This window comes from Triturus cristatus, chromosome 3_2, assembly GCF_964204655.1.
Source record: "Triturus cristatus chromosome 3_2, aTriCri1.1, whole genome shotgun sequence".
Lineage (NCBI taxonomy): Eukaryota > Metazoa > Chordata > Amphibia > Caudata > Salamandridae > Triturus > Triturus cristatus.
The window spans coordinates 1093819628-1093963806 of record NC_140584.1 but is presented as its reverse complement, the minus strand read 5'-3'; the positions used below and the strand labels follow the sequence as shown (position 1 = coordinate 1093963806).

The 144179-nt window shown below is 45.6% G+C and overlaps 1 protein-coding gene across 1 annotated transcript; it reads right to left on the bottom strand.

Annotated features, from left to right (window-relative positions):
* Positions 1-37231: 37231 nt before the first annotated feature.
* TMEM97 (transmembrane protein 97) lies at positions 37232-98286 on the bottom strand. The gene is made up of 3 exons (XM_085649871.1): positions 98013-98286; positions 82456-82600; positions 37232-38640 (listed from the first exon to the last, which is right to left on the bottom strand). The coding sequence occupies exons 1-3, from the start codon at positions 98130-98132 to the stop codon at positions 38393-38395; spliced, it is 513 nt and encodes a 170-aa protein (XP_085505997.1). The 5' UTR covers positions 98133-98286; the 3' UTR covers positions 37232-38392.
* Between the last annotated feature and the right edge of the window lie 45893 nt (positions 98287-144179).

The window sequence follows — 144179 nt, the reverse complement described above, 5'->3', positions numbered from 1 at the left end:
CATGCTAATCAATGCACTTTACAAAATATTACGCCTGTGTAACATAACATTCAAATAAACCTAAAAGGTACAAGTCTGCTGAGTGAGATCCGTCAGACTCATGGAGAAAGGGCGCCACCTACTGCAGACACGAGGGAAGTGACCGAATAGAAAAGAAATGTTCAGGGGCTGCTGCTCAGAATTAGTACATTCGAGTTACATTAGGGACAAAACCTAATTAAATGTCCGCACATAAATACACATCTGCAGCACAGCGGTGAAGTGTACTACACACTAGTGCAACACTCCGGCTCCACCATTTCTAAGAAGTGTGGAGGAACCCCACCAATAAACCTTCAAAAAACATAAATGTAAATGACAACCAACCATCAAGTCAGGAAGCTCCAAAAATCCAATGTATTTTCCAGTTTCCAGGCAAGCAAAGGGCCTAGTACACACTAAAAGAAGGGGTGAGGGTACGGACTCACCTACCCCGAATCCCCGGTCAATACTTAATACATCAGAAGGGGTAGGGAGTAATAAAATGCCAGTCGCGTGATGGCACGTGCTGTGTGTGCTAATACTGCCCTCACTCACACAAATGTGTGACATGCTTCATCACAGGGCTGCTTACAATACACTCCGATGTAGCCAAGCACCGGGTGGAGCAATAGGGTGGGGGGAGACAATACAACACAGAGAGAAACAAATTATTTCACAGTGGCTGGGAACAACGGTAGTGAACGTTCAGTGTGATGTGAGTTAAAACTAGCTCGGGACATCACTACAAAGCTTTCACGGCTCAGTTTATCATCTTTTAGAGCACAGCTACACCGAAGGATTACTCTTTATTATGAGTACGACTGTGATGCCTAGGTTCACCCATTTGTTTTGTGATATGTCTTTTTTTTAATGTATTGAAATCTACAAGTATCCGTGGCCAATGGTTTCTCAGATGAATGCAGTTTAAGAAGCTAGCTTGTCCTGATCAGTTTCACTGTACAAGAGAGAAGCTTTTGCTACAAAATGCACAGCATAATAAAGGTACTGATTAACTAGACATGGTCTAAATACCCCTCAGAGGCCACACTTCTGGATGTGTTTACATATGCACATAATGGGCTGAGTCTGTCCAATTGTGCAGTTGTGACCTCGGATCCGGGGTCCAATGTACTGTCAGCTTCCTACCCTTCTTGTAGTAGGAATTGTGGCTGCCTTCGTAAAAGCCATGCTACTGAGTGGATAACTTGATACAAAGTCTAAAATCTTGTGCGATAACTCTATGTAAATAAATGATGCTACTTATTACTGTGCTATCCGTGAAAGGTGCAATATGGCCACAGCCCACTCTAGAGAATTTTCAGATGTTTCATCTCTCTCCGATGCACACTGCCAGAGTTTGGGGAACAAATCACCAAGGCAGGTGAGCCTGTATCCAGGGCACTGATGCCTCAGACCTTAGAACCAGGCAGCAGACACTGCAATCATGAGGCGGTGGAAGAGCAGAGAGTCCAGGGGTGTGGAATCCATATCGCCTGAGACATGTTGGTTTCTGTCAAGGGCAAGAAGATTCAATGTGTATTTTGTCTGACGGACAACTCGATATTAAACTATCTGCAAGCAGGGTAAAGTTGTGGCCCTCTGGTGCTCACAGCCAATCACAAAGGTATATTAAAATTACAATCAGCATGGGAAAAGGATCAAGGCCTGTAACAGACGAGAAGCCCAAGATTCAAGGCTGGTATTGGCCAAGGAAATACTTAAAGCCATCCCCCAGGAAACTGCATTCTTGCTGAGAGGGTGTCAGGCAGTGTGTTGCTAATGGCCGCGAGGCATCACACACAGTTCGTGAGACGGTGAAGGAGGGAGAAGACAACGCAGTTTCTAGAATGTACCTTCAGAAGAAGCTGGTAAGAGGTTGGGGGGCTGGGAGGGGTTCTCTCCCCTGGAATGTTAATGGCCGAGTCTCCTGCCTGCCTCTCTTGTTGCAGCTTGTTCCTCCTAGGTCTGACGTCTGTGCCCCTCCTGAGCTATTACTTCCTCCAGGGCCTCTGATATCTTTTCTTTGTCAAAGTTGTTGACATCCTTTTGTAGTTTTTTGACTTTTTGTCTCATGAGATATTCGCGATGTTCGGCCATCTCATGATTAATTTCAGTCAGCTTGGTCTTAAAGAGTGTGGATGTAGTTGCACTCTTTAATGTGCTTTCTACCAATTGGATCCTTGTGAGGAGGGTCTCTGCTAGTCTCTTTGCTGTACTGATGATCAGTATAAGGAGGTCTCTGGTACATTTCCAGGAGACCTTAGACCAGTCGACTTTGAAGGTTCCGTCTTCCAAGAAGATTCGTGGAAAGATTTTGACTATCAAGCCATTAGGTGCAATATTTGCCCTCAGGTATTCAGTCATTAAGGCGCCATGCAGGGTGATCTTGACCCAATCTCTTTTCATAGATGAGAGGGACTGCCAGTCTTCTGTTTGACTCCCTGTGGCTGCCCCGCCGTCTGCACCCAAGGTGGATGGTGCATTAAGTATTTCATCAGCTAAGTCATCGCCAAAACTCAGGCCTTGGCCTTCCATTTCAATAGGGTGTGATATAAGGCTATGAGTCAACGGTTAATGAAGAGTGAGACACAACGTGTGGTTTTGAGGGTTGCAACCAAAATAGTTGACAACAGGAAAAAAGTCTAAAAAGGGGGATGTACACAGGTTAACCCACCGTTAAAGGCCCCACGGATGAAAATCCATGCAAATGTAAATCAACAAAAAAGGGAGGGGGGGGGCCAAAAGGGCTTTTGGTAAGGTCCAGCTAAGTGTGCCCAAAGTATATAAACAACAAGTGACAAAGCTGTTCCTAAAGGGAATGGGAAGGGATGTACCATGTAGGAAGATATCTGTTGTGGATATTGGAACCCTCACACAGCCATCGGGATATTGTGAATCACATACCCTTCAGGATGTAACGTAACATCATCGGGCTGCTCCTACGTCGAGTCGGCTGGTGCAATACCCGACGGGCTCTTGTTTAGAGAGCACTCTTGTGGAGATCTTCTATATCCACGATAGCCGGTTGTTCAACTGAAAAAAGGTGTGGGGCTAGGTGATAATGTAGATGAATGTTAAAAAGGGGAGGGAGTACTATCTCAATGGTTTTATTATGATGTCTCCTCACCTGATTAAAAAACATGAGGTAAAGTGATAGTAACTCAGGTCTATGTTCTGGGTTGTCTACACTGCCTCGTCATGGTCAACATGTTTCTCACTATAACTGAGTTGTACTCAAGTGATTCGTCAGGACCTTGAAATTCTATCTACAAGTCTATCCAGAAAGATTAAGTGATAGACAACAAGCGTTAATGTGTATAACTGGTATTGTTACCTGCGCCTCGGTCTACCTGTATGGAAAGTGGGAGACCAAAATCGTTAAAAAAAACGCTCATTCACAAACAGTTATCGTACATGGTGCGGGTGGAGCGTGCATTTACAATGAAAGTGCACAATCAGTGTAGGGTGGGGGAGGGGAATTAAAAACACACAAAACCACGTGAGGTGATCACTCTAGAGAGAGTTATAACAGCAGTAGTTGCACTTACCCTATCTTTTCCATAGGATAAACCACTGCAGTCCCTGGTAGGCTTGCGCAAGGAGTTCCTTGCGTTCTGCATTTAGTGTATGGGGGCAGTATTTAAAAATGTTTAGGTAAACACAATACTCCAGGGTCATTAACACCCCTTCTCTTGGATGTCACATTATTCACAACCATGTGAGAGTAAATACAGAACTCCAGGGTCATTGACACCCCTTCTCTTGGGTCGATATCAATCATATATAACAGTTACAATGTGGATCAGTGGCTATAAATGGAGTAGTGATTGGTGAAGTTCGCTTTCAGTAAGGTTAATCCAAAAAAGCGTTATATGAAAATCTCCCGCCAAACGGAAAATAGGAGCGTATTTCATGTAAATGCTCCTTGTCATACTCATTGTGTTAATCTGTTGGTTCCCGTATACGTGGGCCGGCCTCAAACTAGAATGAGGTCGAGAAAACTAGTGACTAGGCGTGACAAAGCCATATAGTTAGTCAATGTGCGTAATAGAGTTAGTGATACCTAATAGAACCAGTGACAAACATCAAACACGTAAAAACAAGTAAAAACAGGGTTTTACTTACTGACACGCCGAGTCCGTGTCGCTCGTAGACCTACCCCGCACTACCAGGACTGGGGGGTGGGGTTCTATGGTCTCGTGTGTGTTTATGCGTCACGGTCCGAGTTAGTCTAGAATGCAATATTCATTCAGGGAATTGGCTAGAGTTGGCCGCCATGTTGGGTGAAATACGAGTGGAGAAGTCGTATATAGACCAGGAGTTGGTTGTAGTGTACATAGTTCCGGTTTAGTAAGTATTGTCTATTTTGGTGTAAAAGTAACCGGGAAAAGTCCTGGAGTTTCATGGAAGCTCCCAGATCTAGTTGGGTGGAAGGTTGTGAGTTAACCCCTAAGATTGTTGGAGTAATCGGTTACCATACTCTAACAAGTGACCATGGCAACTGAGTCTTAAGTAGTCATATGTATCCAATGTATAAACCACACGTACATAGAACGAGTTGGTTGTTATCTCCATAATATTTGCCTGAATGTTAGAGCTTAGTGGAGATCGCTATACAATTAAGTTAATCGGAAATCTAGGTGGTGATTACAGAGCCTCGTATGCGCTATGTCTTACGGTGGTGTGTGTGGCCTCAAAGGTGGTGTCATTTAGTCCAGTGGCGGAAATATCTCTGTATGTGAGGGAGTAAGTATGCTGGCTCAGAAGCTTGGTGTATCCTAGATCTCAGGGGGGTTTTAAGGAACACCATGGAATGGCATCATTGAGCCCTGTGGTATCTGTGCCACTTTTATACACCCACCGTTGTTCCTTAATTAGTAAGGCTTCTTTAGTTATGTTTGGAAACGTTTCCAGAATAAGCCATCTAAAGGAATCGGGGGGGTGTCCTTTCTCTAGAAAGTGCGCACACATTTTAGTGTTCGTTCTTTTACAGCGGAAGTTGCTGCGATGTTCTATGATGCGTGTCTTAACAGGACGTGTTGTCATGCCTATGTATTGAAGTGTGCATGGGCATGTAATCATATAAACACAGTTGATGGTGTTGCAATTGGTATGGTGTCGTAGTTCCCACTTGCAGTTGTCGTTGATATCAACTGTCTTGTGTATGTCAGTGAGGTGACATACAGAACAGGAGCCACATGGGTAATGCCCGGTCACAGGGGGCAGCTCCCATAGTGTTCTCTGTGTTATCTGGCTCTGTGTTCGTGGACGAGTGTGTATTATAGAGTCCTTCAGGTTCCTGGTGCGTTTGAAAGAGAACCTAGGTGTTTCTAGGGTCAATGAGCCCGTGTTAAGTATATTCCAGTGTTTTTTGATCACCTTGGTGATCTGGTTAGATACCGGGGTGAACGAGGTAACACACGTGATGCTTTCTGCCTCGCTTTTGGTCCTAGGTTCTAGCAAGGCCTCTCTTGGGTTATTGCGAGCTCTTTTGTTGGCTTGGGCAATCTGTTTCGCTGGGTATTCACGCGCTTTCAGGTTCCTGCTCAGTTTTTCAGCTTCAATCTTGTAGTCAGTTAGGTTGCTACAATTACGTCTTATCCTTAAGAATTGCCCCACGGGTAGGTTATCTCTCAAACTCCGCGGGTGATGGCTGGAGTATAGTAACAAACTGTTACGATCCGTTGGTTTTTTGTATAGTGAAGTAGAGAGTGTACCTCCGTGGAGATTGATGTTCAGGTCTAGGAAAGGGATACTCCTGTCTGACACTGTGTGTGAATTTAAGGTGTGGATCCAAAGTGTTGATCCAGTGGCAGAATTCTAGACAAGTTGACATGTCTCCTTTCCACAGTATCAAAATATCGTCAATGAACCTCTTCCAGAGGTAAATATCAGTGTTAAAGGGGTTGGTATGGTTGAAAATGTAACGGGACTCGAAATCGGACATGTACAGACAGGCCAGACTGGGCGCAAAGGTGCTACCCATACAAGTGCCCTGTGTCTGTTTGTAGACCTGTCCTTTGAATTCAAAAAAAATTTCTGTCATGGCCAGGGTAGCACAATCCATGATGAAACTTATGGGAGTGTTGTGTTGCCAAGGTTCAAGTTGTAGGATGTTTTCCACCACTTCGAGTGTGGCCCTCTGGGGTATGTTGGTATAGAGGGCCTGCACGTCTAAACCCAACAGTAAGTTGATTTCATCTGTAGGGGGTAGAGACGATAAAAGTCTCAAAAGGTCTGAAGTGTCTTGTATGTAAGATTTGGTCTTGTGTACCAGTGGTTGAAAAAAGAAATCACAGAATTGTGACAAGGGTTCCAACACTGAGCCAATGCCTGATACAATGGGTCTCCCGGGTACAGGGAAAGTGCCTTTGTGGATATTTGGGAGGATGTAAAAGTAGGGGGTGCGTGGGTTCTTTTTAATCAGAAAGGATGCTTCTTTCTTACTTATCCAGCCTTGGCTCTCGGCCGAGAAGACCAAGGCTGTGATCGTAGTAAGGAGACGTGGGGTTGGGTCAGTAGAGACAGGGGTGTAATAGGTTTGTTCACTCAATTGTCGTCTACATTCTAATTCGTAGTCCACTGTATCCATTATTACTGTGGCTCCCCCTTTGTCCACCTGTTTGATGGTGATGGAGGTGTCATCGGACAAGCTGGAGACTGCCTCCATTTCAGCCTTAGACATGTTATTAAAATGTCTAGAATTGGTGATTTTAGCTAGATCTTTAAGAACAGCCTGTTCAAAAGTAATAACTTCAGGTGGAACCATATTAGTACTAGGGGTAAAAGTGGAAGCATTGTGTAAACCACTATCTGTCCGTTCGGGAGCCTCAGTGTTGGTAAAAAAGGCTTTCAATCTAATTTTCCGAAAGAATTGTTGGACCTCACATTGTTGTTTGAAGGCGTCAATCTTGGGAGTGGGTACAAACCCTAAGCCCTTCTGTAAGACCCTCTGTTCAATTTCACTGAGGTTTCTCTGGGAGAGATTAACCACTAGATTTTCTTCTTGTTGGTCGTATGGCTCCGTGTCTCCATGGTTCTCGGAGTGTCTTCCCACTGGATCCTTGTTCCTTGTCGCTGATTGTTTTTTCTTCTTTGCCCGCGCCCTCTGCCCCAGCCTCTGCCTAAAAAAGGTTGGTTAAACATCGGGGGGTAAAATTGGGGGGGGGGGGGGGGGCTTGTGGTGGCACAGGGTAAGGTGGTGGGCCCTGTGGGTGCATCGGATATTGCCAGAATGCCGGATGTTGGTAAGCCGCCATTTGAAAGTCGGGATAGTACTGGCGATTTCCTCTCCTGGAGGTACCGTGATTCGCCGAATCGGTACTAGAATTGCTATTGCTCGATGAGCCTCTTCTAGAGGAGTTAGATCCGGAGTCTCCCGAGGTATTAGAATTTGGAGGTATGAAGTCTTCCTTCAGGTAAGGGTAGATTTTTTCTTTGTCAAAGTTGTTGACATCCTTTTGTAGTTTTTTGACTTTTTGTCTCATGAGATATTCGCGATGTTCGGCCATCTCATGATTAATTTCAGTCAGCTTGGTCTTAAAGAGTGTGGATGTAGTTGCACTCTTTAATGTGCTTTCTACCAATTGGATCCTTGTGAGGAGGGTCTCTGCTAGTCTCTTTGCTGTACTGATGATCAGTATAAGGAGGTCTCTGGTACATTTCCAGGAGACCTTAGACCAGTCGACTTTGAAGGTTCCGTCTTCCAAGAAGATTCGTGGAAAGATTTTGACTATCAAGCCATTAGGTGCAATATTTGCCCTCAGGTATTCAGTCATTAAGGCGCCATGCAGGGTGATCTTGACCCAATCTCTTTTCATAGATGAGAGGGACTGCCAGTCTTCTGTTTGACTCCCTGTGGCTGCCCCGCCGTCTGCACCCAAGATGGATGGTGCATTAAGTATTTCATCAGCTAAGTCATCGCCAAAACTGAGGCCTTGGCCTTCCATTTCAATAGGGTGTGATATAAGGCTATGAGTCAACGGTTAATGAAGAGTGAGACACAACGTGTGGTTTTGAGGGTTGCAACCAAAATAGTTGACAACAGGAAAAAAGTCTAAAAAGGGGGATGTACACAGGTTAACCCACCGTTAAAGGCCCCACGGATGAAAATCCGTGCAAATGTAAATCAACAAAAAAGGCGGGGGGCCAAAAGGGCTTTTGGTAAGGTCCAGCTAAGTGTGCCCAAAGTATATAAACAACAAGTGACAAAGCTGTTCCTAAAGGGAATGGGAAGGGATGTACCATGTAGGAAGATATCTGTTGTGGATATTGGAGCCCTCACACAGCCATCGGGATATTGTGAATCACATACCCTTCAGGATGTAACGTAACATCATCGGGCTGCTCCTACGTCGAGTCGGCTGGTGCAATACCCGACGGGCTCTTGTTTAGAGAGCACTCTTGTGGAGATCTTCTATATCCACGATAGCCGGTTGTTCAACTGAAAAAAGGTGTGGGGCTAGGTGATAATGTAGATGAATGTTAAAAAGGGGAGGGAGTACTATCTCAATGGTTTTATTATGATGTCTCCTCACCTGGTTAAAAAACATGAGGTAAAGTGATAGTAACTCAGGTCTATGTTCTGGGTTGTCTACACTGCCTCGTCATGGTCAACATGTTTCTCACTATAACTGAGTTGTACTCAAGTGATTCGTCAGGACCTTGAAATTCTATCTACAAGTCTATCCAGAAAGATTAAGTGATAGACAACAAGCGTTAATGTGTATAACTGGTATTGTTACCTGCGCCTCGGTCTACCTGTATGGAAAGTGGGAGACCAAAATCGTTAAAAAAAACGCTCATTCACAAACAGTTATCGTACATGGTGCGGGTGGAGCGTGCATTTACAATGAAAGTGCACAATCAGTGTAGGGAGGGGGAGGGGAATTAAAAACACACAAAACCACGTGAGGTGATCACTCTAGAGAGAGTTATAACAGCAGTAGTTGCACTTACCCTATCTATTCCATAGGATAAACCACTGCAGTCCCTGGTAGGCTTGCGCAAGGAGTTCCTTGCGTTCTGCATTTAGTGTATGGGGGCAGTATTTAAAAAAAGTTTAGGTATCCACAACAGATATCTTCCTACATGGTACATCCCTTCCCATTCCCTTTAGGAACAGCTTTGTCACTTGTTGTTTATATACTTTGGGCACACTTAGCTGGACCTTACCAAAAGCCCTTTTGCCCCCCCCCCCCCTTTTTTGTTGATTTACATTTGCACGGATTTTCATCCGTGGGGCCTTTAACGGTGGGTTAACCTGTGTACATCCCCCTTTTTAGACTTTTTTCCTGTTGTCAACTATTTTGGTTGCAACCCTCAAAACCACACGTTGTGTCTCACTCTTCATTAACCGTTGACTCATAGCCTTATATCACACCCTATTGAAATGGAAGGCCAAGGCCTCAGTTTTGGCGATGACTTAGCTGATGAAATACTTAATGCACCATCCATCTTGGGTGCAGACGGCGGGGCAGCCACAGGGAGTCAAACAGAAGACTGGCAGTCCCTCTCATCTATGAAAAGAGATTGGGTCAAGATCACCCTGCATGGCGCCTTAATGACTGAATACCTGAGGGCAAATATTGCACCTAATGGCTTGATAGTCAAAATCTTTCCACGAATCTTCTTGGAAGACGGAACCTTCAAAGTCGACTGGTCTAAGGTCTCCTGGAAATGTACCAGAGACCTCCTTATACTGATCATCAGTACAGCAAAGAGACTAGCAGAGACCCTCCTCACAAGGATCCAATTGGTAGAAAGCACATTAAAGAGTGCAACTACATCCACACTCTTTAAGACCAAGCTGACTGAAATTAATCATGAGATGGCCGAACATCGCGAATATCTCATGAGACAAAAAGTCAAAAAACTACAAAAGGATGTCAACAACTTTGACAAAGAAAAAATCTACCCTTACCTGAAGGAAGACTTCATACCTCCAAATTCTAATACCTCGGGAGACTCCGGATCTAACTCCTCTAGAAGAGGCTCATCGAGCAATAGCAATTCTAGTACCGATTCGGCGAATCACGGTACCTCCAGGAGAGGAAATCGCCAGTACTATCCCGACTTTCAAATGGCGGCTTACCAACATCCGGCATTCTGGCAATATCCGATGCACCCACAGGGCCCACCACCTTACCCTGTGCCACCACAAGGCCCCCCCCCCCAATTTTACCCCCCGATGTTTAACCAACCTTTTTTAGGCAGAGGCTGGGGCAGAGGGCGCGGGCAAAGAAGAAAAAACAATCAGCGACAAGGAACAAGGATCCAGTGGGAAGACACTCCGAGAACCATGGAGACACGGAGCCATACGACCAACAAGAAGAAAATCTAGTGGTTAATCTCTCCCAGAGAAACCTCAGTGAAATTGAACAGAGGGTCTTACAGAAGGGCTTAGGGTTTGTACCCACTCCCAAGATTGACGCCTTCAAACAACAATGTGAGGTCCAACAATTCTTTCGGAAAATTAGATTGAAAGCCTTTTTTACCAACACTGAGGCTCCCGAACGGACAGATAGTGGTTTACACAATGCTTCCACTTTTACCCCTAGTACTAATATGGTTCCACCTGAAGTTATTACTTTTGAACAGGCTGTTCTTAAAGATCTAGCTAAAATCACCAATTCTAGACATTTTAATAACATGTCTAAGGCTGAAATGGAGGCAGTCTCCAGCTTGTCCGATGACACCTCCATCACCATCAAACAGGCAGACAAAGGGGGAGCCACAGTAATAATGGATACAGTGGACTACGAATTAGAATGTAGACGACAATTGAGTGAACAAACCTATTACACCCCTGTCTCTACTGACCCAACCCCACGTCTCCTTACTACGATCACAGCCTTGGTCTTCTCGGCCGAGAGCCAAGGCTGGATAAGTAAGAAAGAAGCATCCTTTCTGATTAAAAAGAACCCACGCACCCCCTACTTTTACATCCTCCCAAAGATCCACAAAGGCACTTTCCCTGTACCCGGGAGACCCATTGTATCAGGCATTGGCTCAGTGTTGGAACCCTTGTCACAATTCTGTGATTTCTTTTTTCAACCACTGGTACACAAGACCAAATCTTACATACAAGACACTTCAGACCTTTTGAGACTTTTATCGTCTCTACCCCCTACAGATGAAATCAACTTACTGTTGGGTTTAGACGTGCAGGCCCTCTATACCAACATACCCCAGAGGGCCACACTCGAAGTGGTGGAAAACATCCTACAACTTGAACCTTGGCAACACAACACTCCCATAAGTTTCATCATGGATTGTGCTACCCTGGCCATGACAGAAATTTTTTTTGAATTCAAAGGACAGGTCTACAAACAGACACAGGGCACTTGTATGGGTAGCACCTTTGCGCCCAGTCTGGCCTGTCTGTACATGTCCGATTTCGAGTCCCGTTACATTTTCAACCATACCAACCCCTTTAACACTGATATTTACCTCTGGAAGAGGTTCATTGACGATATTTTGATACTGTGGAAAGGAGACATGTCAACTTGTCTAGAATTCTGCCACTGGATCAACACTTTGGATCCACACCTTAAATTCACACACACAGTGTCAGACAGGAGTATCCCTTTCCTAGACCTGAACATCAATCTCCACGGAGGTACACTCTCTACTTCACTATACAAAAAACCAACGGATCGTAACAGTTTGTTACTATACTCCAGCCATCACCCGCGGAGTTTGAGAGATAACCTACCCGTGGGGCAATTCTTAAGGATAAGACGTAATTGTAGCAACCTAACTGACTACAAGATTGAAGCTGAAAAACTGAGCAGGAACCTGAAAGCGCGTGAATACCCAGTGAAACAGATTGCCCAAGCCAACAAAAGAGCTCGCAATAACCCAAGAGAGGCCCTGCTAGAACCTAGGACCAAAAGCGAGGCAGAAAACATCACGTGTGTTACCTCGTTCACCCCGGTATCTAACCAGATCACCAAGGTGATTAAAAAACACTGGAATATACTTAACACGGACTCATTGACCCTAGAAACACCTAGGTTCTCTTTCAAACGCACCAGGAACCTGAAGGACTCTATAATACACACTCGTCCACGAACACAGAGCCAGATAACACAGAGAACACTATGGGAGCTGCCCCCTGTGACCGGGCATTACCCATGTGGCTCCTGTTCTGTATGTCACCTCACTGACATACACAAGACAGTTGATATCAACGACAACTGCAAGTGGGAACTACGACGCCATACCAATTGCAACACCATCAACTGTGTTTATATGATTACATGCCCATGCACACTTCAATACATAGGCATGACAACACGTCCTGTTAAGACACGCATCATAGAACATCGCAGCAACTTCCGCTGTAAAAGAACGAACACTAAAATGTGTGCGCACTTTCTAGAGAAAGGACACCCCCCCGATTCCTTTAGCTGGCTTATTCTGGAAACGTTTCCAAACATAACTAAAGAAGCCTTACTAATTAAGGAACAACGGTGGGTGTATAAAAGTGGCACAGATACCACAGGGCTCAATGATGCCATTCCATGGTGTTCCTTAAAACCCCCCTGAGATCTAGGATACACCAAGCTTCTGAGCCAGCATACTTACTCCCTCACATACAGAGATATTTCCGCCACTGGACTAAATGACACCACCTTTGAGGCCACACACACCACCGTAAGACATAGCGCATACGAGGCTCTGTAATCACCAGCTAGATTTCCGATTAACTTAATTGTATAGCGATCTCCACACTAAGCTCTAACATTCAGGCAAATATTATGGAGATAACAACCAACTCGTTCTATGTACGTGTGGTTTATACATTGGATACATATGACTACTTAAGACTCAGTTGCCATGGTCACTTGTTAGAGTATGGGAACCGATTAATCCAACAATCTTAGGGGTTAACTCACAACCTTCCACCCAACTAGATCTGGGAGCTTCCATGAAACTCCAGGACTTTTCCCGGTTACTTTTACACCAAAATAGAGAATACTTACTAAACCGGAACTATGTACACTACAACCAACTCCTGGTCTATATACGACTTCTCCACTCGTATTTCACCCAACATGGCGGCCAACTCTAGCCAATTCCCTGAATGAATATTGCATTCTAGACTAACTCGGACCGTGACGCATAAACACACACGAGACCGTAGAACCCCACCCCCCAGTCCTGGTAGTGCGGGGTAAGTCTACGAGCGACACGGACTCGGCGTGTCAGTAAGTAAAACCCTGTTTTTACTTGTTTTTACGTGTTTGATGTTTGTCACTGGTTCTATTAGGTATCACTAACTCTATTACGCACATTGACTAACTATATGGCTTTGTCACGCCTAGTCACTAGTTTTCTCGACCTCATTCTAGTTTGAGACCGGCCCACGTATACGGGAACCAACAGATTAACACAATGAGTATGACAAGGAGCATTTACATGAAATACGCTCCTATTTTCCGTTTGGCGGGAGATTTTCATATAACGCTTTTTTGGATTAACCTTACTGAAAGCGAACTTCACCAATCACTACTCCATTTATAGCCACTGATCCACATTGTAACTGTTATATATGATTGATATCGACCCAAGAGAAGGGGTGTCAATGACCCTGGAGTTCTGTATTTACTCTCACATGGTTGTGAATAATGTGACATCCAAGAGAAGGGGTGTTAATGACCCTGGAGTATTGTGTTTACCTAAACTTTTTTTAAATACTGCCCCCATACACTAAATGCAGAACGCAAGGAACTCCTTGCGCAAGCCTACCAGGGACTGCAGTGGTTTATCCTATGGAATAGATAGGGTAAGTGCAACTACTGCTGTTATAACTCTCTCTAGAGTGATCACCTCACGTGGTTTTGTGTGTTTTTAATTCCCCTCCCCCTCCCTACACTGATTGTGCACTTTCATTGTAAATGCACGCTCCACCCGCACCATGTACGATAACTGATTGTGAATGAGCGTTTTTTTTAACGATTTTGGTCTCCCACTTTCCATACAGGTAGACCGAGGCGCAGGTAACAATACCAGTTATACACATTAACGCTTGTTGTCTATCACTTAATCTTTCTGGATAGACTTGTAGATAGAATTTCAAGGTCCTGACGAATCACTTGAGTACAACTCAATTATAGTGAGAAACATGTTGACCATGACGAGGCAGTGTAGACAACCCAGAACATAGACCTGAGTTACTATCACTTTACCTCATGTTTTTTAACCAGGTGAGGAGACATCATAATAAAACCATTGAGATAGTACTCCCTCCCCTTTTTAACATTCATCTACATTATCACCTAGCCCCACACCTTTTTTCAGTTGAACAACCGGCTATCGTGGATATAGAAGATCTCCACAAGAGTGCTCTCTAAACAAGAGCCCGTCGGGTATTGCACCAGCCGACTCGACGTAGGAGCAGCCCGATGATGTTACGTTACATCCTGAAGGGTATGTGATTCACAATATCCCGATGGCTGTGTGAGGGCTCCAATATCCACAACAGATATCTTCCTACATGGTACATCCCTTCCCATTCCCTTTAGGAACAGCTTTGTCACTTGTTGTTTATATACTTTGGGCACACTTAGCTGGACCTTACCAAAAGCCCTTTTGGCCCCCCCCCCTCCCTTTTTTGTTGATTTACATTTGCACGGATTTTCATCCGTGGGGCCTTTAACGGTGGGTTAACCTGTGTACATCCCCCTTTTTAGACTTTTTTCCTGTTGTCAACTATTTTGGTTGCAACCCTCAAAACCACACGTTGTGTCTCACTCTTCATTAACCGTTGACTCATAGCCTTATATCACACCCTATTGAAATGGAAGGCCAAGGCCTCAGTTTTGGCGATGACTTAGCTGATGAAATACTTAATGCACCATCCACCTTGGGTGCAGACGGCGGGGCAGCCACAGGGAGTCAAACAGAAGACTGGCAGTCCCTCTCATCTATGAAAAGAGATTGGGTCAAGATCACCCTGCATGGCGCCTTAATGACTGAATACCTGAGGGCAAATATTGCACCTAATGGCTTGATAGTCAAAATCTTTCCACGAATCTTCTTGGAAGACGGAACCTTCAAAGTCGACTGGTCTAAGGTCTCCTGGAAATGTACCAGAGACCTCCTTATACTGATCATCAGTACAGCAAAGAGACTAGCAGAGACCCTCCTCACAAGGATCCAATTGGTAGAAAGCACATTAAAGAGTGCAACTACATCCACACTCTTTAAGACCAAGCTGACTGAAATTAATCATGAGATGGCCGAACATCGCGAATATCTCATGAGACAAAAAGTCAAAAAACTACAAAAGGATGTCAACAACTTTGACAAAGAAAAAATCTACCCTTACCTGAAGGAAGACTTCATACCTCCAAATTCTAATACCTCGGGAGACTCCGGATCTAACTCCTCTAGAAGAGGCTCATCGAGCAATAGCAATTCTAGTACCGATTCGGCGAATCACGGTACCTCCAGGAGAGGAAATCGCCAGTACTATCCCGACTTTCAAATGGCGGCTTACCAACATCCGGCATTCTGGCAATATCCGATGCACCCACAGGGCCCACCACCTTACCCTGTGCCACCACAAGGCCCCCCCCCCCAATTTTACCCCCCGATGTTTAACCAACCTTTTTTAGGCAGAGGCTGGGGCAGAGGGCGCGGGCAAAGAAGAAAAAACAATCAGCGACAAGGAACAAGGATCCAGTGGGAAGACACTCCGAGAACCATGGAGACACGGAGCCATACGACCAACAAGAAGAAAATCTAGTGGTTAATCTCTCCCAGAGAAACCTCAGTGAAATTGAACAGAGGGTCTTACAGAAGGGCTTAGGGTTTGTACCCACTCCCAAGATTGACGCCTTCAAACAACAATGTGAGGTCCAACAATTCTTTCGGAAAATTAGATTGAAAGCCTTTTTTACCAACACTGAGGCTCCCGAACGGACAGATAGTGGTTTACACAATGCTTCCACTTTTACCCCTAGTACTAATATGGTTCCACCTGAAGTTATTACTTTTGAACAGGCTGTTCTTAAAGATCTAGCTAAAATCACCAATTCTAGACATTTTAATAACATGTCTAAGGCTGAAATGGAGGCAGTCTCCAGCTTGTCCGATGACACCTCCATCACCATCAAACAGGCGGACAAAGGGGGAGCCACAGTAATAATGGATACAGTGGACTACGAATTAGAATGTAGACGACAATTGAGTGAACAAACCTATTACACCCCTGTCTCTACTGACCCAACCCCACGTCTCCTTACTACGATCACAGCCTTGGTCTTCTCGGCCGAGAGCCAAGGCTGGATAAGTAAGAAAGAAGCATCCTTTCTGATTAAAAAGAACCCACGCACCCCCTACTTTTACATCCTCCCAAAGATCCACAAAGGCACTTTCCCTGTACCCGGGAGACCCATTGTATCAGGCATTGGCTCAGTGTTGGAACCCTTGTCACAATTCTGTGATTTCTTTTTTCAACCACTGGTACACAAGACCAAATCTTACATACAAGACACTTCAGACCTTTTGAGACTTTTATCGTCTCTACCCCCTACAGATGAAATCAACTTACTGTTGGGTTTAGACGTGCAGGCCCTCTATACCAACATACCCCAGAGGGCCACACTCGAAGTGGTGGAAAACATCCTACAACTTGAACCTTGGCAACACAACACTCCCATAAGTTTCATCATGGATTGTGCTACCCTGGCCATGACAGAAATTTTTTTTGAATTCAAAGGACAGGTCTACAAACAGACACAGGGCACTTGTATGGGTAGCACCTTTGCGCCCAGTCTGGCCTGTCTGTACATGTCCGATTTCGAGTCCCGTTACATTTTCAACCATACCAACCCCTTTAACACTGATATTTACCTCTGGAAGAGGTTCATTGACGATATTTTGATACTGTGGAAAGGAGACATGTCAACTTGTCTAGAATTCTGCCACTGGATCAACACTTTGGATCCACACCTTAAATTCACACACACAGTGTCAGACAGGAGTATCCCTTTCCTAGACCTGAACATCAATCTCCACGGAGGTACACTCTCTACTTCACTATACAAAAAACCAACGGATCGTAACAGTTTGTTACTATACTCCAGCCATCACCAGCGGAGTTTGAGAGATAACCTACCCGTGGGGCAATTCTTAAGGATAAGACGTAATTGTAGCAACCTAACTGACTACAAGATTGAAGCTGAAAAACTGAGCAGGAACCTGAAAGCGCGTGAATACCCAGCGAAACAGATTGCCCAAGCCAACAAAAGAGCTCGCAATAACCCAAGAGAGGCCTTGCTAGAACCTAGGACCAAAAGCGAGGCAGAAAACATCACGTGTGTTACCTCGTTCACCCCGGTATCTAACCAGATCACCAAGGTGATCAAAAAACACTGGAATATACTTAACACGGGCTCATTGACCCTAGAAACACCTAGGTTCTCTTTCAAACGCACCAGGAACCTGAAGGACTCTATAATACACGCTCGTCCACGAACACAGAGCCAGATAACACAGAGAACACTATGGGAGCTGCCCCCTGTGACCGGGCATTACCCATGTAGCTCCTGTTCTGTATGTCACCTCACTGACATACACAAGACAGTTGATATCAACGACAACTGCAAGTGGGAACTACGACGCCATACCAATTGCAACACCATCAACTGTGTTTATATGATTACATGCCCATGCACACTTCAATACATAGGCATGACAACACGTCCTGTTAAGACACGCATCATAGAACATCGCAGCAACTTCCGCTGTAAAAGAACGAACACTAAAATGTGTGTGCACTTTCTAGAGAAAGGACACCCCCCCGATTCCTTTAGATGGCTTATTCTGGAAACGTTTCCAAACATAACTAAAGAAGCCTTACTAATTAAGGAACAACGGTGGGTGTATAAAAGTGGCACAGATACCACAGGGCTCAATGATGCCATTCCATGGTGTTCCTTAAAACCCCCCTGAGATCTAGGATACACCAAGCTTCTGAGCCAGCATACTTACTCCCTCACATACAGAGATATTTCCGCCACTGGACTAAATGACACCACCTTTGAGGCCACACACACCACCGTAAGACATAGCGCATACGAGGCTCTGTAATCAACACCTAGATTTCCGATTAACTTAATTGTATAGCGATCTCCACACTAAGCTCTAACATTCAGGCAAATATTATGGAGATAACAACCAACTCGTTCTATGTACGTGTGGTTTATACATTGGATACATATGACTACTTAAGACTCAGTTGCCATGGTCACTTGTTAGAGTATGGTAACCGATTACTCCAACAATCTTAGGGGTTAACTCACAACCTTCCACCCAACTAGAACTGGTAGCTTCCATGAAACTCCAGGACTTTTCCCGGTTACTTTTACACCAAAATAGACAATACTTACTAAACCGGAACTATGTACACTACAACCAACTCCTGGTCTATATACGACTTCTCCACTCGTATTTCACCCAACATGGCGGCCAACTCTAGCCAATTCCCTGAATGAATATTGCATTCTAGACTAACTCGGACCGTGACGCATAAACACACACGAGACCGTAGAACCCCACCCCCCAGTCCTGGTAGTGCGGGGTAGGTCTACGAACGACACGGACTCGGCGTGTCAGTAAGTAAAACCCTGTTTTTACTTGTTTTTACGTGTTTGATGTTTGTCACTGGTTCTATTAGGTATCACTAACTCTATTACGCACATTGACTAACTATATGGCTTTGTCACGCCTAGTCACTAGTTTTCTCGACCTCATTCTAGTTTGAGACCGGCCCACGTATACGGGAACCAACAGATTAACACAATGAGTATGACAAGGAGCATTTACATGAAATACGCTCCTATTTTCCGTTTGGCGGGAGATTTTCATATAACGCTTTTTTGGATTAACCTTACTGAAAGCGAACTTCACCAATCACTACTCCATTTATAGCCACTGATCCACATTGTAACTGTTATATATGATTGATATCGACCCAAGAGAAGGGGTGTCAATGACCCTGGAGTTCTGTATTTACTCTCACATGGTTGTGAATAATGTGACATCCAAGAGAAGGGGTGTTAATGACCCTGGAGTATTGTGTTTACCTAAACTTTTTTTAAATACTGCCCCCATACACTAAATGCAGAACGCAAGGAACTCCTTGCGCAAGCCTACCAGGGACTGCAGTGGTTTATCCTATGGAATAGATAGGGTAAGTGCAACTACTGCTGTTATAACTCTCTCTAGAGTGATCACCTCACGTGGTTTTGTGTGTTTTTAATTCCCCTCCCCCTCCCTACACTGATTGTGCACTTTCATTGTAAATGCACGCTCCACCCGCACCATGTACGATAACTGTTTGTGAATGAGCGTTTTTTTTTTTTAACGATTTTGGTCTCCCACTTTCCATACAGGTAGACCGAGGCGCAGGTAACAATACCAGTTATACACATTAACGCTTGTTGTCTATCACTTAATCTTTCTGGATAGACTTGTAGATAGAATTTCAAGGTCCTGACGAATCACTTGAGTACAACTCAGTTATAGTGAGAAACATGTTGACCATGACGAGGCAGTGTAGACAACCCAGAACATAGACCTGAGTTACTATCACTTTACCTCATGTTTTTTAACCAGGTGAGGAGACATCATAATAAAACCATTGAGATAGTACTCCCTCCCCTTTTTAACATTCATCTACATTATCACCTAGCCCCACACCTTTTTTCAGTTGAACAACCGGCTATCGTGGATATAGAAGATCTCCACAAGAGTGCTCTCTAAACAAGAGCCCGTCGGGTATTGCACCAGCCGACTCGACGTAGGAGCAGCCCGATGATGTTACGTTACATCCTGAAGGGTATGTGATTCACAATATCCCAATGGCTGTGTGAGGGCTCCAATATCCACAACAGATATCTTCCTACATGGTACATCCCTTCCCATTCCCTTTAGGAACAGCTTTGTCACTTGTTGTTTATATACTTTGGGCACACTTAGCTGGACCTTACCAAAAGCCCTTTTGCGCCCCCCCCCCCTTTTTTGTTGATTTACCAACGTTTGTGTGCAAGGTTATATGGAGAGAATCTCTGCAGCAGTGTCCCTCACAAACGTCTTTGGAAGGCTCTTTATTTTCTTTACCAGTGCCAAAATGAATGAACATCACTACCTGCAGTAAACCAGTCCTAAACCAGCAGGGCATTGGCCGTAAACCAGCTGGAGAAATCTCTAATACAGGCTAGGTGATTTGGACTACATAGCCCCGTGCTTCCCTGAACAGAGAGAGCACGTTGCTCTGTTCTTCCCTGAACAGAGAGCATGTGTTGAACCAGTCTGGTTATTTTAGGTCGAGCCTGGGCAGTGCATGCGCTGCTCTACGAGGCATGCTGTATTCAGGTATGGACTTGAAGCTCCGCCCACCCTCCGCCCATATTTTTCATTGGCTGATGTCATTGTGCCTTCTAAACTGTGGCTTTTCATTGGACAATAGGCTTAGTAGTCGCATCTTAGAACCGCCTTTTCTCCTTTTGTAGCCTCCCATGACGACACCCCGTCACATGTGTTGTTGCTGTTAAAAGGCGGGCCATTATCAGACTTCAGAATGTCTGGAACGCCCCATATCGTAAAGATGCCATCTAGTCCATCAATGACTCGCTCATGAGTAGTGGAAGAGAGATCTTCTATTAATGCGAGGCCCCCACCGCGCCTAGGGGTGGGTGGCACTTAGTGGCATTTTCGTGCGTGAGGCAACGGAGAGGCTGGGCCAGGGCACAGCTGGTCAGGGCGAGTAGGAGGGGCCACCAGGAAATACTAGGAGGTAGGCAGGCACGTAGTGCGTCACTTAGGTACGCAGGCGGCCCCTCCAGGGAAAAAGATAAGAAGGCTGTGCACGAGGGAGAAGCCCTATTTGTCCTCTTGCCTCGGGCGCCCAGCAGGTCGCGGCCAGAAGCGAAGTAGTCAGCAGGGTTTTGATTCTTCCCTGGACAATGCACAATGGCATAATTGTAGTCTTGTAATCTTAGTCCCCATTGTTAAATGCAAGGAGGCATCTTGGCTTTTGGATTGCCAAAGATAATCAGTAAATCTTGATGTTCAGTAACTAGTGCAAAAGAATTTCATACCACGGCGAAACTTTCTTTCACAGGTTGTGAGAAAGCATGTTCTATCTGGGACAAACTTCTACTGGCAAATGCAACAATATGCCTTCGAGCATTTAGGTGTCCACTGTGCGGTGCAACAATAGCTGCCGATCCGACTGGGCTAGCGTCAAAAACAACTCTGTATTAAGCTTTGGATTGAAGTACGCCATTTCAGAAGCAGTTTCAATGGCTTGTTTGAATTTCCTGAAACTTCACTTGCATTTTTGTGACCACTTGAATGAAACATTTTTCTTTGTTAACTCTCATAATTGAGCACTTATAGTAGCAAAGTCTTGTACGTATCTTGAACAGTAACTGGCCATGCCAAGAAATTAACCTATCATAGAAACAACTTGAGGGGGGAATCAGAATTTGATGGTGTTTGTACTTCAGCAGGAGCAGGCGTCATACCTTCATCTGAAAAGATATGGCCAAAGAACGTTAACTTTGTCTTGTTGAACTCACAGTTGTCTGCATTCAAAGTCAAACCAGCATCAGTAAGTAAATGACATACTTGTATGAGATCTTTATCATGCTCATCATTCTGTGTAGCTCTGAAAATCAATGTCACCGCTATAATTGAATGTGTTCACAACAGACTGTATGGCACGTCGAATGGGAAAGGTTTGACCTGATGAGATACCAAACCTGAGTCTCTTGTATTGAAACACACCAACATGTGTAAAAAAGTTTGCAATGTTTTTTATTTTTTTTATTTTATTAGCATTTAGAGCAAGAATATAAGCAAAAACAGGGATATAAAGATACTAAAAAAAACAATATCATTTATGTTTCGGCGTCCTCCCATTGAAAGAGAAAAAAGGGGGAGAAGAGAAGAAATAAGGCAGCATAGCCTTAGAGTAATGGCATGAAACAAGGGAAAGGAAAAAAGGAAGAGAAAATAAAGAGAAGGGGAGAAAGCAGATCACCTTCGAGCATCCCATATTATACAATGATAAAAAACTGTATAGCATAGTTAAATAGCTAGTACAAAAAGCTGAAAACCTGTACATTTGTCGCCCTTAAACGGGTTGAGTTGCATTAGAAGAGGAAATTGTTAGAGCCAATGGCATATCCGTGGATGGAGCGCTGTGACATATCCAGTCAGTGGCGGCTGGTGACATTTGAAAGTGGTGAGGCATAAACGGTGCGTCATGAATGCACTGTGGTGAGTGAGCCTGAACGGTATCAGGGGGTTCGAGATGTTCTCCCCCTGAGAAAATTTTAAGATAAGAGCGGGCAAATGGTGCATTTTCAAGCAAATTTGAGAAAGCAAGAAGGTTAATAAAGCAATTATGACAGTATAGCCATGACATAAAGAGATTTTATATGATTATAACATAGGTAGCAGCTTATCCAGTATAACCACAGAAGTTCGCATTAAAATGACTGCATGTAAAGAATGGCTGCAGCTGTTTAAGTCCCGATAAATCAATAGCTGGAATTGTATTGCTTGCGTTTGGAAGAGGGCTGCTTTCAGCAAACCAGCGTGTTTATTACTTCCAAATGCAAGCAGTAAAAGTCAAGCCATTTGGCATGCAAAGTAAGCCATTAGTCAGGCCACAAATAAAGACATCACACAGGGTTGAGACCAGAGCTCCTCAGGAGTCAGAGGGCCTGTAAACTATAAAATAACACTCCGCTTCTCCTGTTCCACTTTCCTCTGCACTAGTTCATTTATGTGAATCCTTTCCTTTGGTTATTCTTTCAGGTGAATATCTATAATTAATACTCCATTACAAGAGACATTAAGCTTACGAAATTCTGTCCCTTCAACGAATGTTTTTAAGTGAAGATGTATGTGTTGTCTGTTGTATTAGAGTGAACCACAACACCATCGGATTTGCCTGGACGGTCCCAGTTTTTCACCTGCTGTCTCGGCAGATTTCAGGAAATGTAGCTCCTGTCCCGGTCTTTAGAGAGGGTCGACTGAAAACGGCAGGAGGTTCTTTTTATGTTTTACAAAGCAGGGATAATTAGCAGTTGGTTCAAGAAAGCAATTGAATTAACAGGCAAGCTACTGGGTTTAAAAAATGCATTTTATTTATGTCCTTACTGCCTGTTCTGTAACTCTCTGCTGAAGAGTGGGAACAGCGCGAGCTCTCGGCTGCATTGTGATGGTTGTTTTAACCTGAAAATTACTTACAAATATACCGCTGTCTGCTTGGTTGCCCAACGGATTCACAACGGATTTGGCTTTGCGTGAGGCTCTGTGAGAGCACGCCATCGTCACACTGCACAACCCTTGCAAAGTCAGCCACGTCTATCTTTAATACCATTTGTAATGAGTTAAATTTGCAAAAACACAGTATGCAGTTGAAATTAAAGCTAATTTTCTATGAGAAAGATCCATTGAAAGTGACTGTAGAGACTGGGAATGAGGAAGAAGACCGCGCCCCAAATGTATTAAACTTTCATTATCACATATATTTGCGGGATGCGAAAAGGTACGGTATGAAGCTAAGAGGTCCAAACGACAGCATCAAACAACTTTCACAGGATTTTAGCTCCAAAGGTGATGCACATTCAGCGCCGCTGACTGAGGCTGCTTAGTGTTGTTTAAGTTACCATGAAATCCCTACACAATGTGGGCCAGGCGGGCAACTAGAGCCAAATGTTTTGGGGGGGGGGGGGGGGCTGAAAAAGATTTCGGGTGGGCTAAATCTTCCAGCCATAGGTAGAGTGGCTGTAAGAAGGGGTGAAAACACAACAAAAGACTCATTAATGAGTAAATGGTCTTTTACAGACCTGTCAAGTGCTCTGGTGCGGCTGCAATTAGACGGACGCCAGCCCGTGAGGCTGTCTCAGCCGGGCTGACACACATGAGGGGAGGGGGGGGGGGCTGAAGCCCGGTGAGCCCAATGGGTGTTGCGCGTCTGATGTGGGCAGTCCCAGTACAAACATCCTCAGGATTCATGTTTTTATTTATTTTAGAGTTTAGATAGCGCTACCTAGACCCGAGGGTATCAGAGCGCTTTACATATTATTTGCACAATTGTTCACATCAAAGATAACATGTCTACACAGAGCATGAGTCAGAGCGCTCCACAACATTAAATGTTCACAACATAGATACCACTATAATGTTATTGTTTCACGCAGGCCTAGAAATTTATGGGCCGCAGCATTCTGGACCACCTGCAATCTATTAATATGATAAGTCAGAGAGTCATTACCGTAATTTAGCCTTGATGTTATCAGTGCCTGTATAACTAGTTTCCGGGCTGTGAATGAGACGAAATGTGAAAATTTGAGTGTCCTGCTGACCTCTGTATGGAATTCACACAGATTCCATTTGGTGGTGGTTGCATTCCCTGGCTTGCAAAAGACAGGAAAGAAGTCATGTAAATATACATCCAGCTGAGATTGGCTGGAATTTTAAAATTAGAAGGTATCTTCGGTTTTAGCGGGCCCTAGCTTCCAGCCAGGCCACCTAATTTTTGTGTAGTGACTTAGATACTGGCCACCATAGGACCCGTGTTATGTTAAGTGTGCTTGTACTTGTAAAGCCCCATGCCTACACCTTGCCTTCTCAAGAGGACACAAGGTCATCTGCTTTGCACTCAACCTGATCTCCAATTGCTCACTGCCCATGGCTAGTTTCCTAGACCCCTGGTAACATGCAATTACTGAAAAACCCACTGTAGACCCATCTCTCCAGCCAACAACGGACCACCTTCTGGACCCATTCCAATCGGGCTTCCGACCCAATGACCACACCAAAACCACCCTCATCGCTCCAACTAACAACCTCCGGACTATCATGGATCAAGGCAACACCTCGTCCCTTATTCTCCTCGACCTTTCTGCGACCTTCCATACTGTCTCCCACCCAGTTCTCATCCAGTGTCTTCATCATTCAGGAATTCGTGGAACAGCCCTTCAATAGATCTGCCTGGGAATCATGGTGGACAAATTATCGATGGCCAGCCAAGTCACCTTGATCACCTCCTTCCCCTTCCACAGCCTTTAGATTCTCTGGATAATGTTCTGGAGACTTCCTTTTGACACCCGTTTAACAATTACCCAAGCACTACTCACCAGCAGGCTGGAGTATGGAAACTCTACATTAGAATCTCTGCCCAACTCACTAAGTGGCCCCAGACCACACAGAATACAGCAGCTAGAGTTGCACTCAACCTCCCTCTAGGTGCCACTTCTCACCCGGGATGGTATCAGGGTATCCTGGTGCTGATGAGAAGTGGGGTTGCTTACCACCCTGTCTGGGTCATATGTGAAGTGCTAAATTTTCAGTTTCTTACTGAATTCGAAGATTGTGAAGCGGGAGTATGTTCCAGGCTTTTGGAGCAAGTTACGAGAAAGGGTGGCCACAGGCTCGGACTCTCCATATGTGCAGTACACTGGGGAGCAGGAAGTTTGCACAATGGAGGTGTCTAGTGGTGGTTTGGAAGTTGATGCAATTTTCTGGTTCCGCCTGCAGAGCGCTTGCGAAATCAATTGTTTGGAATATAAATCTTAAAAGGGGCCTACATTCCTCCCCCTCGCATTCCTGACTTTTCATTGGTTCCTGTACTTGGCACTTACGTTTTCTCCATTTCTTTTGGCTGCAGCATATTTACCAATGCTGCTTTCTCGTCCTCTTGTCTCGTCTCATCGTCGAAATACATCCGATTTGGTGGACCCATTTTTTCATGAAATTTAGCCTCTTTCTGCTTTTTTGACTTGCGTGATACTTTAGCTTAAATTAGTAGATTTATATAGCCCAATTTATCAACCGGAGCGATTAAGTGATTTGCCCAGAATCACAGGATGTTGCACCATGGAAACACGAACTGGAATCCCCAGCTCTCAAGTCAGTAGCGATGGCTGCTGTGCCACATCATCTCCACTCCTGTGATCCTTGTCAGGGAGCTCTTTTGTTCGTCCTGAAGCTGATTGATAAAAATGGGTTAGTCATTACATAGGCGAAACAGATGAATTACCAATGCTGGTTAAGGTAGGTGGGGCCTAAAATGTGTAGTGCTTTGTATGCGTGAATGAGTAGTTTGAAATGTGCCCGTTTGTGTATGGGGTGCCAGTGGAGTCTTTTGCTGCTGTATTCTGTATGGTCTGGGGCCACTTAGTGAGTTGGGCAGAGATTCTAATGTAGAGAGTTTCCATACTCTAGCCTGCTGGTGAGTAGTGCTTAGGTAATTGTTTGGCGAATGTCAAAAGGAAGTCTCCAGAACGTTATCCAGAGAACCTTAAGGCTGTGGAAGGGGAAGGAGGTGATCAAGGTGACTTGGCTGGCCATCAATAATTTGTCCACCACGATTCTCAGGCAGAAATATTGAAGGGCTGTTCCACGAATTCCTGAATGATGAAGACACTGGATAAGAACTGGGTGGGAGACAGTATGGAAGGTGGCAGAAAGGTCGAGGAGCATAAGGGCCGAGGTGTCGCCTTAGTCCGGAGGTTGTCAGTTGGAGCGATGAGGGTGGTTTTGGTGTGGTCATTAGGTCTGAAGCCCGATTGGGATTGGTCCAGAAGGTGGTCCGTTGTTGGCTGGAGAGATGGGTCTGCAGTGGGTTTTTTCAGTAGTTGCATGTTACCAGTGGTCTAGGAAGGTAGCCATGGGCAGGAAGCAATTGAAGATCAGGGTGAGTGCAGAGCATTGAGAAGGCATGGTGTAGGCATGGTGCTCCAGAGTGCATGGATCGCATTACAGTGATTGGGTGATTGTGGGCCAATAGGGCAGGGTGGTTCTTGGAAAGCTGCTGTTATCTCAGAAGAGGGCTGCCAGGAGTAAGAGTTCAGCTGAGTTGCAAAGTTGTCATATATTGTGCTAATCTTATCGCAGAAGAAAAGTGCAAGATGGAATAAGAGCTACTGGGAGGGGGCAAAGTGGTTGAGTTGACGGAAGGCATTGTGAATTCCTTTACTACGGAAAAGAGTTCCTTTAGCACCAATTGTGCTATTATCTATCTGTTCTGGTAGGGCGGAGCGCTTGGTTGCTTTCAAATGTTCATGGTATTGTTGTAGGGTTTTTTTGTGCTGTCGTACTGAGTCAGTCAATCAATGCTTGAGCTGCTTGCAGTGGCACTTGATACATCGAAAGTCGCCACTGCACAAGCTAGCTTGTGATCCATCTTGGTTTTGAGAAGTGCCAGGGCATCTGCGTAGGTAATGATCCAGAAACAAGTTGTCAATAGAGTGGGAGAAGTCGTCTTGCTGCGGCGGGTGGTGGTTTTACAGTCCTGTGGACCAGGTTTCTTCAGAGATAGTTGTCCAGTTGTGGCAGGTGTTTTCTTTGATAGGGGCTGAAGTGAAAGTCAAAGCAGACGAGCAAACAGCTGGTCCACGTGAGAGGGGTGGGTTTGCCCACCAAGATGTCATCAAAGTTGGTAAAGATGGAGTCTCTAGCAGATGGCCAGCAACGTGGGTGGGGCTCTCTCACCATTTGTGAGAATCCAAATGTGTTCAGGTTGTCCAGGATGCTGGTGGTGTTTGAGTCAGTGAGATCCCCTAGGGTGGAAATTGAGATCGCTGAGCAGAATGAAGGAGATGAAGTTAAGTACAAGGGGGCCGATGATGTTTGCAAAAGAGTTTCAAAAATGGACTGCTGCTCCAGATGGTCAGCAGAGCAGGACTCCTCCTGTGGTGGTGTTGTAGGAGATGCTGAGTTTGAAAGCCAGGTACTCCTGTTTGTCACCAGAATGTGCTTCGTGAGAGTGGCACAGATGTGTTTCTTGTAGATAATTGGGTTTCTACTCCTAGTTTTCTGGACCTGTCCTGTCTGGTAATCTTGAATTCAGGGGATGGTAGTCGCAATGACAAGCACTGATTTAGGTTTGAGCCAGGTTTCTGTGACGAAAAGTAGGTTCAGGGAGAGAACGCAAAGGATGTCCCAAATTTCGAAAAAGTGTAGTAGGGTGCAGGCCATTGGGAGGATGGGGGTAGAGGGCAGCGGGTGTCTGTGTTACCAGGCGTGGCAGTGCAAGTATAGCGAGGGTGGTGCCAGCGGGATAGCAGGAAAAACGGCAGAAGGCGCAGAAAAATGCACCTTCGCTGTTGGTCGGAGTGGTCTGACAGCACTGCAGAGACAAGCTCCAGAGTTTGAGGCAAGGAATGTAGAAAACAAAAGTCAGAGGAGCCAAAAGTGGCATAAAAATGCTGCGAAAAAAATGGCAAAAGCAAGGCTAAAAGGAACACAACAATGTGGAAAATGTGGTAAAAAGAGAAGCAACAGTCGAAATGTGTGAGGGAGAGAGAGTGCAAAAGCGGAGAGGGGAGCAAAAAGGCGCTAAAATTCACAAGGAAAAGAAAACAAAAGTGGCGAAAAGACGTAAGAGAAAGAGCCAAGGAAAGCAGACAGAGTTAGATTGGGCCTCATGAATGGACAGCAGCAGCGCTCCGGGGTCTGAAAGAATCGTGTCTGGCTGAAGGGCCAAAGCAATCAGGTAAGGCATTCAGGTAGTGACAGGCAACACCTTCTCAAACAATGCACTGGTATTCAGGATTTCTAAAATCTTTACAGTGGAATTCTATTTTTTTTGTGTTATCTTTTTATTGCAATCAAAAACATATGACAGCGGTATTCAGCATAATCGATATCACATCACAAAGTGCATGAAATTGCAAGTGTCAGGCCATTCAAATTACATTTTGTGTCTACCATTGTATCTTCCTGTCTACCGAGTTTAGTGCTATATATATATATATATATATATATATATATATATATATATCTCACTACCCAAGATATGGAGTGGTGCACCACCCGTTAAGTGGCAAAAGTTTTTTTTCAATAAGTCTTATAGTCTTGGTTAAGTTGTCTTAATAAGTCCTTTATGTTTTTTGCAGTCGTCAGCTCCGTCACATAATTTGTCACATTATCTGACGGAGCTGACGGCTGCAGCTATTTTCTCACCAGATTTGCCGCTTGCTAGCCCTTATCAAGGAGACCCACGCGGCCACACTAGACAGGTTTACTCTTTCCAAGGACGCTTCGTAACTTTATGCCCAGAGGAAATCCATTGTTTATGAACTTTTGCCACTTAACGGGTGGTGCACCACTCCATATCTTGGGTTCATCCTTTTTCTGCTTCGCAGCTGGCACCCAACAACGGCAGGTGCTGGAGTAGCTAGTGCACACCCAACCTGATTCACTGTTGAACTTAACACAAAGGGAACACAGCAGGGGAGTGCGGTCACTGTGTCCGCCGTTGCCTGTAACTGTATTCATATATCACTACTTCATTAATCCTCCGTTTTCCCGGGAGCTTCATTAACAGGCAAACAGAGCATACCCCTATTCTCGTTCCAGCACCCCCAAATCTTGGTCCATTGGTTCAGACAACCCCTGCTTTCATACACTGTCCTCTCTGCCTGCATGCACCAATGCATATTATGTTTCCATTCACTCAGGGTAGGTCCTGAAGTTGCCGTCCATTTTTTTGCTATGTTGAGTTTTGCCACCATAAGGCCCAGTGTAACCCACAGATTCTCCCTTGATGTTAGATCTGTTGTTTCCCAAATATTCAAGAGGCACTGATGTCTTTTCCACTCTGTGACGTCATACAAATTACGACCGCTTACAGTGGTCATGAATTATCGGACAGCCCCACCATATATGTAAGAAGGTGCCTTCTAGCCTCTGGGACATTGTGCTGAATTTAGCATACCCATCTTGACCAATATCGCACTTCTATAGTATGTTCTGTGTAATACTTATAACTGGACTAGTCTGAAACGTGACCTTATAGCTTCCTCTCGAGAAGATGCTAGCGCCTCCATCCACTCATCATCATCTATTTGCCCCAGGTCTTCCATCCATTCATTATGTGGTTTCACCAGTACTGCATGAGAATGGTTCAGTATCTTTCAGTATGTCCAGGATATACCCTTTTTCTGTAGATAGTCATCTAATTACCTATCTTCTAACGGGGTAGCGTTTGGAAGTATTGTCCCCTTTGGAATAGCTTTCTGCAGTGCATGTCGTTTTTGGAGATATTGGAAGGTTTCCGTCAATGCTAGTTCGTCCTCTTTCTGAAGATCAGCAACGGGTTTTACATCCCTATTGCTCCATAACTCACCCACCTTTGAAATACCTATAATTTCCCATTTATCAAAGCCTAGTTGATTTGTTAGCAGACCTGGTTGTCTTGAGTCCCACAACAGAGTAACTTGTGTTATTTTATTGAGCCACCCTAGCGTAACAGTCGCTATTTGCCACAGTCTTACGGTCACCGAGGTCAGTTTTTTGGGGCATTTCAAGCTTTTCCCCATTGAGGGTTCCAAGATATCCCCCGGCTCGCATGTTATATCTGTCCATTCTGTACACTGGCTCCTCGTGTTGTAGATGGACCCACTGGTTCACTACTATGAGTTTTGCCGCCCAGTAATAGTACTGGTGCTCTGGGTGAGCAATCCCTCCATCATATCAGCTTAGTGTCAACTTTGATAAAGCGATTTGCAGGGTTCCAACGTCCCAGAGTAGCATTTGCACAGCGCCTCTACGGTTTGAAAATATGTAGGTGGAACTGGGTATGGCTTATTTTATAAAACGTACAAAAAGCGGTGGCAACGCCATTATTTGGAAGGAAGCTTTTCCCAACAACGACAGGAGGAATGTCCTTCAGTGTTGCACATCCCCACCCTGAAGTCGCCGCATGGGTGATGCACAGAGTTCCTAGCTATGTACACAGCGCCAGGATGCCCGTAGGGTTATAGAGCGCTTTATAAATGCCATAAATAAAATAAATAAATAAGTTACGCTTATGGAAAACCACTGGGTCTATGGTCACGTAAATTCTTAAGTATTGAAAACCCTCCATAACAATTCTCACTGCACATGATGGGGGTGGGAGTCGCGGCTCCTGTCCACTGAGGATATAGATCCGCGATTTGTCCCAGTTAATGGTATAGCAGGAATATTTGTGTGACAGGGCAAATATGTGAAATTTTCTATGCAATGTGGAATAGGGGCCTGCCACATAGAGTAGTATGTCATCTGAATTGAGGGAGATTCTGTTCTCCCAGCTCTCTGACCATCTTAGTCCCCTAATAAAATGGGTATCTCTGTATCCAGACCACCAATAGTTCTAGCACTAAAGCAAATATCAATGGAGAAAGGCCTTGTCTTGTGCCTCTATATAGTGTGAAAACTGCTGAGCATCCACCATTCACTGTTACTTGCACTAAGAGGTTTGAATATAACACCATAATCCAGGCCAGAAGTTTTGGGCCAAATCCCATTCTCTCGAGGACTGCAAACTGGAAGGGCCAATCTACCATATCAAAAGCCATTCTGGCATCCAAAGACACCACTACCACCTCCTCTTGGGTGTATGTTGCCCTTCCCATCATCCCTAGGAGACATCTCAAATTGAGCTTAGTATTTCTACTTGGCAAAAATCGTGACTTATAGATGAATCAATTTATGCAACACTGGAGTCAATCCTGTTGTCAACACTTTAGCCAGTATTTTAACTTTTGCATTCAGTAGAGAGATCGGTCTGTAAGATGCAGAGCTCTCTGGGGGTTTACCCTTTTTATGTATTACCACAACATTAGCACGCCTCTGATCTTTGGGTAGGGTCCCTTTCTCTAGACTGTCCTTAAACATTTTCAACAAATATGGGGCAGACTTGGAGGCAGTTAATTTATACAACTCAGTTGGAAGACTATTTGGGCTCATAGCTTTTCCGACCTTTAACGCACCGATTGCTTGGATGACTTCAATATCTGTGAGGTCCACTTCCAAGTTCTCTCTATCAGTTGTTGTTAATGAGGGCACGTTTATGGTGGCTAGCAAGTCACACGTTTCATCTACTGTGGCCTGCGACGATGGTGTATATATCTTCTTATAGTGCTTTGCAAAGGCGTAGGCCACCCGTTACCTGTCTCCAACGTGTGTAGCATCATCATCGGTGATCTTGAATACCCATCTGGGTGGCCAGTTTCCTTTTATCTAGCCATGCCAAATGTTTACCTGCTCTGTCCCCAACCTCATACAATCGGTGTAGTGTTGCCCGGTATTTTGCCCTGGCCTCTTCTTCCGCAATCTCCCTGTATTCTTTTTGTTTGATCTATAATCTATGCTGCACCTCATCGTTTTCTGACAGTAGCAACTCAGACTCCAATTCTCTGACTTCATCTTATAGTATTGTCAATTGCTTCTTATGTCCCACAATCAATGCCACCTCTTGACCTCTTATTACTACTTTAAAGGCCTCCCACAGGACCTGGGCTGATTCCACAAATCCCTTATTCTCCTCAAAGTAGTGGGCAGTGGCCTCTCGCAGGTCAACTCAGATCAACGGCACCTTAAGATACCATGGGTTAAGTGGCATCCCATTTTCCCCAGACCGATTTCGTCTGCCATAAACGGCGCAGATCAGGGAATGATCTGAGATTCCCCTCGGGAGGTGATACACCTCACTGAATGTCGAGAGTTGTTCTGCGAAACCAAACATGTAGTCAATACGTGATAGACTACGGTGTGCACCAGAGTAAAAAGTGTAATGACAAGTTAGTGAATTGCACACCCTCCATACATCCACCAGGCCCATTGCTGACAAAAATTCTGCCAAAACCTTACCAGGACATTCTCCCTGCCGTGTCGGTAGACAGTCTAGCTCTCCGCAAAGAGCCGCGTTGCAGTCACCACCCATCAGTATCTCCTCTTGGGGCAAGGAAACTATGAGCGAGCCCAAGTCCTTATGTGTTGCTGCATGCAGCCTCGGGGGAATAAACAACAAGAGTATATGGAACAATCTACCTTCCCAGTGCCCTGACAGTACTACAAATCGTTCAGGAGTATCATGCACTGTGCCACATATAATGAACAAGAAGGATTTACGCAGGAGAATGCATACTCCTATCGAGCCCCCAGTATAACTAGCATGTGCTACTAACTTGGAATCCCATTTATTGAGTGCACAATGTGTAGTGATCTGTGGTGTGTTTCTTGCAGTAGGGCTATATTGAGTGAATGGCGTTACAGGGGTTGCAGCACTACCCCTCTTTTAATTTTGTCGCCCAACCCATTCACATTCCAAGAAAGGATTTTAAAGCTACATGAGACTCGTGTGGCACTTATCGTTTCTTGCATATGTGCTGCCATAACCTCTCTCTTGGGGGAGGGGGTTGACAAGTGACCCGGTGTAAATTTGGACTTAGGGAGAACAGCGGGGGGAGGGGCAAATGCCATCTGTTCCTAAGCTCTACAGAGAGATATCTTCACTCTTATTTCCCAGTATTCCCCAAAAATTGTTATTGGCTAATATCGCTGTTGTTGACATACATAACCTACAGAACATCACAATACAACTTAAATAACAATCCCTCAAATCCCCACGCCCTGCCGCATGGACTCGAAACTGCCAACCACTTCAACATTGCAGAGCGCCTGTGTACCCCATGCATAACCACAGCAGGACGTGCCGCAAACAGGTTGTTCGTCCACCTCATCCCCAAAGAAAATATGTACCCTTTTTACCATGCTTTAGCTGTCTAAACAGGTCACTACGAAGTCCTAGGCTTTTTTTCGATCAATTTACCACAGCAACAACATTTGGAATAGGGACAAGAGAAGAAAGTCTTCTATCTGGTCTCGGAATCCCCCGGTAGCTCTGGTATTTGGGGACAGTTGGACCCATTCGGGGCTAGGTCCATTATACCTACACAAGTTTATACAATATTAATCCAGACATGTGCGTGCTCTCAAGTCCCCAGATCACCACAGGTCAGGGCGTTCTGTTTCTATGGTGGACTCTCACCGGACGGTATATGCTCAGCCTCTCCTACTTTTTGGCAGAGTTGTAGCGACTGTAGTCATCTATCCTTGGTATTCTTCTGACTGTATGCATTTGATTGTCTATTTCCAAGTTGTCGCCATCCATCTTGCCAGCCCCAGGCTTCCTCCGGTGAGCCAAAGACCCATGTCTTTCCCTCCGTCTCCACCCTGAGCTTGGCAGGGAATACATTGCGTATTTAAATTATTTTTCCCCGCAGTATCTTTTTCACCTCAAGGAACGAATGCCTCAGTCGTTGGACTTTAATCGTGAAGTCCAGAAAAAATGTAATCGTGGCATTCTTATATTTGAGCAGAGGGGCAGAGCGGGCAGTTTGCGGTATTGTGTCTCCGTCTCTATAGTTCTAGATTCTCACCACTATGGGAAGTGGGGGCACCCCCAGACACAGCGGGCCCCCCGGAATCCCACAGGCACGTGCCACCCAAAATTATTTGGAGACGTGGTTATAGGTGGTTCACAATAAGATCCTCCGGGCCTTCTACCTTCTCTGGTACCCCTAGGATTCTAACATTGTTCCTGCATGCATGCCCTTCAAAATCTTAAAGTTTGCATTATAACGTTGCCATAGTAACAAAGAGCTCCTTTACCTGAGTTTCCAATGTCTTAGTGGTAGATTGGAGTTCAATGATAGAGTCCTCAGTGACTTTAATTAGGGCACAAGGTTGCAAAGATCCGCGTGCACAAGCATTACTTCTGAGGCAACCATATCAATTTTATTCTTTAGGACCGAGCAAACTCCCTGAATTGCCATCCTTATGTCTTGCAGAGTAAGGGCTTCCTCCTCTGTACCTGGCTGGTGCAGCTGTTTGAGTCCCCATAGCACTGGGGCATCCGAATCAGGCTGTGCAAATCTGTTGAGTTTCAGCTGATGCATTCCACGGGGACCTTTGGGATTCAACATTTTGTTACGCCAGGTCTAGCTCGTTTGTTTGCCGCGTCGAGTCAATATGGTGTCTCTCTGCAACGGAGGATTTTTGCGGCATCTGGTGATCTCGTTCTTAAAGCTCGTCAGTATTGTTTGTTCAGCTGCTAATAGGTGTGATATGTCAGAGAGTTTAGTACCAGAGCCAAACCGCCAGTAAGGTCCCCCTTTCTCTTTCAGGGCAGGCTCTTCCTAACCCTGTTACCCGATGATAGAATGCTACGAACATCGCACTTGACACAAAATGAGGGCCCTTCATGGTGTTACACTGTCTATTTAGTTTTGGCTTCTTTTGCACCCTCTGAACTCATGCTTGGGGGGGGGTCACAGTCTCAGTCTCCTCTGCACCTGCACTAAGCCTATCCTGTGCCATTCTAAATGTATCACTTTGTTGGGGTTGAGGTACCTTATTCGTTTTGGGTAGTAGGGTTCGCAGTGACATAGGTTTCTTCATTTTTCGGGGACATTTTGTCAGCTGTGAGACACCTAAACTCAATTCTACTCAAGTATCCCTTTTTGCACACAGATAGACTAGGCAGATAGAGCAAAGGGTAGGCATAATGCAGAATTCTGCATTGTATTTCACCCCACTGTAAACATTTTAGCAGAAAAATACTTTAATTCTAAGAGTTTTTGAAGATAAACATGTAGGCCCAAATCTTTCACCATAGCATAGACCACAAGACCTCAAGTTACTTTGGATGTAGCGTCTTAGCATGCAAGTATTAACATTGTGTTTGGGGTAATATCTCACACCAAATCCATTTAGCAGCATTTTTATCATTTTCTTTTTTAACTCAAGAAACAAGCTTTAGATATAAGCAGTTGACAGTACAATCAAAGTAAGCAATTCCCAGATTGACAATACTCAAACAGTATAGCACATGGGCTTACAGGGAAAATGGACGTAAATCTCCCCGCCCCCCCCCCATCAACATACGTCTCAAAACCCACCCATGAAGCCTATCAATGTGTCCCATGGAACCCCTCACAAACCTCTATACAACGTCCATGGCCCCCAAAGTTTCTCCCACTTGCGAGGGCATCCGCGGCTTTGATAAACCACCCGCTCCGCGCCTTGACAAGAATCCATGTAGCAGAGCCATGCAGCCACAGTCGGAGGCTTCGTCGCTGCCTTAGCAGCATTTCTTATTTTAACTGACCTAGTTTCCTATGAATAAAAAGAAGTCCTCTTCCTTTAATCATAAATTGCACTGTCTGAGCAATACTTATATTGTGTCCAAACACTTGAAAACTACAATATGTTACTTCCAATCACTCTATGGCCTCTACCTTAATCCGCTCCATCTCTGCCCTTAGTCAAGTGGACAAAGGAAGGACATTTTCTATCAAACTGGAGTCCATTAGCATCCAAGGACAGGGGCACCAGTAGCAACCATGAGTACCCATCATGGATATTGTCCGGTAACCACTACCTGCCAAACTGGGAGACTTAAGAAAAGGCCTCAGCAGAGTAAGCAACTGAACTGCAAACATGGGCTGAGGAGCCAAAGGAATAATCTGCAGATTGGCAAAGCACGGTTACTACTGAAAATTCTTGGCACTTGATTAAAATAAGAAGAGAATAATTGTTGTGTTCATAAGCCTTCACTCCATCCGTAAGAAAATGGTCTGATATATTCTTAGAAAGTGATTGATAAGATGAATTATAATTATAAAAAGTATGATAACGTTCGAATTGGCAGGTGTAGAATTCAAGGACAACCATGGATCTTTGTAGCTATCTGAAAGATGTGTGCACAAGGAGTTGCAGAACATTAATTGGTGTTTTTAGCACTTTTTGTATAGGAAAAATGTATATATAGATTAATAGGATTGAAAAAAAAATGTTTTAATTGTATATATTTGTGGATATATTTTTGTAAACATGTTTGTAAGATATTTTTGTATCTGTCTATTGTAGCCCTGAAGAAGTCCTCCGGGACGAAACGCGTCGGCTACGCTGTATGTGTCTTTTATATATGTAAAGAGAAGAAGAACCCAATAAAGAAACAATTTTGAAACAACACCTGCTGAATGGACAGACATATTTGACGATCATAAAATAACTTTGTGGAGTGCTGTATCACAGTGATTTGTTGATAAATTGTAGGGTCCTTGACCCTAAGGGGGTTTAGGGGTATTTAACCTCATGATCCTTGGCACCCGAAGAACATCAATATTTTTGAACTGACTAAGTGATTTGGTGCAATCAGTTTCTGCCTTATACCCCGTCTTTTGTGTATCACGGTCACTACTGCGACAGAATCAAAAGCTCTGAACACCCATCTCAGTGCACTAGAAAGCAGGGCCTTTCCAGCTAAAGATCAAAAACACATGTTACGTAAAGAGGTGAATATGAGGGAAAAGAACACTGAAGAAGGAACTGACCCCTGTTTATTCAAAATAGGATGCTTTAATTGAATGGAATGCAGTATAAACTTTAATCATGATTTTAAGACAGTACACATTAAAACAAAGTATAACACACCATCAGATGTTTTCTTAATAAAAGATCCTTAAAAAATTATTTTATTGAAGAAATGTAATTTTAGTCTATATTAAAACATTTATATCAGAGAGGAGCTAAAGAAAGGTACAGCTTCGCATTATTCACATTTAAGCCCACATGGCAGAAGAACACTTTTGGAGGAGGTTAGAAGAGGAATTTGTGAAGGATAAGGAATTGAAGTTTGGTTAACAAATGAGAGCATCTCACAATCCCCTTGCACGCTGGAAATGTAAGGTACTAGGCTAAAGTGTGTCGACGTTTAGTTCAAAACAGTTACATTCTTGACATCAAAAACACATTTAGTAGAAATACATTTAGTTTGCATTTTGAACTTTGGCCATTACCAAATTTGTTCATGAACTCGATTTAGATTTAGAAACTAAAATAGCTAGGATTGAAATTAGAATTGTGACTGTGCCTACCTGAGGTCATTACAAGGCTGAAAGTTGTAGCTAAACCGCGACCGTCACAGAAAAAGTATCATTAATATTTGAAAAAAGGATTTCAAACTAAATGTAAAAAACACAGACGGTTAGCAGACTTCAGCTAATACTTTCTCACTAAACGTTTCAAACTACAAGCATTTCCAGCTAAGTATTTTGAACTTTTAACCTAGATTCAGAAGGTACACAGCACTGAATCTAAAGTCTGGTCCAAAGTACAGGCAACAACCCAGGAACTTGCATTTTCAAACAACTGGAAAGAGTTATTTATTGTTCCACCAGCTACTGAAATCTTCAGTTTTGAAATCCCCCCCACCCACTGTACAGGGGCTGTTCACTATGTACTCCAGTAAAAAGTTGTACATGATGTGCAAAGGTGCAGTAGGAGCAGTTTCTGAGAGACACTGATGTTCCACGTACAATTCACAGACTTTTATGAAGTTGACATGGGTAACTGCTGTGCAAGGTCATTATGAGAGTTCAGTATGCTGTGGGTACCACAAAAGTACCAATGGCAGTAATACTGCAGCGGTGTTTGGCATGAACCCTTCGTCTTAGTACACCTCTCAACCCTCCTCAAACGCCTCCGATGGCCGTCATCTTTACTTCCTTTTCTTTTTTTCCTCCTGCACGTATTTCGGGTTGTAAAGCATGGTATTCAGCAGCAGCAGTGGAATCAGCAAGTATGGGGCGTAAAATGACACAAGAGTCAAGCGCTCATTTTGGGTCACAGGCTTCTGCGAGGACAGAGGTAAATCAGCGAACAAAACATGTGCAATGATAGGCAAGACAGTCGTCGCAACATGGACGGAGTAAATAATGGCTGGGATGCGGATCCATTTGCAACCACCTATGAAGAATTGAGAGGAAAAAAAGAAATACAATTACTCATCCTAAATTAAGAAAATACATGTTGTAGCTCTTCATACCAGCAGGAAGAACTTCTGAACCACAGTGGTCATCTCCCCTCCCCTTCAAGCAGAACCTCTTGGACAAGCGAGTGCATATGGACTAATACTTTGAACGGCACCCTCGGCCGTACTACCAAGGTTGGACTAGTACCATAACTCTAATCAAATCATTCATCCAGAGGACCCATGTTTTAATGTAAGCAAAACCTACTATGGAGCTCAAATGATCATTTAGTGACATGGTGACAGAGAATGACTTCGAGAGAGTGGCCTCCAACACCTACGCTAGTTCGAAAACATGTTGCAGTTTCAATGAAAAAGGCACTGAGAAGTTAAATCGTAGCCAAATAAATGTGTACTGTGGCACAGCGATAAGAAGGAGGAACAACTTATGGACTTTCCTCTCTGCCGATAGTTATTTCCAATGCCATGTGTACGTGCCCAAAAAGTAACATTAAACAATCAAACTTGTTCTTAAGTTGTTAATGTGTCTAAATAAGCTTAATAAAACAACAAAAACGATAATTGTGAAATGCATGTGTAAGGCTGCAACGCGAGCATAACTCTGCATCCATGCCTTTTCTAGTGACGTCACCTTTTATCTGGCACACCCTGCTCAGTGCCCTTCATACACATCATTCACACACTGGGCACAGATGGCGGTGAAGTCGCCAGCAGCAAGAACTGTGCAAAATATGAAACATATGTAGATATGCGGATGTGTGTGAATGAATAGACACAAACACAAGCCACAAAAACACACATAACAACACACTCATTACTAGAAGTAAAGCCACTATTTTGAGCGAAGAATGTAGTGAGTTTAACAAGTAGATTGCTTTTAGTCTAGCGTTTTCTACGTAATCATAAACAATGAATATATTTTATGTCAATAATAATAATAATACGTTTGTATCAGGCTTGCTAACGTAGCTCAATATATGAAACTATGGATTGACATAATTGAAAGTGAGTATGCTTGTTTGTGTAGATATATTTACACCCTAAGGGGGGAGGAAGGAAGCCACTGCTCACCGAGTTCCCTTCCCTCTTTATTTATATGCATACTATCATTCCCCGTGAGCTGAGAGCCGAGCGCAGCTCCCTCCCCGCCGCTGCACCAGGGCGGCTCGAGGAGAGCAGGGAACCGAGGCTCAGGCAGACACAGTAAAGTTAAATAAATTTTGAAGAAGCCACTCGCATGAAAGAGCTGAGAGTGATTGTGACCAGTTGTCCACGGGTGCTGTGCTGAAACATTAAGTGCAGCGCCCGAGGGCGGGACGGGGATGAGGGGCTGTGAGCCACAGCGCCATTATTAATTGCGTACGCCCATGTTGTGTGACTGTAAACGCGGGCGCCGTGTTAAAGATAAAGCATGGTATGTGTGTAAATCAAATTTCTGCCATTGTGACAATTAAAAGCGCGCATTGTTCACAGGAAATAAACACAAGAAGCGCCAGCAATTGCCGCAAGTGGTGTTTGAGGGGCGGGACAGTGAAGAAATAAAAGTAAATGCACGTTGAAGGATCGCACTGACGTGGGACGGATACATTTTTTTTTTTTAAAAGAGTTCTTAAACACAAGAGCTGAAGAAGGGAAGTCCACGAAAACAGACGAAAATTGTAGTTAGGCGGTCCTGCTTCCGGAATAAACGGTAGTGGCGCATCGGTTCTACAACCAATAATAAGCCCGCTAAGGAAAGCAATGCCAGAGTTTACTAATGGCAAGCGGCAGGAGAAATTACCCGGCAATAGGCAGAGTTTCACCCCTGATACAGATTACTTGATGTCTTGGAGAGACATTGCATGCGCGCTGTCTATGCGAGACCTAGAAAGTGTTCTTTTGGATGTACCAATTTGCATCTACTTGCTCAACTACTCAATGCAATATTCAGACTGTGCTAAAAAATTCCACAGCATTTCCAGCACAGTTGGCTAATAAGAGAAACATTCTCACCTGTCTTTGTATATGTGTAGATACTGATGGAATTTTACATTACCTACTCCACACTCAAACATACATGTGATTTGTGGCTTATCGGTAAATTCTATGCCACGGACAGAAGATGGTGGATAAGGTGGACACATGGATGATACAGATAATGTGCAAAATACACCTTCCCTTATAAAACATGATGGATACACACATTACAGAACAAATGTTACAGGTAAAATAACTTACTTCCACAGGAAAGGTTCTTGTCTGGTTTGATTTGTAGACTAGGATACTACAACCGGTATATTCTATACACAGATTTCATGTTATTGGTTGGAATTTAAACAGACTTTTATCTCCACTAGAAATAAGACTTGGAGCATCATCTTAGCAACTCTCAGCTCCAGGTTACTAGCAACTAATATCTTTGATGGCGTTGTCTAGAGAAGTCATAGAGACATAGGCCTGCGAAGTTTTCACACAAGCACAGTGGCTACTGCGAGGTTACTGTGAGGTTATTAAGTTGACAGGGCCCTGAGGTAGCATTAGCACAGCCAATATGGCTCAGCCGTAAACAATTGAACTGAGCCAATGCTAGATTGCCACAGCGACTGTCCAAACATCCATGGTAGCCATCTTTGAATGGAATTGGTAAAAGCAATAACTAAAATGCATTCAAATGCAAGGGCCTACATCTTGGAATGATCAACAACCCATTCAGAAAGATGCCAGCTGACAGGGCGTGGAATAGAAAAAAGGTAAAAATAAATATATAAACAAGCATTTGCAATGCAAATAGGTCTCGCATTTGTGAGTTAGAGTTATTGAAATTGTAAATGGCAAGGTTTTTTACCTACACGTTTTATTTTTTAAGTGAATGTATGTAGTGTGCAAAATCCCTTGGAAAGGTCCTGCACTTCGTAATAAATATATTGAAAAAGACGCAAAGTGAGGATTGTGTCAACAATTGCTTGGCACGTACCTCATGGGTGAAGTGTCGCCATACATGCACACGGTGGTGCTTTACTAATGCGAAACTCATTAATAAAAGTAGTGCTTACAGACTAACCAACGCGATCAGGATAGGAGCATGTGAATCCGAATCCCGGCTTCTCTTTCATTTTCTAGACTATTTGACTCACTCTCCTGCATCTTGGTTATCCCCCAAACACTCGGAGGCAATGAAGATTGCCAAGGGGGCAGAGGGGCTTCGGGGGTACGTGAAAATGTATTCATTGCCTAGTTGTCAAAGGTCACCCGGTGCTATTAGTTAAAAGTGTGCAGATTTAATTAAGATATTAAGAGTACTTTATTCACATCTATGAGAAAATCGACATGAACTAAACAAAATGCCAGAATGCGTGTCAGTTTTCACAGTGTTTTAGACAGTACTGGTTGCTTAGTTTCATTGCATTCATTTTTGTATTTACTCTTTTACACAGCATCCAAAGTAGGTTACATAACCCCAAAGCCCGAGTTGTTAAACGACCCATAGAAGGGAGTGTTTTACAGTTGAGAAAATGTGTCCAAATGTAATTTTGGTAGTGCCATGGAATGATCGGCCAATGAGCTACTCGATGAGCAGGTTTTAAACTACACGTTCAAAACTTACAGTATTGTGGCTGTTGTTTGTTTGGACACAACCACCTCTCTGAATGTGTTTATTAATACAGAGCTTCATCTACCAGACAGTGCTCACAGAGGGGCGACTAAAGCACAGAACAAAATGTATTCATTTATCCTGAGTGTTAAGGCACCCGGAAGGCTTAGGTGCCCGCCCGGAGAGGATAGGGATCCCAGCGCTTCTACAGACTCTGCCGTGCTCCTCTGCACCAGCAGGGAACAGCTCAGAATCTGCCGCTTGTGCTAAGAATTGGTGAGGGGGAGGGGGTTGGGGCATGAGGGAGTTGCCGGCAGATTTCCAGGTTATTGAAAGTGACGATTCTGATGTGAGGCAATGGAGGCTGACTTTGTTTGTCTGCATCAGTCTATTTCTCTACCATCTACCTGTGCTCACTGTCATGTATCCATTCATCTCTCTTTGTTAGAGGTGCGCGAGCCAATATATTAATTAACAGGTAGAGCCAGCCGGAGCCGAGCCAAGCGTATACGAGCCAGTGGGCGAGCCGTGAAAATGATCGGCATGTTATTCATACAGTAAACATGATGTAAATGTGCGATAATGTCTCTTCAGAAAAAAAACCAAAGTGCATTTCTTTAGCACGCCACCCCAGTACAGAAGATTATAGCACTTAATTGAGAGGAAGTTATTAAAAGTGCTCATTTTAAGCATGAGTTAAAACACTGCCGCTCCTCCCACCCGACAACAATGCCATTTGTGAATTAAGAGGTCTCAGTTGCCATGCATACCCCGAATGTTGCCTAGAGTCTCATTATATTTAGAGTAACATTAAAATCTAGTTAATTAAACACAAGAAGTTTTTGTACAGCACGCTTCTTGAACTCGCATATTTCAAGGTGGCAATAATAAAGATGAAAACGGAAGTGCCGGCAGGCTAGAAAACACAAACAAGAGTGAGTGGGGGGTGGGGGGGGAGGGTGAGAAGTCACAGACTGAGGGAGGGGGCGGTGGAGTAGGGAGACAGGGAAGAAAATAGTGTTAGGAGTAAAGGGGTAAAGGGGCCAATAGCCATGGAGGGATACAAATGATGAATGAGGAGGGACTAACAAGCCTCAAACCAATCGGAAGGCAGCATTTAAGACAAAAGCCAATGGGCAGAGAGTGGTCAGAGCTTCAACAAAGCTTCCACACTACAGTATATACTGCATGCCTTGCAAAGGGATGGCAGCTTCCACACTACAGCAGTGGCGGCTCCTCTATTGGGGCGTGGGGGCAACGCCCCACTGCTTTCTCGCAGCGCGAGAAGGCAGAAACATAAATGATAATAACTACCATTTATGTTTCTGCTTTCTCGCACGGGGGCCGACCAAACAGTCAGTATGCACAACAGTGGGCAAGCCACTCCCCCCTGCCCTCGAGCAGGACCGCCCATTCTCCCTTTTTCTCTATGTAGGCTGATGCATGCATCAGCCTACATAGAGAAAATGGCCCTGGTGGGCCGCGCTCCGTTGTGCCTCACAGCGTTGTGATTGGTGGAGGGTAGGGCGGGAGGCTCCCCTCCTGGCTGATGACGTCGCGATGAGAGCTGCCTGCAGGAATTGGAAAAGACGGCGGGAGTCGGACCATAGAAGCTGAGGTGGCAGCGGCGCAGGACGGTAAGTTAAGTTTTATTTTACTTTTATTATCAGTAATTTACCCAGTCCGTAGTAAACTTCTTGATGTTAGCTTCATATAGTAGCATATGATGAATTTTTGTTGCTGATGGTCGTAATTCAATAAATAACATTTGGCACAACACACTCCAATCCAGCTGACCACTTTTGCAGACGACAAATTCTAGCACCACTGTTTACATAATGAGACTCACTTTTAGAAGTTGCCCAAGAATGGAAAAGACCGAGTAAAAGTAAAGGAGAGAAAATCTGTAAAATTCTTGGAGAACACAGAGAGACCACAGAAATAGCTGCTAGATTTGTTACATGCTGCCATTAGGCAAGACACTAAGGCTCAGTTCCAAAGTGAAAAAGTGACTCAAACTGGCGGAAAGTGACACACTGGTATTCACTTATTTGTTTTAATTAAACAAACCCCTCCCGCCTTCCCCCATTCCCCCAGGACGACCACATTTGCACCGCCTCTCCCCTCACTTGCTCGCTCGTCATGCCGGCCTCGACTGGTTTCAATTGGTCTGAATAAAGTTTGGTGGTGTCTGTGGGATTCGCTGTTGATATTTTGTACAGCGAGTTGAGTATGTCACAATAGGCGATACGATTCCGTGTTTATTTCAGCTTGTGAACACTTTAGGTGAGTTCGGAAGGTGATTTTGGTAAAATAGGTATTTTTTTGCTACACGAATGTATGTGTTTTATAGTAGCAAATTCTACTGTTCGAATTAAACCTGTAGAACAATTTATAAAATGGATCAAATGGGAACCACATTAAACAAAAAAGAAAAAAGGGATTTCAAGCTCAGTGCTGCACGAACAGCTTTCATCTCCAGCGTCTTTTATGTGATTATTCTACATCATTACTACCATCGTGTGGGATCTGTCAGCCTGGGTTATATTAAACATACAAACATAACATGTTTTCTTCAGATAAGAGTTTGAATACAAAATAAGTTTCTTAAAAACAATTAGACCTTAAAGTGACTTTTCCACAAACTCATGCTCTTCTTAGACTTAAAAAAACAATGTTTGCTAATTAAATGAGCAGTTTGGAAACTAGGGGAAGGAGTGCAAGACAGCAAAAATAAGCTTGCCTTTCATTTCTTGTATTTCCTTCTTTTCTGGGTTCACTGCCCCTTTCAGTAGGGGGCAGCACCCTTGGTGGCAGATGGTCCTCCCTGCCCTGGGAGTGGATTTGCATGCATTGTGCTGAGACCTGCTTTCAGCTGGGGGTTAAGAATTTCAGGGGCAGATCTTTGTACAGAGAGCACAAACGAGAGAGAGAAAGACATTCCTCACTCCCCCTGAAAAAAAAACCTCAGCAAACCCCCAATAGGCTTCAGTTTATATAGCAATCTGACAGGATCAGGACCTGCCAAACAATTGCATTTTTGTTTATTTTTTCTATGGCGATGCTTGATGCTGGACTATGTGGACTGAGCGATACGTGAACGAGGCGCATGTGCAAAGGGATGACAATAGCTATAACTGTTTTGACTATGGAAGCGCACCTGCCACAGGGCACTAACCCCGAACCTTTACGGCTCACCAGCCGCCACTGCACTACAGTATATACTGCATGCCTTGCAAAGCGATGGCAGCGCATTCGCGCTGCAACGCTAGGTGAGACCTAACCAGGGGACTGGAGGCTAAAGGATGCTGGGTGGAGGGGTGCTAAAGGATGCTGGGTGGAGGGGTACTGAAGGATGGGGGAAGAGGGAGAGAAAATATTCCCTCCCTTCCACTGCAAGCAAGGTCTGTCATCAGCAATGGAAGGATACAACATTCAATCAAAACACAGACTGAAATACTCCTGGGTGGGAGAAACACCAGAATAGTGACGCAAGCTATTGAAGCAGGGACAGGGAAGTGAGACAGACAACAAAGCTATTTAATCATGAGCAAGGTGCTGACCCAGATCCAACGCCAAGTACTTGTGATGTACTTAAAATAATAGGTCTGCCTACAGATTTTTGATATGCATTACAGAACAGGGCAAGAATCGGCCACACTTTGGTGCCGGTCTTGTCTTTTTCCATTTCTCTTAGTTTATTGATTTTGCTGATGGGCAGTCTGATTAGGGTATCCTGCAATGTTCGGGGTTATACCTGTTTTACTGTGTCCTCTTCGCTTTATACAGGAGTGGTTAAGGTACACATTGGACCAAGCCAATGAACACCCATTTGAGATAAATGTGCAACGCACAGGAAGACAGTGACTATAGATCGCTCAGATGTGAAAGACATTAGGGTGAAGAACAATTGATCACACCCTGCAGGTGTACTTTAGGTCCAATATTCCTATTTTTTTAATCACAGCTTTTGTGTTTCTTTGGTCTACCATGCGTAGATTCAAACAGAGGCTTCAGCGCTACTCAGTGGTGTTTGTAAGAGTGGGATCTACCAGCTATGATTTTACCACCGCTGGACAGCTTAGGATTGCACACAATGACACCGTTCCTGTGGGCTCAATAATGCAATATCAGTCTCTTGTGTACTCAATATGGGCTTTAAAACAAGCGCTGCACTGAAGATTCAAAATTGAAAGGCTGTGAACCATTTGTCAGTAGGTCTTTAGACACCCTTCTACTCTGTCATTTCTCTGACAGTGTATTTGTTTGAATGGTGTGCTGGATTTGATTTGAGATCTAGCATGACCTGACATTAAACATTAAAAACCAGAAAAGGAAAGAAGTACAAGCATAAAGACGATGAGAACAGCCACGGTTTTAAGTGCTTCCGAAAGATAACAATATTGGACTGACTTTTAATCTGCATGGGCAATCTGTTGCAAAGTTGACAGGTGGAATAGACAAAACTAACAATGACTGAACTTGAAGCAGAAGATCGCAGCAGTCTATTTGGAAAGTACCACCTGAATTTCCTTTTAAGGTACTCTGCTCCAGTTCCACACAAAGCTTTATGTGCCAAACATAATGCCTTAAAGGCAACTCTTTTCCTGACTGGAAGCAATTGAAGCTCAGCCAAGGCACGAGACAGACTTGAACTTTGGTATTTTCTTTAGAAGGCGGCCAGCTGCATTCTGCAGCATCTGAAGCGGATTTAATGACAGCTGTTTAATGCCCAAATAAAGGTCATTACAGTAATCAAGCCTAGATAAAACTAGAGCAAACACCACTGACTTTTGCAATTCAAAAGGAACAAGCATTGGCATAGCCAATAGGTCTCGCCTTTGGGACCTCATAAGTGTTTAGCCATGCAACACTTGATGTTGTTGCACCAAGGATATTGTGCTGGATAACTAAACACTTATAAGGTCCCAAAGACCTATTGGCTATGCCAATGCTGGTTTTATTTTTGTCCACAGTAAGCACAGTTTATTCAACTTCTCATTCTTAGCTTTTGTTAGGTAGGCTGCAGGCGTGCTGTTCAGAAACAAGTCCCACAGCCAAGGCAAATGCCTGTCACTCTCACAGTGGAGGAAAAGCCAATGGAAGAAGTGGGCTTACCATTTGCATCCTGTTGAATGCTGTGAGGAGGGCAGCACATTTGTGAATGGCACTTGAACAGACCAATGGATGAAGAGAGCTGACTGAAAGGCCTTGTATGTATTAGTGGCTATTTTAAGTATGATTTTTTATGATTTATGAAAATAAGTGGCTGGCGAGACGGATAAAGTTGTCCCTAGGAAATACGTAAAAGCTAAAAAAACAAATGAGGCACGCTTGTTAAATCATCCGAGACAGGGATGCTTAGTACAAGTTGACCAATCTTAGCCTTGCATCGAATGAACAGTCGGTAGAAAATGCATTTTCTCCTATTTATACAGAAGGTGTAAAAATCATGGCACACTCTGGGGAGCCGGAACAGTCACAGGGCCCTGGGGGTGTATTTTCACGTTGGTTACACAATGACAGTGTTGGCTCTGTGTCAGCCTGTGTTTTTGGTAATTATCGTTAGCTAATCTCGCGCACATGCTATTTACTAGGGGAGACAACAGACGAGGTTAAGTGTTCGAGGCCTGCTCCCTCCGCTACTGAGTCCCTTCCATTGGGATAGCCCACACCCAGTAGACAGCAGTTTGCTTAATATCTAATTGAGCAAAGCAGTGATTGAAACAGGGACAGTTGCGCTATACAAAAGCCGCATGACACAGCAAATGCAATGTATATTTCTGCCACGATTATTTGGGTTCATCACTTACACAAAAAACATGGCAAAATAGAAGAATACAGCCAGCTCGGTGGGAAGAAACATTGCAGAGCAAAGCCTTCGAGCTAGGACTGCAGAAGAGAAACAGAGATGAAATAAACAATCAAAAGTGACGCGGCCGCCCGTGAAATCGAAACTGATCGCGATCATGAACAAAGGGGGGCGGGAAGATGGGGAAAAAGAAAATTAAACTGACGAGGAGGGAATGCGTGGGGGGAAGGGGAGCAACACGGTGGGTGGAAGGCTGCTAAAATGCGGATGGCTTAAGCACGCGTAAACAACAAGCAGGAAGTGGGATAAGGGAGGGGGTAGGCGGAGAGAGGCACGCAGGCTGACAAATGGTGTGCACTTTCGCGGCCGCTTTGATGTTCTCAGTGGCCGCGCGGCTCACTGAGAACATCAAAGCGGCCGCGAAAGTGATCACGCGGGCTGACAAATGGTGCGCGCGCCCCGGCGCTCATGCACTGTAGTTAGAGGCCTGAAAAGCCACTAATCTGCACTTCCAAATCCCGCTTACTAATACTCTCGCCAAAGCAGCGCTAAAGCGCTGGCTCAGGCGAGACCTAATAAAGGGCAATACTGCCTTCAACATTCTCAACATGAAAAAGTATCTCTGGGTCAGTTTATTGATCTGGACCGCAAACGAAAGCTCGGCATCAAAAACTATCCAAGGGTCCTTACTCTAGAAGCTGGTAAAAGAGGAGTGCCAAGGGTCTGGGTCCACCAGGAATGATATCAGAAAGAGGTATCTTTCCAGAAAAGGAGATCCTCTGTTTTTTCTAGATTTAAGTTCAGGCAATTGCCACTCATCCAACTGACAATAGCACCCACACACCTGTTAAACCGATACAGACACAACAACCCGGGCAATATTCCATTTGCTCTTGTCTGCATAGGCTACTCTGGCAAATCCAAAAAAGTGTATCAACTTGGCTACAGGAGCCAGGTAGATATTAAAAAGCCTAGGGCTAAGTGATGACCCCTGGGAGACCCCACACAGTTGAGAGAAGACTTTTGAATTGAACTCCTCAAGGGCCACCGACTGCTCCCGATTTGTTAGAAATTAAGAAATAAGATCACGACCGAGCCGGCGATCCCAATTTTTTCCAGACACTCAAGACGGACCACATGGCTTACTGTGTCAAAGGCTGTGGATAGATCCAAAAGGATCACTGCAGCCCTCCCACCCTTTCTATGATAAGTCTGATCTCTTCAGAAACCACAACCAGAGCAGCCTCTGTACTGTGGCTTGACCTAAAGCCAAACATTGCCTCGTTCAAAAATTCATTTATCTCCAAATATTCGGATAATATTTTAAGATGTTTTTCAAAACCCTTTACTGGATATGGTAACCATGAGATAGGTTGGTGGTTTTTCTCTACCATGGGATCAAGAGAAGGCGTTTTCAGCAGAGGAAGAAGGGAGGCTTTTTTTCACTCTGTAGGGTAAACGCCCACATTGCTGCTAGAGTTCAACGAGATGGTAAGAACTGGAGCTATCTTGTCAGCCATGTCATACAATATTTTGGGAGGACATGGGTCTGAGGGGCCTCCTGACTTTGTGTGACCAATTAACTCAACCACTTGGTCTGTTGTCAAAAAGGGAAAGTACTGAAGTTCAGCATTATTAGAGGTCCAAGAAAAAAAAGCATTTATCTGATGAGGATGGGGTAAGATCAAATTCGCTGTAGACTTTCTTCACTTTGTTTTTAGAACATTCCGCCAGCATGTCTCAGAAAATCTGGCTGGCCAGGGGTAAACCATTCAAGGGATTAGGGCTAATAAGTGCCTGAAGGGAAACGGCCTTAACAACGCTGGCTGGGCCACGCGTGCTGTTTCCACGCTTGCCTTAACCACGAATGTGTCTTAACAACGCAGATGACTAAGGGTGGGGGGAAAAAGGGACAGTTTACAGGGCAGGGAGCAGGGTCTGGTTAATTTAGGGATGTAGAGGATAGTTTTTAGGGCTCAGGGCATTGGGGTTTTTGGGGCATGGGCTTAATTTTTAGGGCTCTGGACGGGGGAAGAGGGACAGTTTACAGGGCAGGTTCAGGGTAGATTAGGGATGTAGGGGACAGTTTTAGGCCTCAGGGCAGTTGGGGGTGCTGGGTCTGGGTACTTCATGGAGGTAGGAAATAGTTTAGAGCTCAGGGCAGGGGGCCTGGGGTCGGGTCGTTTTTGGGGTGTGGGGTTAATTTTTTGGGCTTAGGGCAGGCAGAAAAGGGATAGTTTACAGGGCAGGGTAGTTTAGGGATGTAGGGGGTAGCTTAGGTCTCTGGGAAGCAGGGTCCAATATTCCACTGCCTCTTGTGTCTGCCTGGTCCAATATTCCACTGCCTCTTGTGCCCACATGGTCCAATATCCATCCCACTGTCGCTTGAGCCTGCCTGGTCCAATATTCCACTGCCGCTTGAGCCTGCCTGGTCCAATATTCCACTGCCGCTTGAGCCTGCCTGGTCCAATATTCCACTGCCTCTTGAGCCTGCCTCGTCCAATATTCCACTGCCTCTTGAGCCCGCCTGGTCCAATATTCCACTGCCTCTTTTGCTCGCCTGGTCCAATATTCCACTGCCTCAATATTCCACTGCCTCTTGTGCCAGTTTGGTCCAATCTATTGATAGCACATCCAGCTGGTAATGCTGCGGCAAGATTCGTATCTGAGGATTTGTCTGGCCAGGTTTTCAGTCAAAATACCAAATGGGGGAGTAAGACTCTAGGAACTTTAAAAACTCTTGTGCACGCCTGATCCAATATTCCACTGCCTCTTGAGCCCGCCTGGTCCAATATTAAGCTGCCTCTTTTGTCCGCCTGGTCCAATATTCCACTGCTTCTTGAGGCCACCTGGTCCAATATTCCACTGCCTCTTGAGCCCGCCTGGTCCAATATTCCACTGCCTCTTGAGCCTGCCTGGTCCAATATTCCACTGCCTCTTGTGCCCGCCTGGTCCAATATTCCACTGCCTCTTGAGCCCGACATGGTCTAATATTCCACTGCCTCTTGAGCCTGCCTGGTCCAACATTCCACTGCCTCTTGAGCCGCCTGGTCCAATATTCCACTGCCTCTTGTGCCCACCTGGTCTAATATTCCACTGCCTCTTGAGCCGGCCTGGTCCAATAGTCCACTGCCTCTTTTGCCCACCTGGTCCAATATTCCACTGTCTCTTGTGCCCGCCAGGACCAATATGCCACTACTTCTTGAGCCCACCTAGTCCAATATTCCACTGCCTCTTTTGCCCGCCTGGTCCAATATTCCACTTGCTCTTGTGCCCGTCTGGTCCAATATTCCACTTGCTCTTGTGCCCGTCTGGTCCAATATTCCACTTGCTCTTGTGCCCGCCTGGTCCAATATATTGATAGAGCAGCCAACTGGTAATGCTGCAGCCAGATTCGGATCTGAGGATTTGTCTGCCCAAATTTTCAGTAGAAAATACCAAATGAGGAGTGTAAGACTCTAGGAACTTTAAAAAATCGTATTTATGTTTAATAAGAGAACAAGAATTAATCAAAAAGCAGCTCAAAGAAGTTGCTTTAGAGTTTAAACTCTATCTTGTCTTATCAGCCGGAGACTATTTCTCCACTCTACAGCTAAAATTTTAGTTACTCAGTGAAAACACACTGCACACTCACTAAAATTAAAAAGATTGCAACCAACCTGCCCACCTGAAGAATTTGCTTGTAGTAATGCTTCCCTGGTCTTCTGTGAAGGCAAACGACCAGGGGTCCTGGCGCACGGTGCAGTCCAGGTGCGGACGGACGCAGACAGGCTTGCCTTCCGCGCGTGGGCGGCACGCATCAAGTGTTTGTGCAGAGTGTTTCCGAAAGTGCTCACACACAGTAGTACAAACACCGCTAGAGCGTGTTCAACTGGCACTCATTTAGTGGCCGCTTTGAGATGCTCCTCTTTAGGGATTCCCATTGATAAAGTACATATAGTGCATCGATTTAAAAAGGAGTTCAAATCTTTACTTTTACCCTCCAAGTCCTTCCAAGAAAAAATTAATGAAAAAAACGAAAAAAATTATTCGTAGCATTGCACAACAGACGATACAGACGCTGAAAAAATCTGAAATCATAAGATGGAAGAAAGGACTGAAAGATCATTTTAAATCTTAGTAATGCCAGAGTTCATGTGAGGAAGTCGCTACTGCAAGAGGCAGATGAAGCGGAAAAAGCTTAAAGCACTACCCGCCTTCCAAAAACCTCAAGATGCAATGTTAAGCCCTTTGGTAGATTGACCAAGCTCAAGGCTAAGCTACCGAAGGGAGATGTGCTGGTGGGGTCAGAAGTAACAACACAATGCAAAGTAATTGGGATATAATAAACTTTAAGTCCAGGCAAAAGCTTTTCGAGTTTTTTAGGCTCATTATTAGTGGTATGGATTTAATAGTGCCCCATATGGGGTTAGGATATAGGTACTATATGAAACAATTACAGGGGTAAAATAAAAGTGTACGGCTGTAGAATGATGCTCTGGGAACATTTATTAAACAGAAATGGACTTCAAACATAATGGCTGGTTTGAAACGGGGGAGCGTTCGGAATGAACATAGTCGATAACAATATAACAGAGTGAACTACAACCAAGTTCTTGCACCATACAGAACTTTCCACGCCATAAATCTTTATAAAAAGGATTAGAAGTATATGCTCGGATGATCATAAACTGGAATAAACCAGGCCAGAAAGGTCGATATAAACCAAACTACAAGGCCAGCGCTGAGAAGCGAAATACGTGTTCTTGTCATGAACATTTATTTCTCCTCAGAGCAACATTTCCACTTCCTGTATTCGATGTCAAGAGCGGTTAGTCACTCAGTGTAATACATGTGCGGTACACTTCACCGCTCTGCCGTAAAGCTCAGAGGATTTATGTGCCAACATTTAGTTAGGGTTTTAAAACGAGTTAATACTAATTCTGAGCAGGAATCTTACTAATGAAGGTCTATGAACATTTCTTTTCTATACGGTCACTCCCCAGTGTCTGCACAAGGTGGCGCCCTTTCTCCACGGATCTCACTTTTCATGCTTGTACTTTATACGTTTTTTGAATCTCATGTTACAGAGGTGTTATACTGGTAGCGTAAAGTGCATGTATTATCTTTGCCACTGGAAGCTAACGTGTTCGAGTTGCCACGAAATATGAAATTATTATGAAACGGGAGTCCGTGTACAGAGAATGTTCCTGCAGTTTCCAATGGACCGTGTTAGACCTGTCAGCCCTTTGGGTGGTCCCTCCTCATCATTATTTATTTTGTCCCACTTTTGCCTCAAACCCTGTTATAATTTTTCCTTTTTGGGAACCACCAGACTATTTAGTGTTGATGCAGGGTCAGGGAGCCATTTTCCCTACCCCTGGAACTTCTGTCTGAGGGCCTGAGACACAAAATGGTGGCCATCCATTGTCACCTGTGACATAACCAGAACCCACTGGAGGTTTCTAGAACCTTCTGTAACATTCTAGAATCCTGTGACAGTGGGAGGCAGTTTAGAATGTTGGGAGGCCATCTCAGGGTGGCAGTTGGCAACTGACTGGAGAAGAGAGAGGACAGATATAGAAGGAGGTCGGAGTAAGGCAGCAGGGGTGGAAACCAGTGCTTGGAGTGGGGTCCAGAAACCCACCCTTGATACTAGTCCCTACTGACCAAGCCCAGCCTAAAGCCCTGTGTGGGACCAAGACCAGAAGAACCATCTTAAGGAACTGAATATTGGAAACAGGCCTTAACAAGCATTTGCAATGCAATAGGTCTCGCATTTAGTCGCGTTTGAGCTATTGACATTGCAAATAACAATGCCTTTTATTTTTGTTTTCATTTTTAAAACATAAATAACAGGCATTGTCATTTACAATGCCAATAGCTTAAACTCGCATAAATGCGAGACTCATTGCATTGCAAATGCTTGTTACACTTCTACTTCCTTCTTGCTTCCCAGTGGCTGCCATCTGTCACTGGTGATACTGCAGTGGTAGATTATGCAAGTTGTGGTCATAGAAGAGGGATGATTTTAGCCTCATCCAGGAAGGAGAGGAGTTAAGGAAAAGAAAGAAAGAAAAACATAGTGTGGAAACAATGTTCAGGGTTTATTCTTATGTGTGAGTTAGCAACATGCTTTTCTCCAGGAGTTGGTTACCTGCAGAAAAGGTGATGAGAGGAATACTTACAAATAGTCGAAACCACTGCCAATCGCTCTGGGTAGCTTACCAACCCTACTGAAGAGCCCCATATAGGCCAAAAAAGGTATAGGGTGGTTTGTGCTGTTCAGGGTTACCTACTCTGGCAGTTTGGGCTGCACTGTTTCTTTTGGAGCAGTAACAAAGTTGATTGGTGTACGGTCTGTGTGAGGTAGCATGCTGGGCAAAAACTGATGGATCGGATGCGGCCTGAGTAATTACAAAGTGGCTGGGATTAATTCAAGCATTCCACTTATCAATTGTTTTGTTTTCTTCAAAATAACGTGCCAGATTCACTGGAGCACACATCAGCATGCAGGATTGTGTACAGCTTCACTTGCTTGGAAGTGCACGAGTCACGTGTATGCCATGCCAGTCAAGGCTAGGGTACATAGGGCAGGTTCTCTACTTGTCTTTTTACTGTAGGTGGCAGGATGGGGCACCATTTAAGTCAGGGTGAGAACAGCATTTCTCGTTTTACTGCAATTTCTTTCAAATCAGATACTAAACATGTTTTTGTTCAACGCAGATACCTGCCTATGTGGCAACTGAGCACGTCTATATAATTTAATTAGTGTCACAAAATGTGTTAGTGAATTTCAAATACAAAGCTAAAACATTGCTAATTAAACACGTCAAAAACGTCATATCGTTAACCAGTACTAGGAAGAACGTGTGAAAATGAGGCCTGATGTGTAGTTCGCTGGGATCAGCACAGGATGCGGAGACATGTGTGCATGGTGCAGGAAGAAAGTTCAAGATACTTGCAGGGATGACGCTGACTTTCATTCTTCTGAGGTGGGTAAAATAAGTGCCATCAGCTTCGTACTAATAAAAATCCTAACTCAGTTACTTATTCTTGTACGTGGCAAGGTCCTTTATTTAGAAACAAGGTTGTCAGACAGACATGTTGGGAATCCTAGTACGTATCTCTTAATGCATATATGTGTTGGTTCGATATGTAAACAAGCAAGAAGAGACTGTGCTGCTGAATATAAAAGAACACGGCAGCGGTAGCGTAAGGCACTGTCTAGCCCACGAACTCTATGCAAAATGTGTTGAGTGGTGAAAACGTTCTCACCATCCAAACCATATGCACTGCGCCCTCAGCCACCGTGGAGCGCTCCATAGATATGCAAATGTTTTGAGCCCAGCAGGACACCACCATCCTCCTGCACCCAGAGTGCGGTACACCACTGCACCCTTAAACTCACAGGCCCATGGTATATAACGTATAAACGGCGTGTGCATAAAGAGGCCCATGGGTACTCCGATCTCTGCAGTAACCTGCTGAGAGCGATAATAGTTCCTCTTTCCCAAATAAAGTATCGCTGTGTGGTCTTGGCAACTTGTCCTGTCAATGCTGAAAAGACTGCAATGGAACCTAACCCGACACAGTGCCTGTCAATGTTATCAGCAACAGAGTCTAACTAGAAACCAGAAGACAGTAGTACTCAAGAAATGAAAGCTGCGCTCTTAGAGTGTGTGTTAAGTTGTAAATTGAAAAAAAAGTGTTGCAAAAAAGTCTAAGCGATGGAAAATGCGCAACTTGTAAGAGCTATTTACATTTAAGAACAGAAAAGGCACATCTTTCCTTTGATCCCACCTTTTGTGGCAAACGTTTTACCAACATTTATAAAATCCGGGAACACCCAGCGCATCACGCTGTTACACGCGCTGGCTAAACAGCACGTGTATTATGTTCGATAAAAATCCAGCTACTAATCCCTAAAAATAAGTGGAGATATGAAGGAATGCGTGATATTCAAAATGGTCCTTCTCTGGTACCAAAGTGCACATTGTGCTTATATGAATTAAATACATCAAACAGGCAAGAGAAATGGACCAGATGCCGATATAGTAACATCTCAGGAGTCGATTGTGCGTTTGAGTTCCAAGGTCCTATGTTGAATGTACAGCGACACAGTTTAACAACAAACCAGCAGCCCGCGAAAGTGAAAGTGATCGTGATTACGATCGCTACGGAGGAAAGACACATGGCGCTGCGCGCGTGCACGTTCACGTGCACTGTAGCTTTAGGCCACGGCAGCACTTTGAAAAGCCCAGTTATAAAATGTCTCTTCGAGCCTTTGGCTCACGAGACCTAAAAAGGAAGAACAGCAAGTTCCTGACCTGTTCAGTGGTGTCCTCCTGGAGTCCTGACGTCGAGAAGCCTGGAGACCTGGGGCCTGAGGTAGAGAAGCGGCGCTGACAGAAAGCAGACGTCGTACCCGGAGCCGCCAGAGGTCGAGTGAGGGCGCCGATGGAGGTCATGGAGAGGCGCCGGAGGTCGAGTGGAGATTCACCCGAGGTCGAGGTGAGGGCGCCGCCGGAGGTCGAGTGGAGATTCCCCCGAGGTCGGGGTGAGGCGTCGACGGGGGAGTGAAGTCCGCCCACCGGAGTCGCCGGAAACTGAGGTGAAGCGCGCCGGAGGTCGGGAGTGGAGATCGCACTCCGGAGACACCCGGAAGCGGGGAGGCCGTGTCCCTGCGACGCCGGAAGGCGACATCGAGTCGAGATCGCCCAGCGACATCGAGTCGAGACCGTCCAGCGACGTCGAGTCGGGACCGCCCAGCGACGTCGAGACGAGGCCGCCCAGCGACGTCGAGCCGGAGCCGCCTCACGACATCGACACGGCGCCGAGCGGAGCCGATCATCGTGAAAAGGGCAGTAAGTGGAAGAGGGGGCGTTTGAGGCCCCGTGGAGCCCTAAAAGACCATTCTAGGGGCTAGAGGGGTGTTAGAACCAGCCTGGGAGTGCCAGGGGTGAACTAAGACTGGTGCAGTGACATCTGTGAGGGGCTGTGTAGTTTGGAGGGCCAGATCTTTAGGTACCCTGGTTCTGCCTCAGCTTAGGCCCCAGCCTTGTCCAATCTAGGTGGGACACCCCGATGCCATCCAAATGACCACAAGCTGTGTATGGGCAAAGTAAGACCAAGTTACCTCATGAAAGTGATCTGATCTATACTGTCATTGTTTGCTTTTCCTTATTTATTGAGGGTGCTTTATTTATTGTCTTCCACTAATTTATTCCTGCACTGTATTTATTTGCCGTCTGTATTTATTGCACAACTATTTATTCTTTGCTTAAGGAGGACCTGAACCTATTTATTGAAATTGCAAAGTAGCATTGTTTATTTGACCTGCTCTTTTAAAGGAAAATCCTATTGTATTGTATTTATGTTATGAAACCTGCAACTAAGTGAAAATAAGATAAAGACATATATATTTTCAACTTGACTTGCATAATTTTTACGGTATAGTGTCGTTTTTGGAACGGATGAACGCATGGTTATTGTGAGAGTGTGACGTACGCTTAACACTGTGCCTGACCCCCAACCGCTCGAGCCAAGCTACCACTGTGCTGGGAACCTGGTGACTGCTAACCCGGTTGCCCGGTTTCCAACATAAAATTGGTGTTCAGCGGTGGGATAGAGCTGTGCTTGCGTCTACTCGACAATAACTTTGGGTAGTCCATAGGCCTACACCGGGAGTTTTCTCCAAGCGGACTTCCTGATTTCGAGTTTTGTTTTTTCCAAATTTTCTTCTGGTGGTGGGAGGAGGTATTACAAAAGGTACCCCCCTGCATAGCTTCTGTAAGCAACTGTCTTCTATCCTGAGTGGGCAAAATGGAGTTTGTGTTGGAGGATGTGGAAACTTACACTGTGGCCCAACTCAAAGAGTTTTGTGAGAGAGAGGGGGTGTATTGTCCCCCAGGTGCAAAGAAGGGTGAGCTCCAAACCAGCTTGAGGGCTTGGGGGGGAGGCACGACGAGAAAGTAAGGCTGAACAGGAGGACAGGGATGGAGAGACTGACCACGAGGGGGCTGGTTTGTACCAACCTGAGGTGGGGAACCTAGTAGAGGGGCCCAGAACACTTTCAAGGAAGGGCAGCAGTGTCTCTAGTGGCGGCTTATCAGAAGCAGTATTAACTGACCGGAGGGAGAAAAGACAGCTCACATGGGAGTTGGCGAAGCTGGAGGGAGGAACGGAGGATGGCTCACGAGTTGAGGCTCAGGGAGATAGATCTCCAGATCCTACGGGTCGGGGCACACACTGTTACTAATGGTGGCAGCGAAGAAAGAGAAATCACCAGGGAACCCAAACCCTATTTGCCAAAAGACATAGTAGCTAGCTATAGTGCGGGAGATGATATCGCCAAGTGGCTAGCGGCCTATGAGGTCTCTTTAAGAGTCCATGGGGTTCCAGAGAAATATTGGGGAGGGGGATTGTATAAATACATGCCTCCAGCGGGCAGGGATACATTATTGGCCCTGGAGCAGGATGAGCAGACCCACTACCCCACCATGAAAGTGGCGCTCGTGAGGAAGTTTGGACTAACACCCGAGAAGTACAGACAGAAGTTCCGGGGTAGCCACAAACTGGGCACACAGAATTGGGTGGATTTCCTGGACTATGCAAAGAAGGCATTAGAGGGTTGGATACAGGGCAGTGAGGTGAGGGACTACGAGGGGTTGTTTGATTTAATGTTGAAGGAACACCTGCTCGAAAAATGTTTCCCTGACCTGCGTCAACACCTGGTGGATAGCAAGCTGACCAATCCCCGGAAGCTTGCTGAGGAGGCGGACATTTGGGCTAGTACCCGGGTGTCCACAAGGGGGACTGGAGGGGACTCTCAAAAGACCGGACAGGGCACCCCCCAGAAGAAAGAGGGAGGGGAAAAAAAAACGGAGTTCTCTAAAGGCCCCCAAAATAGTTTCCAAGGGAAGGGAACGGGATTCACCCCTAGGGCTAACCCACCCAGAAACCCTAATCCTGGCCAGAGTCAGCAGCCAAGGGTTGTCCATTGCTTCGAGTGCGGTGGTATCGGACACTATAAGGGAGATGTGAAGTGCCCGAAAAGACCACCCCCTCCCATCGGAGGAAAGGCCCCCGGAGTAGCTAGTGTAGTGCTCGGGGAGGAGATGCCTTTAGATAAGGGAAGGGAGTGGGCGGGTGTCACTTTAGTGTCCCTAGGAGAACGGGAGATGGTTCCTAAGATCTAGGTGCCCGCAAATACCACAAAGTATGGGCAGTGGGTCACCATCAACGGCCAAAGAGGGGAGGCTCTGAGAGACACAGGAGCCAGTATGACTATGGTACGTAGCCAACTGGTGTCTCCAGAGCAGGTGATTCCCGATGTACTCCACCCTGCCGCGATGGCTGACGGCAGAATGGGCCACTATCCGGTGGCCGAGGTTCCATTTGAATGGGAAGGGGTTGCAGGGTTGCTTCGAGTTGCCGTAAGCCCTGCCGTGCCAGTCGATTGTCTGCTGGGGAATGACATGGAGCATAATGCTTGGAAGGAGGTGGAATACCGGACTCATGCTGAGATGCTGGGTACACCTGACTGGGCCTGTGTCAGCACAGGGTCTGCGACTACCCAGAGGGGGAGTTCGTTTAGGCGGGAGCCTGGAACACAGGCACCGCCGGCTGCCGACCAAGGGAAGAACCGAGGGCAGGAGGAGCCTGCCTCGGCATCCGCGTCCCGTGTGACGGATAGGCCACCGGAGGTGGTGGACCAGGAGTCCGCGAGGGGGATGTTACCGAACTGGAGAACCTACCCATCCCGGCCGAGTGGCACGTGGAGGGAGGGCCGACCAGGGAGGAATTCTGCAAGGGCCAGAGGGAGTGTCCTACCCTTGAGGGACTGAGGCGACAGGCCGAAGCCCAGGCAGCGGGGAACGTTGAGGGGAACTACCACATTTACTGGGAGGATGGCCTCCTCTACAGTGAACCCAAGGCACCCATGCACGGATCGTCACGGGCCTTGGTTGTCCCTCAACGTTACCGAGCCTTTCTCTTGGAGTTGGCTCATGAGATCCCCTTGGCAGGACACCTGGGGCAAGACAAGACCTTTGCCCGGCTTGTCCCGCACTTTTATTGGCCTCAGATGAAAGTGTCGTCCGACACCTATTGCCGGACGTGTGTGTCTTGTCAAGCCAGTGGGAAAACAGGGGTGAAGCTGAAAGATCCCCTGGAACCACTTCCTGTCGTTAGCACCCCCTTTGAAAGGGTGGGCATCGACATTGTGGGTCCATTAGATCCACCTACTACAGCTGGTCACAGGTTTATCCTGGTTTTGGTGGATCATGCCACACGGTACCCAGAGGCTATACCTCTGAGGACCATTACGGCACCTGTTGTGGCTAGGGCCCTGATGGGAATCTTTACCAGAGTGGGTTTTCCCAAGGAAGTTGTGTCCGACAGGGGGACCAACTTCATGTCAGCATACATGCGGGCCATGTGGAAGGAGTGTGGAGTGACCTACCGGTTCACCACTCCTTACCATCCCCAGACCAATGGTCTGGTGGAGAGGTTCAATAAAACCTTGAAAGGCATGATCAGAAGTCTGCCTGAAAGCCTGCGGAGGAAATGGGACGTCCTCCTACCCTGTCTATTGTTTTCTTACAGGGAAGTGCCACAGAAGGGAGTGGGCTTCAGCCCCTTCGAGCTTTTGTATGGGCACCCTGTGCGTGGACCTCTCAGCCTGGTGAGAGACGGATGGGAAAGAACTCCCAGAAAGCTTCCCCAGGATGTGGTGAGCTACATGCTGGCCTTCCGGAGCCAAATGGCTAAGTTGTGGAAGCAAGCTTCTGACAACTTGGAAGCCAGCCAAGCAGTGATGAAGGCGTGGTATGACCACAATGCTCACCCGGTAGAGTTGGAGCCTGGCCAGAAGGTGTGGGTGATCGAACCAGGAGAGCTTAGCGCCCTCCAGGATCGCTGGTCAGGACCCTTTGAGGTGTTGGAGAAGAAGGGTAAGGCTACCTACTTGGTGGATCTAAAGACCCCTCGCCAGCCCCTACGGGTGCTGCATGCCAACCGCCTCAAACCCCACCATGAGAGGCCCGAAGTCATATTGCTGATGGTGACTGACGGAGCAGAGGACGTGGAAAGCGAGCCTCTCCCCGACTTATTTGCGTCTCAAGAGAAGGATGGGTTGGTGGAGGGAGTGATTCTCTCCCCGTCCCTAACTCCTGAACAGCAGGAGGACTGCCGCCAGGTCCTGGGGCAGTACTCTTCGTTGTTCTCCCTTGTTCCGGGTAGGACTCACCTGTGCGTCCATGACGTGGACACAGGAGACAGCCCACCTGTGAAGTCAAAGATCTACCGGATGACAGACAAGGTGAAGGCCGGCATTCACAGTGAAGTCACTAAGATGCTGGAGCTAGGAGTGATTGAACCTTCCAGCAGCCCCTGGTCCAGTCCGGTAGTACTCGTACCAAAAGCTGCACCACCGGGAGCCCAACCGGAACTGAGGTTCTGTGTGGACTACCGGGGACTGAACTCAGTAACCAAGACTGATGCTCATCCGATTCCAAGAGCGGATGAATTGATTGACCGGCTGGGTGCTGCCCAATATCTGAGTACCTTTGACCTTACTTCCGGGTACTGGCAGATCTCTCTGACTGATGGAGCTAAGGAAAGGTCAGCCTTCTCCACGCCCAAGGGCCACTACCAGTTCTGCGTGATGCCCTTTGGGCTCAAGAACGCACCTGCCACGTTTCAGCGTCTGGTGAACCAGATCCTCACTGGAATGGAGAGTTTCTCTGCTGCTTATCTGGACGACATTGCCATCTTCAGTAACAGCTGGGAGGATCACTTGCGTCACCTGCAAGCTGTTCTCCAGGCCCTGAAACACGCTGGTTTAACGATCAAGGCCAGTAAACGCCAGATCGGGCAGGGGTCGGTAGTGTACCTTGGACACTTGGTGGGTAGGGGAGCGGTGCAACCCCTCCAGGCGAAAATCGAGGCTATCATGGCCTGGGAACCCCCCAAGACTCAGACTGAGGTCCGAGCTTTTCTGGGCCTCACCGGATATTACCGCCGCTTCGTGAAGGGGTATGGTACCATTGTGGCCCCCCTCACGGAGCTTACGTCCAATAAGCAACCTCGACGGGTAGTCTGGACGGAGGCTTGTCAGCAGGCCTTTGTGAAACTGAAGCAAGCCATGTGCGAGGCCCCGGTCTTAAGGGCCCCAGATTTTTCCAAGGAGTTCATTGTCCAGACAGATGCATCGGAACATGGCATTGGGGCAGTGTTATCGCAACTCAATGAAGAGGGTCTGGATCAACCCGTGGTCTTCCTATCCCGGAGACTACTTCCCAGGGAACAGAAGTGGAGTGCAATAGAGCGTGAAGCCTTTGCCGTGGTATGGGCTCTGAAGAAGTTGCGGCCATACCTGTTTGGCTCGCACTTCCTAGTTCAGACCGACCACAGACCCCTTCGGTGGCTGATGCAGATGAAGGGGGAGAATCCCAAGTTGCTAAGGTGGTCTATCTCCCTACAGGGAATGGACTTTCAGGTGGAACATCGGCCTGGAGTGGACCACGCCAATGCAGACGGTCTCTCAAGGTATTTCCGCCTTAGTGATGAGAACTACCAAGGGGTTGGGTAGCTCTCCCCACTTTCAGCTGGGGGGGACGCGTGTTAGACCTGTCAGCCCTTTGGGTGGTCCCTCCTCATCATTATTTATTTTGTCCCACTTTTGCCTCAAACCCTGTTATAATTTTTCCTTTTTGGGAACCACCAGACTTTTTAGTGTTGATGCAGGGTCAGGGAGCCATTTTCCCTACCCCTGGAACTTCTGTCTGAGGGCCTGAGACACAAAATGGTGGCCATCCATTGTCACCTGTGACATAACCAGAACCCACTGGAGGTTTCTAGAACCTTCTGTAACATTCTAGAATCCTGTGACATTAGGAGGCAGTTTAGAATGTTGGGAGCACATCTCAGGGTGGCAGTTGGCAACTGACTGGAGAAGAGAGAGGACAGATATAGAAGGAGGTCGGAGTAAGGCAGCAGGGGTGGAAACAAGTGCTTGGAGTGGGGTCCAGAAACCCACCCTTGATGCTAGTCCCTACTGACCAAGCCCAGCCTAAAGCCCTGTGTGGGACCAAGACCAGAAGAACCATCTTAAGGAACTGAATATTGGAAACAGGCCTTAAAAAGGAAGAACAGCAAGTTCCTGACCTGTTCAGTGGTGTCCTCCTGGAGTCCTGACGTCGAGAAGCCTGGAGACCTGGGGCCTGAGGTAGAGAAGCGGCGCTGACAGAAAGCAGACATCGTACCCGGAGCCGCCAGAGGTCGAGTGAGGGCGCCGACGGAGGTCGTGGAGAGGCGCCGGAGGTCGAGTGGAGATTCACCCGAGGTCGAGGTGAGGGCGCCGACGGAGGTCGTGGAGAGGCGCTGGAGGTCGAGTGGAGATTCCCCCGAGGTCGGGGTGAGGCGTCGACGGGGGAGTGAAGTCCGCCCACCGGAGTCGCCGGAAACTGAGGTGAAGCGCGCCGGAGGTCGGGAGTGGAGATCGCACTCCGGAGACACCCGGAAGCGGGGAGGCCGTGTCCCTGCGACGCCGGAAGGCGACATCGAGTCGAGACCGTCCAGCGACGTCGAGTCGGGACCGCCCAGCGACATCGAGACGAGGCTGCCCAGCGACATCGAGCCGGAGCCGCCTCACGACATCGACACGGCGCCGAGCGGAGCCGATCATCGTGAAAAGGGCAGTAAGTGGTAGAGGGGGCGTTTGAGGCCCCGTGGAGCCCTAAAAGACCATTCTAGGGGCTAGAGGGGTGTTAGAACCAGCCTGGGAGTGCCAGGGGTGAACTAAGACTGGTGCAGTGACATCTGTGAGGGGCTGTGTAGTTTGGAGGGCCAGATCTTTAGGTACCCTGGTTCTGCCTCAGCTTAGGCCCCAGCCTTGTCCAATCTAGGTGGGACACCCCCATGCCATCCAAATGACCACAAGCTGTGTATGGGCAAAGTAAGACCAAGTTACCTCATGAAAGTGATCTGATCTATACTGTCATTGTTTGCTTTTCCTTATTTATTGAGGGTGCTTTATTTATTGTCTTCCACTAATTTATTCCTGCACTGTATTTATTGTCTGACTGTATTTATTTGCCGTCTGTATTTATTGCACAACTATTTATTCTTTGCTTAATGAGGACCTGAACCTATTTATTGAAATTCCAAAGTAGCATTGTTTATTTGACCTGCTCTTTTAAAGGAAAATCCTATTGTATTGTATTTATGTTATGAAACCTGCAACTAAGTGAAAATAAGATAAAGACATATATATTTTCAACTTGACTTGCATAATTTTTACGGTGTAGTGTCGTTTTTGGAACGGATGAACGCATGGTTATTGTGAGGGTGTGACGTACGCTTAACACGGTGCCTGACCCCCAACCGCTCGAGCCAAGCTACCACTGTGCTGGGAAACTGGTGGCTGCTAACCCGGTTGCCCGGTTTCCAACATACCTACACTGAGTTACACTTCTGTTTGTACAGTGACAGAGCAGTCCTCGCACGCACTTCACTGCAACGCTTTCGTTACCCCGAGTCTTTCCCCCCCGAGGGCGCCTCTGTGCCCACCATGCGGGTCTGGGTGATGTAACGCGCCATTTCGAGAGTACATTCCCGAACCCAATCTGATAGTGTGTGCAGGATGGGAAGAGTTTGTGCAGGATGGGAAGAGTTTGCGAATAGCTATCGACTCCGAGGTTTGTGGTCGTAAACCCACCTAGTCACCGCCCCCCTCCCCTCCGACTGCTCACAACCTACCCTAGTAGCAGGTCTGCTCGCAGCCACTCGGGTAAAATTATTATTCCATACTTGTAAAAATATTACCTGTGAGCCAGGGGTCAAACCAAACCCAAAGTATGGGGGAGGGGTGGGGGGGGGGAGCTGCCAGCAATTGGGGTGGCACTCGCATTTCAAGCAGTGGGGGCTTACTAACCCTCATAGCCAATGTGAGAAAAAGGTGGAAAAGTGCAATTTAAACATTCTGGAGAAACTCGATACAATCAGAAAGAACGGGCATGTTTTTGTGGACTTGGTATGGTCACTGACAGTGATCTCTATAAGGTACATTGACTGCACTGCTAACTTAAAAGCAGGTTCCGATTTTAATCCAAAACACATTGGATGAGTTTTTGTAAAGTTACTTCGAAACATCCCTTTTTGTCAATTTGCAAGTTCCTTCTGTCGCAGGACAATGTACTTGTGAAAAACTTAAAAGCGAAAGGAACCGTCCTGCCGCAAGACACAGTTTCAATCCCTGAAAATACCTTTCCTACATGCTGAGATTAAATGTGTGCCAATGAGTTGGTGGTATTGCTGCCATAAATGCAGTGCCGCACCCTCTGCTACACTGAATGCACAGGTGTTGTAGCACGCCATAGTGAGCAGGTCCCATACACTTTGCCTCCACATCCGGTAAGGACTACCTGGCTGTTATTGTAGAGCAGGAAACAATATTTGCCTTTATATATCTTTGTCGGGGGTATGATCAGCGAGGTGCCAGCCTAGAGAAAAGGTCTAGCTGGCACACAGATGCAAAGTTTGTTTTTCATTGGGAAGATTTTTTCCAAGTCTCCGTAGAAGCTTGCAATGTTAAAAATAATCAAATGCCAGAGAGAGTTCAAGTAACAGGCATGCTGGTACTCCACTGGCATCTATTGTAGTTGCAGAATCATCGAGTGTGGAACCCAGCGCTGCTTTAGCCCCACAGCCATAGCAGAATCTGTCAAGACAAGGTTATTTTCTTTGACGAATGACAATACTTGTCTTGAGGCAGAATTTTCAATCTTTTTGCCAAGAAACAGTTGGTTATTGGCTGGAAGTTAGAAGCAGTCTTTGGTTGAAGGCCTGTTTGTTTTAAGGAGGGTTTATGTAAGACATTTAGAGTTCTTTTTGGACGATACCTTCATGCAAGGAGTAACTGATGGCGATTAGCTACAGAGCCATCCATGAGATGTTCTTGAATATAAGAGCGGCAGATGGGTCTGCTGGTGATGATGCTGGTCTACAGCCTTGATGAAGTCTTGAGCGGTCAGGTGATTTTCCAGTGAGCTGAGCTGTGCTGCTGGAATTGTGATGGAGCAGTGGAGAGGGAAACAGGGGGTCTAGAGGGTTGGAACTAATGCATGCGTGTCATGCATACAGTACGGACCAGTGGTGAGGCCTTAATGCTGCCAAGGCATCCAGATGTCCCAAGGTACCTCCACTTCCATTCTGTGGCTGGGTGACCCTTTTTTCTGTGAACTCCTCTAGCAGTCTGTCGTTTTCGATCTCAAGTCCCCTCGTCAGCTATCCCTGTTCAGACCTCCGGTCTCATGTTTGAGTCTCTTGATCACGGTCCACTCCCCAGGCTGCAGGTCAGCTCTACGCAGGACTCGCTGATGCATGGCAGGCATCAGGACTCCCGGCTCGTTGGCTTTCCTGGCTCCCATCAGGTTTCATTGCTACTTATTCAGATGAAAAGAAAATGAAACATCCATGGTGCTCACCAATGAAAGGGTGAACAGTGCCTATTCCTGGAGGCATGTGCTGTACAGACACAGACAATGACTGCAAAGAAAATAAATTTAGTCCGAGTACACATTCAGACACAATTATACATTAGATTACTTATCTACAAAATGACACATTTGCAGGGATTTACTAAACATGTAATGAGTGAACAGGCTATAAAAGAAGCAATATTCATTTAGAAAAAAATACTTTGCATGAACTTGACCTCTACTAGAAGGTCACTGTCATTCAGTTAATTCTTTCCTATTCTGCGAGTTTTGTAAAGCTCATGGCTATCAAAAGGCCGGTCAGCGCTAGAACAGTCATCGTCTGAACCGAATCCCCAGCAGAAACTAGATTCTAGACAGCAATGTTGTTAAAGATTTACGGAAAGATGGATCACAAGGCAGCTGGCGCAGGTCAAGAGGGAGAGAGTTCCACAATTTTTGGGACGATGGCAGAAAGAACGGCCACCCCAGTGAGATCTGCTGAACCTAAGAACCTGTAGTAGAGGGGCAGAGGAGGATCTCAAAGACCTTCTAGGAATGTAGGGAGTGGCAGAAGGTCTCAAAAGATCGAGACCTCTCTCGTGACGAGATCTGTACAGAATACAAAGGGCTTTAGATTGGACCTGCTGATCAACCGGGAGCCAGTGGAGATCCCTCCGGGCCTTCTTTGCAGATTGGTGGCGGGGAGATTCATCAAAAGCCCGACTGCAGCATTTGGTGTAGTCTGAAGTCTCTATGACATATCGTCGAGAACCTAGGTATAGAACATTACCATAGTGTAGTGGGCTGGTCCCACATGTTCAGGAGTCACAAGTAGATGCTGTAGACATGGCCAGGTAGAAGTAGATGAAGTTTATTAAGTTCCTAGATGTATATGCAGCAAACCCCACCAGGAGCAGCCTCCTAGCTGCTCAGCCCATCTTCCCAACTGTCTCACACACACACAGGCACCCAAGCATTCCACTCACACTAACATTCTACACGGAACACTCACACTGGCTGAGCAGCTAGGCACAGGATGAAAGGGAACATATTAACAAGAACTGAGGATATTACACATCCTCTCTCTTTACACTGAAAATTAATAAGACCTAAGCTAAACTCAAACTAAAATAAAAACAACTATACACAGAAATGTACAAAAGATGTAAAGAATCCATAAACCCATGGATGCATGATGAAATACATCACGAGAGGGAAAACAGACACACTAAGGAGGAAGGAAGGATGAAAGGATAGATAAACACACTAACACCATCCTCCTCCTTTAATACTGAAAAAAAAAAAACTTACGTGAAATAAAAGCTCACAAAAAACAAGTGAGCATGACACACGTGACAGAAGAAAAGGGTAAACTTACCCCAGACAAAATACAATGGGTAGAACGACACCCAAGGAAGTACTTCTCACGTGAGAAGACTGTCGAAAACACAATACGCCACCCCTCATGTGAAGGAGACTATGGGACTAAAACCCAAAAAAAACGTTGTTTGGGACTGAAACCCAAATGTACAAATTAGATCACATGGGACTAAAACCCAAGGACATGAGCAGCATGGGAAAACAGATGCAGCACAGTGTGGCATAAAAAGATGATTACCCACACACATGACAACGTACATTGAAGTGAAGGGACTGACAAGCAACACCAAAATAACAAAGGTGGGACTGACACCCCCCTTTAAACAGAAAAATGGGGCTAATACCCATTCCAAATGTAAATAACTGAACGTGGGGTGATGGAACTAAAAACCCACTCCCATCCCTAGGCAGGGATAAAATATCTGAAACAAGGGGAAGTGGGACTAAAACCCACTCCTATCCCTTAGGTAGGGATAACAATGTCTGAAACATGGAGACATGGGACTAAAAGCCACTCCCATCCCAAGGCAGGGATAAAAAAAAATCTGAAGCGAGGGAACATGGGACTGAGAACCCACTCCCATCCCTTAAACAGGGATACAAGAACTGTAAAGAAAACATGCATGAAACACATCACTGTAGTCGTGAGGGTGAGAGAACCCAGCAGAAGAAATATGTAACAGAGTAAATATGACTTGTCTGAGAAAAACACACACATTTCTTAAATGAATGAAACCACAATCATTTGGTAAATACAGTAACCCAAAAACATGCACGTTGATTAACCAAAGTCATAGGTGTGCCTGTCACCGCGATGATAGACAGGCGAGGCGTGAAACAGTTCTTGAAGAGGTGCAAGAAGGTACTCTGCAACAGAAACAATGGCAACAGAAACAGAATACTTGGCAGCAGAACAAAGTACTTTGATGCAGGTATCATGCCCATAAAAGATGGAGATGAAACGTGGCATGAAGGAAAGAACTCACCGGAGGTATAATAGGCAAAGAAATTCTCAGGTGAGAGATTTCACATAGGAATGTGCAGGAACTTAAACTAATAAAATGTTCCGCATTGAACGGAGAAGCTTGTAAAAAAATAATATTGAAAAAGGATACCGGCTGAATGTTGCTTGAAGCACTTGTGACAAAAGATAGAAAATTAAGAAAAAGTACATTGCTGGCAGGATCCACAGAAAAACCTCCTCAAGCAATGGACAACTTGAAAGGTCAGCTCCTTGGACGAGAAAGGTCGATAAAGTGCAGGTGAAGAGGAGCGCGCAGGGACACAAGACATCAGAGGGATTAACTTTAATGGCACGCAAGAACCAAATGTGGTTGACCGAGGCACAGAGCAAGGCAGGATACTTCCGAGCACCTCGAGTTCAATGTGCTCCAAAAAACATAGGATGAAGGTACGGACTTTACGGTGTGCCGGGTGGCTGCAGGCACGCTCCTGCTGCGAGGCATCTGACAGCAGCAGTGATGACTGCCAAGCAGGGAAAAAACATCATAAATGGCTCCACAGATGCTGGATGCGAAGAGGTGAGGAGCGCGCGCTTAATTTCAAGTTTTGAAACGCAGCGTGGCAGTTTTTACTGGTTTCACTGTAGAGAAGACCACTGACACGAAAAACAAATTACAAACTGAATATTACTCACTCCGATGGCCTCCTCATGCGGAAGGGAAGGAGATGAAACCAAATCCAAATCACTATCAGCTGGCTGAGCAGCTAGGTACAGAATGAAAGGGAACATATTAACAAGAACTGAGGATATTGCACATAGTCTAGGAGAGAGATGAGAGCCTGGACAATCAGTCTCCTTGCTATAACAAGCATTTACAATGCAATAGGTCTCACAATGACATTGTTTTGAGCTATTGGCATTGCAAATGTTATTGTTTTTTTTTCCCCGTCGTGAAGCATTAATCAAGTAATGGCGTTGTAAATGACAATGTCTTTCACCCCCTGTTGACCCCCGCAAAGCTCATCAGCATGTGCCCGCCAGTTTGAGCTTGAAATGACACACTGCGTGAGTATTTTTCCAAAGTAAGGGAGATTGCAGGCATTTGCTAATATCAAGAAAATCAACAGTATAAACCGGCCCACAGGCCATAAACAAAGTACACAAACAGGCCACGCACTGATCTGTCAGACCAGCCCATTGGGCACTGCCAGATTGCCCTGGGCCAATCCGAGCCTCTGAATACTTTCAGTAGGAAAGCACCTGCACTTCTCCGTCACAAGTACGTACTCCCAGGTAGTGAGCACCAGTGAGTCAACATTTCCATTTCAAGCAGTACCTACTACCACACTGTTGTTGCACGCACCCGGTTTCCCACTTATGCACTATTTTACTAAGATGGTTCTCTTGCCACAAGCGCTCTGGTGCAGGGTGCCCAGCTAGCATGCAGGGTATGAATGCTGTCTATTAAATAAATATAGAGGAATGTATTTAATGAATAAGTAAAGAACCGTTTCCTGCCAATTCTAGCACAGAAAGGAATCATATTCGTGATCTCCAAGGGCACTGTGGGTGGGGATTTGGTGCCAAAGTGCTCGCTGACTTGAAAACGTGCCAGTTCAAACATGTGCACACCAACACGCCTGAGTGCCGCAAGCCTCCATATTACATGTCTGGAACAGTAAACAATTGTGATGTCAAAGTTCCTTTCCCTAGTTCAGATTTCCATTAAAGACCGCTATAATATCGGAGCTCTGAACCCAATGTTTTGGCTAACGTTACATAATCTGTTTTGTGTTTGTGTGACAGCTGTTAGGTGTACAGGTTTGCATGCTAAAATTCAGCACAAACTTGAAATGTGAGACTCAAATGATGTATTGTGCCATTTAACATGTGACAGACTCTGCCCCAGGTCTACTGTCCTTTTAGAGGCCTTTCACCCAGCATGTGACAGATCCTGCCCCAGGTCTACTATCCTTTTAGAGGGGCTTGCCTTTCACCCAGCATGTGACAGACGCTGCCCCAGGTATACTGTCCTTTTAGAGGGACTAGCCTTTCACACAGCATGTGACAGACTCTGCGCAGGTCTACTGTCCTTTTCAAGGCCTTTCATCCAGCATGCGACAGACTCTGCCCCAAGTCTACTGTCCTTTTCCAGACCTTTCAACCAGCATGTGACAGACTCTGCCCCATGTCTACTGTCCTTTTAGAGGGACTAGCCTTTCACCCAGCATGTGACAGACTCTGCCCCAGGTCTACTGTCCTTTTAGCGGGGCTGGCCTTTGTCAAACAGGCTTCTTGTGGGAAAAGATGTGGACTTTAATGCCATTAGAAAGGATGAGAAATAAAGTCGAAGGGAGGGAAACATGTTTTCCTTTACATTTTAACAAGGAACATGCCTTTTCTACACGTTTGTCACCGGTACATTTATCACCTGACGTCACTGGCTGCGAGGTCACACTCGCAGCATGCCCCTGTGAGGACATGCGTATGAAATGTGTCCTGGGTGTATGAAAAGCAGGCAGCAGAAAGACCAGCCCGCCCGCCCCACGTGAACCTCTGGGGTCAGTGAGGGATTAGCATGCATCATTCTGTGGAAATATGGATTTTTATGATCAGTTATGTCCCCTATCTTGGACCCCAACGGTTTCATGTATAAATCACAAGTACATGTATGTTCCCTCCAGTTTCAGTTATGAAGACGCAAACACATGTGCGTCCACCGTCAACATGTCCTCTTTCAGATCCGCCATGAATGGGCCGGATATTCTATTCCTAAGTATGAAAGGCCATCGGCTTTATATGGTTCATTTATCCCATTTTACAGTCCAGGCGAGTAGGCCCTGATTCTACCATTAAGCCTTTTCTGCCTTCTGCCTCTGAAAGCTCCAGTCTGAGCTCGCATCTGTATCCATGAACTTTGTCCTACTCCCTGCGCGGCTAAACGGTGCCTGACTCGGCCTGTCGGCCTATCTGCCTGCCAAAAACTGTATTTCACCTTCAAGATTATCTGCTCTGCTCCGCTCCTCATCCGATGCATTCCTGTCTAGTAGTTTAGGTAAACATTCCTCCAGCTACCGTGCAAAGGGGCCAGGCCTCGCTGCCCTCATGCAAGTAATTCATAGCCCTGTTTCCATGGAATATTCCTACCCCCTCGCATCTAGTGTAGACACTTAGACGCTTGTACACGCACTAACAGTCAGTATAGTCAGTATAGAATAAGATTCTATCCTAAGAGACCTCTCTTTTTGGATAACACAGTTCTTTAAACATAGGATATTAGATATGATTCGGGATTAGGTTGACATAACCCCAGACTTCTGTCTCCACATGTAGAGCTAAATGTCAAGTCCCCTTCAACCTCTAGTTACACGTCAATCACACGTCATGCTGCTGCACGCGCATCTCTGCCAAGTATTTTTGCTGACATTGCGAAATTCTTTCATGGAACCACCCATTTATGACATCATATCTAATGACGTTCTTTAGTTACGCCTAGTTACACCCATTTTAGTTACGCATGTATGATTTTATCTCTGTTAACAACTGTTACGCCTCCTGCATCTGTTTCACTATAATGCCTCTTCTATAAATATGATTATCTGTCAATAAAGTATTGTCCTTCACTTCCTGAACCTTCGTGGTGATGGAATATGGAGTCCATCAATTCGAATTGATTTTGGAATAAAGCCCGTTCCGAACCTCTAATACCACGGATTCTGCCTCTTATTTTACTGAGCTATTGTTATAGATTTTCCGCATTAAATTAAGTACCGGTAATTAAATTATTTACCACATAAATGGCGCCCGAATAGGGAAACCCGTCTCCAGACAGAGGTAAACATCTGGAGCCGGCTGTGTGCATTTTTCCAAGACTATTACAGTCAATGAACTCATTCGATTTGCTCTCGTGATTGTAAACATTAAAGCTCAGTGGCACAATGTGGCAAACAATACAAGGACTGTTGGAGGTCTGGGTAAAATAACATTTTGCCTATAAGACGCTTTCTTTCCCATATCAAAAAAGCCGTTATGTGTGCCAATTTTTGGGGTGTTTGCCACTTGTGGTGCTTTGGGCTGACAGAGTCAGGTAGGTGTCTGCTATCTGCTTATTCCCTCCACCCCTACCCCCCCTCTAACCCCAACACACCCAGGCACGGATGTGGTCCGTCGGCTAGATTGACGATTTAGGTGCTGGAAACCAGGGTTCGAGCCTCGGGGTCGCGTCCGCATCCTGTGATTCTGGGCAGATCACTCAATCTCCCCGTGCCTGAATGTGTAACGTAACTGGTGCGCATGTAAAGCGCTCCAGTACCTTCGGATTGAGTTTGTGCTATATAAATCTGCAATAAAAAAAAAACATGTCTGACGGCAGAGAGAACTACATGTTGAAGAAATGGTTTGAAGATATGGTGTGTGGGGTTAAAGGGCAGGTCACGATAATGGTAAAGATATGTAAATGTGGCAAAGTGAAGAGGGAACGGAAGTAAAACAAGCATGACCGGACAGTGCATGCCGGAGGCCTCTTTGCGAATTACCAGGTCACTCAAGGGCTTTGCTCCGTCCTTTTCACACCCACTAGATAGAAGATTCGTACAGAAAATTCCACCATAAGGCCGTCTGTATACAATGTTTACTGTCAGAACGACGGGCGACAGTTACTGTGCTTTCAATGCAGAAGCAGGTTGAGGTACCTAAAGGCAGGTATTTCATCCGAAGAGAAGCGCCTCCTGCCCAGATATTTACAGACTGTGCTCACACCAGCAAACATGGCAGGTTTCCGGTGGTCCAATAGGGACCCATTTAAAAAGGTAGCTCGAGAAGCTTGTTTTTTCTTTGGTCCTTGCTTTCCGCAGTCTCACAGTAAATCCATTTTGGTCGCTTGCAACAGATCTTTCGAAAATACCCCCAGATGCGCTGAGATGAACTTGCATTAAAATGTACATACTTCATTCCTCATTTGCAAGGCAGTATCGGAACAGGGAAAAGATGCATCATAGTCTGTGTTCTGCTATGTTGCCCCAAACGTCATCACTTTCGAACACAAAGCTAGGATGTAGATGTAATGAAAACATTTACAAAGAGTTCCACATTGATGCATAGTTGCATTCGGACACCATTAAAATATGAAACCTAGTTGTATGCATCATTCACTAAAAGAGTGCTTATAAAGACTAGAACCTGTCACCATTGATTAAAATTAGTCTCTCCAGCCCTGGCTGGCACAGCAGATTCTGGTTAGTAACAGCAGCTAGCAGATGTCGGAATTCAAGACTAAACGTTGCCTCATGTGAAACTCTACATTGGCCATATACTCTTTAGAAAGATACTTATTTTGTATTTTTACGCTCAGTGGTGGAGAGCCGCTCGGGCCTCAGTGTGCAGGGTAGTGCCTGCAGACTTTATCTTTAGAGGGGCTGTTTCTAATTGCTAATTAGAAACAGATGGCCCCCCTAAAGATAAGAAAGTGCTACACGACAGCTGTGAAGCAGACAACCCAGTCCGGATGAACCGGACTAAAGGGCGAAAGGGCAGCGTCCAAAAGGCATCATTTTCAATGGAGAGCTAGAGTTTAGCATAAACGCTGACGCAACCCAATGAAAATGATGAGAGGGGCTTCAAGTACCCTTCTAAAATCTCCTTTATCACTATCGGTCTCGCCAAGCGAGCAGCACGTGCTGCAACGCTAGGCGAGACCTAAAAAGGAAGAAGATTGAAAACTTTTCTTAGCAGCCTCAGATGACCAAAACACGTGGCTGCAAGTTTTTTTTCCTTGGTGCTCCATAGTGAGGCTGGAGTCTCGCCACATTCCAAGGCTTTTTATAGCCGTTTTGGGAGTGGGAAGTCTATCTAGGTCATTGCGCACTGAAGAGGGGATTATTTTATTGAAATTGTTCCTCCAATATCATGAACTCAGTCTTGTCTTCATTGAGCTTCAATTTACAATAGGCCATCCACTTGGCCACTTCAGTAAGACAAGGGGGTTAGACTGAGATGAGAACTGGGAGAAATTGAAATCACCAACTGGGTGTCATCAGCATAGGAGATCAATGAAAACACGAAAGAACGAACAATTCTGGCCAAAGGGTAAATAAAAAAAGGTTTAAAAAGGGTGGGGCTGAGGGAGGACCCCTGAGGTTCCCCATAATATAACAGAAGACTATGTGAGTACCAGGACTGGTCTTGCACCTGGAATATTCTGTCCTTCAAACTTTAATCACTTTGGATATCCTATAGATAAGTGTTGAATGATCTACCATGTTGTAGACCGCACTAAGGTGTAATAAAATGACGACTGCCGAACCTCCTTTGTTCAACAGAGATCTAAGCTCCTCGACCACAGCTAGCAAGGCAGTTTTGGTGTTATGCCGGGGTCTAAACCCCATTTGAGGTAATACTCAGATTTCAACAGAAGTCAAGGACACAATGGGTGCAGCTAGGTACTATGCAAGATTATTGGCACTAAAAGTAATAAATACTTGCATAGTGTCATGATCAGCCTTTTTTTTATTTTTATTAAAAGAACCTTAGTTAACCCCTTCGATGCGTGTGACGGAGCGGTTCCGTCATGCGCGTCGGTCGCGCTGTGCGGATGACGGAACCGCTCCGTCACGGCCCCACCCGCGCACGAACCCTTCAGCACAGCGCGGTAATCCGCGCCGCGCTGAAGGGGTTAATGGATGTGTCTGCGAACTACTGAGATTTACAGATTTGCTTTTAGGTCAGGTTCATAGCTCAGTTTTTGCTAGACCTTCTGCGTTCAACAGAAAAAGTTTTACAAACAAACCTGAGAAAGAAGCTGTGGCTCCACCCATATGCTGGTTACATTCAGTACAGCATTTGATTGAGCAAAAACAGTGCTGGTTGCACTTCTGTGGCTCCTGAGGGGTGTTATCCCACCTCTCAAAAAAGTGAAACGGCACACATTCGCAAGGGGAAGACCCCTCCACCGTGTATTATTGTATAGACTAAGCATATTGAGCCAGCAGCCAGCAGCAGTATGATTGGCAGAAGCATCAGGACATGCTTACTGTGCACATTACCTAGGGTTCAGATTATCTTTTGATGGTTAGGTTAATCCTATTGGCTAACAGAACTTCCCAATAATGGGGTTTCCCTCATTCAAAATGACTACTGCATCCACTGTGATGATGAGGAGGCATTTGTGTCTCAGTTTTTAATCCCCATTTATATTTGCTACAAGCGAGAATAAGCACATTGTTATGGCTATCCATCCAGGCACTCCAACACATGCTCCAGTCACTGGAGATCCAACAGCCTCATGCCGATCCTTCCTACCGCACAAACTCACTCCCTCAGTTTGCTCCATCTAACTGTAGTGGCCAATGAGGAGCCATATCTCCTCTTCCGCACTGGACCCCAGAGCCATGGGAGCCAGATACACAAAGTTATTGGTAGAGCCCAGATCACATGATATAATTTGAATATAAAGTGGAAAGAATTACAGATGAGAACAGAGTGTGACGGGTTTTGTCGCTTTTGAAATGTAAGCAATTTTATCCATTTTAATTTTAGACATCGCAGCTATTTCTTTGCTCCAGACACACATAGCGCCCGCTGTCCTCTCACACTACGCGTCTGCACCACGCTAGTTCAGCTCATCAGTGGCTAAAGATCTTTGAAATTGGTGGGTGTAACACTCCCACTGAATATCGGCAATCAAAGCGAGTAAACATTCGTTTAAATTTTGTATGGAATCGCAGGATTTGCCCACTGACCCCAAGATGACCATCCTTCATATAAACTCGAACAAATATAAAATGGCACTCATGGTTGGGTCTTCTTGTTGCCAAGGTTATTGCTCGGCAGTGGAAGAACACAGACCCTTCCACCCCTAAAGAGTTAGAAAAAAGGTCTAGATCAGCGTATGAGTTTGACAAAACCTATTTACCAAGCAAGAGGGTGCCCACAAAAACATTATACTATTTGGAAAGATTGGGTCCAATACAGAGGAAATATACTGATCTCGCAGGGATACAGACACAGGTCATTAATGGATGATAAAGTCATGGGGTATAGAGGTGCATAAAACGGTAATGGTATTTGTGGTTCTTATGGATTCTAGTCTATTGTATCATTACTATCACATTCTATTGCCAGGAATGAGATGTACATGTTTGCTCCTTATTCATTTTATCAACATGAAAATCAATACAAATCTTTAATAAAAAAATATGGGAGGCAGTTGTGCATTTAAAAGCACACATGTTCACATAAATGTACTACAAACCATATACCCTAAAAGGACTCTTAATGAAATATTCTAGTACTTTCATGGTGTGCCAGGAACAGATCCCAATTCTTTTACCAACTTTGCTGTGGGTTCACCCCAAATGCCTGAAATTACCTCCAGCATGCTAAGGCTAGCTAAAACAATGGAGCTTGATACAACCCTGACTGCCCACACCACAGTGACAGCACTGAGGGGCTGTTAAGCCAAAGTCATAGCAACACTTGCAACCTCCACCCGTCCTATGCTGCCGGTGTGTAGCAGCAGCAACTGAACGTGTCTGAATTGAGGAGAGGAGCAGAGAGGCTCACTGCTGGCACCTGTGTACCCAGGCCGTGCACAGGCTTTGGTGTGGTTTTACGAGCTCGATCCTCTCAGCTGAAATATTACAAGACTAGAGCCCTAGAGCCCTACAGAAGCTGGGACGACTGCCTACAGCCCCTGCCTTCTGTCCACTATGGTATTACCCTCTGCAGAACACTACATCTATGTATGCTAAATGGGTTCAAATGCTAATCTACGTCTTGGCTTTCCTGTTATAACAAGTTAGTTTCATGTTTATACAATAGGATTGCCCGATTACATTTCACTCTTTGACAGGCAAGCTGTGGTTTCAGGTCAGTGAACTAGTAACTGATTAAGCTATACCTATACTTACCATGTTTAGAAAAACAAAAACGTATAACACATTTGTATCTGCATAAACAGAAAATATTTATGTTTAAAAAAGAGGCATGGACCAATTCTCAATCAATAAATCTTTCTAGATCACTCCAGATTAAAGGCTCACAACTCAAAATGCGTGCAGCAGCAGCAATAAATCATTGTCCTGCCAAATACTCACTTTTATGAATAAAAGAGAAGTATTTTAATATCTACTGCTAGCAAAGAAAAAAATATGACATGCAGAAGAACTGCACAATACTTGAGGTCATGGCTCTAGTGTTTCAATGGCAATTCCCTGTCCCACTACTGCCTCGTGGGTTATTCCCCATACACTAGTGGTATGCCCTATAGACAGTGTGACTCTCAAGAGCAAAGTTGCAAAGTCATCCTGTGCCCTGGGCCCCCCCCAACTTTTTTCTGAATGGTACTGGTGGTAACGGACTGACTGACCCTGGGCTCTGCCTAACCAGGCCCAGGGCCAGTGCTATGCTGAAAGAGACATGTAGAATATAGTGAAAACACCTACATGCACTAGGGTACACTATGGTATGGGGTACCCCTGTGATTGGCATGACCTAACCTATCAGACCCCACTAAATAATAGGGCAGGGGGATTAAAACTACCTAGTAGTCCCTAGTCCACAATAGGGCATTGCAATTTAGAGGACATCAGCTTTGTCTACACTTGCATGTGTGCACTGCTGAAGCCTGAGGTCAGTTTAAAACTAGCCCTGTGTGGCAGGACTGCTTTTAAAAAGTAAATTGTGCTCAAACTCTACTTTGGTGTTTGGGACACTTAAACGTGGATAAAATACAATATTTGGGCATATTAGAAACCCCCAGGGTCTCCCCTAGGTGTCCCAGAGGTGGGGGTCAGGTATTTATAAGGTAGACTTTTATAAAATGAGTTTTGTATGCCCTGGGTTAAGTGAAATTTCACATTTCACTCTCCACATTGTGATAAAGTGCTGACCAAATTCGACTTTGATGCTAGGAGCACTGTGGAGGGAGGATCTGCAATATTTCTACAGATTCAGAACCCCCAAAGTCTCCCCTAGTTGTTCCATGGGATGGGGGTCCTGTAGATATAAGCAAAATGCACATCCCATGCCACATAGGTTAACATGGCAATAGGTTATTAACTAATAGCTCCTGATTGGAGAATGATAGAACTTCCATTCAAAGACTTCCCAGAATGGTAGTGATAAATCCAACAATATCATATTGTTGAATTTCTCCTAAAATGTATAGACAAGAAGTTAGAACACTTTCTTGTTTGTAAGTCCAGATTCAGCCTTCCAGTGGTCTGTCCTGATTGGTCAGAGTTAAGTGGATTAGCCAGGCTGCCTTGAAGAGGTGATAAAGAGCACCTGGGGTTAACCAGCTCTGCTGGGAGGGCAGTGTGCTGCTACACAGGAATCCAGAGCAGGGGGAGGAGTCGTAAACCATGGTCTTCAAAGAGAAGCGGAGGCCTCAGTTTCATTTACAACTTCACTCTTTTGACCCTAAAGCCAGAGCTAGGCTTATGGAAGGAATGCACAAATTCAAGGGGGAAGATTCTATGTAAAGGAGCCATCCTAGGGATGCGTTTAGCCAGCTCTTACCTCCCTGCTGGAAAATCAGCCATTATGAATTTGGAGGATTTGGTGCACTCTGGGACAAAATAATGCCACACTCTATAGGATGTGGTCATATCCTTGGGGGGTTGCCCTGCTCCCATGGCTCAGTAGTGACCTCCTGCTTGACCCAGAGAATTTGGAATAAGTATCTGAGCGGGGCAGAGTCTCTCAGATCTGCTGCTTGAAACTTAAGAAAGCAAGACGTTGCCATGATGATAAGTTGGGGTGCAAATTCTAAGGCATGCCCTCTGAAGACTACACCAGCTGAAACTACAGCCCTGTGGGTTACCTTGCTGTACAAGAACTAAAGAGTGGACTCCCTGCAAGCTACAGGTTAACAGAGTTCACCTGGAACATCACCACCAAGGATCCTCAACCTGGATAACTACCAATGGATTTGTAAGGGTTTTGTCCATTACAAATCCAGTGGATTGTGTGAACTGAAGTCCTCAACTTTCAAGGACCATCTTGGAGCGTCCAGACCCTTGGAGTGAGTTTGATAAACCTTGGGACCCTTTGGGGAACTTCAAGAAGAAGTTCCAGAACTTTGGAGAACTTTGGAAAAAAGCTCCATGGGGGACCGACTCAACCTGGTCAGCCAAGCCGCTTACCATCAACCGCGAGCTGGCCAAGCCATTCAGGTTCGTCCTGCTAAAAGCTCCGTAGGTCCGTCTTCCAGAGTTTGACCAGGACAAGAAGAAATCCGAGGCCGGCAAACCCTCACCAAATCCAGCCTGGTGAAGAGCATCGAGGGACGCCATGAGAAAAAGCTCCAGAAAAGTTTCTAAGTCCAAAGATAAAAACTGTGACCGGGACCTACTGCGAGTGGTGGCCGCTCAGGGCTCATACGCGGTCGGCCTGAAACTTTGACTTTGAGCCGGTCTATTGCAACCAGATATCCCAATATGGTGCTATAAGTTTCCAAGTGCTATATAATGCTAAATCTTTGAAAATCCATATCTCTGGTTCCCTACATTGGATTTTTGTAATTTTGGTGTAATTTTAAAGATAAAAATATGACCTATTTTTATAAATTGGTGCTGGATGTTTATTATGGGTTGTGTCTTAATTATTTACTGAATTGGTGTTTTTAAATGCTTTATATACCTGTCTTGGAAGTTAAGCCTGCCTGCTCGCAGCCATGTTACCAAGACCTATTCTGATCCCCATTCTGTGTTAGTGGCCCTATTGCCAGTGGCAGACCTATATTTGCCCCGACCAATAATCCACTTTCCAACAAGCGCACTTTGACTCAATTAGTCAAAAATGTTCTAGCGCCGCAGGGCTACCAGCAGCAAGTTACCCCAGGAGAACAGGCCCGAAACCAGTCTTACCTGCACCGGCAGAAGGGGACCGTTTGGAGTTCCTGAGTTCGTCCAGTCCATGGGTGCTGGCAGCATCAGCAGCCTGGTTCAGGTAAGTCATCCGCACGCGGAAAATGAGGTTGCACTCGGTGGGTGCAGGCTCTCTCATTCGCTGCATAACCGGAGGCTTGCTGCTGCTCCTCCTGTATACCAAGTGTTTATTTGGCTCCCGATGGAGTGGCAATGACTATCGTGACTATCGTGTGCTGGGTCCCTTGCCTGGTTGACGGTGCTCCCACAGCATCCTCAATTCTCCAGTGGGGTAAAACATGTTGCAGTCCTTGGTCCTCTCAGAGCCTTCCTCTGGCATACAGGGTCACCACAACTCACAGTCCACAAGCTTCGCCCGATCAGTCCAGTGATACTCTCCATGATAAACCCTCCTAGCATATAGGATCACCGCTTTACTACCACACAGGGCTACAGCCCCTTTCTGCACTGCAGTCTTTCTCTGGCAGTTTCATCTGGTATACAGGATCGTTGCTCTGCTACCTCACAGGGCTACACTCCCTTTCTGCATGCCATTCTATATCCGACAGCCCAATTTGGCACACAGGGTTGCCACACCACTACCAGACACGGCTCCGCCCTCATCGCGAAGCACAACACACAGCCAAGTTCAAGGTAGTCCTCTCCTGGTATACGAGGGTCGTTGACTCTGTCTTGCACAGCCCACCTCTTTATAATTCTCTAACCAGCCCCATCTTCTTCCTAAGATTTACTGAATAAAAGAGCACCCTTTGAAGTGTACAAGGGAGGCCTGGTCCTCTCCTCCCCAGTGTGTGTCCCACCCAGCTTACAGGAATACACAGATCTGTCAGGGGGGGGTCTCTCTACCAACTCTACATGCATCACCAGGGAGGACTGGGTCTCCCAAATGGATCCCAGGGCCCTCTATTAAATGTGCCATTCAATGACAGACAAACACAAAGTGCATGTGTACATTATACATGCACTGCACAGTACCTTATCTCCATGTACTGTACCACTCACAGGCACACATACATCCAAGCACATGTATTTAACATGCACCCACTGCCAAGCAGTGTATCCTTTATATATTCTACCACTTACAGGGACACATACCACCAGCACTTATATGCATGCACTGCACAGCACCATATCGTTCAGATACAGTACCACACACAGGCACATGCACATCCAGCAAATGCATACACCATGCACACACTGATTAGTACTGCATTATCCCAGTACTGCAATCCACACAGGTACAAACACCCAGCGCCAATACACCACTTCTGCGCTACGAAGCACTTCACACTAATCAGATTTGTCCCAAGCGTGAGTAAAGCGCACAGCAGCGGAACTTTAGAGGTGAGCAAGCCTGTGACACAGGTTAAAAAGAAGGTGTTCACTCCTACTGATCACTACACAGTATGCTGCCACCACTGCACTTGTGCAGCTTAACTCCTGGTGAGTAGCCTTCCACCACCATAAGAGTAGGACGTTGGGCGTCCTTCCCAGCCCAACAAGACCACAATCCATGAGACAGGACAATATCCTGGAGCACACATGATCCGTGTTCGCCTATGACAACAGAAATCAGCATTAGGGATCCAGACATAAATACATTTGGGCACTCAGGTCAGGGGGGCACGGCTATTACCACGTAGACGACTTTTCCATCCTGACAGTGTTATAACCGGTCATGTTAAAAGAAAAGTTAAAAGTTTGCACTCACCTTTATAGAATGCATATGTTGCCACAGGGAAAAAGGGCAGCTGAAGGAGAGCTTCACAGTACACAAACGTCAGGAACCACACAGGGGGGTCTAGCATTAAGGGATCTTTGAAGTTCACTGTGTACCATTTCAGTAGATCTGTCAACTGAAGAAGAAAACAGATTGAAGAAGCTGTGAAAGCACTATGAATGAGATAAACAAAAATGAAAAAGAATGACTATAACTAGAATGTTTAGCCTTTGATTGGAGTGGTTTATACAACGCTGGCAACAGATTGATATATGCTGTCAACAATATAAAACAAGAGTTAGCAAACCCGCTAGGTCTCGCCATTCCAACTTCGGCCAAAGGGAAAAAAAAACAGCTCAATGGCGTGCATGTGTGAAGCATGCTGCAGATGTGGCATAACACAGCTGCCTTTTTTTTTTACTATTACAATGATCATTTTACGAGGACGAGCGTCAAATGGTGCACAAGCAAAAACCTTCATATATGAACAAAATGAAGTGGCATTCATGGCAAATGTCAGCTGCTTTCTCGCAAAAAATAAAAATAAAAACAATTAAAAGAAAAACAGTTTATAGAACTGCAATGAGGGGGGGGGGGGAACAACGGAGGAGCTGGTGGAGGGTACAACAGCGGAGCATGTCAGGGGAAGCCATAGGAAGTGGGCGGGGGAGCAACAGACAGGCTTGAGGCCGGGAGTAGGAGGGATAGGTGTGGTTGGAAATTAAACAAAAATATTAAAAAGCCAGGATGGGGCAAAGCAATGCTCAAGCTCTGGGTGAAGTGGAAGAGAGGGCAGCACAGGGAGGTGCAGGTCTGTGAACGCAGTATACAAGGGACAGGAAAAAGGTGCACGCACAAGGAGTGCTGAAAGAAAAATAAACAAGTATTGGTAAAGGCAATCGAATTCGCCTACGTGATATGCATTTGCCAATGTTTTTCACATGATGCTCAATTGAGCTGCTGTGCCACATAGCTTAAACAAAAAAAATAAGCGTTATGACGCAGTCAATGCGGACCACTTCATAATGTGTTTCGCTTTTCACTTTAAACCATTTTGCAACATGTAAAACAAGCATTTGTAAGGCAATCAGTCCCACGTTTGTGAAACTTGGAGCTATTGGCGAAGTAAATGAAAATGTGTTTTACTTTTGTTTTTTCTTTGTTTGCAGTTGAGTGAGCATTTTTGTATAGAGGTATTGCTATTTGTAGCTAGCCGAAGCTCCACAACTGGTTTCATTTTTGTTATCACCCAGCTCTTAATACTTACGTGCCAAGAGAAGTGGAGAAGTGTGGCTCAATGGTTAGAGTGGCAGACCTCGATGCAGAGCACTGGTCTGGGACCAGGGTTCGATTCCCGACGCGGCAGGGTCTCAGGCTATAAATTCCGCGGACCGGATATTCTCGCATCAGTGCCTATTCTAATCATGGGTCCCACGCTGCAACTCTGGGCAATAGCTTGCTTAGTCTCCACAACGGCCCCAACATCGCTGGGATGCCTGGCTTCACCATGGGGGTGCCCAGGAGTGGACACTTCACACGGATAGCCAGGAAGGGTTCCTACAGCGCGGAGATACCCCCAGGGGTGATTCGGCGCTATATAAGCACATACACATTTACATTTACACACAAGAGGGACTGGTTTTTTGAGAGCATGGCAGGCGGAGAAGATAATCTGTACAGTTGTAGCACCGTCTTTGTTGTGAATTTGAACAACAGAGTTTAGATGGAGCAACATGGCAACTGGAAGGTAACACGATTGGCGTTGGGTGGGAGGGCGGTCCCAAGACAGTGTAGCGCCCCTTTATGGGCTCGCAATGAATTTACTCTGTTAACAACTTATTAAAGTATTTTGGCAGAGAGGCATGTAAACTATTGATGACTTACACAGCAATCCCAGAAGAATGTGAGCGACTAGGTGCGGGAGAGGGGAGAGAAGAGAGCTGCAACAACTCCACAGCTTCTGAAGTGGGAGGAGGGTTGGCAGCCGGGCTGTATGCTCAGAAGCGGTGCTGTGCACGGTGTCACCTTGCCCGGTATGCCGCCTGCTCTGAGCACCACCGGGCTGAGCTCTCAAGAGCTCCCGTCCAGCGAGCGGAACAAAACAATTTGATCACGTCTGCAAGTAATTTCAAAATTGTTTGTGTGCCGAGTGCAGAACAAAAGAAATGCGGCAGCCAGGATGTTAAAGATGAATCAAAATGTTGTATTGCAGACACTCTTACTGAGCATTGCACGCTAAGCAACTGAAGTAAAATTTAAAAAAACAACTCAAATTTCAGGAACAAAGTGTCGGGGAAGTTTGTAGTTGCCGTACCTGTACCGCCAGCTGCGACAAAGAAGTAATTAACAAAAAAGTGCTCCGAAACTGTAAATAAAACGTACAGAGTAAAGTCACATGTAACAGGGTTAGTCCTTATGGGAGGTTACAACAGTAGAAAAGGAGGGTCTACTAAAGAAATTAAAGCAAAGAAAAAAAAGCATTTCCAAAAGACAGTCAAAGGAACCAAAAAGCCTATATTTTTAATACAAAATGTCTCGAAGAGATAGCGCAGGCGCTGCCTATGCAAGACCTAAAAACATCGACAAAGCTAACAGATTTTGCATAGGCGAAACTTATTAGCTGTGCCAATGCTTGTGCTGGGGAGGAACAGGCAATAAAGGAAGGGGGGTATAAACCAGAAAGCAGCAGGTGGGGAATTAGAGGGAGAGATGATGGAGGAAAGACAGAAGAAATTACAGTGGAGGGAGGGGTAGAGAGGGAAGGAAAGAAATGTGGATGGAAAAGGGGAGAGGAAAAGAGATAAGAACGTTATGTTCTAAACCTGTAGTTGGACTGCATCTGTACAGGGCTACCTGCATGCTTTGTCTTCGTAAACTCCAACAATGACCACTGTACTCAGCACAACGCAAAACAAAATACAATAACAAGCACCAAATCTGTGCTTCAGTCCTCATTACGTCACTTGAATGAGCCCAGGATGGGAGCGGACAGATTTCAGACCCTGCTGGTACTGCACATCCTGCAAGAACTTAAGCCAAAGCTGCTGCCATGATGGAATGACCAGGGCCCCAGGATACTGAAGCTGTCACTGCAGGGTAGCAGGATACAAGAAAGTGTATTCCAGAAGCTGTATATTTAAAAGATCTTACTGCAGCCAGTGAACTAAGTCCGCAGTTCCATTTTCCTCTCTCTCTGGTAAGATGCCATCAGTCTCAAGCAGGCCATGCGATGATTGAGGAATTACTGTGCAGTAATGATAGTCCACTTACTGTGCGGCCACAAGACGTGGCCCCAGAATGTGCTGGCCGCTAGGAATGTGGATATTTATATATCTATATATCGCCGGGCAGGATATGGCCTGTAGAAGTACTCGTATGGAGTGTTAGATAGCAAATACATTTTTATTAAAGTACCTTCAGACTGCGTAGCCAAGGGAAGGACACTAGCCAGAGACCAGAAGCTGTACTTGGGCCTTGCTCCACGGCACGGACAAGCAGAGCAGGAAGACGTGCAAAGTGAAGCAGACGACATGCTGACCCACCAGAAGCATGCAAATTAGAGCGATACTGGAATCAGCAAATGGTAAGTAAAGGTATGCATTGGGCAGTTTCTAAGCCAATTTTAAGATTGATTTTTTTTATACTAGAGATTTCGCAAGCACTGTGCACGCGAAATCAAAAAGTAGTTGCCTGAATATGCACAGAGGATGGATACAAGCCATCTAGGAAGTACCTCAAAACCTTGATGTTCAACCAATAGGAACGGGCAGAGGAATCCCACAGCAGGACCCCACAGCGCCTTTGAGACCCTCACGGGTGAAGCAGCCGCACTATACAAATTCTGATTGGATCAATCAAAAGGAAGGTAAAAAAAGAACTATGTTCCATGGGAGGGACAAACAAAAGACGGCGGAACAGCCATTAAATAAGAAGCACGCAAACTAGAGTGACAAGAAAGCCAATCAATGTGGCTCTAAGTTTATGGTACAACCCCACTGGAGGTCTTTCTACAACAGACAATTAAAGGCTGTTTGTAGAAGCGACCTATAAATAGAATAATTGCTGCATTAGTACATCATAAATTGATGCTAATTCATGATACAGTTCAAAATCCAAGGAGTTCAGCTAAGCTATCAACTCTGTGAAATAAGGAGAAACCATCTATTGTCTTGTCTTGGGAGAAAAATGTACACAATATTGCAACCTGTAGAAGAACACAGTGCATAAGTGTTTTTATTTGAATTTGTGTGGACATGATGACACACCCCCATCAACTGCTAAGAGTATCAACTGATCAGAGGCAGATTATGAAAGTGCACATGATTTCATAACTAAATTGGCTTAGATGCAACAAGCCGATACATCTTGTCACAGCAGAACAGACTGTATTGTGCAAAGCACACTTGAAGTGATAGCAGACTTCACGCCATAATTGGACTTCAAGTTTCTAGCCCTGCTACCAAATACAGAGCATTACACTAATCATTTTTTAACAAATATGTTAACACCTTTGAAATGTAATTCGCCTAAAACAAAGCGCATATAAACTGACATCTTCCGCAAATGGACACACACTATTACCCTCCACCCCGAACTATCTCACGGTCTCCTGTGCTAAAAATAGACCATTCCTAAAGTCAATCAATCAATATTCTTTGATTTCGGTCAGAATGTGACAATCAAAAGCAAAAAAAATACAATGATCAATAAGAAAAAACTGTGTGAATTGTAAAGGATGTGCAAACTCAGCAGACATTTCAAAGCTTCTATATAATTACATCCATCTTAAAGTAGCAGCTAATTTAAAAACAGACTAAAATATACAGCAAAATAAATGTGCATATCTTCGTCTAATAAACAAGGCACTTGTAAAACAATTCACAACATAACGTGTATTTGTAAAGCGCACGTTCACCCCCAACGGGGTATTTTGGCGCTGAACAACAGATGTTTGTTGTTACCCAACTAAATGGTACTCATTTTATCGAGCTCATAAAGGATGAGAGGCTGAGTGGACCCGCAGGGATTTGAACCTGTGACCAAGAGGTCGTACACAGAGGCCCCTGCATTGGATGCATTAGTCCACTAAGCCACCAGACCCGGCTGTACATGTCTCTACAGAGCCAATTGTTGTAAAACAAAATCAACGCACTTCTGTGTCCTCTCATTTTTGATAGTTTTAAATCCGGTATTTCAAACTTCTTCCGAGGAACGGCGTAAAAAGAACAACAAAAAATGTATAATGCTTTGTGGAGTGCAGTTATCGCACCGGCAGTTTGGTAAAAATGTAAACCAAGTGCTCTGGGTAGGAAAGGCACAACGGAAATGGATAATATTCAACAACAGTCTAGTTAGATAAGATCTATATTGGGTGTTGGGGAAGAAGGCATTGGATGGTGCCAAGTCTAGGTACACTCACTGTAGGCACATTATATCCTTTTGGAAGCCTACTTGCGTAAGTGAATCAAGATACTGAGATTTAACTAATTCCTTGCTATGAAGATTTATCATTGCGAGTTTAACATAGAGTTCTTTAAGACCCAATTTCTCCAAAGACTGATTCACATATAACAGCCAGAGAATTCTATCCGCCCCATCCAGAGCCAGGCAGTTCTGCAGAATCATCCTCGAAAAGGTCGTTTCTAAAGAGGTGGGTTGAAAGCATAAGATTTACACAACTATTTTCTAGGGTCCGAAGAATTTCAACATCAAGATGACCCCACACTCCCGCACCACAGAGCCCCACTGGAATACTTCTATACAAAAGAAGCATATCTGCTACCATGATTGTACCCAACCTTGAGGAGAATCGAAAAATTGCCTTAATGGGGCCCTGAAATTGATGTGCTCTGGTCCTAAGTAAATGCATTCAGTTTGAAGAGGTATCTAAAGATATGTCCAGGTATTTAAAGGTTGGGACTCTCCGAATAGTGACCCCTTCCACCATTTGTAACCTAGATTTCGTCTTTCTGGGTCTCATAACCACCAGGAAGGATTCATCAAAATGTACTTTTAATTCTAAAATGCTCATAAAGGCCATAAAAATTCCAAGAGCCGCTATAACCCATTTGTGGTTTGCGATATGATCATTGAGTCATCTACATAGAGTAGACAGGGCGCCGGCAGTGCACCCACTATAGGTAAATCTCTCCCAGCCTTAGTTAAGCGTAGATCCAGACCATTGATATACAGCAGGAAAGAAACTGGGCCAAATCCATCCTAGCCTATCCCCTCTAATCGATTCAATGGGGTCAGCGCAGTCCCCATTTTGGCCAAAACGAACTTTGATGACGATATTCGAGTGCAACCTCTTTAGGACATCCACTCAAGCCTGCTCCACCCCCCATAGAATCTATCATATTCCATAACTTGGCACGGTTTACATTATGAAAAGCACAGGAGAGGTACATCAATGCTACATGTAAGGCACCACCCCTGGCTTTGATGTACTTACCGGCTAGAAGTGACAAGTTTGAACATTGTTCCACCGTGCCCACCCCTGGACAGAAACCAAAATAGACAGGTGAAAGAAGTTTGTTGGATTCGGCCCACTTCTCTAGGCGTTTAAGAAGAAGCCGCCCCAGAATCTGCGACGTAGTATCCAGGAAGGAGATAGGTCTAAAACAACCTGGGTCGGATTTGTCCCCCCTTTTAAAAATGGGGATAATAAATGACTCCCTCCAAGACGATGGTATGTGGCCGATCATCACAGCACGCAAAACATTAGTGACGAGAGGGGCCCATAGTTCTATATTGGCTATAAACAAGCTCCATGGGAACTGTATCTGGACCCGGAGCTTTATGAGATACTCTTCTATAGCAAGTTCCACCTCCTTATTATCTAGAGAGAGGCTTAAAGCAGAAAGGGCACCCCCATCTGTAGGCGCACTCTGGGACTCTCCTCCAATAGTTAACAAAGCATGTTCTTGGCTGAAAAATTTTGAAAAATTACAAACCCAGGATTCAGGTGGTATAACACAATCAATATTAGTCAACTTACGCTCCGAGAAACGATTTACAATTTCCCAGAAGCTGGAGCGGTCCGTGGTTCGGATCGATGCTTCTAGTTCATCCCAAGCTGTTTTTTGCATATTGGTCTTTCTAGAAGCAAGGGTATCTTTATATAGTTCCCTTGCCGACTTAATTAGGGTCTTATCTCTCAAGATGGTTTCGAGGGCTTTTTTCAAATTACAGTGGGTAAAGCTGCATGCATTATTATACCTGCCGCGTGCCTGAGTAGTTCGCCTAGAATTTTTAGCCGTTAATGAAGTGGAGACCCTTAAATAAAGGGACGCAAACTCTGTCATACTCACTTTTGTGTCAGTATCTGGGGACTGACAAGTAGCTATTGCCGACTGCTCTCCCTGTATTAGATCCCGCATGAACTGATGTGCTGTATTTTAATCACATACCAAATTCGGGCAAGAAAGTAAAGTCTCCCAATTTTTCCCCCGTGCCCTCTCCAAATTCAATATTAAAAATCAATAAACTACGATCACCGCACAATTATTTCCGATTTAAAAAAAATCACCAATTCGGGGTGCAAGGTCACTCTATTAAAGTCAATTGATCTAGTCTCGCCATTTCCATGAAAGGTGGTCGGTAGTGAGCACAGTTTAAGGAAAAGGTCCATAACAAAGAGTAAATGATGTTTGGCAATGATCTGAAAACCTCTACCTAGGGGGCAAGCAAAAAGTGAGTAATCATATCACCATTTGGAGCGATTAGGCCACAAATCGAAGTATTACTATAATTACAAAACTTTAAATGATGTAACACCTTTATCTTATTTGTGGGAAATTTTACTGAGACCAGGACCACTAACCCCCCTTTTGATCACTCCACTGGTAATAAAATCCCTGGGAAGCAGTATGCGTGGAGAATATCTAAATGAAAGGGGGTCACCGTTCATGTTTCCTGTGAGAAAAGTAAATTGTATGTCCAAATTAGAGCGAACCAATCTGGGTAGTCAAGTTTACCCCGTACTCCAGGCGTAATCCAGGAAAGTACACTAACAGATGAAAACACACTGGTCTAGTCACTACCAGGCATTTTATTGCCCGAGTCTGTACTTTTCGTAGAAGCCGGATTACCCATCACTTTAGCCTGTCTTTCAAATATGGACATCTGGGAGACCCCCTTACCTATTCTATGATATCCCCGCGTGTCATTGTGTCAATCTAAATCTTCCAGATTAGTAAGAGGTGCGAAACGATTTTGTGTATCCATGTTAATAGGACAACAGTGGCCCCCCCAGACCTAACCCAATTATGAACTGGGGGCCTATGAACTGTTCTCAATGATTTATAAAAGAACCGCAGGGGGATGGGCCTGGATACCATCGGTACTTGTGTTTGTATGGGTGACGTGATTTAAAAGTATCGCCACAAGCTTTGGTACCTTAAAATTTACGTCTACCCAATCTGTTTGGGGGTTATTCGGAGAATACCCAATTTTCTTCATTCTTCTTACAAAAACAAATTAATCATACAGGTCCTCTCGCCACCCTGAGTTTTGCATGAACCAATGTACCACTTTCGACTTAAAGTCAAACTCATTTCCAGACTTCCCAGGGGCCAGAGTCAGAGAGTTCCTTAAAGTTACCACAAAAAGTGTGCAAGCTGGAGGCAAACGCAAAGCAGCGCTAGAATGAAATGGGATGTCTCTCGACTCAGAATGCTGTATATCATTGCCAAAATATTTGTTTTTTTGTTGGGACAGATCTAAATGTACTCTTGGTTGAATAGTTGTGGGCTGCTCCTCAGTAGGTTGGAGTCTTTCTAAATTAGCAATTTGTGGGGCTCCTAACAGGTTGCCCCTCTGGCTCCCTACGCGGCTGGGCGTGTGTTAGGAACTTTTCCTCGACAGATTTCAGGCGATCACATTTCACATTACAAAATTACTGCAATTTTATGCCCCAAGTTTTGAAATAAGGGCTCGCATTGTTGTGCAGAGTTTATTACGGTCGGCGCATGCCAGGTGTTCTCCATGCCACACATGCTCGGCTTCCCCGTGTGAATCAATGCTCCTATCGGCCGGCGGACCTCTGTCTCTACAGGGGGCCGGTGACCAAGGCCTCTGTTTCTTTTTTTTGTTGTTGCAGTTTTATACAGCGCGAACTCTACTTGAATGTATTGGAGCGCTTAACGTGAGCAATTACACAAGAACACATTCATGTTTTAGTAGGCACGGGGGGATTAAGGGATTTGCACATAATCACAGGTTGTTGAGCCAACGCCGAGACTCGACCCTGGTTCCCCAGCTCTAAAGACGGCAGCTCTGACCGTTAAGCCTTTCACTACTAAACAACTGCTCTCTTCATTCTAGTCGTGGGGGGGGGGGGGGGGGGGGTGTATAGGCCCTGGGCATACATCAATTACTTCAAACTGCGGATTAGTGCTACTGCAAGGGTTTTGTTATACACGGATTTTGCCATTTAAGCCCATCAAGGCCCGAGGGACTTTTCTTTTTTTTTTTTTTTTTTTTAAGGAATGCCCCCCTGGGTTTTACATTTTTGACCTGTATTTACCACTCGTGCAGGGGGTGGGGCTTAAGACTGACGATGAACTTGGTCTATGCGTTCTTCAACCAGATCTAATTCCGTGCCAATTGCCCCCATTAGGTGTGATGTGGTAGACGGTGTTGCTTGGAGGGCATTTGAATGGGCCCCTTTCGCAGAATCAGCTTTCCTTTATCCCATTATCGCTCGTTGCTGACGGGGTATTGCAGGGTCGGACTATCTAGGTCAAGAGGGGTGGCTTTAAGGAATGGGCTCTCCCGGAATAGAAGGAACGCAGGACAGAATTAGAGACAATAGGACTGGGTGAATCCGATCACTTTCTACGATTAGATCATAGCCGTTAATCAGGATTTAACAGAAACCCGATCAGATCCAGGCCAGAATGAGCGAGGGTTCTTGCCTTTGTAGGAATAGGGAGGGGTAATTTCCAACGTAGTTATTCACATGAATGTATTTATTACATCATATAGATTCAGTACTAAATGCCAAAGCATGGTATTTAACAGCACTGTAAACTTAAAGGACCTTTTGTCAAATACCAGCACTTCGCGTATCAGGTCACGTGACAGCGAGTAGAGGGGGCGCTCCCTCGCTTGTAAAAACATGGTACACTCCAGGTGTCACCTGTGAGGAGGGCAGAGCGGCCTGACCACACTGCTCACAATATTACTGTTGCAAACCAACAGCTTGGAAAACACTGGAGGAGACGTTAAAAACAAGGAAGCCCTTCTTTGGGAAATGGTAACTCCTGTGCTGCGAGTCACTGTTTGGAGCGGTCTGACTGGCCTGGTTTCCAAACTGTTTTAAAACAGTTCAAGTAAAACATTAATAAGCAAAAAGTTTTCTATCAATGCCAAAGTAAATAAAACTCTGAAAGGCACTGTCATCCAGTGTGACCTACAATCTGAACTCACACGAAGGACCTTGTACTCTTGCTATACAACCCAAGAGTGCCTAACTGCAGATAACCAACCTGTAAGTACCAAGGTTCTCGCACCGTGCCGCTCAAAGGTTGCACATAATGTTAAGTCATCAGACAGCCTAGGCCGTCCTGCCCGTACAAGGCCTATCTGTATCTTATCACACACTGCAACACTCTGCACCAAAGAGAAAGCGGCATCTTGCAATCACTCTGGGGGTGGAGGGCGCTTGGGTTCTGTTGCAAACAGACTGTCCACAGCCAAGAGGAGGGTGTGATCCTCAGGCCTGCTAAAATGCTAACTTTGGGTTTTAATGGGTATATTTGCAGTTGGAGTCTGTGAGCTAAGTCGTGCGGTATACAACTCACCATCTTATTTTAGCTCAGTTACTGTACTGCACATATATTTCGTTACTCACAGTCACTCATATAGCAGGAATCATGGGCTACCTAAGACTAATAAATTGCAATCAAATATTCTACTTAACTACGAGGCAAAAGGTCTCGGAGAAGAAATTTAAGGACTACAGTAGGTCAATTTCCCTAGTCTATTTGATATTTTCACATACACATCTTTCTGCCTCTGCTCGTCTTCTGCAACATGCCCAGCCACTTAGCTATAAGCACCGCTACATAATGCGCAGAGTAAGTTTGAAGTACAAGAGACTTTTACAAAGAGTGTGGACACTTCCAGCCAGAGCACCAGGTCAATGAAGCCTTACTGTAGAAGTCTTGCGTCATGTTACACTCTACCAATGAGTGCATAATGTTAAAGTGCTGCTTGGGAACATATGCTGTGTCACATCAAAAAAAGTAAAGCGTTCACATAACATTTTCTGCCACAAACTAGCAACCTTGTATTCCTCTATACAAAAGCCGCTCGTGATGATCACAAGTATTACTTATTTTATGCATGAAAAACCAACTGGGGGCATTAAGAAAGAAACCCGCAACAACAGATTGCGCGTAGACCGCAGCAGGAAGTGTTAACCCACTGTGTTATTTTAAACAATTCCACTTGAATTAGTCATTAGGAAGTAAAAGAAAAAGTGCTCCCTCTAATGTAAGTGGGGTCGAGACTAGGCCTGGGTGAAAATTTCTGTTCCGCTCGCGGAATTTGGGAAGTTTTGGCATTTTCGCGTTCCGCGGAGATATCGAAACTTCCGCGATCCGCTGCGAAAGCATTTTCTTGTTCGCGCTTTAAAAATGCATTCTCGCGCACGCAGTAGCGACTTACCGGATCCCTGCGTTCGCCGACAAGTTTTCCTATCCGTTTGCGTGCACCACGAGATGTTGGATTGTTGATAGCCAGTCGCGCCATCCCGCGAGAGTTTGCGATCACGAACAAGTCATTCGACCCGGAACAGGAAATAAGCATCGCGAGCAAGATGGCCGCGCCCATTAGCGACCGCATGGGCAAGTTAGAGATATATTTCCCCGCGAGCACGCAAAAACACATCGCGAACGGGCGGGAAAAGCAATTTCCGCATCTTCGTGAAAGTTCTGCGTGCTCGCGGAGATTTAGAGCAATTTCGCGATAATTTGCGTAGGGCAACTACGCAAATTCCGCCCACCCCTAGTCAAGACCTCCGATCTTAAGGAGACCCTACTAGAGCATGGGCCATCGAACATCTTTATTTCCATTTGGTTCTCTCCTGGTAGACAAAGCTAATCTGCAGGGGAAAGAAAGCGGACTTGCGTGGTCCATAATACTAAACTGGATGAAGCCAAGTACTACTCTACCAGTCATATCAACAACCTTACCGCAAGTTGCAGAAAAACTGTTCCAGGATTTTCAGACCAGCCACACTGCATAAAATGTCAAGCAAGGAAGGGGTCATGTGTGGGGATGAGGCGCGCACTACCATGGCTCCTAATTTCAAGTAAAATATATTTCTAGATTGTCTAGCTGCACATGAAGATGTACATGGTTCTGGCTCCAAACACTTTGAATAAAACAAAGCAGGCAATGAAGTCTTAGGCACCACACTGTCCCATAGATTGGTTGAATACAACCGCCTACAACTCCCTTGGAGGAAGGAGGCAGAGTTCATGGCCCCATGTTAGGAAATAAACACTCCCAAGAGTGCATAGTTGTGGGCAGCTTCAAAATCTGTCGAAAGCATCAAAAAACCTGCTACACTCTGCCTATTCCATCTGCACAAGGAACACCCTTAGCTTCAAAATGGATGGCCGTGTCTGAGCACCAAATACATTTACTCGATCACTTGCAATTGGAATCATGCGTTAGATTTCCAGTTAAAAATAAAGAAAAGTATAGTTCTACTTAATTGCAAAGGGACAAAATCAAATCAATTTTATTTATTTAGTGGCTTAACGTCTTGAAGGGGGATGGTTTTTGAAAACCAATTTATATCAAAATCATTCTCATAGATTTGTATCTGTTTAACTGAACTGGATCTGGATTAATTTGCTGCCCAAACCAAGCTACCAAAGGTAAGCCAAGTTCACCTATAGTGAACCCTATTCACCTTGGTGTGCCCTTGTGTTTGGGTGGTCACAGCTGACCTCAGACTCTGCCAATGGATGCCCACCTGTCAACAGTCAGACTTGCTGTCTCCAAAACCAGTCAGACTAGCTGCCTCCAATACTAACTGAATGTGTCAGACAAAAGCCACCTGGTCGAGGTCCGAGGATGTCCGAGGGTGGAGGCAGTAGTGATAGGGCAGGTGCACAAATGCCAATCTTTTCTTGCCTGGTTTTGGTATTAGAGTCTCTTTTGTTTCAGCTACTTTACCAATCACTACAAAGGAACCACAATGGTTCTAAGGGGTTTATTACGTCACCATGGAGAGTTCTGTTCCACTCCTCAGAAAACCCCTCTCTGCCAGAAAGACTTCCTCTGTTTATAGTTGGCGGCCCTTGCCTTCTTCTCTGGTACTCTCCAACATCGCATCGGACAATGAATCACATCACAGACCGATGGGGTTAAAAGGTCGCTTTTATTTCAGCAACGACAATTGAATACAATAATGCAATCAATGAACTTGCATATAACCCCACTCCCCCTCTTTGATCCCCATATCGATCCCCCATGAATTTTCCCCCACCTTGAACCTCGACCCCAACCCTTTAGTTTGTCCCCCTTCCTATCCCCTGCCTCATTCCTCTGCCTTCCATCTGTCCTAAGCTATTCTGCCTGCCCCAACCCTTCCTGCCTGCCTCAATCCCGTCCAAATCTGCCAATAGGTAAAGGAACCCGCCATGAGAACCTAACCCAAAATGAGGGACAACAAAAATTGAATAAAGGGAGAGTGGGAGGGACACTAAAACAGCCGCGCTGCCGCCTACCTTGCCTCAGGACCCCCAACTGGAACTAATTAGAACGTGGCGTGTGAAACCGGCGCGTTCTAAAGCAGGCGCCTCGCCTGCGCGCGCTCATTCTGGGCAATAAAAGGCTCGATCAGCCCAGGGGAGGACATTCTTCGAATGCCACCCCCAAGTCCCCCATTCTGCCAGAGAGTGTAGTTATGGAGTATCTGAAAATTATGTTTCCCATCTTGTGCTAACTGTACCACAAGAGCCAGAGGTGTACAACTTCTGACAGACATTTTAGAGTTTGCTGCTTTCACCCCTGCCCTAAGTGAGCAGAGCCCATGTCCGCCGCGGTTTAGCTGCCTCCTGAGGATGAGTTAGTCAGCCTGTATATTTCTGCTCCAGGTCTTCACGTTGCTTGTCCCTTCCCCGTGACGTTTGCTCGGCCTGTAAGGCTAGCGCTGTGCCCTTCCCACTGAGAAGCTTTCGATTCATCCTAATGTGCGTATTTTGAAGACCCCACTCCTTGCATATCGACATATGTGATCCCCTATCTCCTTACGAGTTACGCCAGTGATATTGGACCTCTGTTGGACTGAGCTCAGCTCCATAGGGGTCACCTCGCCAGCTGTTTCTTTCACTTTGTAGGCGGTGTACCTACAGCTTCACTACAGTTTATTCCATATTAAGCAACCCGCACAGGCCTCTAGAGAAATTACGCAAGTACAACATATTTCCCACCAAATTTGAAATAAATCATTGTTAACACGTTTTTAGACTGCAACACTGCCGTGGGTGATCTTTCAACTTGATATGTCAAATAAGTGCCGTGAAAATGAATCCAACACTGCCATGTTAGATACACAAAGGTGACTGTGGATCGATTTTTTTTATCCTGCATGCTACAACCTCTTCATGGGTTAGAGACAGCACACTAACTAATTTCAGGTATCTGAAGTTTTGAAATAGGGGCTCGCATTGCAAGTTTAGCCTGTGTGCTCTTAAGTAAGCAGACCTGCTCAGCCTGTCCGTGCAGGCGGAGGGGAGGGTGCCGGGGCTGGAAGCCCTGTGCAGGTCCGAGGTCTCTCTCTGTCCAAGCATCGGGTAGCGCCTAGTTCTGCCGGTGTCTGGTCTGCCTCGTTTACTGCTCGCCGGGAACAAGCATGGGCGCCAGTATCACCAGGTTGTGTTTTGGGATCCAAGGAGCTCCTGCTTGTCTATACAGTGGGTGGGCTCCTCCGTCCGTAGGTGCCCTGCTGTCAGTTCTGCAAGTAGTGGCATGAATCTGAGAGCCGGAGCAGACGTGGCGTGTCTGTGTGTTCAGACGTTGCCAGCCTGGCCGGTCTGTATGTGCCGGACAGGAGCTATACCCGCGCGTGCAGACTGAGCTCTCAACTCTGCCCTGTGGGCACGGCATGCAGCCCCGCTGTGTGCAGAGAACAGCAGTTCTGCACTACCTGTCTGTGTGTTTTGCAATGCCTGTTTGTGTATATGTGTCCAACAGGTGCAATGCTGCTTTCTCTGTGTAAGCACAAGCTGTGTGAAAGAGAGCAGCAGTTCTGCACGAGTGTGTGTGTGTGTGTTTCGCCTCCATGCTCTCTCTATTTCACCAGGGGTGGGCAGCCCTGCTGTGTTGCTAGAGCAGCGGCTCTGCACTGCCTGTGTGTGTGACACAGGCGCAATGCTGCGCTTTCTTTTTCAGCTCGGAACGGCAAACCTGCTGTGTGTGATTAGGGATATGCAGCCCTGACCTCAGTGCATGCCAAGAAAGCATCTGGGCGCCGGCGTGGTGTAGATGTCTCTCCAGGACCCCCGCCCTGCCCAGGTACTCACGCAGTCCGGGTACAGCCACGCAGGCAGGAGGACCTGCAGGTCCACGCAGAGGGTGATGGGGATGTGAGAGAAGAAGTAGAGGCAGAAGATCCACTCCAGCAGGCGGGTGAAAGAGGCCATGACTGCGGGTCACAACACTCTGCTACTGAGTCTGCTACGGGAGCCTATTCGTAAAACAAGCACAACCTCCCCTAAACACACGCCGAAAAGAAAGCCCAACCCAGGGACTGACGACGACCAGTTAAAGCACACACACAGAAGGGCCGTACTTCCCATCGGGTGGAATACAACTGGAATATTTATCAACCACTGGCAAAGCACACATGTTTGGCTTATTGAGTGGGTCTCAGACAGAGGCACACATTGCACTGCAGCACTTCTATGCACTTTCCTATTTCTTGACTGGTCTGGACCCTAAAGCAGTGGTTTACTGTATTTTATTTATTTATTGCGATTTTAAATAGCGCGAGCATTACCCGAAAGTGTTAGAGCGCTTTACAAAATTACCAGTTGCGTTACATAAGGACTATGGATTACATGAGTTGCATGAGAGATACATACAGAAAAAAATTGCAAATGTACAAGGTGTAAAGTCACTCAAGAAAGAGATAAGAACAGGAAAAAATTGCACATGTACAAGTTGTAAAGTCACTCAAGGAAGAGACACAAACAGAAAAACTCTAAAATCACATAGGAATGGTAGTAAGTACAACGGTCTACTACATATACTAGTGGTTAGAGTTATATATGTACAAATAGTAAATTCACACAGGATTACATTTTAACAGCAATTAGGCTTGGACAATTATATAATACATATTTACAAATATATATATATTTAAGGCAGTCCAGCAAAAAGAGAAAAACAATCAAGGGTCATCAGGAGGAGTCGTGAGGGGAAAAGGAACGGAACAAAGGTCAGACAAAATGGGGGGTCCGGGTCGTTGGTATAGAAGGAGACCATCTCCCCCCCCAAAAAAATGGCAGGATGCACAAAAGTTACCAAAGTCAAGAATCCAGGAGAAGAACACAGAGAGCAGGATTCCATTGAGTAGAGTCAGGGGGGGGACGCAGCGTATGAAAAGATACCCTGGCGAGGGACTGGTTGTTTGAAATGGCCCGGAGTTATCACGAGGCATTATGTCCTCCGCAGGCGCCATTTTGAAGTCAGGCAGCGCCGATTCCAGTTTGACTCAGAGTTCGGGGGAGCTGGTATATAAACATTGCCCTGCATGTCTCGCCCGTTTTTGTGCCTGTCGCCGCCCCAGATAGCCGTTACAATGCTTTATATGCAGTAGGCCGCACCTCGCCCAGCTCCACTGCCGTGATCAGTCCTCGGGTCCCCAACCGAAGGGAGAGGGCTATGATTCACGGCCAATACTCCCTGGGCCGTCAGCTGCTGGGTCGCTGGAGGCGGTTGGGGGGAGAGAGAAGAGACGCGATCCTGGTCCGGGCCCTTACACTCGCGGGCCGGATCGGGTGCCAGCTGCAAGGATCGCACCACCTGTGCATCCGGGCACTCGCAGCGCTCACCTCCGAGGCAGAAAGCTGACACCAAAGTCGTGGTGAAGCTTCATTCAGCTCCAGGGGGGAGAGTGCATCGCTCCTCCCGCCGTCTTCGCCCAGGGATCGCACAGGCCCTGGCCCCGCCTGCGATAAGAATACCTAGGGGCGTGAGAGCAGCGTGGTGCGAGTGTCACCGGGGATGTCGGAGCCGGGGGGGGGGTGCTGGATCGCCGCCGCGCCGCTAGTGACTCACCGCCACCTCCTTTTCGGCATTTCGCCCTCTGCAGCGGAACGGCGGTGCGTCTTCAGGTGTATAGAAAAGTATCAGAATACGTGATCCTCACTGCAACCCCTTGCCTCATCCGATTTTTTCTTTGTCAGCAAGAAGCGTAAAATGACTCCATTCATTTTACTACAAGACTGGAGGCTCATATTATGCTATATTTTATTGCTATTTATCAACAGCAGCAAAGCAAGAAAAGAAACTAAGTTACCCAGAAAACCTGGTCAACCAACTACAAACAGTGACATCATAATAGTACAACCAATAGGACGTTGTGGAACACAATCCTTTTCTTGATTGCAGCAACAAATCCTCTTTTTTTGCTGCTCGCAGTCAAGATAGGCCCCATATCGTTTTTTCCCCTTTAAGTTTAAGTGACTTTCTTTGCTTTCCTTATAATAGTTTTGCATTTGTGTTGCACTGTTCCAGTTCCCCTGCCCGCATTGTGGAAATATGGATTTTTCTGGTCAAGTTATGTCCCCTATCTTGGACCCCAACGGTTTCATGTATAAATCACAAGTACATGTATGTTCCCTCCAGTTCCAGTTATGAAGACGCAAACACATGTGCGTCCACCGCCAACATGTCCTCTTTCAGATCCACCATGAATGGGCTGGATATTCCATTCCTAAGTATGAAAGGCCACCGCCTTTATATGGTTCACTTATGCCATTTTTACAGTCCAGGCAAGTAGGCCCTGATTCTGCCATCAAGTCTTTTCTGCCTTCTGCCTCTGAAAGCTCCAGTCTGAGCTCGCATCTGTACCCATGAACTTTGTCCTACTCCCTGCGCGGCTAACGATGCCTGACTCCAGCCTGTTGCCTGCCAAAAACTGTATTTCACCTTCAAGATTATCTGCTTTGCTCCGCTCCCTATCCAATGCATTCCTGTCTAGTAGTTTAAGTAAACATTCTTTTAGCTACCGAGCAAAAGGCCCGGCTTCTCTGTCTTCATGCAAGTAATTAATAGCTCTATTACCATGGAAGATTTCTGCCCTCGCATCTAGTGTAGACACTTAGACGCTTGTACACGCACTAACGGACAGTATAGTCAGTATAGAATAAGATTCTATCCTAAGAAGACCTTTCTTTTTGGATAACACAGTTCTTTAAACATAGGATATTAGATATGATTTGGGATTAGGTTGACATAACCCCAGACTTCTGTCTCCACATGTAGAGCTAAATGTCAAGTTCCCTTCATCCCCTAGTTACACGTCAATCACACGTCATGCTGCTGCGTGCGCATCTCTACCAAGTATTTCTGCTGACATTGCGAAATTCTTTCATGGAACCACCCATTTATGACATCAGACCCAATGACGTTCTTTAAGCTACGCCCAGTTACACCTACTTTAGTGACGCATGTATGTTCTTATCTTTGTTATCAACTGTTACGCCTCCTGCATTTGTTTCACCGTAATGCATATTGTATAAAAATGATTACCTGTCAATAAAGGGGGTTCTTTCACTTCCTGAACCTTCGTGGTGATGGAATATGGAATCCTCTATTCGAATCGATTTTGGAATAAAGCCCGTTCCGAACCTCTAATACCACGGATTCTGCCTCTTATTTTACTGAGCTATTATTATAGATTTTCCGCATCAAATTAAGTCCCGGTAATTAAATTATTTACCACATAAATGGCGCCCGAACAGGGACACTTTCTCATCTCACGCGCCGGAGGTGCGTTGCAGGCCCGGTCTCCTGTCACAGCTGGACGGACAACAACGCGTACCCACAGGATTTCCTGTATCTCCCTCCTGCCGAGCGGGGGCAACTGAGGCTGCGATCAACACCCAGACGAGGCGGTGAGAAGTGCGAAGTATCCCGACCAGAGCCTAGCTGAGAGAGCAAGATCCGAGGTATACAGAGGCCCACCAGTTCCGAAGTTCCGAAGTATCGAGTCGAGTCCAGTCCGGTCCGAGTCCAGTTCAGTTCAGTTCCGAGGCCTTCCGTTCCGAGCTACCCGGTGAGTACCATTATCGGGGAGGCGTTCTGACGTGCACATAAATTGTGCCGGTCAAGACGGGTTTGGGTACACAAATCCGGTCTGCACTGTTTCAGCAGTGTATCTGTACTGTTTAGCAGTATCTCAAGTATGTCTAGTATATGAAGTCAGAATTATCTAGTTAGTATCGAGTATTATGCTTAGTGAACGGCCATCATTGTTGTTCATTCAATGTTAAATGTTTTAAATACGTTCTGCATATTGTGGTGTGAATGACTGTTCATTATTGTATTTTCGTTGTATTAAACGTGTTCAAAATTTAGGTATCAGATCAGATCAGTTCTCAAAATGCCGCTCTTTTCGAAATTAAGACAGATCAAAACTAGAAAAGGGTTACTCGAAGAAGCTGTTCCCATTCCTCCTAGGGACACTCCAGGGTACTTTATGTATCATAAACATGGCCTAGACGCCATATTATTTCTTGATTTATGGGTAGACTACACTAAGGAATTACCAGAAAGTCAGAGGTGGCCCGCAGCTGGGACCTGGGATGCAGATTGCATTGTGAAAGTAGAGGAAGAATTATGGAAAAAGAAAGCTAGACAATCACAGAAAGACGCCATTGAATTATGGCGTAAAGAATCGTATAGACGCACGGAAAAAGCACGTAGACAGGAAGAGAAGAGTAAGGAGAATTCAAATAAGGTTCGAGAAAATATATTAATTGAAGAAGGTATTCGAGTAAAAACAGAACAAGTAGACAGACAACGAAATACCCTTATGAATGGTATGTATCCTCTCCTGGCCAAAGGATTACCTAAGGCTACTCCGGAGATACCAAAAGACTTGCCACCCCCATTGTTTCCGATAAAGGTACATCCCAAAGGACATCCCAGAACCGCAGAAGATGTTTTTCTTTCCTCTTATTTAGACGACGCAGCTCCCGAGTATACTAATGCTGCGCCACATAGACCGCCTGCAGAGGGGGTTCAACGCCAAGACCCTCTTCCGTCTGTACCTCCGCAACAGCAAACTCCGACACAAGTTCAGGCAAGCACATCTGCTTCGACATCTGTATCCACGCCTATAGTTGCTATATCACGTTCGACGAATCCTTTCACATCCAGCACCCCAGGTGGGGCTACCGGAGGTACATCAAACATTTTTTCCACGCCACCCAGAGTAAATAAACTTTCCTTTCAAGAATTAGCTCACCAACGTACGCCCAAACTAGTAACTCCCAACACGCTCAAGGAACTTCTAATAGATTGTAGATATGACCCGGTGCCCGGAAAAGGGGACGAAATGATGCTAGCATCATTACGTATCCGACGAGCTGCTATATATTTAGGGAAGCTACCAGGAATGACTACGCACTTAGAAAATATATATCACTTTGTCCAGTCAGGACGAGATTCCGAAAGTATTGACAGAGCCATGGAGTACCAAAAAGTGGAAATACAGGGGGAACTGTTACGTTTCCTCATAAATTGTGTGATCAGAAATCAAGACCGACCAGGAGTAAATCCGAAAGAAATGCAAATTCTTACCACATGGAGTCAGAATATATCAGAGGGGAGACATGATAAACGATCATGTATAGTAGCTATGTGCCGAAAGATCCGCAAAGAAATAGAACGAATACTCGAAGACAGATTAGCAGTGGACGAACCTGAACAAACCGAGGAGGAGGAGGAATTAGAACTGCCCACAGGACAGTTAGAAACCATGGCCTATGTAGGTAGAGGAAGATCTCGCAATAATACTAGATGCTTCACTGATCCGATACGTCCGGTACGTCCAGATAATAGCAGAAATTTCCAAACTCCTATAATAAATATAAGGTCCCCCGAACATTCGTTCCAAGCCGCTGACAACCTACTCCGAGAACGAAGGGGTTATCATATACTCGATTCTATGGACGAACAAGAATTAGCCAGGTCAGCCGTTCACTGGGTTGACAGTCCCGGAAAATATAGTGATGATACATTAGCACACACGTTTTTGAACCTCGCCCCAGATGAACAGCGTTTAGCTGGTACCTATATGATTCAACAACTCCTTATATTATATAAAGGCCAACACTCCGATCCTGGTCCATTACCTGATATACTGACTAAATTACTCACGAATAAATGGAGAGGTTCAGGTACTGAGTTAATTAGAGAAATACTAGAATCCAGAAAGCAGTACATTCTTTTTGTATGTCCCGAACATGTTTCACTGCCCATCAAGGAAAGAATGACGTACTATATGGATAGACAGAATCCCTTACGCGAAGTGCACCCGATAAAAGGTGATGACAATCAGTTTAAACGTGTGTTTGTATACACACCCATATCTAAAATAGAACTATTGGAAATGAAGAAGGTGGTACCCAGTCATGACAAAGACCCAGCGGGTTTCCACCGTGAAATTAAAGACATGTTGCTCATGGGAGAGTATACCTATCCAGACATTATGACGATATTGAAGGTATTAATGCCTGCGGGCATTTATGAAAAACTCAAGGAAAAGGATTGGGAGGTGGGAGACCAAAAGATAGATTGGACAGCATTAGAAAACGAAGAAAAAGCTCGAGGTCCAGGTGCAGGGCTTGGGGAGAAGACCAAAACACTACCAGGTTTACTAGTACAGGTACTGCCACGTTTATTAACTACGAAAAAGGAAGACTGGGGTGCAATCTCAGCCTGTAAACAAAAGCAAGATGAAGACACTAGTGATTTCTATGCCCGATTCGAAAAATGTTTTGGTATAAATAGTGGAATAAAAGCAAGTAGCGAATCGTATCCACATCTGTTTGTAACAAAGTTAGTTGAAAATTCTTTGCCCCAAGTTAAGAATAGAGTATTGAAATTCGAGAGTACCTGGCAAGGTAACACTCCGTCACAAATGTTACAAATGCTACAGTACCATCACAATAGAATTAGAGAGGAACAAGAACATGAACAAAGACGCATGAAAGACACGAAAATGAAAATGCTAGTTTCCCAGACAGTTCCAGCTGACGGTCATAAAAAGGGTATGACACAGTCCAGTGTTTCAACAGGTCCTGTAAAAGGGACGTGCAACTATTGTAAACAGCCAGGTCATTATGTACACGATTGTCCAGTTTTAAAACATAATATCGCCATAGGTAATACAAAAGAAAGACCACGGCCACCTAGACAGGATCAGAATCAACAAGGAGCTCCGCAGCAGGCACAGTCCATGCCAGCTCCGCAACAGTCCATGCCAGCTCCACCACAGCAGCCTATTGCTGCCACACAAACAACGACACAACAGATGTACCAGACCGCACAGTATGACTATCCTGATTATCAACGATACTCATGAAACAGCCTAGAGAGGGAACTTGGCTTACCCCTTATCGAGGTCCCTGTAGATCAAGAAGGACCTTATGTACACAGTGAACTATTAGGTCAAGACAGAAAATTTTTACTTGATACAGGGGCAAGCCGAACAACCATAAAACGTAGTGAAGTTCCAGGGGCACCCCTCTCAGGCTCACAGAATATTTCCCTTGGGTTTTCAGGAAAACCTATCGTTAACGAAGTATCACAGCCTCTTCCCCTTACGATTGGTCCTTTGACACGAACTACAGATTTATTGCTTACTAAATCATGCCCAGAAAACTTGTTAGGTATAAAAACTTTGAAAGCTCTAGGAGCTATAATATGTTGTTCTCCGGAAGGAGTAAGATTGTTTTTACGTGATTTCAAAGGGCACTATGTGTCCCGAGACATGGATTCCCGACTGCAGACTTTACCCACACATTTATGGGCACAAGGCCCTACAGATGTTGGTTGCATGAACATTACACCATATCGAGTTACACTAAGGGCAGGAGTGGTACTACCACGAATGCGACAATACAAGTTACCACCAGATGCTGTAGTGGCTTTACTGCAAATCATTGACGAGCTTATTGGCCAAGGAGTGGTTGTGGAGACCGACTCCAATGTATGTAATTCACCGATAATTCCGATTCTTAAACGAACTGATCCAAAGGCTCCGCCAGTATATCGATTGGTTATTGATCTGCGCGAATTAAATAAATGTATTGTACCACAATACCCCGTAGTTCCAGACATTTCTTCATTACTGACAGCTATTGATTCCGAAGCAACATTCTTCACTGTAATTGATCTCAAGAATGCCTTTTTCAGCGTCCCAATAGATCCGGAAAGCCAATACTTGTTCGGATTTAGTTTAAATGGACGAAGCTTTAAATTCACACGCGCACCTCAAGGATTTACAGAAAGCCCCAGCATTTATAGCCAAGCACTGAAACGAGAACTTGACAGTATACATATGCCAGTCAACACTGCCCTGCTTCAATATGTCGATGATCTGCTGATCACCGCTAGAAGCGAACCTGAATGTGAAAAAGCCTCACTGACGGTTTTACATTTTTTGGCCGAGAAGGGGCACAAGGTGTCCCCTTCTAAGCTGCAATTCTGTGTCCAGCGAGTTGTTTACCTTGGTCACTCGCTGTCCAAGGAGGGAAGGCAGCTTACACCAGATCGCATCCAGTTAATAGCTAACATGCCAATACCCAAGACACAAAAGGAGGTGCGGGCTTTTATAGGTCTCACTTCATATTGTAGGCAGTGGATCCCTCAGTATGCATTTCTAGCAAAACCACTCATTCAGTTGACAACACAGGAGGCAGCCACATCGACTGTCCTCCCTTGGACACAGGAACATACACAAGCTTTTGAAAACCTAAAGAAAGCTTTATGCCAAGCACCCGTTTTAGCAAGACCATGTTACTATAAACATTTTACACTCTTTGTTACAGAACGCGAAGGTACTGCTTTGTCAGTACTCACACAGGAACAAGCAGGATCACACAAACCGTGTGCTTATTTTTCTAGTACATTAGATCCCGTAGCCCAGGCTCTGCCTGCGTGCCTGAAATCAGTGGCAGCAACAGCTTTAGCAATTAGACAAAGCGATGCCATAGTGTTAGGACACCAATTGACAGTACAAGTACCACATGCAGTAGAGGTTCTCTTGAACCGCACACAGACACAACACTTGACTATAGCACGACTCACTGGTTACGAATTAACATTGTTTCAGCCACATATAGAAATCAGACGTTGTAGTACATTGAATCCTGCCACACTGTTACCAGTAAACGGAACAGACCCACTTGCACATGATTGTATTGAAGTTATCACTATCACGACGAAACCTAGACAAGACTTGACAGACGTCCCATTGTCAGATCCAGACCTGACGTTGTATGTAGATGGGTCATGTATGAGAACAAGTACAGGAGAGTTAGTGGCCGCGTATGCAGTCACAACAGACACTGAAGTCATTGAAACAAATCGTATTAATACCTTGTCCGCTCAAGCAGCAGAGCTCATCGCTCTGACACAAGCCTGTATTCAAGCTACGAATAAGAAAGTCAACATATATACTGATTCACGTTATGCATTCGGAGTTGTACATGACTTCGGCGTGCTGTGGCGAGAGAGAGGTTATTTAACTTCTCACGGTACCCACATCCAGCACGGACCCCTTATTCATGCCTTACTAGATGCAATACATCTACCTACTGCAATATCAATTATGAAATGTAAAGCTCATACGAAAGTTACTGATATCATTTCCCAAGGCAATGATTTAGCTGACAGAACAGCTAAACAGACTGCTCAAACCCACACGTCTGACATGACAAAGACAATAGTTCCGACACCAACACATTGCATGACGGTTAAGGATCCCGCTCTTGACGTAATTGACATACAGACACATGCTACACCAGAAGAAATAAAGAAATGGACTGAATTAGGAGGGACCCAAACGGATCAAGGATGGATGACGAAGGAAAAATCTGTGTGGTTCCTTCCTGATTCAATGGTCCAAGTTATCATTAACACTGTACATAGTCCAGCGCACCTAGGAGAAAAAGCTATGCTAGACAGCATTCAACACATTTGGTTCAACAAACATTTACGAGCAGCAGCTAAACAAAAAGTCCGTACCTGTATGATCTGTTGTCAGTTTAACCCAGGTAAAAGCATTCCCGTAGAACAGGGTGGATTTCAGCCTCCTGATCACTCTTTTGAAGTCCTCCAGATGGATTATATCCAGATGGAACGATGTCGAGGATTCAAATATGTTCTCGTAGTTGTTTGTGCTCTTTCCCGTTGGACAGAGGCATACCCGGTTTCAGATTACACTGCCCCGACTACTGCCAAACAGTTGGTTCGAGAATTCTTCCCACGATACGGTTTACCACGTGCTGTCTACTCAGATAACGGCCAACCGTTCTCCTCCGAACTAATGAAACACGTTTCACTTTTGTTAGGCTATCAGTGGAGATTCCACTGTGTCCGACACCCCGAGGCAGCAGGTCTCGTGGAACGACATAATCAAACTCTGAAAATTAGATTGTCCAAAATATGTAGAGAGAAAGGTGTCGACTGGGTAGTAGCCTTACCAGTTGCACTCTTTTACATGAGAATGGTAGCGCACTCTCGAACAGGGCTATCCCCTTATGAGGTGGTCTTTGGTAGACCACCAAATATGTGGGGGACGCCTATACCACGAAAAATAACTGATGTTGACTGTAACATGCTGACAGATTACTTGGCTTCCTTGATGTCTGCACTACAATCTTGTCGTTCACAGGTAGCTGCAGCCTTTCCCGACAACACCGAGGTGAAACCCCATGACGTAATTCCAGGGGATCTGGTGTTAGTGAGGAACTTTGACCGGAAGTCCCAGCTGGATCCTAGGTGGAGATCGCCTCAGCTCGTATTGTTAACAACGAGGACAGCCGTGAAGATCGAAGGTCGAAAAGGCTGGATACATTCAAGTCATATCAAGAAATTTCATGGACTACCATCCGATATAGAGACTAAACCCTGTATTTCCTCAAAGACAGACTCAAAGCTTCCTTTGGTTGAACAAAATAACTCAGAACAATATAGACTAAAACTACGGTCCAACAAGTCAGACAATTTGATTGTTTAAGTCCTCTCCAAGGTGAATCGGTTGAATTTGTCTCTGACATGTATCCTCTGGACCGGAATAGAGAAGGAGATAATCAAACCCATTTGAAAAAACATGCGTACTGTAAATCACTGCGTAGTCATTGTACAGTGACGTTATTAATTTTGTTTTTCTTATGTCTTTTAATAATAGCTGCAAGTATATTGTTGCACATATATTATCCTATTTCTAAACATGTTTATAATGTTACTGCTGAACATTCTTTTAGTGAATTTCCCCCGCATGAGTTGTCATATAGATTTGCGCTGCGCAATAACACTTTTATTAGTATGTTACATCATTCCCATCAGGTTAGCAATGCTACAAATTGTTGGATATGTGGCCGACTCCCTCCCTATCAGAACTATCAAGGAATTCTGCCTCTCTTCCCATACCCGTTCACACACAACGGCTCCTGTGGAGCATGGTTTAGTTTAATTAATTCCCAAGATTCGAACTCCGCAGTTTATCAAGACAACTGGGTATGGGGAAACTTGCACTTAGTTTTACTTAAAGTCTGCTACCCTGACAAGAAGGGACTTCCCAAAAGAACAGGAACTGATCTAGAAAATGAAGTATATGGATTAGGTAATTTCACGCTTAATCTCATGATCCTGAATGTTGAATCTGAAGCTGCCTCAATTTTGCCCGCTATGTCAGTATTTCCAGTTAAAGGTGAATTATGTATAAAAAAGAATGGCTCTACACACATGGGCCACAGTAAATGCACCACTGTAATAGAATTCAGTGATCAAGGCAAGTCTACATTTAGAGCTTCTCGCCATTCCTACTTTGTATGTGGTCAGACTGCATATATACGTTTGCCTCTAGATTGGGATGGTACCTGCTATATTGGATTCCTTTTGCCACCTGTTTTCCTAGCTCCTCCTGATTATCATAGAAATACTCATTTAGTACACAATAGAGAACGGAGAGATCTCCCAATAGTTGATTACACTGAGACAGCATGGGAAAAATACACAGATTTCAATAAAGGTCTCTTTCCCTATATAGGTACAGTTACCAATAGTAAGCTGATACGTAGATTAACCAGAACCCTTGAAGCAGTAGTGAACGAAACTATTTCCGCCTTAGGCAATTTAACAGAAGAGCAGTCTGCTATGCGGATTGTTGTGCTTCAAAATCGTCTTGTCCTTGACGTCGTCCTGGCCGATAGGGGCGGAGCTTGTAGGGTCATCGGATCAAGTTGTTGCATTTTCATACCAGAAAATTCGCCATCTGTATATAAAGCCATAACTCGCCTTCATAAGATTGTAAGCCAGATACACCAGAATCCAGGCACCTGGACTTGGTCCAGTTGGTTTTGGAGTGTATTATCTACCTTTGGATGGAGGGTCCTATCCTTCCTAGGTATTGGCTTCCTCATATTATTCAGTTGCTGTCTATGCCTACAATGTGGACCAGCGATCTGTGGTCTGTGTGCCACATCGTGTATTCCACCACCAAGATTTCATTCATCACGGAAGAAGAAAGAAGAACAAATGATGCTATATGAACAGATCGATGGATTAATGAAGATTGATATCTCTTGACGGGCAAGTAGGGGACATGGAGGGAATGTGGAAATATGGATTTTTCTGGTCAAGTTATGTCCCCTATCTTGGACCCCAACGGTTTCATGTATAAATCACAAGTACATGTATGTTCCCTCCAGTTCCAGTTATGAAGACGCAAACACATGTGCGTCCACCGCCAACATGTCCTCTTTCAGATCCACCATGAATGGGCTGGATATTCCATTCCTAAGTATGAAAGGCCACCGCCTTTATATGGTTCACTTATGCCATTTTTACAGTCCAGGCAAGTAGGCCCTGATTCTGCCATCAAGTCTTTTCTGCCTTCTGCCTCTGAAAGCTCCAGTCTGAGCTCGCATCTGTACCCATGAACTTTGTCCTACTCCCTGCGCGGCTAACGATGCCTGACTCCAGCCTGTTGCCTGCCAAAAACTGTATTTCACCTTCAAGATTATCTGCTTTGCTCCGCTCCCTATCCAATGCATTCCTGTCTAGTAGTTTAAGTAAACATTCTTTTAGCTACCGAGCAAAAGGCCCGGCTTCTCTGTCTTCATGCAAGTAATTAATAGCTCTATTACCATGGAAGATTTCTGCCCTCGCATCTAGTGTAGACACTTAGACGCTTGTACACGCACTAACGGACAGTATAGTCAGTATAGAATAAGATTCTATCCTAAGAAGACCTTTCTTTTTGGATAACACAGTTCTTTAAACATAGGATATTAGATATGATTTGGGATTAGGTTGACATAACCCCAGACTTCTGTCTCCACATGTAGAGCTAAATGTCAAGTTCCCTTCATCCCCTAGTTACACGTCAATCACACGTCATGCTGCTGCGTGCGCATCTCTACCAAGTATTTCTGCTGACATTGCGAAATTCTTTCATGGAACCACCCATTTATGACATCAGACCCAATGACGTTCTTTAAGCTACGCCCAGTTACACCTACTTTAGTGACGCATGTATGTTCTTATCTTTGTTATCAACTGTTACGCCTCCTGCATTTGTTTCACCGTAATGCATATTGTATAAAAATGATTACCTGTTAATAAAGGGGGCTCTTTCACTTCCTGAACCTTCGTGGTGATGGAATATGGAATCCTCGATTCGAATCGATTTTGGAATAAAGCCCGTTCCGAACCTCTAATACCACGGATTCTGCCTCTTATTTTACTGAGCTATTATTATAGATTTTCCGCATCAAATTAAGTCCCGGTAATTAAATTATTTACCACAGCATGCTTTCAGTAACGCTTAACTCTGCCTGAAGCGTTTTCACCGCTTCTTCAGTGATGTCGACTGCAATGTTTTTCCATATGCGTAAGATTTTATTTTTGTGAAACCGCTTGGCGGTAACATACTGTTGCGGGGATTCTGCTTATGCACAGAACTATGCGCAGGAAACCAGGACCTCAGAGAATTGTGGTGTACCAGAAACTCCCCTCAGAACCAAGAACCCCTTATCCGACTAGCTTAGGGTCCTATTCGTTATCCGAGATTTAGCTCGGCGGTCCCAATGTATAGAGAACCCAGAACAAGCGACTTAGATATTCTTAGGAGTGGTGGGAATCCGAAATACCTGTTTGTATCTATATATAAGTCCACAACAGAATAACAAAGACACGGTAAAGTTTAAAGAGTTTATTTTATAAACCTCGCGTCCTAAGATGCAGTACTTAGGCTAACATAAGCAGACAAATGGTTAAGATCAGAACCATCAGCATTGTTACAATACCATAGAAAATGAAAGGAGCAATCATAATAAAAATGACAGTGGAAAGCAACCACCCTCCTTTCTCTAGCAACTAATAGATTATTATTAGACTAATAGAAGGTCTCTTAGGCTTGCATGGGGGACCCCATACCTTATGGATCAGCTTAGTGGAATCACATCACAGGATCAGCTAGGCTCTCTCCTGCAACAGCTCTTCGTTTCGAATGCCTCTAAAAACATGCTGCTCTGTAATATTAAAGGACTCGTCTTTCAGGTATTGGCAGCTGTATGCATGTTATGGCTAAGAAGTGGTACAATCAACCTGAACACAACAGCCTGCACCGTCTAGTGACCCAGACTCGTTCCTTACACGGTGTACAGACCAAGGTCACTGCTCACTGTTAAGGATGTTAAACAAAAGACGGTTCTCATGTGAAGCAAAGTCGAGTCAGCAGTTTTCAAATGAATAACATGTAACAACAGTGTCGCGTGCAAAAGCAGCAGAAGCGGCAAGCTGGCTTTCTAACAGCTGACGAGGTTATGCTAACTTAGCGTTGTACATAGGGAGTGGCTAACCCATACTACACCCCCCTTGATCGGACTACTAACCACTAGGGGCGCACTTATCAAGAACGCAGAGTTCAAGTTAGAAAGAACGGAACCAAGGGCATGAACCATAAGTCCATATAAGGTAAGTGTAAAGTTCGAAAAGAGAAAAAAAAAATTTTCAAGAAGAAAAACGATGTCTTTTTGGAAGAAAAACCATGAAAAAATGGGGAAAAAGAATGACATCGATGGATGCACCATGAGTTGACCAGGACAAAGAGTCAATCTATCAAGGTATAGGCACAATAAGTTGCAACAGCCTCCAAGAGGAAATCATTGGAGCGTTCCGCAAAATTATCTGCCATCCAATTTAGCAAGTGAAAGGAACACACGTGTTCATTTACAATTGGAGCTTCCAGCACCACACGAGGACAACAGGCAGGTTCTTCGACATAACTTCGTTCCAGGAAGTTAATAGCAGCCTCTCCGATGTCCCAATTTCCAAGGACTCCATGTGCAGCACCCAAGGCCATAAACCCGACACCAGAACAGGCAAACTCATGAGCCACTAAGGGGCCCATTAGTTGATCAAAATCCGGGGCAGGTGACACCAAGTTTGACAGGCACAAATCCAGAGCCCACTGGAATGGACAATCCAGGCAGTGAAAGACAGGTTGCACACAAGTAAAGAATGGAAACCGGAAGGACAATCCATATGCGACGCTTAAGGTCACCAGGGGTAAGGTGCCATAGTATTCAAGCATCTGGTTACGCAGATGGAGGAGCCGGGGCATGTTGTCTCGGTACGCAAGTTGCGCAGCCATTGCGTATTACGCAAATCAATAGAAGTATCCCAGCTATAAGGGCGAGAAGCAAAGGGAGACCTCCGAAGACGCTGAAAAAAATAGAATGAAAAAATGCGGGTATCACACCAAAAATAGCTTGAAAGGAGGTCACGAGGCCGGAGCCCACAATTTTAAAAAAATGAACCAAGCCAGTCGTAGACGAGGCATTAAAGATAGTATGTAACAATGTCCCAAAATGCAAGGGGAGGTCAGTATTCAAAAGTGCCTGCACCTCCGTGCGTGTGTTAGCTACGTGAAGAAGAAATGTTTCACGGGACGAAGTCAAAGCGACCTCTTTTTGAGACAAAAGAGCCCTTATTCTGCTCATCTTGTTAAACTCAGCTTTCAAGGTTGGAATCGAAGGCCAGATAGAAACATCGAGCCGGCCATGCGGGGGTGGGAAAAGGACATTAATACAGCAAACTACACGCTGTGAAACAGTTACTATGTAAGGTATTCCTTCGAGCATCCCACAGCAAGCCTCATTATTTAAAAGCATATAACTACCGTTAGCAAGCAGCGTAAATGAAGGGGTTATAACTGGCACTGGAATACCTTTCAGGACGCAAGCCAAATTAGGAGCGTGTACATTGCAAGCACCATGTAATTGTATGTGTCTACACACTACAGAATGATCAGGGGCAGAAGTGCACTCCTCACCCTTTAAATAAACCTCCTTGCCCTCCCGCATGCATCTATATGTGAACGGGAGCGACCAAAATTTGTGCAGGAAGGCAGTACCAAGTTGTTCATATCTGCCAAGTGCATAATGTTTCATGCACAAAGTAAACTTAAACAGGGGAAAAGGTAACGTGATCAACCCGTGGATAAGCCACACGGCATAATTCAATTCAGCAACAGAGAAAGGTAACGGCTCTAATTTCTCAATGTGCAGTAGTGAATAGGTAGCATCTTTCATGGACATAAACTGTTGTTTTGCAGTCAAATTAAAAGGGAGGAACAAAGATGACACATTCATGTAATCCCATGAGACTTTCCCTGCCTTTAACGTTTGCAAAGTCCACGCAAACTACATAATAGAACGCAACTGATTCTGGCCACGATACAATACAGACAAATCATTCTGAGTTTGAGTTTGAGTTTAAAAGTATTTGTAGAGCGCACTTTCACCAGCGGTTTCATGGCGCTGTTACAGTCAGGTCTCCAGAGTAAAAAGCAGCAGAGGTAAGAAGAGAAGAGGAAAAAAAAGCGAGAGGATTAAAAAGCTTTGGAGAATAGATGGGCTTTGAGCTTTTTCCGGAATTGGGGATAGATAGTAAGGGATCTAAGCTCTAAAGGAAGAGAATTCCATAGAGCTGGGGCAAGGGTCGCAAATTTCGATCCTCCCCACTTCTTCCTCCGGAAACGAGAGGCTGTCAGTAGGAATAACGAGGATGAGCGTAGTTCCCTGGTAGGAACATAGGGAACGATTTCAGATGAAATAAAGGCCGGAGCCGCGCCCAGTCGAGATTGAAAAATGATGGAAGCAAGTTTAAACTGGACGCGTTCGCGGACAGGGAGCCAGTGTAAGGATTTGAGTAGGGGCGTTACATGGTGGGATTTAGGAAGGTTGAACACCAACCGTGCCGCCTGGTTCTGGATCAGTTGCAGACGCCTTAAGCTGTATGCAGGAATACCTGCATACAGGGCGTTGCCATAATCCAGGCGGGAGATGACCATTGCCAGGATGATCAGTTTTAAGGCATCAAAAGAAAAGAAGCGAGATACCTTACGAATGGTGCGTAGAGATAGGAAGGAAGAAGACACCACAGAGCTAACCTGGGAGTGAAGAGTGAGCTGAGAATTAAGTTTGATACCTAAGGTTTTGACTGAGGCAGAAGGGACCGGGGGAGAACCTAGGGAAGGGGGCCAGAACAGTGAAGACCAGGGACTGGAGGAACCACCTGTCAACACCAGCTCGGTCTTATCTGGGTTGAGTTTCAAGTGATTGTGGTTCATCCAGTCCTGGATAAAAATCATAATAGACTGGAAATTTAAGATAGAGGCAGAGGAAGAAGATAGGTTAAAGACAAGTTGGAGGTCATCCGCATAGTTATATACGCTTACCTCCATTTGCTGCAATGAAAAAATAAGGGGGGCAATATAGAGGTTGAACAAAAGAGGTGAGAGAGAAGAACCTTGGGGAACCCCGCACTGAACTTTTCGGAAGTCTGCAGCAAAATCACCTAGTCGGACAGCCTGGGTGCGGTCCCTCAGGAAGGAGGACAGCCACACCAGGGCTGTACCCCCGATCCCCGCCGCCCGACATGGGAAAGCAAGATAGTGTGGTCTACCGTGTCAAAGGCGGCAGAGAGATCGAGGAGAACCAAAGCCTGAGCCTGGTTGGTATCCATTCCCTCCCTGAGGTTGTCCAAGACCGAGAGTACTACGGACTCCGTAGAGTGGGCGGGGCGGAAACCTGCTTGGCGAGAAGCCAGAACCCCATACTCCTCCACAAAGGTGCTCAAAGAGCTGGTAACGTGACGTTCGAGCACTTTGGCCGAGAATGGTAGGAGTGAGATGGGGCGATAATTGGCGAGGACCGAAGGGTCAGCGCCGGGCTTTTTTAAGATGGGTACAATAACAGCTGTTTTCAGTGAGCTGGCTACAACCCCTTGGGAGAGAGAAGTGTTAAGGAAGTGGAGAAAGGGGTCTGGACAGGTTGTATAGATGTAACGAAGGATGTGCGCGGGGCAGGTGTCCAATGGGGATCCTGATTTAACAAGTGGAATTATCGAAGTCAAGGATTCCTTAGTCAAAAGGGGAAAAGCGTTGAGTTGACCCTTAGATGGAGGACACTGAGGGTCAACAAAAGTGAGGGGGGGTGAGGGAATATTGGCTTTGATGATGGCAATTTTTTCGATAAAGAAGTTGTTGAGAGAAAGACAGAGGTCCAGGGAAGGGGAGGGCTTAAGAGATGTCCTATCAGAAAAAGCTAGTTTGTGGACAATCGAAAAGATTTCCCTTGGTTGATTCTCCGCTGCTAGGATCTTTGAGGAGAAATAGGCCGTTTTAGCAGCCAGGATAGCGTTCTTATATTGAGCTAAGATGGTAGTGAAGTCAGATCTGAGTAACGGACAATAGTTCCTCCTCCAGGCGCGCTCGGCTCGGCGTACCACAAGTTTAGTGGTCTTAAGATCCTTGTTGAACCACAAGTTGGCGTCTTTTTCCCGTTTTGAGGTCACCCGTTTCAGTGGGACAATGGAGACGCAGCCTGAGGAGAGCCAGTGTTCGATGGCAGTGGCTTGTGAAAGGGTAGATAGACCTTGCAGAATGGGGTAGGAAGAGGTCAGCAGGGTGGATAGATGCGCCGGGTCCACTCGGTTCCATGAGCGGACCCAGACATTCTTTGGGAGGGGGGGCTTAGTAGTGGGGTTGATAAGAAGGGTAAATGAGATCAGACAATGGTCAGACCAGGTGCAGGGTGAGATGGACAGGGAATCCACCGGACAATTCAAGGACCAAATCTGGTCTAAGATGTGTCCTTTGACGTGGGTGGGTAGACGAACATGTGGTACAAAATTAAGGGAGAGAAGGGTGTCTGAAAACTCTTTCGGGAACAGACATTCTGCTGGGTCTGATGGCCAAAAATTAAAATCTCCCAAAATCAGGATGGAGGAGTTGTTGACCTTGAGAGTGGCCAGTACCTCTTGAAAGTCGGGGAGAAACTGCAAGGGTGACTGCGGAGGACGATAAGTGAGAACACAGGTGAGAGGAGGAGTGGTAGATGTAGTACGGATAACGAGGTATTCTGTGGTGGCGATTTCTGGCACAGAGAGTATTTGGAAGGGAAGGTCAGCCCGAGTAATGACTGCTACGCCGCCCCCAGCTCGTCCGTCGACGCGGTCTGCTCGTAGAGCATAATAAGGGGCAGGGAGGGTGGCCAGTAAAACAGGGAGAGAGTCATCACTAAACCAAGTCTCTGTTAGGAAGAGTAGATCCGGTGCGTGAAGGTCCAGCAGTACCGACAGTTCGTGTGAGTGGGCCACTGCTGACCGGGTATTGAGATAATAGGCAGCGAGGGTCCTAGCTGCGACAGGGCTAGCATCTGTACTGGGAAGATGGGGGGGGATAGGGGGGGGAAGAGGACAGGAGGACGAGGGAGCCGGGGACAAATCAAGTGAGGATATGAGAGAGCGGGTAAGGGCAGGCAGGTGCAACGTGCCATGGAGACTACGAAGCTGGGAAGAAGTGTAAGTGATAAATTGGACATTCTGCACAATGTCTACGACAGGTAGTTACAGTGTGTGATGATTCAAAACGAGGATCTACTCTAACTTGAGTATACCCAGGTGCTAAAGCTAGAAATCGACGTTGACAAGAATCTGAGCCAGTTTGCCATACCAACCACCCTTCAGGATCCAACGCTGAAACATTAAAGGTGGTGTTGGAAACGAGGGACTGCAACCTAGTAAGGGACAGATCGGTGTGATTATCCCACCCGGGATAAGCACCCAGATCCGGGATCGAGGGGGAATTCAATTTTTTAGATGTAGCCAATCCAAAACAGGTGGTCTGAAAAATAGACGAATTCAAAAATAAATGTGGTTTGGGATAAGACAGGCACGATGCAAAGCTTCTGTTCCCTGTACCTGCCACGGTTTAGTTCCCCAAACCGATTTAAGATCGATAGTAGCTTTCCATAGGTCATAACCTCCGATAGCCAATTCGTCCATAAAGGACTTGGAATATAACAATTTGGTATGTGTTAATCTAACCTTAGAGGCGGTTTCAGCCGCCACTTTATTTATTTTTTTGTATTTTTTTTTTTTGTAAACCTTTATTGGTACATAAAGCAGTTACAAACCCGGGCCTGAAACCATCACAGCCGGCCAGTAGTACAGAGTCGGTCAAAGCAAATCAATCAAGCCATAAGAGTGCAACAACCCGCCTCCCAAATGCCCCGTCGTAACTCAGGATATTATCGGTACCATATCGGCACCAGGATGAAAGAGGTTTCTTTTAGAATTTTAGGAAGGAACAGGATCTGATGCCATACAATCCAATAATACAAAAGCAAGGGGTTACCATAGCTCAGGATATTCACAGGCAGAACTACTGCAGGCGGGACGTTGGCGTTGACGCACCTTAAGGAGGGTAAACAATGAGCAATACAATTCGCCCCCCAATACAGATTTATGCCCGCTGCAACATAAAAACGTTATAGAAACATCCACCCCTGTAATCTGTACCACCAGGACGTATAGAGAGGAACCTATTAAACAATTCCCAAAAGAAGTAAAAAAGAGGAGAAATGAAAAAAAAAAAGGCCAAGAGACACAAAGAATAAGAAAGAGGCCCTAGGAACATAAAAGGAAAGAACAATAGTACCCCTCCCCTAACCCCCCACCCTGCACCTCTGCCAATGGCTACGGCCTCCCCCTTAACAGCGTGCCTGTCGCCCGGTGTACGGAACCCGAAATATAGAAGAAAGGGGAAATATAAAAGGAGGAAATATAAAAGAAAAAGACATATTGGGGGGTCCCCCAGTACAGGCTCCCGGCCCCCCCGTAGCTTACAAGTATATCAGCGCTGTTGCAAAATATCCGAGGAACCCATCGAATCAGAACAGTAGTCGCCCCGCCAGCCCACCCAGTCACCCCCCTTTCAGCATCTGAGGAAAACAATCACCATTTTGTAACCCAGCCCCACCCGGCCTTTATCAGAAACGTGTCCCAGTCCGCACAAAGCGTAGCCAACAAAACACCAAGAGTACAATAGACAAGGATATCCAAAGAAGAGTAGGAGTTCTTGCAATACACCAGGACACGACACATTTCACAGCCGTTCACAGCCCACGACCGCCTCCCACGCAGCAAGACATAGTCTGGTTCAGGAAGAGTGAGCAGTTCAATTTATCTAGGTTGCGCGACGATGTCAGCCACAAGGGAGAGGGCAATAAAGGAGTCCCCACAAGCCTCACATCCGATGGAATCCCCGAACACTCCATGTGTCCATGGACCAAGTTCCATTCCGACGATGCCCTTTGCAACGATCGAGGAGACCCCACGCACCAACGTCCACTCATCAGCAACATGTAGGGTCCCGTAAAGACACCCATCCGGGCCATACCACAGATTGTAGAGGGAGTCACTGGACAAAGGCACACGGTGAAAATATCGCATCAGGCTCTCTCATACTTCCACTTATGCCGGGGTCTAATCGCCACGCGAACCAAACCCACACGCTGTGCTGCCAAAACACGGGAGGGGGCTTCCGAACTCCGCACTCCTTTTGAAATGTGCATCGCCATCGCCTCGGGTGGGCAGGGTTCCGTGAGGGTATCACTACCAAATGGGGCGCACAGCATAAATGCCACCGGAGTTCACACCAGAGCCGCCATCATTTGTGCCATCCGGACGTCTCCCCGGTTGCACACGTTGTGATAGCCATCTCAAACTGCCCCCCGGAAGGTCTCATCTGCGCCACCCCGTGCGTCCGAATGACTCCAAATCGCCATGCAGCAATCGGCCCCGATCAGCCGAATCGCGGGATACAGACAGCAGCAAGCGGGTCGTACCAATCTCCAGCAGAGAGACAAAGAGCTGCGTCACACGTCCACATTTAGCAAGGCAGCATTCGGGTGGGTGGAGGGGGGCCCGTCCGGCATGAGGGGACGGCACTCAGCAACGGACGCTAGGTTGTTGTTCAGGGTGGGTTCGAGCGCCCCCGCGGGTGACCGTTTTTTCCCGGCCGTTGTTGTTCCACTCACGGCCGGCTACAGTATCACGTGAGGTCCCGGCTCCGGGACCCGCGCAGGCCACACCGACCGGGAAGCATATCTCCGTCCCTGAAGCTCGGAGAGCCTCCGGAGTAACTCTCGGTGGGACAGGTCCTTCTCCGACATCCAGGAAAGTGTCAGCAGAGCTGCCCCGACAGCTAGATCCAGTAGCAAGGGGAGAGAGTCGACGGAGCCGGGAGCCCGGGCGGCCATCTTGGCCGCCGGCCTGGCTCCACCCCCTCAGCCGCCACTTTAAAATAAAAAGAGATCGGATTAGACACACTAAAATCCGAAAAATATGTGAACTTGTTCACTAACGTGGCAGAGCTGCCAGACAAAGGGGCCGGACAGTGTTCCCATTGTGTGTAATTAACAAAATTACGAAAAGTATTTGCTCTGTGTAGGAAATGTGTGCCATAATGTTGATAGCAAAATTGTTCACCATAATTTGCAGTATTTAAATACAAATCTTCAGCATCAAATGCAGCATAATATTTCAGATCAGAAAACAGTGTTTCAATTGCTTGTACATCCCAATCATCCGATCGGATGTTCTGTTTAACTACATCACCCATAGAAACACATTAGGCACATTAATCACTTCAGTAGGTCCATGAATTTGAAATTGAACAGCATCCCAAGCGATCCCATCACGCACAGGCCAGGCTGTAATGTTCACAAAAGTCTGGTCCCTTTTCATAATGTGTGATGAGGAATGGGGGGGCAAAGTTCCATCAATTAATCTAATTGCAGATCGTTCATCCAGGTAGTGTCCATTGATAAGTTTAAAAAACAGTCAAAAAATATAGAAATTTTGGAAGGGGCAGTGGAAGTCATTGATTCAGTGTCAAAGGAAGAATGTGACTTGTTAATCGCTGTTGAATGTAATAGAGGCAACGGGAGACCTGCAGGATAAGCATACTCAGGATCATCAGGCAAACCACCAGCAGTAGGCGGCGTAGAAGGAGCAGTAACTGCATGCATCTCAACGGCAACTTCAGGCATGATGTTAGAGGGCGGCACCACAACAGAATTTCGCAGATTAGAAGGGCAAGAAACTGAAGGTGTCATACTATGGAGAATCGGCCACCCGCTGTAGCTTGACATTGTCAATCGAGATGTACCTGTTATCCTTGCGACCAGGAAGTGGAGGTAAAATAACTGTACGTGTACCCAGGACTCCAAGCACCGGGACCGGTGCACGATAAGAGGGGCCAAATTCCTTCTTGTTCTCCACCTTCTCACGGACCAGGTCACCAACTCGAGGTAGCCAGCCGACTACCGGAATCTGGAGCTCAGCTTCGGATGTAGAGGGTACGTGTTCCTTTGCTAGAGTGTCTCTGGCTTCTTGAAGATTCTGCAATACAGCACAGTGATCATCTAGGTCAAAAGGCACGGCTGCCGCTGCCATGTCTAGACCCTCAAGGTCCGGGACAAACATTCGTACTCCAAAGAGCATCATGTATGGGGTCCGCCCACCCAGAGACCTTCTAGGGAGATTATTAAGTGCGCGTTGCACGTCATACAAGTGGGTGAGTCAGCCTCGGCCTGTACCTAAAACCCTTGCTGTCAAAGATTGCTTTAGGTCACGGTTCATTCGCTCCACAACACTATTGCCCTCAGGCCGGTATGGAGACGAAAATTTGACTTGGACCCCCAAACTTCTCATGGCTTCTTTGTACGCCCTAGAGGCAAACACAGGGCCCTGGTCGGAATGAAGGGTACCACACGCAAAACTCCCAACAAAGACACGCAAATCCCTGATGACAGTCCGGGCCTCAGCACTCCTTTGCGGCCACACCCATAGAAAACGTGTGCACGAATCCACTGCAACCAAGATGTACTTGTACGCAGTATCAGAGGAAAAAGGACCGCAGTGATCTAAATAAACACATGCAAGTGGTTGATTAGATATAAACAGCTGCGTTTGTGGTGGACGCGCGGCAGATGAAGGTTTAATCTGCTAGCAAATGTCACAGAGAAGGACGTAAGCCCGCGCTTGTTTGTACAAACCGTACCACCAGTAACGTTGCTGCAGAAGAGATACAGTAGCCGAAACTCCGGCATGCGCAGACGCAACACCTTCGTGGGCAGCTGAAATCAGAGATGGTCTGCAGTCCGCGTTGGGAATCAATCTGTCACCAACGTCATTAATCCTCACTAAAGAGACGTTATCAGGACTTAAGCGATAATGGTAGCGAGAAGGGAAACCTTTTGGAAAACCTTTCCCTGTCTCAGACGCAGCAATAGCTGCCAAGATGTCATCATCAATCTTAGTTTTGGATCTTGTAACTGCTGCTACTAAATATGTCGCCACTGCGGTTTTTGCTGCCTCGTCAGCCAGACTGTTACCGACAGCATGGACACCAACTCGTTGGTGACCAAGAGTGTGAATTACATTCACGAGGGGCAGACGTTCCTGAAGTTCTCCCACTCGAACCCAAAGCGTTTTATGCTTTACTGTGCTACCCTTGGAATCACGAAAGTCATTTTGAATCCAAAAGTGTAGATTTTCGTTGTAAGATTGAACACAATAGTACGAGTCACTCACTATAAGAGTAGTGACCCGAGGATCAGCAAACTCCAGTGCAAGCACCAGAGCCCTAAGCTCTGCTAACTGCGCGGTACAATCACCCAATGACTGCGTATGCACGACATCAGATTGGAACTCTCCGTTCACCAAAGTACCCACGACAATTGCGCAGGCTGCTGAATAGGCGTGCTTTGATCCAGTAGCGGGTTGCGCAGACCCATCAGTGTAAATGACACAATGGTACTCCTCGAGCGGGCGCAAAGTCAGAGGAGCCGGATGAACGAATTCATACTCCAAGAACTCCTGTGTCTGTAATGCCGCGTCAAAGATATATGTGACGTCAGGCGAGGTCAAGGAGGTAGCCCATATTGATGAGTACAGGCCTCAGCTAGGCCCGCAGGACACAAGGGTTCGCTCTCCTGTAATGGAATCTACAAGGAAGTTGGCACGGAAACTGCAAAGTACAAAAACAAAGTTTATTAACCCTTAAGGGTGGTCCTACAATCCATACAACACCCTTCAGTATTGCATAGAGTAGCACAAAGAACTGGCGTACACGGTCCCCTTTTATACACAACAGAGGGGCTCATAAGTGGGTGGATACAACATGAGGCAAGGAGAATTACCTTTTATGGACATTTTCGATACAGAATCAATATGTGGGCGGAGTTAACACATCTCTAAGCCCGCGAAAACATGGTCAAGCAAAGACTAACTGATAACAGATGCGGTCAAGTCTGGGCATGCGCCAGACGGACAAAGGAGTTATTTATAGACTGTTACTAGGCAGATTGCAAGAGCAACTAACACGAAGATAGGACTCTTCTCGTGCTGAGCACGTGGAGACATGACAATACAAAATGGAGTCCAGACTTTAGTCAACATAACGGAGAAAACTCGGTCATAAAAGGGGAATCCATGTCTTTAGTGAATGCTTAATCACATCGTTGTTTCAATTTTCAACAGACGACCCTTTCAGCATTTACTGAAGACATCTGGTCTATTAGAATAATCATCATATATGTCCATTTTCATCATTTCTTCTATTTCTTTAGTTAAATGTCTCTGATAAGTGACATTGGCAATAGCTTTCTTATCGGGAATACAGAATGACACACATAGGGAACAGAGTAAAGGACCACATTGGACACAAATGCAACAAGAAAACAGAACTGCCACGATAATGCAAAGACCAGTTAAAACCTTCCACCCCCATGTGGTGATCAATGCCCAAAACCATCCAGAAAAGGTCCAAGTGCCGTTTTCTGTATGGATTTCAGCTGCAATTTTATGCAACCTGTTGATAGCATTATAGACTGACGGCGTGTGGTCAGGGATGAACACACAACAACTACTTCCGATAATTTTACATGCTCCACCTCGGTCAGCTAACATAACATCTAACACCATACGATTCTGTAATGTAACAATTCTAGTAATTTGTAATTCTTCCGTAAGATTTCCAAGAGCAGCAGCGGTTTGATTTGTCACAGCCTCTACAACTCTTGTTAATCTTCGAACTTTCCTACTATTGAGGGCAGCTCCAACAAAGAAAAATAATCCTAGGTTAAAATCAATATACTGTTGCAAACTAGTATCAGTTTGGTCGACATCATCAATAGATAGAGTACGTTTATACCTATTTACAGTCACATTATTCAACAACTTCAGATCTTTATGATAAGATGCAGGTGCCAAGAATACAGGAGGTAATAGGAATGCTACATAACATACTCCAGACCAACCGGCTGGCAAACGATAATAACCTTTATTCCCACATACGAAATATGTATTATGGGATGCTAAGAAGGTACTATTATTCAATCCGTCAATGTTCAAGATAGTGATACAGTCACTAACACCAACAGGAATATAACCCACACTCTGGACGCACAGGTCCGCTTGAGCCTGTGCCACTTGAATCACGAATCGGTCTTTCTCCACAGTGTCTCTAGTGTTCGTGAAAATATAGGGAATCAATTCATTGTCTGGTCGATACTCTTCCCATTCCCAAATTGTCCCATTCGCTTGTGGATAACCATCTTTATCTTGATGACATTCCCTATTAAGTCTGAAGAGTAATCGTCCCACTGTAGGTTTCCGTGTGGCAAAAAGCAAAGTGTACCATGCTCTACAAGAGCCATTATGAGAAAAAGGAAGAGGTATAAACGGAGTTCCTCCTTTCTTCTGGTGAGCTGGCATCATGCCACATATCCAACAATTCGTAGCATTAGTGGCAACATGGGTATGATGCAACATCTGGATGAAAGTGTTATTCAAATAAGACTGGCGATGCTTCAATTCTTTATACGGAAGGGTATAAAAGTAGTGCTCCTCAGGCACTGGAGTAGTCAAAACAAACAACTCTCGAGCAGGAGTCACATCTTCAACAAACCATGTGGTTATCCCAACAATAGCTATTGTAACAATAAAACCTATTGCGCAAAGAATCTTCTTCTTCTCCATTTTAAAATGAAAAATCAATATCTTCCTGAAACTAAAAGGTTGTCAGAACTCTTCCCCTTAGGCAGTGGTTGGTTTCTTCACCAGCGGGCCAAGACGGGTGTCGCTACACTAATGCAGGGCTGATCCCCCCCCCTTGCCACATTGGCTCTCCGTTTCACTAACCTAAGGGCCGTTCTGACAACCTTGGATACAGCAATCACTTCCTTGGTCTAAGGTGATATCTTTTTCCTCCAGAAATCACTTGGTCCGGGAAGAGCTCCTCAGTGTCGTTCGGTTCCACAGCACGGCCTTTCTCCGCAGTCAGGATTTCTCGATGGTCGGTCAACACAGCAGGCTCCACCAATCCAGGCGGCACTTTACGACAGTGCAAGGAGTGGATCCAGTTCTTCCGATTGGAGACTCGCACAGCTGTCCTCGTCGCAAGCAAGACTTGCTCAGGACCAACCCATCTCGGCTCCAGACTATTCGTCCTTTCGAAGACTTTGATCATAACATGATCACCAGGCCGGAGGTTATGTCCTTCACCTGTGGACCGGTCAGGGAGCGCCTCTCGAACCTGTTGATGAATAGAAACCAAATTATCCGTTAACTGTGCCAGATAGTCATTCATCATTATACAAGGTACATCATATACAGACTTAGGCCTTGGTGGACCCCAAATATTCATTGGGCGTCCAAAAACGATCTCATAAGGCGTGAGACCGGTTCGAGAATGCGGTATCGATCTAATTGACAATAATGCCAGCGGTAAAGCATCTGGCCAAGTCAAAGAAGTCGAAGCTTGGATCTTAGCGATCTTAAGCTTCAGAGTACCGTTATATTTCTCAACCAATCCCGCAGACTGAGGGTGAAACACAGCGTGGAACTTCTGGGTAACGCCTAGACCCTTCAGGACATACTTTATAACGTCCGCTATAAAGTGAGGTCCGTTATCACTCCACAACAATCTGCAAACCCCGTATCGAGGGAAGAACTCCTTCAATAGCATCTTGGCTGTAGTCATTGCAGTATTGTCTTTCGTAGGGTATGCCTCAACCCATTTACTGAAGGCACAAACCACCACTAAAACATACTTCAAATTGTTACAGCGTTCAAGCTGGATGTAATCCATCTGCAAAACCTCGAAGGGTGCAGTAGGTGTCGCAAATCCTCCTGCTGGGGTTCGAGTACCCTTTCCTGGGTTATACCTCAGACAAATCATACAGGTCTGCACTACCCTCTTTGCCGTGCTAGCAATCTCTGGATGCTCCCAGACTTGAGTAAGCAATTTTACAATTGCGGAAGCTCCAACATGTGCTAGCCCATGTGCCATCTGAACCATGGGTTGTACAAAAGCTGTGGGTAACTTCCATCTATCCATCTGCTTATTTCTCCAACAACCCTCATCATCCAATTCTCCATCACTAGACCATTGCTCCCGTTCTTTATCAGAAGCGGTCCTCTGTATTTCCAGCACTTCTCTCCTTGCATCGTGCCATCTTTCTACCTGCGACTTCACTAAGTACATGGCAGTGGCACCAGGGTGCATCGCAGTCTCCCGTGCCACTCGGTCTGCCAAAGCATTCCCTTCTCCAACTTTATCAACCACTTTCTTATGGGCACTACATTTAATTATAGCAATCTTCTTCGGATATGTTAATGCAGTCAAAAGGTTGTGAACTAACTCTCTATGCATTATCTGTGCTCCATGTGACGTTAGAAACCCTCTCTCCTTCCAGAGTAGGCCGAAATCGTGCGCTACCCCGAAGGCATAACGGCTATCTGTATAAACATTCACACACAATCCTGTACTGAGCTCACATGCTCGTGTTAATGCTATCAGTTCCGCTGCTTGAGCTGATTTCTGTGGTATGCGCGCTGTCTCCACTATTGTTTGCAGTGTGGTAATTGCATACGCTGCTGAAGTCGTACCATCTGGTAGCTTCAGGCATGATCCATCCACCCACAGTTCTCCATCTACCTCTGGAAAGGGCGTATCCTGGAGATCAATACGACCCTTTGTCTGTTCCTCAGTCACCAGAATACAATTGTGTGCTTTTCGGGCTTCAGACTGAGTTTCCGGGAACGGCAACAATGTGGCCGGATTTAACGTTACACACCTCTTTAACGTAATATGAGGAGCCAAAAGCGTCAACTCATATCCCGTTAAACGAGCACTGGTCAAATGCTGCGTCTTTGTCTGATTAAGCAGAGCATCAACAGCATGGGGGACTAATACCAACAATTTGTGAGATAACACAATTCCCTCGCTTTGGCGTATTGACACAGCTGTCGCCGCAACCGAGCGAAAACAACCAGGTAATGCTCGGGCAACAGGATCAAGTACAGCCGAAAAATATGCACAAGGGCGCTGCTTGCCGCCATGCATCTGCACTAAAACTGATAATGCACATCCATCTTTCTCATGCACATACAATGAAAAGGACTTTGTATAATCAGGGGTCCCTAACACTGGTGCTGAACAAAGGGCCTGTCGCAATTGCTGGAAGGCAATTTCACACTCATTTGACCAGGGAAGAGGAATTGGTGTGTCTTTTGTCAAAAGGGCTAATAATGGCTTAGCTATGTGTGAAAACCCTAATATCCATTGCCTACAAAAAGAAACAAGACCCAAAAATGCGCGCACGTCCTTCTGTGTGGAAGGCACTGGCGTGTCCAAAATTGCTTGAATACGATCTGGTGTGAGTGCACGCCCCTCCTTAGACAAAAGGTGACCCAAATAAGTCACCTTTGGTCTACAGAATTGCAATTTCTTCCTCGACACTTTGTGATTGTGGGATGCCAAAAAGGAAAGCAAGGACAACGTGCTCTTCTCACACAGCTCAGGAGTGTCAGCTGCCAACAAGATGTCATCGACATATTGTATAAGGGCGACGCCCTCGAGCAGAACAAAGGAATCCAATTGCCGTTTCAATGCTTGACTGTAAATGCTAGGGCTTTCTGTGTAGCCCTGAGGGACTCTACAGAATCGATAAGACCTATTATTCAAAGTAAAACCAAAAAGGTATCGGCTATCAGGATGAATAGGGATCGAAAAGAAGGCATTTTTCAAATAAATAACTGAAAACGTGGTCGCCGTTGGCGGGACCAAAGTGAGCAACGTCGTGATATCAGAAACCACTGGATACTGAGGTATCACGATCTTGTTCACTTCCCTCAAATCAATGATAAACCGATAAACTTTGGCATCCGTATCTTTCTTCAAGATGGGTAAAATAGGACTGTTGCAGACGTTGTAGGGGACTTCCTCCACTACTCCCACCTTAATCAAATCCCGCACAATCTGTATAAGGGCCTCCTCCCCTTCCTGGGAAATACGATACTGAGGTAGGCGTGGTAACACCGCCCCCTCCTGGACACTAATATGGACGGGCGGAATCACCATCTGTCCCACATCAGTATCCGAAGTGGCCCACAAAGTACGAGGGAGAGAAGCTAACACAGTATCCTCTGCAACCACACACATCCGTTCTGTCAGAGGGTGATTGTCATTCAATATCACACGTACTCCAGCGGGGGAGCAGCGGATCGTAGCTCTGAAGTGCTTGAGCATATCAAGACCCATAATGTTGTCAGGCGTGTTCGGGCAAACAAAAACGGACAGGGTGCAGAAAAGGGATTAACATGGAATGCAAGGGGTCGAGAAAGAGGGCTTCGAGAGAGTGTACCATCAAACCCTACCGATGTAACCATTAAGCCAGATGGGGGAGCCCTCGGAATCAATTGTTTGGACAGCGCACTACGAGTCGCTCCTGTATCAACTAGGAACCGATCAGTAGAACCCAAAACCTTCGCTGAGACATAAGGACCCTTCTGATCAACCGGCACCTCAACTGATTCTAACCCCCATCTAACGCATTCCTATGCATGCTGCGAATCATGGTATCCAGAGCGGTCAGTCCCTGACACTTGATACTGGTGCTGTCGATCAAATACATTGGGTCTATCTCGTTGCTGCACAGTAGGTTCAAAACGAGCACGATCATTAGAATTCCCTCTGAAATTCGAGAAACCCCCTCTACCTCTCGTGGACCTTGATTACGCCCCTGACGAGACGCATACAACGCCGGACAATCTCTGGCCCAATGACCCGATTGTTTACAATACGCACATTGATTCCTATTTACATCTGATCGACCTGAAGGGGGACCATAGAATCCTCCCCTACCTCTATCGGCACCCCGACGAGGCGGACCATACACTTGCGCTAACATCACCTTTGTTTTTAAATCTTTCGACTTCTTCTCCTCCTGCCCCTTCGCTTCATGTTCCTGACGCTCATAATACTGAGCTATAGTCAGGAGGGATGTCGGAGACGCGGTGGACCAAGAACTTTAACTCGCTTTTAAACGAGCTGCTATTTCCGGTAATAAATTCGCCACATATTTATCAGCAAAAAGGTGTCGGCCGGTATCATCCGTAAGTGACTGACCACTAAAATCATGAAATGTCTCCTCAAAGCGCGTAAAGAAATCTGCGACTGATTCATCAACCTTCTGTTTACACGAGGCTAACATGTTCCAGTCAATCTTTTTAGGGGGATAATTGTTTTCAACTTGGTCAAAATAGCAGCGGGGAGATCTAAGATAAACTGAGGCGGTTTTTGCGCGGGTTTCCTCTCCCTATCCTCATCCTCAATCTCAGACCACTTGGCCTTAAAAGCGGCTTGATCATCCACCTTCCGCACAGATCGCCACATATCCGGTGGTAATATAAGCCCAAAGAACAGATCTATATCTGCTAAGGTCATAGTACAAGAATTCAAGGCCCCCTCGACTTCTTCGTAAAAAGCCGCTGGATTCTTGCGGGGGTCAGGCAATGCATTCTTTAATGCCATAACATCAGCCCTATGCCAGGGAGTATAGACCCAATTATACACAAAATATCCCTTAGCATCGGCGGAAGTAATATCCAAACTAGTTCCCGCTCCTTTAGGAGGAACATACAAAGGTGCCGCCTCTCGCATGGGTTTAGCATGCACTAGTTCGCCCTTATCTGGCTGGGAGGAAGACGGCTGCTGGTCGTCCGCCTGCAAGGTCAAGCTCTCCTCCTCCTTGTTCCGGCGCGCTTTGTCCCGCAGTTGAAGCATCTCATCCCGTAGCGCGAACAGTCGTCGGACGGCATCAGGCACCTGAGAGGGAGAGAAAGTACCATTACGTAGTGCTCTAGAATCCGACACTATCTCCTGTGGCTCAAAAACATCAGAATATTTTCGAAAGGCAGCAACCACTTCATCAGAGAAAATGGCAGCAAAATACAACTTCTCCCTATCCTGCCATCCCTCCAGAATCGGTAATAACTCTGCAGAAGATATCTTATTCGAGACTGCACGATAAGAAAGTTTCCGAAGCTCACCCGAGCGCTCAAGAGATAACATGGATCGCGTGTCTATCTTATCTTTACCCGATCCAGAATCCTGAACGGCCGGAGCAGACGCACCTACATAAGGTGGCAGGGAACGATCTAATAGGAAAAAATCATCATCAAGATTAGTAAGGACAGGATAAAGAGGCTGCCGAACAGCATATTGACCCGAGACTTGCAACCTACGCTCTTTTTCTTGTCTCTCCGTCTGTTCTCTTTCCTCCCGACGCTTCGCTTCCTGTGCTCGCACATGATCATTCTTCCGTTGCTCTTTATCAAACAGCGCTTTCTCACGTTTTTCTCGCTCCCGCACTTCCTTCACCCATAATCGCACACACTCAAACATATCTTGACGAGCACGCCGTTTACACATACACTGTTCCACATACTCAATCTTACGCATATCAAATGATCCATACAAAGGCCAGCGCAACTCAGGATCCTTTTTGGTGTATTTCCTCCATACTGTGCTGTACATTATAGAAGAAAGACCATGCTTCACATACATATCCCTATTAGGAGTCCCCTCTGGGGGGGCTGGAGCAGATTCCTCGAGGTTTAACCGGTTTCCAAAGCAGCAGCACCACTTACGGAGTGCGCTAAAAGCAGGCATGCTCAAAAATAATGCAAATATGCAGTATTATCACTTAAACTTTGCGCCGTTCAAATTTACACAGCTCCGGAGAAATATCTCCACATTACCTGCCTATATGTGTTGCAACGCATATATTCTCACAGTAATCAATACAAGATATGACCGGTCATCACAAATCAAACTCAAATAGCCAACCCAGGCTTCAAAACTCGGAGCAAATACCGTACAACGGTTCTTACCAATCAAGAGTGTCCAGATTCCAACTGCCAAGCTCCAAAATTCGCCCAAACGGCTGTCACGGCAAAACCGACAGAAGAGGTCTCAGTCGAGGACCGGCGCCACCCAGAAGGTCAGTTCAGAAGGGAAGGAAGAAACCTCGGGATGCCAGGACTAAAATGCCTCTGGCAGTGATCACATCCCCGGCCAAATTCCTCACCTCCATCACGACCAGTCCTTCGAGCATCCGAGTCGCCGATGAGCCCCACGTGACGGGCGCCAATTGATGAGTACAGGCCCCAGCTAGGCCCGCAGGACACAAGGGTTCGCTCTCCTGTAATGGAATCTACAAGGAAGTTGGCACGGAAACTGCAAAGTACAAAAACAAAGTTTATTAACCCTTAAGGGTGGTCCTACAATCCATACAACACCCTTCAGTATTGCATAGAGTAGCACAAAGAACTGGCGTACACGGTCCCCTTTTATACACAACAGAGGGGCTCATAAGTGGGTGGATACAACATGAGGCAAGGAGAATTACCTTTTATGGACATTTTCGATACAGAATCAATATGTGGGCGGAGTTAACACATCTCTAAGCCCGCGAAAACATGGTCAAGCAAAGACTAACTGATAACAGATGCGGTCAAGTCTGGGCATGCGCCAGACGGACAAAGGAGTTATTTATAGACTGTTACTAGGCAGATTGCAAGAGCAACTAACACGAAGATAGGACTCTTCTCGTGCTGAGCACGTGGAGACATGACAATACAAAATGGAGTCCAGACTTTAGTCAACATAACGGAGAAAACTCGGTCATAAAAGGGGAATCCATGTCTTTAGTGAATGCTTAATCACATCGTTGTTTCAATTTTCAACAATTGTATCCACCTTGGATGCAAAGCATTAGAATTTGGTACACTGGCTTTAGTGACTGCCTCAAGGGCAGGGTACGGTGTCACCACCAGCATGCGTTTCCCCTGTGATAGCGCTCGCTCTTTCAGGATCGCCATCTGAACTGCTGTCAGTACTTTTTCGACAGCGGAAAAACGCAGCTCAGCTGAAGTGTACAGATGAGATTTGTAAGCACTGGGGACTGTGTCGCCCTCATTGAACGTTAAGTAGGTGAAGCCCACAGCACCCGGTACGATTCTAATGACCAGGTTAGTGTGGTTATCACGAGTTTGTAAGAATTTCGAAGCAAGAAGATCAGACTGCAAAGATTGCAATGCAGCAGAATGCTCAGGCAGCCAGCAAGATTTGGTAAAAGTAGGTTGTACCAAGGCATAAAGCGACTTGATACGCTGGGCATAATCAGGAATGTGGGTACGACCGAAATTCAGAAAACCCAGCAAAGATTGTAATTTCTTCAGTGTCGTAGGAGCACTAAGGCGTGCGCACTTCTCAAGGAACTGCGGAGCCAAGCCTCGACCCTCATTATTGAGTTCGTACCCCAAGAACAACACTGTGAACTCGGCAATGTGGGACTTCGCAAAGTTGAACTTATAACCGAAGTCAGCAAACATAGTTATTATGTTATCCACGCGAGCAAGGTGTGGAAGCAACTCGTCGTCCGTTAGGTAGATGTCATCCACATACGAGTATGCCTCCGGGTCAACCAACTCCAAGAGAGAGACCACACGAGCAGCAAAGACCCCGGGGCTATTCTTATAGCCCATCGGGAGCCTTTTGAACTTCTTTTGTTTGCCACCTGAGGTAAACGCCGTCCACTCATAGCTATGAGGGGATAGATTATGGCTATAAAAGCCATTGGAGATGCCAAGTGTGGTTTTAAACCGTTTTCTCACGAGACTATCGACGAGAGCCGAACTGTGAGTATTCTGTACCGCGCATGTCCGGCAGTGCGAATTTAAGTGCCGGTAATCCAAAACTAGGCGGTACGATCCTTCAGGCTTCGTCACAGTGAATAAAGGATTATTCATGGGTGACACACATGTTTCAATTACTCCCTGATATTCCAATTGTTCAAGGATAGACGCGACGTGAGATCTAGCCTCGCGACGCATGGGATATTGGGGTTGTGGCTGGGGTTCTGACCGCAACGGAATCGTATGGTTGGGAGAAAACTTATCCCAGCCTACCTGAGTACGATACAACGCAGGCGCGAGCACCTGCGCCCACTCCCCGGCTAACCTGTTAGAATGTTCCCTTGGCACTGTGTGCCCAAAGGACGGGAGGATCACTTCCTCCCCTCTAGGAGCATCTAAAACGAAAGCCGGGGGCCAATCCGCCTCTGCCAAAAGTATATCATAGGTGGAGGTTAGATCATCCCAAAAGACAACTTTAATTTTACGTTGTATGTCACCCTCAATTACAAGGACAATTTCAAACATTCGTTCAGGGGGAGCTACGCGAGTATCATCAGTTTCAACACTTACAAATGTATCAGTTGCTGTCGCCGCCAGATACGGACGCAGCGCTTGTCGCACTACTGTAACTTCCGCCGCGCTGTCTAGCAGCGTTAGCGCCCATGTCTGGTTCTGAAGCTGTGTCCGTACCATCTGAGGCATATCTCGCAGTTAGAGCAGCAACTTTTTTCTTCTGAAACGGGGGTCTCTGACGTGCAGATTTGTCCTGCTTGCCTTTCCCGTCAGTCTGACGGGGCTGCTCACGACCTTGAGCACCCCTTCCTTTCCCACGATCTCCGCCACCGGATTGAAAAGCCGATGTTTCCTGTGAAGAACGAGGAGAGCGTTGTTCAGGAACCTGAAATCTATCAGGTGACTTAATATTAGAACAATCGCGCAAATCATAAGTGCGTTCAGTTTTTGACTGTACCGGCGATGCGGAACGAGACCTCCGCTTCTCCTGCTGCTTCCCCTGTTTTTTGGATCGCCAACTTTGTTTCGGAAAGTTGGGCTTTTTGTCTTTAGTAGACAAACTCACTTTAGTTTGCTGTACTACAGTAGGAATGATTACGGTGGGTTTAACACCCAAGGCGCTACGACCCACCATTCTGTAGGCTTTCGCAATAATTTTAGCGAATTCCTTTGGCCTGTCGGCCGGATCCACAAGGGCCAACATATTGCCCACTTGGAACTGCATGGCATCCCCTTTGAGGTTGCCCATCACCATGGAACAAACCACATCGAAGCTGTCGACAAGCCCCATTCCCAATTCAATGGCCGCCTCCGCACCATGATTGTCCTGGACTTTCTTGATGACGGATGGTAGTACGGACATAGACGGAGTGCCATGTGGCCCCTGCAATAGACAACGGGCCCATTCTCGCCGGTACTACCGCATGGGGAAGGGCGCCATTAAACCAAATGGTATGCTGCCAGGCAGTGAAAGGAATTTCAAGTGTCCTATAAGGGGCATTGTGTTATAATCTCTCTTTCTTTCCCCTGGTTCTCACCACCGTGGGGTCTGTCCTTTTTTCCTTCTCCAGTGGTAGCTTCCACTCTCTCCCCCGCACCCTCCTCCCTCTTGGAACGTTCCTCCAGAGTTCACTTTGGAATGTTGACAGTGCTGTGAATTACGGAGAGTGGATAACAAGAATAAAGACGCTTGAACTTACCTGCATAAGTTTCTTCTTCATTATAACACTGGCGACGAGGATGTCATCTCCCCTTTCTGTACTCTCTCCTTTCTGCATGCCGAATGGGAAATTCTTCAGTTCAGTGCCAGTGAAGAGGCAGAGTGGTGCATTTTCCTGAAATTGATGGGAGTTCACGAGAGTTTCCTGACTGGATTCCAGACCTGTGGGGATCCCTCGTATCCGGCTTGGAGGTATTTTCAGTTCCCTCTTCTCCGTCTACAGCTCCGATTGCCGAGTACTACAGTGCTCCAGTCACCATTTTTCGCCTCACGAGTGTCTGCAGTTATTTCCTGACACTCTCTGTACAGACTTCTGTTCGATTTGACTGGTTTCCACTTTTATTCAGCACCTTGTGTAATAGTGAGCGCTTCCCTATGCGGTGCTGCTGTTGGGAGTATAGGCTGAAATCTGTGGGCCGGCGCCATACGGGAGGATTCTTCCTGGTTGACTGTGTATGGATCGTCTTCGAGCCTGTGCATTTGGGTGCTTACGGGGTGCAAATCTTCAGTGAGGACGCGCTGACAGAAGCGCCGTGTGGGGACACAATTCATATTTTCACCCACAGTGAGCCAGCGCTGCAGTAGCTCTTCAAAAATAAGCCTGTCAGCTGTAGCGAGGCAGGCGCTGGGTCAAGAAACTTTTCCTGTCAGTGTCCGCTCCTCGAGCCTGCGCAGTTGAGTTTTCATGGCGTGAGGTTCCTCAAGAGAAGACGCTTTGAGGGAGCGCCGTGTGGAGACTCTTGTGATATTTGCACCTTGTTGATCCTGTGCCCCAGCAGCTCTTCACAGTAAATCCTGTCAGCAGCAGCGTTCAGGCAAGTGCGGTGTAAAGTGCAATTCTTTCAGCTTTCCTCAAGGAGGGCGCTCTGACAAGCGCCGTGTGGGGACACTACTCGCATGTTCATCCTCAGTGAGTCTGCGCTGCAGCAGCTCGTCACGAAATTTCCTGTCAGCTGCAGCGGTTGGCGGGCGCAGTGTTCAAGTGTGCCATAGTGTTCTCTCAGTGCACAGCAAGTCATTTCCGGCAAAATTATTCAGCAATTCGTCCATAGCAGCCATATTCTAATATTTCCTTGTGTGTTTCCTGCGGTGATACACACACCTACTTTGTTATGCATATCCAATATTCATGATCCACGTCTGAGGCACTTAAGAGTATTGCTCCTTACAGTTTCGTTTTCCATAAGGGGATCCATCACAGCTAAGGGTGGACTTCTGGTCCGTACAACTCTGCCCTACATACCCTGTACACCCAAGTCTAAGCACAGTGTGTGAACCTCTATACGGGGACACGCACACCTTCACCCTTGGACCTCCAGTCGTCTATAATGTCAGGCATGCGGTTTCACCTAGAGTGATCAATTGTGAAAATACTGCCAGGTGTGTGATGAGCCTCTGAGGGCGTACTGTGCTCTCTGGGTACTGCGAATATAGCGTGTGTCCCATAATGCTTCTTGGTCTAGAGTATGAACAAAGTTTTACTTACTGAGTACCTTCTATTGAATATAGCGTGTGTCCCATATTGCTTCGTGGTCTAGAGTATGAACAAAGTTTTACTTACTGAGTACCTCCTACAAGCCAAGTGTCCATGCATGTTTCAGGTTAATGTGTAATGAGAGTATTTAGGGTACCCATATAGTCTTTCTGTATTCGCTCAGATCGTGGTCCTTACTTGCTTTGGTTTGCGTTGAGACAGCCTCACAAATTCTTTCCGTGTCCTGGTGTAGGTTCCCTGCATTCCTCCCCTGTCACATCCAGTATAGGTGCCTCCTTCCGTCCAGTGGATATTCTGGTTCAGCCGCGGTGTTAGCTTACTCCTCCCACTATGGCAGGACAAGCTATGAGCCAACCTCCTCTGTTCCTCAATGAAATCGGGGAGCCAGAAATTCACTGGAAGGAATGGATAAATTTATTCGCCTCATACCTCATTGCCATAGGCGGTGAGAGGTATTCTTCGGTTCGCAAACAACACATTTTGTTGCATAACCTAGGTGTACAAGGTAGGAAGATTTATGATACTTTACCTGATCCAGAACTAGAAGAGGATGAGGAGGACACGGATGAGTTTAAGGTCACACTGTTGAAGTTGGAAACACATTTTGGGGGTAGAGTAAACGTAGTTTTGGAGCGGCATAAGTTCTTTAGTCTCATCCAAGGTAAGCAGGAATCGGTCATCAATTATATAGCAGCACTTAGAGGTTTGACTCAAATATGTGATTTTGGGGAGTTGAATGATTCACTCATCAGGGACCAACTTGTCAGGTGCACAAACAATAGTCGGATCCAAGAAAAGCTACTAGCAAAAAACCCCACTTTAAAAGATGCAGTTAGTATAGCAGTCTCTGTGGAACACACTGCTAAGTGTATCAAGGAGATGAAGACTCCAAATGACATGGTTGCCAATGTTAGCAATATCAGTGATGCATGCACAAATTCACGTGAGAAAGAAGTATTCAAAGTTAGACCTGGTGAGGTCATAGATAACCATTCTGTAAGTGAAAAGGGGAGATTGAAATGCTACAGATGTGGCAGCAGCAATCACCTTGCAAATGACGTACGTTGTACTGCCCGGAATGTCACGTGTGTAAAATGTAACAAGAAGGGACACCTGGGTAGAGTGTGCAACAACAGTGGAAACCCTCAAGTAAAAGTAGTACACAGTGGAGAGGACAGTGTTCCCAAGTAAAAGCTAGGGAATGTCAAGCCTCCCCAGGTTATCAAGAGCATTTCAGTAACTACAGGCCCATTAAACATCCCAAATGTACTGTACTTGTAAATGATAAGTCTATAGAGGTGTTGGCCGATTCGTGTGCCCCGGTTACCTTATTCAATATAAATGTCATAAATGGCATTTTTGATACCTCTTGTCAAAAAATGATGGAACCTGACATTTCAGCAGTAGAGTACGCTGATGAGAATATTCCTTTAATAGGGATGATGAGTGTTTGGATTAAATTCAAAGGAAGAGCGACAAGGGGCAAAGTATACATGGTAAGCAAAGGGTCTAATCTGTTGGGTTGGCAGCACCAAAGAGAGCTGGGGATTATACTTGACCCAAATAGTAAAGACCAGGTTCTAGTAGCTGAGGAGGTGGGTGGAACTAGCAAGGATGCATACAAATCCTCTGAGGTGTTCATGATAACAGGCCAAAGTGAAAATGGCATGGCCTGCGATGTACCGCCCACGGGAGTCTATAACATGTATAAACAAGGTGCCAAAACCCATGGAGAAGGAGGGGTGCCAGAGTTAGTTCAAGAGGTATCAGGAACAGATGTGGTAAAAAGGTTGCCTGCAGAGATTCCAAAAACTCCATGGACAAAGTTGGCTTTGGAGATAATTTGTCCCATGGGACAATCGGGAGTCGGAAAGAGATTTTTGATTGTCCTCATGGATTTCACATCGCACTGGATTAGATACAAGTGCGTCTCATGGGTATTGACAAAAGTACTTCTCGATTTTTTGAGAGACTCATTCGCGTGCGAAGGAGTACCAGTTTGCATAGTCACAAACAACCAAATCAAATTCTCATCCCATGAAATGAAGACATTTCTTTGTGAGTATGGCATCAAGCATGAGGAATCTACGGGATATACCCATGGAGACAATGTACCCATTCGGTGGGCAATGCGTTGGATCAAAAATCTCACTCATCAAGCCTGTACTAACAAGATGGATGTAGAAAAGGTGTTAAGAGATAGCATTTGGGCATATCACACCTCTTATGAATTGAGAACGGGGGTTACTCCTTTTGAGTCCATCAGGGGAAGAGATCCGATGTCCAACTATATAACTCCTGATTGGTCCTTCAAGTAATTGTTCTGAAAATAACTCCTGATTGGTCCTCCAAGTAATTGGTTCTTAAAATGTATTGGTGGTTTTCTCCTTCCTTTTACAGCTGTAACCCTTCCCCCGGATTTTGTTCTCAATCCTTGATTGGTAAGTTGTATCCTTACAGGTCTCCCCTTTGGTTTCCTTTTCTCTCTCTCCCAGCTGTGTCCTGGTTTTCCCCTCCCTCCTTAGGGAGATGAGTTATAATCTCTCTTTCTTTCCCCTGGTTCTCACCTCCGTGGGGTCTGTCCTTTTTTCCTTCTCCAGTGGTAGCTTCCACTCTCTCCCCCGCACCCTCCTCCCTCTTGGAACGTTCCTCCAGAGTTCACTTTGGAATGTTGACAGTGCTGTGAATTACGGAGAGTGGATGACAAGAATAAAGACGCTTGAACTTACCTGCATAAGTTTCTTCTTCATTATAACACATAGGCTGCAGGCATCGCTGTGGCAGTATAGGTGTGGAACAAATTATCGTTTGCATCCACAGCCTCAAATGTCACCCAGGAGAGAAACAACTCATACGGGAACGCTGCATCAGCACCCACCACAAAGATAACAGCCAACCCGTCATCAGGTACCCCATAAACCCGTAGATGTGCGGTCAGGGGTACCCGACTATGTGCGGCTACATCGACCGCCATTAGGATACACTGAAGAGTAACAACAAGTTCTACAGTAGCACTGGGGTTCAGATTAAAGAAACCTTTTTAATTATCAAGCTTGAAAGAACCTTTAGTCGAAACCTAGGTAGGTTAAGCCGTCACTCCCGTTATCCAGAAACTAGAGTGAGGGCGTTGTGGACTAATAAAAGCACTACTAAGGCGTTTCAGATCAAAAGACCAAACGTTAGGTGCGCCATGTTGCGGGGATTCTGCTTATGCACAGAACTATGCGCAGGAAACCAGGACCTCAGAGAATTGTGGTGTACCAGAAACTCCCCTCAGAACCAAGAACCCCTTATCCGACTAGCTTAGTGTCCCATTCGTTATCCGAGATTTAGCTCGGCGGTCCCAATGTATAGACAACCCAGAACAAGCGACTTAGATATTCTCAGGAGTGGTGGGAATCCGAAATACCTGTTTGTATCTATATATCAGTCCACAACAGAATAACAAAGACACGGTAAAGTTTAAAGAGTTTATTTTATAAACCTCGCGTCCTAAGATGCAGTACTTTGGCTAACATAAGCAGACAAATGGTTAAGATCAGAACCATCAGCATTGTTACAATACCATAGAAAATGAAAGGAGCAATCATAATAAAAATGACAGTGGAAAGCAACCACCCTCCTTTCTCTAGCAACTAATAGATTATTATTAGACTAATAGAAGGTCTCTTAGGCTTGCATGGGGGACCCCATACCTTATGGATTAGCTTAGTGGAATCACATCACAGGATCAGCTAGGCTCTCTCCTGCAACAGCTCTTCGTTTCGAATGCCTCTAAAAACATGCTGCTCTGTAATATTAAAGGACTCGTCTTTCAGGTATTGGCAGCTGTATGCATGTTATGGCTAAGAAGTGGTACGATCAACCTGAACACAACAGCCTGCACCGTCTAGTGACCCAGACTCGTTCCTTACACGGTGTACAGACCAAGGTCACTGCTCACTGTTAAGGATGTTAAACAACAGACGGTTCTCATGTGAAGCAAAGTCGAGTCAGCAGTTCTCAAATGAATAACATGTAACAACAGTGTCGCGTGCAAAAGCAGCAGAAGCGGCAAGCTGGCTTTCTAACAGCTGACGAGGTTATGCTAACTTAGCGTTGTACATAGGGAGTGGCTAACCCATACTACAATACTTTCCCTTCCTTTACTCCTCTCAACTGCAGTTTTCTTCTGCTGCAGGGTATGAGTCGGGGGTACACGCAGGTGGACAGTGCCCACCCACTATTTTCCCAGGGTGAATGCCGTCCATCCTGCCAAGAAGTTGGGCCCCACTAAATAATGTGCTGAACTCATCCTGGTGTAATTTCCAAACACCGGGACACTTTCAGCAGCGCCAGCATGTTGTCTGCTTTCTATCTGCAACAAGCAACAACGTGCAGGCTGAGACGGGGCTTTCTTATTTTAGACTCCTGCTGGGCCAATAACAAAGGCCGAATTTGAGGGGTCATCAGGCCTCCTTTTGTTTTTTTGAGTCTCCTGCCTGGGAGCAGTCAGGAACCTCATACCTAGAAGCAAGTGCAGCAGAGGGGAAACAAAGGTTAGCACTTCATACATACTTAAGAGAGGCAGCTTTTCACTTTGTTCAGGCTCTGTTTACTAGACATGCATGCACTGTAAGAATGTCAGATGAGTTGGTCTCTGCTAGTAGTTACATAATACTAAATGTAATTTATATAGTGCTTACTACCCCAGAGGCATTGAAATGATTTAAGTATCACTATTTTTTCTTGTACAGCGCTACTCATCCCAAAGCAGAGTGTCAGAGCGCTTTACATCACACGTACATATTAAAGTCGTGGCTTGTGATGCCACATCCTATGATGTCAATACCTGTGATGCCACATGGAATATCATGCGCCGTGATGCCATGCACCGTGATGTCATGTGCCGTGATGTCACATGTTATACTGCCTAACTAGGTTAGTCGCCCCACTACTTTTTTAGGACTTGTGCCCTGCTCTGCTGGTTAACTCCTCGCCAGCTTACATGCGCCCTTTCCTCAGAACCACGCCCCCCAAAGGCTCCTTTTCCTTTAAGAGTTTGTTGTATTAACCCTTTTCTGTCACTTTAGTGCAGATATTTATTTACTATTTGCTTCTACTTCATTTTGTGAAGGGTTTGTTTTAATGGGATATTTATTATTTAATAACCCTTTACTCTATTCACAAAGGCAGAAGAAGAAACTCAAGCTTTGAATAATAATTTGAAATCCTTTATTAAGGATTCTGTTCAGAAGGCAGTAGCTGTCTCTATGCTGGATGTATCAAAAAATGTAGAGGCTTGAATTTAGAAAATGATCTCTTTCCCTACTGAAGTTCCCTCAAGAAAGGGTAAGAAGCATGCAGCGACCACTGGTGGGTTTATTAAAGGCAATTCATTAAAAACGGGTCCTCCAAGAGGTTAAAGAGGTTTCTTTTATGGGGCTTCCTTCTTACCCTCTTCAGGTTACCCACTTAAAAGACACTGATGATGGTGATATCTTGAATGGCACACACAATTCTGACGGATCTTCAGATCCTTTTAATTATGTCCTTCTGGAGAAAAGACATGACATTTCTCCTAATGATGGTGATTCTCACCCAGTGTGTAAGGAACTAATTGACCATCTTTGGGAACCCATGCTTGACCCCTCCCTTATTCATCACCCTAATTCCACAGACTGGGTCCCTTTGGAGCATGTGGCTGAATATATTTCATTTTTAGCATCACCATGCTCTAGATAAATCTTCTAGAAAAAATTATTAAAGTCAGAATGTCCCTGCCCTTTCCGTCCAATAACATTATGGCTACCCCTTTCATTAAACCGAACATGTTGATATTTTTTTTACAAAATTTGGAAAGGACCAGTAGAAAGGGGATGACTGGGCCTGGTCCAACTGCCAAGACAGGATTTTGGACTTGGTTGGTCCCCTGCCCGGGATTTTGGATTTGACAGAAGAGGCAAGAATTGAGAGCACTCAAGTCGATCCGAATACCACATCTAGTTGGGCCCAGTGAGTTACAGTATTTTGGGCAATGCCAATGTTCACATTTCACAAGAGAGGCAAAAAAGTTTGTTATTAAAAATAGACCCCAAGCTGAGCAGTCTCTCCACTAAGAAAGAGGGTCCACTTGCTAAGGCCTACTATTTAGGGATTCTTTCATAGAACTCAGAAAATATGTCTGCACGTTTACTACGATAGACAATGCCCAGCTCTCCCTAAAAACATTTTTTTCTTCTTGGGTTTTTTTCAGGGCGGTAGGAGTCGCTTTGCCGGCCGTTACCTCACAAGAGGACAATCCCTTAACAGAAGCTCCTTTGCTCAAAGCTCCCAAGTCGACTTATATACTGGTTACAAACCCCAGTTCTATCCCCATCATTCCAGAGGCTTCTGGTCCAGGGGATATAGAAATATAGGACAGCAATACTCAGGTAAGAGTTTCCAGGTCTGGCCTTCCTCAGTAGGAGGCCGATTAGCTCTCTGTCTGAATGCTTGGCTTTCTCTCAACACAGATCCCTGGATAATACAAATGATTCAAGGGTATCATATAGAGCTTTTCCAGCTCGCAGTGCAGTTGCAACATCCCCGTCCTCTTCATTTTTCTCAGGTTCAATTCCTTCTGGTCCAGGATGAGATTCAATCTCTTATTTCAAAAAAAGCAATCAAACAAATAGAGTTCGACCCCATGGGTTTCCTCAGTACCATCTTCTTGGTGCTGAAAAAAAAATGTTGCCTTGTAATAAACGTAAACATTTTCAACAACTTCGTAGTGTATCATCACTTCAAGTTGGAGACTTTTCTTCACCTCAGAGACATATTGCTCCAAGACGACTGGCTGGTCAGATTAGACCTTCAAGATGCTTACCTTACAATCCTGGTTCATTCCTTACACACAAAATAGCTCCAGTTTCAATGGGGTCCTTAGTTCTTACGCTTCAAATCTCTTCCTTTCGACCTATCATCAGCTGCTTAGTGTTTCACCAAGATTCTAAGGCTGGTTGTAGCCTTCCTCAGGGCACAGGGGATCAGATTAATCGTGTACCTTGACGATTTTCAAACATGGCTCAAGACAAAAAGTATTCTTCTCTCTCATCTTTGCAAAGATCGTCTACTTCTTCTAGATTTCCATATAAATGTTCAGAAGTCTGCACTAATTCCTTCTCAACTGCTGTAATTCATAGGGCTCCTGATAGATACCTCTCAGCCTATCCTTCAACTCCCTCAACATAATGTGGCTCTCATAAAAAAGTAGATTCGACATTCTTTCACTCTTACTCATTTTTCTCTCGGATCTCTGTCCCGCATTTTGGGTCTTCTGGCTTCTCTGATTCAGGCAATTTTTCTTGGCCCGCTTCATTATCGTGCCCTTCAAAGATTGAAAAAATTCAACATCTTCGCAGTGGTCTGGCCTATTCAGATCCTGTTTCCCTAGATCCAGAGTCTAGAGAGGAACTCCTTTTGTGGCTGACTCACTTCGACGCTTGGAATGGGAAAACGATTTTCTCTGCCGCTCCATATCTAGTCTTAGAGTCCCAAGCAAGCCTGACAGGTTGGGGCACAAGATGTGGTCAGTTTCGAATGGAGGTACTTGGTCTCGTCAGGAGTTATTCTTGCATATCAACAGTTTAGAGATGCTTGCAGGATTCTTTGCCTTCCAATCCTTTACAAAAGACAAGGCAAAATGCACCATTCTCTTATGGATGGACAATCTGTCAGCAGTCAAATATATAAATCATCTTGGGGGTACAAGATCTAAACCTCTTGCAGATCTCGCCAATCATCTTTGGGAGTACTATCTTCAGCAGAATGTCTCAGTCATGGTGATTTAACTCCCAG

What these genes read in the sequence shown, in the direction of transcription:
- TMEM97 (XM_085649871.1), bottom strand. Translation starts at nt 98,132, where the DNA reads ATGGCCTCTTTCACCCGCCTGCTGGAGTGGATCTTCTGCCTCTACTTC. An exon ending in CGTGGCTGTACCCGGACTGC is followed by an intron (nt 82,601 to 98,012) that starts GTGAGTACCTGG and finishes TTTCTTCTTCAG; the next exon opens with TTGACAGATCTACTGAAATG. An exon ending in AACATATGCATTCTATAAAG is followed by an intron (nt 38,641 to 82,455) that starts GTGAGTGCAAAC and finishes AATTCTTCATAG; the next exon opens with GTGGTTGCAAATGGATCCGC.